This window comes from Macrotis lagotis, chromosome 2 (assembly GCF_037893015.1).
Source record: "Macrotis lagotis isolate mMagLag1 chromosome 2, bilby.v1.9.chrom.fasta, whole genome shotgun sequence".
NCBI classification, from domain to species: Eukaryota; Metazoa; Chordata; class Mammalia; order Peramelemorphia; family Peramelidae; genus Macrotis; species Macrotis lagotis.
This window is the reverse complement of record NC_133659.1, coordinates 102,531,568-102,675,746: the sequence shown is the minus strand read 5'-3', so window position 1 is coordinate 102,675,746 and position 144,179 is coordinate 102,531,568. Positions and strand designations below refer to the sequence as shown.

General features: G+C 40.6%; 4 protein-coding genes across 4 annotated transcripts; 3 read left to right on the top strand and 1 right to left on the bottom strand.

Moving 5' to 3' along the window:
- Positions 1–29,889: 29,889 nt before the first annotated feature.
- Positions 29,890–44,687, top strand: LOC141512994 (chitinase-3-like protein 1). The gene is made up of 10 exons (XM_074222406.1): positions 29,890–29,927; positions 30,450–30,479; positions 34,113–34,314; positions 35,774–35,830; positions 37,755–37,905; positions 38,889–39,013; positions 42,627–42,741; positions 43,007–43,189; positions 43,812–43,928; positions 44,183–44,687. The coding sequence occupies exons 1-10, from the start codon at positions 29,903–29,905 to the stop codon at positions 44,318–44,320; spliced, it is 1,143 nt and encodes a 380-aa protein (XP_074078507.1). The 5' UTR covers positions 29,890–29,902; the 3' UTR covers positions 44,321–44,687.
- Positions 44,688–53,770: 9,083 nt separating this feature from the next.
- Positions 53,771–68,152, top strand: LOC141512991 (myosin-binding protein H-like). The gene is made up of 11 exons (XM_074222404.1): positions 53,771–54,041; positions 54,934–55,068; positions 55,791–55,958; positions 61,390–61,478; positions 61,950–62,145; positions 62,350–62,489; positions 63,057–63,216; positions 65,833–65,969; positions 66,070–66,256; positions 66,668–66,712; positions 67,903–68,152. The coding sequence occupies exons 1-10, from the start codon at positions 53,831–53,833 to the stop codon at positions 66,682–66,684; spliced, it is 1,440 nt and encodes a 479-aa protein (XP_074078505.1). The 5' UTR covers positions 53,771–53,830; the 3' UTR covers positions 66,685–66,712; positions 67,903–68,152.
- Positions 68,153–68,610: 458 nt separating this feature from the next.
- On the bottom strand, positions 68,611–117,784 carry ADORA1 (adenosine A1 receptor). Its single transcript, XM_074222405.1, has 3 exons — positions 117,472–117,784; positions 116,699–117,096; positions 68,611–70,732 (listed from the first exon to the last, which is right to left on the bottom strand). Exons 2-3 carry the CDS (start codon positions 117,037–117,039, stop codon positions 70,096–70,098), a joined length of 978 nt encoding a protein of 325 aa, XP_074078506.1. The 5' UTR covers positions 117,040–117,096; positions 117,472–117,784; the 3' UTR covers positions 68,611–70,095.
- A 12,938-nt stretch (positions 117,785–130,722) lies between these two features.
- Positions 130,723–131,091, top strand: LOC141511124 (NADH dehydrogenase [ubiquinone] 1 alpha subcomplex subunit 5-like). The gene is made up of 2 exons (XM_074220411.1): positions 130,723–130,783; positions 130,906–131,091. The coding sequence occupies exons 1-2, from the start codon at positions 130,723–130,725 to the stop codon at positions 131,076–131,078; spliced, it is 234 nt and encodes a 77-aa protein (XP_074076512.1). The 3' UTR covers positions 131,079–131,091.
- Positions 131,092–144,179: the final 13,088 nt, after the last annotated feature.

The window sequence follows — 144,179 nt, the reverse complement described above, 5'->3', positions numbered from 1 at the left end:
TAGGGCCAGCTCTCTAACCACTAGCTATACTGAAAGAGGCTTTAAAAATCATCTACCTCAACACCATCATTATTGTTCTTCATGCGTAATTCAGACCTTCTTCCAGATTGTCAATGTCCTTTCTAAAATGTGACCTTCAGAACTGAACACAATACTTTGTTCTAATTTCACTTGATCTAATTTCACACAGACAGTAGTTTTTTACCCAGTTCATCTGACTCGAAAGTCATTATTTTTTCCTCTATAATCTATCTATAAATCCTTTTACAACCTTACAGTTATTCCTGGTGTCAAACCCAAGTTTCTCCTGTAAAAGCCCATTTCTTTTTCTCTGGACAGTTTGGTAACAGAAAACAGATAAATGTTCTCTAGCACCTGTTCTAGACCTATGATTCAACTCTATTCACACATTTAACCTTTCAAAGATATGACTACAGAAATTATTTTGTGCACCTTTTAGCCATCGCTTCACCTGACTAAAAATAGGCTGGGGCTAAATTTCTGTATGTGAATATCCACAGGAAAGGCTTAATTCTAGACAGTCTTCCCTTTGTAACCTGTCATATAGGCAGTCAGTATGTACTCAAAGAGCAACTAGAAATTCATTGTTCCTAAGAAGAAATTTCAGAAAGTAGTTCCCCAGTTGCCCTTCACTTTTTCCTCTCAAAAGACACATTAAAAAATCACCTGATTATAAATTTCAGAATGGGGATCAAAACTCCCTTCAATGAATATTACCAATATTCATTTACTTCATGGATTGCTATGTCCAAATAATTAACCCACTGGTGATGAGTGTCTCCACACTTAGCTATCTGTACTCATCCTTGGAAAATTGACTTTGTCTGTTCTCAGGATCATAGCTGAAACTTTTCCTGCATAATGAAACTTGCCAGTTCTTGTCCTCTGTTAACAGCCTTCAAGAACCCAGGGTCATCTCTACCACAATAGGAGGTATATTAGAGAGGACTGTGGATTGTTTCTTTATGAAATATTAGTTGCCTCAAACTCTGGAATGTTGCAGAACCTGTCAGGCAAGCTCCCTAATCACACAAGAAAATTTGGCCCAACATGGAAAAAAAACAAGGGGGTAGAGAATTAATCAATCAACAATAATTTATTAAGTGATAACTACTGAGTTCAATGCTTAATGTTCATTGTCCAGTTCTTGGCATGCATTCAGTTAAATGATCTATGCATGCCATGATCTAGACAATGGGCATTCAACATTGAACATACGGTCTGGCACATAGTTATCATTTAATGAATTCTTGTTGATTGGTTAACTGATTTTTATCTACTTGTATATGTATCTTGAACTGAAAATGCAAATGGATGATGAACTGGGCTCAGATTTGAAGAGGAGGAAAGCAAACCAGATTGTCTTTGGGAAACTGCACTAATCCTTTAATGACCCTAAATGACCCTAAAACAAAATTCCTCTCTTTTTAATAGTAATGTTCTATTAGATTTGCTGGTTGTGAGTCATAGAACATTATAGGCACTGAGAGGATGAAAGATGATTAATCATTCAAAAGCCAATGGAGAAGCACATGGTGAGTGTAAATAGTCTACATGAAGCCCACCAATATTTTTACTATGTCAAAAGAAAGCAAGGAAGACTCCTTTCCCTGAACCCAGCAGTGTGAATGAACCTTCTTTAGTGAACTGGTGAATTCATGTTGGGGGCATGTGTGGACATGGAGAAGTTGCTATTTGCTTCATTGGAAAGAACAGTTCTGTCAATGAGAGCACAGATATATCGAGAAACCGTTATTTAAAATATATTTTATTTCTGGGTAACTAGGTGATACAGCAGATAGAATACTGGGCTTGGAGTCAGGAGGACATAAGTTCAAATTAAGACTCAAACACTAGCTTTGTTACCTAGGGAAGTCACTTCATCCTTTTTGTCTCATAGTACTTACCTGCAAAATGAGCAGAAGAAGGAAATGGCAAGCCACTTCAGGATCTCTCTCCCAGAAAACCCCAAATGAGGGTCACAAAGAGTCAGATACTATTAAAAAAAAAAGAGATTGAAGAGGAGCATCTAGGTGACACAGTGGATAGAGTACCAGCCCCCGAGTCAGGAGGACCTGAGTTCAAATCTGATCTCAGATTCTTAATAATTGTCTAGCTGTGTGACCTTGGGCAAGTCACTTAAACCCATTGCCTTAAATAAATAATGTTTTTTAAAAATGACTGAACAACAACTGTATTTCTATACATACATACTTATACGTATATACACATATTTAAATATAAAATTATGTTCAGTTAAGAGGAATTAAGGGATTTGTATGGGAGAAATGAAAAACTATATCAATAGGAAAAAGAAATTGAGAAAAAGAAAGAAGGCAAGGTGTTGAGACAGACCTGTAGTCTGATCCCTTGGTAGTTTCAGTCTGATACTAGAATAAAATGAGACACTTTTAGGCCATTCAACATTTAACAAAAAGTTTACTTTGTAATAGCAGAGGAAGGACACTCAACAAGGTGATTCAGTAAGGAGTTGACGTCAAATTGATTCAGTTGAGAACAACTATTAGTTCCTGTTAATGTTAGACGGTCCATCATCACAAGTTTCAGAGAAAGCACTGGAGCTCTTTGTGAACTTTTACCCCAGGCAATCAGTAAACCACAACAAAAATCTCTGCCCTTAGCCATGCAAATCTCAAAAAGAATTTCCATATATCTTTTAAAAATGAACTAGCTAAGGTACATCCCCAGGCATGGGGAGACCAGAATCCTCTGCTCAGAGTCAATGTGATCTTAGGTCCAGTCTAAGGGTGTGGAATAGAGTCTTAGGATAAACTAGTGCAGCTTACATGGCAAGGAACTAGGAAATGTTTTGCTTGTACTACCAAGGAAATTAGACCAAGACAAATAGAAAAACAGCCAGAGAGAAGAGGGAGAAAAGTGGAGCAAGAGGTTGAGGGAGAGGGAATAAAGTTTAGGGGGTACTGAAGAATTAGTGATATCAATTGCTATATACCCTTCTCAGGGAGAGTTTTTGCCTTGAACTTTGAGATTCAAGTTTTATCTATTATCTCTTTTTCTGTCTTCAGAAAGCTATTGAGCTTTTCAATGATTATGAATTCATTAATATCAATGACTATTAATCCAAGCTCTAAGACTGCTTCCTTCAGAGGCTCCATTGTATGAAATGTCTATAGTGGTCCACCGAAGGGAGAAATTATTCTCTGGGTCACAGTAGCAAGGAGAGAGGGATATGAACATGGAGTCTAGATAAAAGCCAGCCAAGAGTCACATTTCATTGTTTTTTTAATCAATTCATCCATTCAGCAAATATATTGAAGCCCTATGTGCCAGGCATGTGTAAAAGAACAAAGAACATACGTCAAAGACTTTGCTTCTAAAGAGTTTATAGGAGAATTCTAGTCTCCAGACTTGAGACTGTTAGGTGGTCCAGTGGATAGAGCACCAACCCTGGAGCCAGGAGAACCTGAGTTCAATTCAAACCTGTTATCCTGGGTGAACCACTTAACCCTGAATGCCTTCAAAAGAGAAAAACAAAGGAAAGAAAAGAGAGAGAGAGAGAGAGAGAGAGAGAGAGAGAGAGAGAGAGAGAGAGAGAGAGAAGACAAACATAGAAAAACAAAGGAAGATAAAGAGAGGGAAAGAGAAATAGTCCTGATGCAATTAGTTGTCATCTGCATCTCAATCATCTCTGCAGGGATGGGGAATCTTTTTTTCTGCAAAGGGCCAAAACTTAAAAATTAGCCTGCTATATTTGGTCAAATATTTAATTAATCTGCCCCTAAAAAGCTTCCAATCCTGCCTGAGGTTGCCTTATATGGCTCACAAGCCCCATCCCTGATCTATAGGATCACAAAGAATTTCAATCCAAGGCAGCATGTGTAAGTGAACTGGGAATAGTATAAATTCAGCATTATAAGAGAACAAAGGAGGGAGAGGTCACTTTCAATTAGGATGATCAATGAAGTCCTCATGGAAGTGAAGCAGACTTCAGAGAATGCAAAGGATATCTTTAAGAAATGATGGAGGGTAAAGGCAATACAGACAGGATGACCAGCATAAGCAACAAAAGAGATGTGGGGAAGAATGGGGTCTAGAGGGCCAGTTTGACTGGAGTACTGAGGAAAAGTGAGGAAAAAAAATCTGGACTCTGGTTAAGGCCAGATTCACAAATACTGGAATAAGGGATTTATGATGCCTTTAGCCACAGGGAACCTCTAGAGAACAAGGCACTTTGGGAAATTGCTTGATGAGGTGAGACAAACTCCAGTCATTGGAGTTGTGAAAATGTGTGGTAAAGGAGTGAGGAAAAGGAGGGAGAACCAACTTCCTGGAGGAGGCCTCTCCCCTCCTCCCAGGCAGGAGCTGGCTTAGCACACCTTCCTCTGAACAGTTTAATAGGACAAATGGCTTTTTCTCTCTGTCTTGGATGTGAAATAGGAGCTGGTAAAGATGCAGACATTTCTCAACATCAGGAAATGAAGCAATCCTTTCTAGTCTTGATGCAGGGCCAGGCTCAAGGTCAAAATCATTTCCCTACAGCATAAGCCCTTTTTGTCAGAAGAGAGCTTCAGTCCTGGAGAAAGATGTCAATATTTGTTAATGGAGAGATGTGAGAAGCAAGGACTGTTGGGATGGAAATTCCTGCTCCCCCCCCCAAACACAAATACACACATATCTCCCCCCCCCCCACCCCCAGAGGCATACAAATAGATTGTACTCAATAGGCTAATTTTGGCAGTCTTTCATTCATTTATCTCTTCATTCAATAAATATTTTTAAATCTATGAGCAGGGAGCCTTATGCTAGGAGATGAATAGTTTGGATATGATATGGTCTGTGTTCTTGCGGAGCCCATAGTCCAGTAGGGGCGTAAGACATACGGCATAAGACAAAGAATTAATATCCCCTATAACAGACACTATTAGGTAATACATGCATTAGAGAACTGCAAAAGAAAGTGCTCAATGAGGCTGGAGGGGAGTTGATCATCTCTGCCTGGAAGAATCAGGGATGGCTTCCTGGATTAGGAAGCATTTGAATTGGACTTTAAAGGATGATTAAGAATTAAATAGGTGAAAATGGGAAGGGAGGGCTTTACATAAATAAAGAGAATCATGAACAAAGTCAAGAGGAAGGTCCATGATACATTTGAGAGATAGAGAATAGAGCAGTTTGACTGGAATTCACAGTACATGGAGAAGGATAGGAAGGGAATATGAGAAGAGACTGGAAAGGGAGAATGATATCAGATAACATGAGGCCTTGAATGCCAAGCAAAGAAGTTTGAATTTAGGGGATGATACTGAGCCAATGAATTTTTTTTAATTTAGGGGCGGTTAGGTGGCACAGTGGATAGAACACTGGCCCTGGAGTCAGGAGTACCTGAGTTCAAATCCAGCCTCAAACACTTACTAATTACCTAGCTGTGTGGCCTTGGGCGAGTCACTTAACCCCATAGCCTTCCAAAAAAATTGAATTTAGCAATATGGTGAGATCCTCTGTATGTTCATGTATCTCAGATTCTTTGAGAATTCTCAGTGTCCAGTGTCAATCCCAGGTTGACTTCTCACACCTTTCTTTCTGTCCCCTCCCTTGCCCTTCCCCAAATGCCTGGACATCAGTTGAAGTGTTGAAGAGTCTCCTATTGGAAAGAACATTAGAGACCTAGGCTCAAATTCCAATTCTGTCACTAACTTTAATCACTCTGTCCCTCAGTTGCGTTATCTAAATGGGGAGAGTATCTGCCTCATAGGATTTCAAAAGTATATAAAGATATGACACTTGTGATGAAAGCAGACTGATTTTGTTGTCAGTCAGACCCTAGTGTCTATTGTCTTCTCTAGTTCCAACCCTTAGCACCTCTAACCTGTACTATTGTTGTAGCCTCCTAATTAACATCCCTCTTTCTGATCCCTAAAGTAAAGCTCCTACCTTGTTCTTCTCCAGTGATCAAGAGAATTCAGTGGTTCCCCATTGCCACCAGGCTTATCAATTTGACATTTAAACCCTCTCACAATCTGGCTCCTATCTTCCTTTCCAGTCTTATTTCATATTAATCCCTTTTACACTCTCTCCCAATCAAGTCTGACAAGTGGTTATTTGCTTCCCATATATGATATTGCATCTTCTTCCCTTAAATACACTCCCACTTAACCTCTGGGTCCAGAGCTTCCTTCAAAATATAGCTTGGGAATCATCTCCTCTATCAGACCTTTCCTGATCCTTCTAGATGTGCTGTGTCCCTCTTGAAATCATATTCTTTTCTACATACTTATCCATGTACAGGTCACATCATGATCATAGTCATTGTCACCATCATTGCAATCCTACAGAATTTTAAAATTTGCAAAGCACATTATAATTATTATTATCTCATTTTATTCTCACCATAAGCCTGAAAAGTAGGTGCTATATTACAGGTGAGGAAACTGAGGCAGACAGAAGCTAAATGATTTATCCAGAGGCACACAGCTAGTAAGTAGTTGAAGCAGGATTTGAACTCAGATATTAGTGGCTCTAGGTTCAGCATTCTATCTATAATGTGAAGGCAAATCCTTAAGGGCAGAAATGGGTTTGTTTTTGTCTTTGTCTAATGTCTAGGATAATTTTTTGGAGGAAGGTCCATACCTGTGATTTCATGAGTTTACAAAACTTCTGATGAGGAAATTACCTCCACCAATTCAGAGGATCAACTCTACTCTGTAACTTCCAGGCTTAAAGGGTTGCTTAAAGTTCTAAGAGGTTAAGTAATTTGCCCAGGATTTCACAGTCTGGAACTGGACTTAAACCCAATCCTTTGATTCACAGGATGGCCCTCTCTTCATTATACTACACTGCCTCTCTGCATTGCATTTAGTAGCCACTTAAAGGCTTTTGAATTAAATTACCTTGAATTAGGAAGGTGAATCTGATGTTTAAAAAAATCTGATGTTTAAAAAAAAATCTGATGTTGTGTATAATTAGTACCATCAAGTAAACTCAAAGGAAGGAGAAATCACTTCCAGTGAAGGAATGGCATGATATGGGAAGTGCTGCATAGGCTGGGTCTTGAAGGCTGGGTTGGGTTTCAAAAGCCCAAACAGGTTGTTATGAACAAATATGGTAGATAGAATCTTTAGCATCATTCCCTTTTAGTTTGAGTCTATTTTCCCCAGGAACTAAAGGAGAGAGAGCATATTTCCATATGTCAGTTCTAGCAATATCTTTTGATCCATCCCTACTCTTTAGGATTTACCTTCCCACCGCAGAGTGTTGAGCCCAGAGACCTGTACTCAATAAACTCCAATGGCTTCCTGTTATCTCCAAAATCAAATATAAAATCCTCTACCCACCACATTTATTCACTGGGTTTGGCATAGCCAATGCACCCTTGCTGGCAGAACACAGTGTTTCAGCTGCTGGATCAATTCATGCTAAGCTGGGCCAAACAGGTTGGTCCTCAGTGCTGGCTCATCATTGGCTTTGGTTGCTGCAGTCATAAGCAGACCCTGGGGTAACTCTAGAGTTTTCTTGGGCATTATGGAGGAGTGGAAATTCAAGCCTAGTAATACATGAAGAGTTCAAAGATTTTTTTTAAATCAACATACAGTTAGTTGATAGTAAACAGGCATGTGCTAAAATAAAGAACAAGCTCCACCAGTATTCATCATCATTTATTTTCAGAGGAAAACTTACCAATATTTGCAAATGATCCTCCCATTGACTAGTTCTCCCTAACTCATCCATCATCAATGAACCAGTGCCTATTATTTGTCAAATTCTATGCTAAGCACTAGAAATACAAAGATAAAAGAGAAACAGTTCCTGCCCTCAGGAAACGTGGCATCAATAGTAGGTAATAGGTACATACACAAGGATACATAAAACACATCTAAAGCATGTATTACCTCATTGTCAGGGAGGAGTCACTAGAGGGACCAGGTGGAGCTTCATGAAAAAACAGCATCTACATTAAATCAGGAATTTCAAGAACTAGAGGTTGACAGGAAATATATTCTGGGCATGAAAAAATAAGAAAGGAGGGAGATGGAGTACCATGAATTGCTGTATTAAAAAAAAGCAGTATCTAGAGTCTAACTTTCTGGTAGCTCATCTTAGGAGTGGTTCTCCAAATATGAGTAGGGCTCATCAACAGAACTGAACTCAAAGTTTTTCCAGCATGGTGAGAGCAACCAAAACTTGTGTTTTGCTGGCAAAGTCTCTGAAAACCCAAAGTTCCATTCATGTCATTATAAGTGAAAATATGTAGAAGGTAGATTGATGGAAAGAAAATTAGCTAGAGATAGAGGAAGAAGAATAGATGGATGGATCATTAGAGATGGATGGAAAGTGGTGGATAGGGTGGAGAGATAAATAGATGTAGAGATGAATGGATATATAGTTAATGACTGAAAGAGAAGATGAAAGAGGAGAGAGGAGAAAGATAGTGTAGGTCAATAGTAAGACTTCTAACTCTTGAATCAGAGGATCTAGGTTCAAATTCTAACTCTAATGTTGACTTCCTCCATGATCTTGGAAGTCTCTTAATCTTCTGAGACCTGTTTCCTCAGATATAAAATGAGAAAGGTTGAGCTATCGGATGGCTTCATAAGCTCCCTCCAGTTTTTAGCACCCATGGAAATGGAAGGTAACAGTCCAGTATTAAACAACCATAGTTCACGAACCTTCCTCTGTGGTTTTAGAATGAGTACTTCTATATGCATTTGAGAAAAGTCTTGTTTGGTATACTGGGAACTCATATCTCTTCACATAAAATTTTCCATTCCTGAGGACTTAAATCGGGGGAACTGAAAAGCTGACTCACTTGCCAACTATCCCTGACTCCATTCTTCCCTCAGATTCAGGTTAGAAATGGTCAGACAGCCACCAAGATCTCTGGGAGAAGCTCAGGCTCAGTCCAAGCAATACTGACTCCTCTATTTCCTTCTGTCCTCAAGCATAATCCATCATCTCTAAGAAGCTTCTGGACAGTCTAGAGTAGAAGAGAGTTAAGTGATCAGGATTGCAGAAAGCCAATAATAACAATAACAAATCCTATGAAAAACCAGACTTCCTCAGAAAAGTCAGCAGATTTCAACCGAAAGTGAATAGTAATGTACTGCATGGGGTGGGGGTGAAGGTACATCATTTTTTTAGATTGGCCACTTTGGGCAGTGATCATCCCAGCACCCTTTCTCATGTGCAGTTCACAAAGCTTTCTTTACCTCCCTGATCAAACTGAAAAGAGCTATAGTTCCCATTTCATTCGACCCTTGACTAACTGAGGGATGTTGTGCTGGTTACTTTTTATCTCTCGATCTCAATTTCCTTACTCTATAAGGAGTAGGAAGAGTCATATCTGTCATTCTGTCCTGCCTAAAGCCATTGTGAAGAATCAATACTGCTAGGTAGTGGATAGAGTATAGGATCTAGAGTCAGTAGGGTATGTTACTCTGGGCTAGTCACTTAACCTCTCTCTGATTCAGTTTTCCTATCTGTAAATTGAGGATAATAATAGTACCTTTCTCCCAAGTTTGTTGTGAGGATAAAAGGAAATCATATTTGTAAAGAACTTTATAAATCTTGAAGCATTATATAAATACCACCTAGAATTACTGTTCAGTAAATATTTAATTGAAGGCTGCCATGGTGCCCAGCTCATTGAAAAGAAAAAAGAAAAAAAAAAGAAAAAGAAAAAGAAGATAATGTAGAGATGAAAATCTTTTGAACCCTTGAGAAAAGAAAAAAGAGCCATAATTTCTGTTCTCAAGTGCAAGACCTGGGTTACAGCTCTGACAGTCACTCATTGTGTGACTCCTGACAAAATCATTTCACTCTCTTGATCTCTTATCTAAATTATTGCAAAAACCTTCTGACTGGTTTCCTTGACTCAAGACTCTTCCCATTCCAGTCCATCTAATATCCAGCTGTCAAGTTAATCTTCCTAAAATACACATCTGACCATGTCATCTTCCTACTCAATAAACTCCAGTGTCTCCCTATAACCTCTAGGATCAAAAACAAAATCTCCTATCTGGATTTCAAAGTCCTGGCCACTTTCTACCTCTTACATCTTACTCCTCTTCATATACTCTGATTCAAAGACATTGATCTCTTTACTATTCCTTATACAAGAGATGTTACCTTCCAATTCTATGTACTTTCACCGATTACCCCCCCCAAGGCTGGAATACAAATAGTATCGCCTTGTTTCCATGGCTTCTTTCAATTTCCAGCTAAATCCCATCTTCTATAAAAATAACAGCAGCAAAAAAAACAGCCAACCTTTTCCAATCCCCCTTAAAGCTAGTACCTTCTCTCTGTGATTATCTCCTATCAACATCTTGTTTGTACATAGTAGCTTGTATGTTGTCTGCTCCATTAGAATGTGAGCTGCTTGAGAGCAGGAATTATCTTTTGCCTTTCTTAGTATCCCCAGAACTTAGCATAGTACCTAGTGCTTCTAGACCTAACTCTGATCTTAAATTTCAACATCTGTAACATGGGGGTGACAACACTATAACTCTTTTCCACACAAGGCTGAAAAAAAAATATTTTTCAAACCTGAAAGTACTTTATAAATGCTGAGCTATTAAGCCTCATCCATCATGAAAATGGACAAAGAAAATAAACAGATGAGTCACAAGAGAAAAAACATGGTAAATGCACATTTAGCAAAATGATCAACCTCATTAATTACTAAAGAAATGTAAATGAGTGCAACACTCATGAGAATGGGGAAAAAAACAGAAAGAAAAAGTATAAAGCCCAAAGTTGTCAGTGAGAAAAGGAAATCTACTCATCTATCATTATTTCAAGTGATACCACTAATTGATGTTACCTTTCTGGACAGCAATTCCATAATAAGGAGCAAAAGTCACAAAATTAGTCATACCCTTTAACCTGATAATTCCACTCCTGTGAATGTATCCTAAGAAGCAGTTAAAAAGAAAAATAAGATCTTTTCACATGAAAATTTTTATAAAAGCTCTATAGTCAAATTAACAAGCATTTATTAGGCTCTTGTTATGTGTCTCACACAGAGGATACAAAGAAAGGGAAATACAGACCTTACCCTCAAGGAGCTTACACTCTAATGAGGGAAACAACATGCAAACAACTATACTCAAAATATGACATGGGTTTGATTCATGCCTGGACTGCCCAAGATGGAGTTCTTTACAAGGAAAATTCTGGGGACCTACTTCTTGAAGACTAGAAAACTGGAACATTTTGGGTTAACCTACCTTGGGTCTGAAAGCAGTTTTTCATTAACTGCATGGTCATAATTGTCTATATCTTTAAAAGTGCCATCAGAGCTTTTTCTTATATTCTAGTCTGAGGGATGCTATTCAATAAGACAGAAGGACTGGGGGGAGGGGCTACCTTGCTTCTCCCCCTTCTCCCTTAGACAATGTGATTCTAAGAAATAGGCCAGGGTTTCTGAAATTTTCCTTTGTCTTTTCCCATTTTAGGTTGTGGGTAGTGAAGTCTCCAACAGAGGAAATTCAACCACAGAAATCCAGGAATTCAGGAATCTAGTCCGGGTTTTGTAGTCAACCCAGCAGCAAAATCATGAGGAACAAGGGTTAAAATCAATCATTTGGTCTCAGGGTCAAACTTGGTGGGATTGATGCTTTGTGAGAACTGAGCAAAGTGATGACCCTAATCCCCCTATCCTATCCAGAAAATGAGGAGGTGCTGGAGCTGGGGAAAGTATGACCCTGAAGTATTATATTATATTGTATTATGTTATATTATAATTATATGTTATAGCTTACATTACATATGACAATATCATGTTATATATAAAACATATAATATGGTATAATTAAATATGTGTATTATATTATATAATATAAAACTTATATATCATGCTGTATATAGTTGTATTATATTTGATACTTTATAGTTATACATTACATGTATGAATATATAATGTTTATGTAGTGTGTATATTATAGTATATATATATATACTATATATAGTATAAATTATATAATATCTTATTATAGGTTGACTAGGTGGTATAGTGGATAGCTCACTGGGCTTGGAATCAGGAAGACTCATCTTCATGAGTTCAAATCCAGCCTACTACTAGCTGTGGGACTCTGGGCAGGTCACTTAACCATGCTTATCTCAGTTTCCTCATTTGTAAAATGAACTGGAAAAGGAAATGGCAAACCATGACACTATCTTTGCCAAGAAAACTCCAAAATGGGATCATGGAGAGTCAAATATGAATGAAATGACTGAACACAATAAAAATATATTTTATCTATATTTATATCTATCTACAAATCTATCTATATTTATCTGTATATTTGTTTTTGCTATATCTTTGAAGTAAATATCCCTTTGTAAAAGCTAAATGAAAAGGGGTAAATGGGATGATAGTATTAGTAACTAATAGAAGGCAAGAAAAACTCCCAAACTCCTTGTGTGTTTGGTGGAAGGTAGGAAGGTAAAAGGTAGTAAACTATATTACACAAAAAAATGCATACAAGATACATTGGAGATAATCTCAGAAAGAAAGCTATTAGTCGGACATATTCTCTTGCAGAAAGAAGCTTAGCTGAGACTTGAAGGAAGGTGACAAAGCCAGGAGGTGGAGATGAAGAGGAAGAGAATTACAGACACAGAGAGAACCTATGAAAAATTCCCAGAACCAGGAGATGAAGGGCCTTCCTTGGAGAACAGGAAAGTCAATATCACCGGATCACAGAGAGTATATGAATGGGGAATAAAGTATAAAAAGAATGGAAAAATAAAAAGGGGTCAAGGTTATAAAAGACTTTAAAAGCCAAACAGAGAATTTTCTATTGGATCCCGAAGCCATTGCAGTTGATTAAATAGTAAGTGAAGTGCTTTAAGTAGATCCATTTGATAACTAAGTGGATTTTAATAACATGAGGAATTGCAATAGTTCAAGCAGGAGGTAATAGGATCTGCACCAGGGTGGTGGCAGTGTCAGATGACTAATGTTTTGAAGATATTATAGAAATAGATTGACTATGGGGATGGGGAGAGGGGACGTGAGAGAGAGAACAAGGAATCAAAGATTCAACATTTAGATTCAAAGCCTGGATAATGGGAGGATGATGACACCTTTGTCAGTAATAGGAAAATTTGAAGGGAGAGTCTCGAAGAAAAGTTGTCGTGATAGAAACTACTTCTCTTCTTCATTCTCTTGACAATTGTACTTCTCTCACTCTGCACCATACCATTTCTTGCCTCCACCCTTTTGCCTCTGATGGCAACTTTCTAGTCATCATCACCAGATTATCCCACAATTATGATTAAGGAGATGTTGACTTTCCCAGGGACTTCTACTACTATAGAATTGTCTTCATTAGAAATCATCACTGGATCATAAAACAGTGTGACAGAAAATGGTCAAGGAAAAGATTGGTATTGAAGGAATAAAAATTTGAAGTCATCATATATTAAAGTAGATGCCAATCTACATTCAAGTCCTGAAATCTCTTCCTAGGACATCAATAACTATCTAAGAGACTCCTGTACCTTAGAACAACCCATTTTAATAGCATTCTACAATTTAGACTTTTATCTCAATGGAATTCTCCACTTGGCTATAATTTCATATCTTGTGACTTATAGGATCACAGATTTAGCAAAGGAAAGACTTCTATATTCCTCATTTTACAAAGGGGGAAATAGGTTTGACAATGAATAAAAGGCAGGTTTTGTTTTCAAATAAATCATTCATCTTGGTAAATGGAAAAGATTTGACTTCTTGGTGGGTGGTTGCTTTTTTTAAATTTAGAAAATTTTGCATTCATTTCATGTGGCCTGACTGGTGGTCTAAGATGTGCCAATCTCAGGCTTGTCCTTTCTCTTCCTCTCTGTCTCATGAACTCTTGCTTCATTGTTGGTAAGTCCCCCTTTAAGCCAATTTTACACCACACTGATTCCATCAGACAATTCTCAGACCCGTGAAAGCCCATCCCTTCCTTCTAAATCAAAGTCAGTCATTTGAATTGGTTCTTGTTTAATCTGTTTTGGAGTGATTTTTTTCTTTATTGCTTATGATTAACTTATATCTCCAAGTATAATAATAATTAATAATAACAAATATTGTATTGTATCTCCTCAGTAAAAATAAAATAAAATAAAAGGGCTATAGTCCCAAGACAGCATGGTGAAGTGGAAAGAGCCCCAGATTTGGAGATAGGGAAATTGGGCTAAAATCCTGACTGCTCTTTGTCCTTTTTGCCTCAGACAAGTCACTTCTCCTCCCTGGACTTCAGTTTCCTCCTTGTTATAATGAGAGGATTGGATATATCAGCAGTTTCTAAACTTTTGATCTCAAAATCTTAAAATTTATTATTATAAATTATTCTAATTATTGAGAATTATTGAATTATTGAGAATCATTACAAATTATTGAGAACATCAGTAAACTTTTGTTTATGTTTTATGTAAATAATGACATGATTATGAAAATAGTTTTGACCTCATGAACTCCTGAAAGGGTCTTGAGAACTTTCCTAGAATCCATAGATAACTTTTTGAGAAGAGCTGAACAATAGGGTTTCTGTGGTCCCTTCTAGCTTTCTATATTATATGATCTGGGTATGATTTGTACATAAATTTTATAAATTGAATCAAAATTTTAAAAATATTTATTTTTAGTTCCAAATTGTCTCCATTTCCTTAACTTCTCCCTCACCCACTGGGATGACAAGTAATTAGATATATAAAGTCAGTTGTACATAATTTTTAATAATAGGAAACATATCATTTGTCTGTTGTTTGGAGAAAGATTAAAGAGGCCATGGTACATTAATGCAGTAGGGAATTCTGGCTCTAAAGGATGGACAAAACATATAGAGTAATGCAAAGAAAAAAAATCTATGTGAAATAATGCCAAAGTAAAAAAAATCAAATTAAAAGTACTTTACAAACACTGAAAATTATGAAAAATATCCTTACCAATGGTTTGCATTCATATTTCATTTTTGTAACTCTCCAATCAACAACACTTTGAGGCCTATACTGCAAACACCATTTGTTCTATTTTACAAATGAGGATTCTGGGGAGTTTTGCTGTAGAAGGGGCATGATCCCAAGAGCTCTGAATCATATACAATTTCAGCATTTTACAGATGGTGAAATTCAGACCTGTGGAGGTTAAGAGATTTGTCCAAGATCATACAGCTAGTAAGTGTATGAGGTGGTATCCAATCTAGGTTTTTCTAACTAGAGCCAGTCCTCTACTCACTATGTTACATTGCCTCTCTTTTGGCAGACAAGGGAAAGGAGAGAGATGGAGGACTCCTCATAGGTAGTGCAAGTGAGCAGGCTACAAAGTACATAATTATTGCCCACAATAGCTCTGGTGTGGGTCTGGACATGAATTTACAAGAGTCAGGTCAGGTAGAAAAACATATCCAAACATACGAGGTTGGGAAGTGAAAATCTACCAACTTTATTTTTGGAAACTCAGACTTTTATAGGAAAAACTCATCTCAGGAATGACTGGTTAAAGGAGACACAGTTTCACAATTTCCTGGGTAAATATACAATATTTGTTCTTAGAAATCTGTATACTTCTCTATCAAAGGAACCCTTTACAACCACCTACAGAGCCACAGATTATCCCAGGTCAGGTTTCACTGGTGAGCCAATGGATCCATGCAATGAGCAATAATCCATACATATCTTTGATGAAGAAGATCACTGAGGATATGTGAATATCACTCCCAGGGTATGGCACTCTACACATAATAAAGAATGGCACCTAAGTGACATAAAGGATGTCCTCAGATAAATACCAGAAACATGTGAGTTGAATATCTCATCAGATGGACTGGTCCCCTAGCACAAATGAAGGACAACTGATAGACAGGTTATATGCTCCATTGATATCCATATTATGCTAAGGTCTGGAAGAAGGACCCCAATGTTTTGGGGGTCCTCTGTGGCTGATTTATAGAAAAAAACCGAGTGATATAGATTGGGCAGGCTTAAATGGGGAGCAAGCTTCATTTTTCAGAGGGAATGACCACTTTGAGAAGATCAAAGATTCATTAAAGAACATAATCTAAAGCAAATCACTTATAACCACCAACCCTCAGTTTCCTTATCTAGGAAATGTTGTGATAATAATATTTGAACCATCTACCTCATAGGTAGATGTTTTGTGGAGCAAATGAAATAATGCATTATAGGAGTTTTTAACATTTCTGTTAACATATCACTTTGGGAGTCTGGTAGAGCTTTTCATAATATTTAAAAATATTCCTTAATTTGAAAAATTACATCTATATAAATTTATACATAATTTAAAAAATTTCAAATAAATATTATTTTAAATGCATAAAATAAAATACATAGTGCTTCAAAGGAAAATCATGGCTTGCTATTGTCCACAGGTGAGGAAGAGTTAGATATGACTCAATAGCTAAACAATAACAAAGCATTTTTGCCATTGGAAACGACATGAGATATGGGTGTTGGGGCTCATTCTATATTTATTGAGTTTTGTAAGGCAATGGGGTTAGTGACTTGCCCAAAGGTCACACAGCTAGGTAATTATTAAGTGTCTGAAGCCAAATTTGAACTCAGGTCCTCCTGACTCCAGAGCCAGTTCTCTATCCACTGCACCACCTTGGGACAGCAGAGGTATTAGACGGACTACGAAAATGAAGGCCTGCAGAGCTGTTGTGATGACTTCATTGCTCTATGCCTGTGAAACCTGGACAGTCTACCAGTGTTGTGTCAGGGAACCGAATCACTTCCATGTAAATTGTCTTGGGAAAATTCTGAAGATCACCTGGTAGGAGAAGATACCAGACACTGAGGTCCTTTCTCGAGCTAAACTGCCAAGCATTCAAACATTACAACAGAGAGTGCAACTATGATGGGCTGGGCACATTGTTAGAATGCCAGATGTATACTTACCACAAAAACTATTTTATAGAAAATTTGCACAGCACAAGCACTCCTCCCAAGGGGTCAGAGGAAGCAATACCGAGACACCCTGAAGGTCTCATTGAAGAACTTTAGAATTGATTGTACAGTATGGGAGACACTGGCACAAGACCTCCAGCATGGCATGCCCTCATCAGTGAGGGTGCTTCACTCTATGAGGAAGGAAGAATGAAAATAGGTCAAAGGAAATGTAACATCCATAAGTGTAGAGTACCCACTCCAGGTGTTCACATGGACTTTTGTGCCCAACCTGTGGGCACAAGTTCATATTGATATAATCAGTCACGGTCAGACACACTGTAATTCATCTCAGATATAGTGATCTCATTTTGGTCTTCTGGGATAATGAAGGATAAGAACCAACTAGATATTTTTGTAGCATTAGAATGTATGGAATGTTAAAAGGTCTAGAAGTGGAAGACTCCAGCATGGATAGAAGATCCTCTTTGGAGGATTTATGAGAAGACTTGGACAAAGATCTCACCAGGAGGGAAGGTGTGGATAAGATGGGATTTGTATCTAAGTAGGAAACACCCATGTTAATGAGATCATTGATCCTTATTGGTTGTGATAGAACATCTTATAGTCTAGGTCACAAAATTTTTAGTTTTCCCCTTCACTTGCATGTTAATATTTAAGGAGATTGTTTTAGGTCACCACATTTTCACTTGAAGGATTTAACAGTTTTATTTTTAAATTCTCATGGGACTATATTTAAAAACCTGGTAACATAACCATTAGAAGCAAATAGCAAACCCAAAGCCATTATCTGTGTGTGGTGAAGTCTATAGGGGTCATCCTAAGGAACATCCTGACAAAGCTCAATCCTAATTCTGGTTGCTCTGTGGAAAGTTTCAGGACCTGCTTATAGCCATGTAATTCAAAACTAAAGGTCTTGTATTTTAGGATGACAGAGTCCCCTTATTCAACACAGAGCCAAAAGAACTGATGACTCAGTGAATGTATAAAAAGCCAAGAGATCTTCTCCTCAGTGATTTGATTTATTTCTGACTTCAAATAGTGTCCTGACTGAACTGATTTTTTTTCCTCAGAGGGGAGCAGAGAAAGGGCAGCTATATTCCCAGTTGTCTCCTTGTGTCCATGAATACATGGCATCTAAAGCACATGTCCTACCTGGGCAAGACTGAGTCTGGGTCTGGACTACCTTTCTTTCTTGTGCTTATTTTTCCCTGATAATAGGTAAACAAGTACCTATTCTAACATTGTTGACTCCAAATTTGGAGACAACCTTTTGAGTTTGAAAGGTCTAGAGGTTTCATTGGTTTGGAATAGTGGCAGCAGTAACTGCTTTAGCACTTTGGGAATGTATGCCCACCCATGAGAGCATTGGCTCAAGCCTAGTCATTTTACTAACAAACATGCACCAGGAATCACTTTATTGAATAGCATAGAGCCAAGGTGAGCTGTAAAATGCTTAATTTTCAACCCTGAAAACTACTTTATGTTCTGATAGGTTTAAATATCAGCCTCTCAAGAAACTGTAGCTGTATTCTTAAATTAACTTATGAACCCTATTTTTCTAAGTCAATCTGTTAATCCCCATTAGGAGACTCTTTTGGTTGACTATCTCTTTTGGGAGCAGGAATAAATTATTTACCATAGATCTGATACATATTGTATTGTCAGAAACTTTCTACATCTCTCTCTTTTTAGAGAAGCTCTAGTTGTGAGCCATAATGTAGCTTATAATGAACCTATGGGTGTAATAAAGGGGAGTCTAATCCTTTACATTGAAAGCTGGGAGATTTGAAGCAGGTTTTTCAGGTTTCATTACATACCTGCCCCGCCCCGCCACACACACACACACACACACACACACACACACACACACACACACACAAAGTGGAGAAAAATGCTGAAGTGATCCAGTTTCTGTGGGTTCAGAAGTGATTCTTCAAGATTAGATAATATTTGTACTTCTATACTTTTGCCTTGGTTCTTGTAGTTTCAATGATGTTTGTGACAATATCAAAGTCCTGGTTGTTAATATGTTCTAAAATTACAGAATTTCAGAGTTAAAAGGGACCTTAGCTACCATCCATCCAATCTATTCCCCCCAAAATATTCATGTCTACAACATTTCTGACAAGTGGTTATCCAGGTTTTACTTGAAGGCCTCTAGTGAATACTAGAATCTCCTTAGACAACCAAATCCACTTCATATAACTGTAATTCTTAGGTATTTTTTCCAAACATAAAACATTCCACAGAATGCTCCTGGCTTTGTTCTCTGGAGCCATAGAAAACAAATCTAACATTTCTCCTTATATAAACAGTCTTTCACATTCCCCCATCCCAAAATTTACTTTTCTCCAGCCTAAACACCCCCAATTTCTTTAAGTGGCAAAATATGTAAGTCTTTCACTATTTTGTGTGCACTTCTCTGGACATTCTCTGAATCTATCATTTCTCTTCAAAGTTCCCAACTTTGCTCAATCATAACTATCACCTATCTTCAGTGGAGACCTATCTTTGCTGACAGACATGAATTTCCCAATATGTCTGTACTGAGTCCTTAAAGGACTTGACCCCTTTCCTAAAAGAGGAAGGAGTAGAGAAGATACCTTGTGAGAGGTGATGTCAGAAATTTCCAAGGAAAAAAGGAAGGAAAGAAGGGAGGGAAAAAACAAGCAAGCAAGCAAGCAAGCAAGCAAGCAAACAAGAAAGAAAGAGAAAGAAAGAAAGAAAGAAAGAAAGAAAGAAAGAAAGAAAGAAAGAAAGAAAGAAAGAAAGAAAGAAAGAAAAAGAAAGAAAGAAAGAAAGAAAGAAAGAAAGAAAGAAAGAAAGAAAGAAAGAACGAAAGAAAGGAAAGATTTTGAGGAAGTGAAGAAGTAAACTATTTTATTACTACCACTGAAGCCACTACCAAGGGTAAATACAGAGAAACCAAGGCATCAGGGGAAGCCTATTATCAGACATGAGAGAGGAAACTGAGACCCTGCTAGAAAGCCTCCTCAGAGGCTGAGACTAACAGAAGCTGCAAAGAGCAGTTTCCATAGAAACAGAAGCAGAGCTGCAGTGATGGGGACAGTATTGGACTCCAGGGCCAAGCAGAGCATCTGGATACATTCTAGTCTTATTGAGTTTACTCAGAGGGGCAGATTCCTGGCTGATGATTCTTTTGTGTTGCCATCTCAGAGAAGCATATATTTGTTTCAAAGCTTATTTCTGTTTCTGTTTCTTTTATATACATATATGTATGTATGTATATATATAATATATATATATTTCTGTTCATCTAGTCTCTTTAAAAGCAGGGAATAAAATAAAACTGTTCAATTATTGAATTATCAATCTGTATGTGTTTCATTTACTCAAGTGTAATTGAAAGGGAGTTTATGATTGGAGAGAAAGTGAAAGAGGAAAAAAGGGAAGGGAGGGAGGGAAGGAAAGAAGGAGACGAAAGGAGGAAAGGAAAGCAGAAAGACAGAAAAGAAGGAAGGAAGAGAGACAGAAAGGGATTTTCTTATAATTACTACAAAATTCCCAGTATGGGAGCATAGAACTAAAGAGAAGAGATTTATTGAATCATATTCTTATATATTTCCCAGAGCTAGGAAGAACATGTGAATTCACAACATTACTTGGAGGCTACATCTAGTCTGTGAGATGATATCTCTGACATTTTTATCTTTACTTTTGTTCTATCCTGCATAAGTTGATAGCATTGAGGAAAGGAAAAAGTCATGGTCTTAAGTGAGGAACTGGTAATAAGAGTGAAGGGCCATCCAAATAGGAGTGGCTAGTTTGGATCAGGGGCAATTAGATGGTGCAATGACTGGGAATCAGGAACATTCAACTTTCTGAGTTTGAATCTGGTCTCAGACACTTAATAGCTGTATAACTCCAGTCAAGTCACTTCACTCTATTTGCTTCTGTAAAATAAGTTAAAGAAGAAAATGGAAGCAACTTTGTCAAGAAAACCCCAAGATCACGAGAAGTCAGAAAGACTGAAATGATTCGACAGCAAAAATAGTATGGCTCACTGATTTTTTGTCTTTTACCTCATTCATACCACCATCTACAGCTAGATATATAATGAATATTGGGTCCAAATCATTTATAAGAAGATGAAAACACTTAAAATTCAAATGAACTTTGAATATTTTCCACTAGTTTTGTCAAGGCATTCTGACAATAAATTGATTATGCAAGATGCTTTAGTGGGCGTTTTCAATGGTTGATTCTAGAGAAAAAGTCAACTTTTCTATTACTTTTCAACCAGTCTCTCCTGGGTCCCCAAATTACCATCAAAGCAAGTTTAATAAATCTATTAACTGTCAATTTGTCAACAGCATTGCACCTACTATGTATCAGACACTAAGAAAAAAAGCAAAAATACTCCCTGCTATTGATGAGCTCATAGACTAATAAGTAGAAAATATGCAAAGACAGTGTAAAACAAAATATATCCAAGATAAATTAGAGATAATCTAGAGGGCAAATACACTAGCATCAAAGGATGCTGGGAAAGACTTCTTGTAGCAGGTAAGATTTTTAGCTAAACCTGAAAGGATCTAGAAAAGTTAGATGATGATTATTTGTGGAGCTGCAGATATTTTCACTGCTTCAGTGAATAGAAGGAAGAAAGATATTAGGAGAACAGAAAGACAGGAGGAGTTAGATTATCAAGGCTTTTAAAGTCAATTGTGTTGGTCATCCAGTTTCTCATTTGGTTAGTTTATCAGCTGCAAGGATTCAATTCTCTTCTCTATGTGATTCTCAACTCTTTATCCAGCTCCAAACCCTCTGCTGACTTCCAGGCTCATATTTCCAAATGCCTTTTAGACATCTCCAATTGGATATCCAATATACATCTTAAACTCAATGTCTGCTATCAATATGACATATCAATTTCACTTTCACAATATCTCTTCTCTGACACAGTTACTGCTCTGATGAAGACCCTCATCACCTCATGCTGAGACTATTGCAATAGTCTGCTGGTGGGTAGGTCTGACTCAAGACTTTTCCCAATTCCAATCCATTCTTCATTCAGTCACCAAAGTTATTTTCCTAAAATGTGGGTCTACCCTTGTCACCACCCTATTCAATAAATGTCAGTGACTCCCTAAAGCCTATAGAGTCTTATGTTGAAAGCCCTTCATAATCTTTCCAAATATATCCTTCCAATTCTTTACACTCTCCCCCACTAGTAACACTGACCTCTTCAATATTCCGTGAACCAGACCCTTCATCTCTTAGCTCAGGGTTTTTTAGTGGCTATTCACAATACCTAGAATGTCTCCCTTCTCCTTTCAACCTCCTCCTTCCCTGATTTCTCTAGTGTTCCAGCTAATATCTCACCTTCTACAGGAAGTTTTCCCAATCCCTCTTAATTCCAGTGCCTTCCTTTATGGGTTATGTTCTACTTATTACATTGCTTGTTTAAACATGTTTTTTAGTTTATTGTTTCCCTACTAGATTGTGAGTTCCTTGTGGGAACCAGAATCAAACTCAGGAAGTTCAATATTCGTAATTCCCAGCCACTGCACCATCTAATTGCCCCTGATCCAAACTAGCCACTCCTATTTGGATGGCCCTTCACTCTTATTACCAGTTCCTCACTTAAGACCATGACTTTTTCTTTCCTCAATGCTATCAACTTATGCAGGATAGAACAAAGGCAAAGATAAAAATGCCAGAGACATCATCTCACATACTAGAATTTGGACAGAATTGTCTCCAACTCATCTCAAATTTAAAGACGTTTTTTCTCAGGGTACAGATTGAATTTTAAACACTTGAACAAAATGCCAATATCTCAAGCTTTCTCCAAAACTCTAGATTTTATTTGGCAAACAAGGCAATATTGGTAGTTTAGGACATTTTTTCTTCTCTTTTTTTCTTTTTCTTTTTGCAACTGAGATTTGACGTATGAGAATATGACATTGAAAAAGAAAGACCTGCTACCTCCTTCTGGTTAAGGAGCAGAATGTCTAGAGATAGGTGGGTGACAGAGAAGGAGCGTTAATGAACTTCATTTTGGTAAACATTAAGTACCCTTCACAACTGGTCTCCCAACTCACCCTTTGAACTTCATTAACTTTTATTCACTTCATATACTCCATAGTTCAAAATGACTTTCTAACTGTACCTCATATTGAGTCCTCCAATTCCTGTCTCTTTGCCCCTGCATTGGTTATTTGTCCTCCAAGTCTACAATATATTCTCTACTACCTCTCCCTCTTGAAATACCTTGATTACTTCAATGCTCAGCTAAACAGGCCCCTTCTACATGATGTCCTCATTACCCACTAGTGACTCCCCCAATCAAATTGCATTGTATTCATTTTGTATCTACTTATATACAGACAAAAGATGGTCAGATAGGCTTTTAAAGCACTCATTCCTCTCATTTTATATATAAGGGAGTCCCATAGGATTTAGAGCTAGAGGGATTAGTGGATTATAAACTCCTTGAGGACAGGTATTGTTTAATTTTGTATTTTTATTACCAGCTAAATACAGTGGCTCAGTGGATAAAAAAGCTGGACTTGGAATCAAGAAGATCTGAATTCAAATATAGCCTCAGATAATTGCTAGCTGTGTGACCCTGGACAAGTCACTTAACCTCAGTTTGCCTCATCCACTGGAGAAAGAAATGACAAACCACTCCAATATCTTTACCAAGATAACCCCATGGGCTGACTACATTGGCATTCTATGGTCCCTGGGATCACAAAGTGTTGGATACAACTGAATAATCAAGCAACAATAAGCACAGTGTTGGTATGTACACAATAGGAGCTTAATTGATACTTATTGAACTGATCTCCAATCTCTTAATTTTAAAGAATTAATCTCTTTCTCTTGCTCTCTCTCTCTCTCCTGTTTCCCAATTAATTGGGGGTTTTTTGCAAGGCAGTGTGGTTAGGTGAGTTGCCCAATGTGATACAGCTAGGTAATTATTAAGTGTCTGAGGCTGGATTTGAACTCAGGTACTCCTGACTCCAGGGTCAGAGCTCTATCCACTTTGCCATCTAGCTGCCCCAATTAAATGTTTTTATTTAGCAGTTACAATGTACCAGGCACTATGTTAAGATGAACAAAAAGGCAGATCCTGCCCTCAGAAAGCTTTTATTCTAATGATGGAAGAGAACACATAAAACGAGAGCTGAAGGGGGAATGGAAAGGAGGATAAGATGTCTAAGATGTCTTTAGAGCCAGAAGCACAACTTCCAGGGGAATGAGGCTAGATAATGAATAAATATAAAATGAATAAATGCAACTATATACAAAGTAGCTAAATGTAAGGTAGTTTGGAAGACAGGGTACTATCATTTGAGGGTCAAGAAAGGTTTCATGCAGAAGTCTATGTTTGTGCTGCTTCATAAAGGAAGGGAGGGACTCTCTAAAGCAGAGATAAGAAGGGAGAACCTTCTAGATGTGTAGGATAGCTAATGCAAAGGTATGGAGTTGAGAGATGGAATATCAAGAATATGGAGCAGAGAGAAGACCAGTAACTGGATCACAGAGTGTGTGTGTGTGTGGGGGGGGTAATGGAAAGACAAGGAGAATGGAAAGACAGATTGGACCCAGGTTGCTGTTTTTTTAATTTTAGTTAGTTATTTAAGGCAATGGGGTTAATTTTAGTTATTTAGTTATTTAAGGCAATGAGGTCAATTGTCCAAGGTCATACAGGCAATTATTAGGTATTTGAGGTCAAATTTGAACTCAGATCCCCTATCTCCAGGCACCAGTCACTCTATCCACTGTGCCACCTAGCTACCCTTGACCCAGGTTCTTTAAAGCCAAAAAGAGTCATTGTATTGATCCTAGAGGCAATAAGAAGCCATTGGAATTAGTAGAGTATGGGAATCACAAGTAGATATAGGAATCACATACACTGTTACTGTCATTTCAGTTATGTCTGCCCCTTTATGACCCCATTTGGGGTTTTCTTAACAAAGATCCTGGAGGGGTGGCTAGGTGGCGCAGTGGATAAAGCACTGGCCCTGTAGTCAGGAGTACCTGGGTTCAAATCCAGTCTCAGACACTTAATAATTACCTAGCTGTGTGGCCTTGGGCAAGCCACTTAACCCCATTTGCCTTGCAAAAAAAAACAAAGATCCTGGAGTAGTTTGCTATTTCCTTCTCCAATTCATTTTATAGATGAGGAAACTGAAGCAGAGTTATGTGACTTGCCCAGGGTCACACAGCTAGTAAATATCTGAGGCCAGATTTGAACTCTGGAAAATAAATAGAGACAAGATGTGACCACTGATTGGAAATGTTGGTTATGGGAGAGTGAAGAGTCTAAAATAATGTTGAGGTTATGAACTAAGGAATCTAGGAGAGTGCTTTGACAGAAACAGGAAAGTCTGGAAGGGGGAGGATGGGCGGGTGGGGGAAGGGATGGGGAAGAGAATAATTTCAATTTGCACATATCTCTGAGTTTCAGATGTCTCTAGGTCTTCCAGTTGGAAGTATCCAAAGAGCAACTATCTGTGACTGATGCTCAGGAACCCACATATGTGTTCTGCTCATGACCCTAGAGACTACCAAGGGCAATTTTTATTGCTTCTCAGCAGAGGCTCCATCCCCCTCTCCCTGGAAATTTCAGTGTATCATGTGTAATTTTTGACTCAAATCTGAATTTCTATTCACATAGTTCACATTTAAACCTGGAGAGTTTCTGATAATTGGTTGATTAGGGTCTAGACCTAGGAACATCTTTTTGACAACTGAAAACTATGGATTTCCCCATTGTATAAACAGTCACTGGATGGCAACATCCTGAAGGGGGAAGATTCACATGTTTTGTGGAAGTCTTTAACTCACCTGTTAAGGCACAAAGATTCTGAATTGCAAGGGGACATCCCTTCCGGACCTAATGGAATGCCTAAAGAGTTTTCCTTGATGCACAAACCTTCAAAAGCAACTTTTTCAGATTCCTCCTTCTGATAATGGAATTTTATAAGAATCCCTCTCCAAAAACCCTATTTGGTGACCCAGTTCTCTAGCCAGGCTCCTCTGCATGCCTGCATAATCAACAAGTTTAGAGAAATTTTTTTTAATTTTTATTTATTTAAGGCAATAGGGTTAAGTGACTTGTCCAAGGTCACATAGCTACACAATTATTAAGTGTCTAAGGTCATATTTGAACTCAGGTCCTCCTGACTCCAGGACCAGTGCTCTATCCACTGTGCCACCTAGTTGCCCCCTTAGAAAAAATTTTAATAAATGTGTATGTTAGCCTAATTCTGTTTGTTCTTTCTTAAGACCAAACTCTTAGATATTAATGCTTGTCCCTTATTAGGACAAACTCTGGAGACTTACACCATGTTGAAGTTCATCTTTACTAAACAACCAAACTGATGTAGGTCGACAATCTCTATTTCTAGCTTTCCACTAGAGCTCTGCAGTTCCTCTTGGGCTAACAATAAGCATTTAAATATAGAACAGTTTTACTTATTTATGTAAAGATCAGAAAATGCATTAGGCTACTTAGAACATGAATAACTATGGGTTATCCTTCAGTGATTGCCCTTTCTTTCTTCCTCAATCAATACCGGAAAGATCTTTACTGCAGGATCCCACAAATTCTTAAAACCAACTAGTGTAAGTCTTTTGTTTTTCAGTATGAGAAGTTCCAGGAAACAGTTTGCTGCTTCCCTCCTTTTCTCAGGGGTCTGACTTCACTTGATCTGGGATCCATTGGTTTTTTCCTTCACCCCAGTTTGCAGAAATACAAAGAATAATCTTTCCTTCCTTCCTACACTCAGAGAGCTTCCAGGTTGATGAGACAATCCCCCAGGAGCTCTGGGAAAGATGGGGAAGCCATCCTCCCCATCTTTATTTCTGTCTCTCTCACTGTCTTTGCCTGTCCATCATCATCATCTCTCTCTCTCTCTCTCTCTCTCTCTCTCTCTCTCTCTCTCTCTCTCTCTCTCTCACACACACACACACACACACACACACTCAAACAAACATACGCACAAACGACACAGATACACAAAGAACAGTGGAAAAACAGATGTACACCAAGATATAAATACTCTGAGAGAGGCCTGCAGATAATAAGTAAACAGCACTCAGCCTTAAGTGGGGTTAATCAGGAGAAGCTTCCTAGAGAAGTTGAAATTTGAGCTGGGTTTGGAAAAGAAGCACAGATTCAGTTGGGAGGGGTAGAGAGGGTATTTTCAGGTGAATAGGGAACAAACAAACAAACTGAGGGTTCAGGGAATGGGGAAATGGATTGGCTTAGCTAAGACTGGAAGCTTAGGGAATTCAGAGAACTGCCCCATTGATTTAACAAGTTGAAACAATACAGAGTCATGTAGGAAAATTGTCCAAGTGTTGATCCTGGCTGTCCAAGAAAGATTTAGTCACTGGTGGTTCTTGGCTTTTCTATCCTGTTTCTCCCTGAATTCGATCTGCCACTCCACACAGAGGCCAGGCCCACCTAGAGTCATCCACCATCCTATGATAACCTTCCTACCAAGACACCCACTCCCAACCCTCCATTGTCCTTACATATTTGTCAGGATGGTGCAGGGAGGGAGGGCTGCGAAGGAGGGGACAACCAGTTGGAAGTTGGACATTCAATGCTCAATCATCTAAGGAGGATTATCTGACTACTATGTCTGTCTGTCTATCTGTTGTCTCTTTGCCTCTGCCTGCCTCTCTCTCTCTCTCTCTCTCTCTCTCTCTCTCTCTATCTATCTCTCTCTCTCTCTCTCTCTCCCCACACAAATATAAACACATACAACACAGATACACAAAGATGAATAGTAAAAAAGCAAAAATCCACCAACATAAATACTCTAAGAGAAAGGGTCTGTGGACAATAAGTAAGAAGTACTCAGTCTGTCTGTCCAATCTTCCTTTTTTCCTTTCTTTTTTGCTTCCCTTCCTCCCTTCCTCCTTCCTTTCCTCTCTCCCTCCCTCCTTTCCTCCCTTCCTCACTCTTACTCCCTCCTCTTCCCTCCTCTCAACCTTCCTCCTTTCTTCCCTTCTCCCCTTGCTCCCTTTTTTCCTTCTCCCTCCCTCCCTTCCTTTCTTCCTCTCTCCCTTCCTTCTTTCCTTCCTTCCTTCCTTCCTTCCTTCCTTCCTTCCCTTCTTCCTTCCTTCCTTCCCTTCTTCCTTCCTCTGCTTGCTCTAACTCCCTAATTAAGTTCTTGGCCCATCAAGACCTAGAAAGGACTATGTAAAGACTCAACAGCCCTCTACATGTCCATCCAAGAAAAGTTAGGATTCAGAAGAATAGAAAGCTTATTGAATGGTGGTCTCTTAATTTATATGTTTTGCGTGCTTTTCATGATAGCAGAGCTACCCATTTCCAGTGTGCAATGAGAAATAGAAAGTATTTGGGCAGGGAATGACAGCTTTGTAGTTTTTGCTGGATCAGACCTTCACAGAATGTCAGGGACCTTTGCTGGAAGTATGTCAAATTAAAAAGAGTATTAGAAAACTATGATGGATGGGGTTAAGTTCATAGACTTAGAGTCTATGGGAACTATATCCCAGGAAGGGTGAGTGTTTTCAAAGGTATTGAGGAAAGTCTGGCAAAGGACAGGGTTGGAGAGGGTAGGGGGATCACTGAGTAGAGAAGAGAAGAGAAGAGAATGGAAGCTGTGTCCTGATCTTCAAGGATCATCTGATTCTCATATCTGGGAGAAACAATAGTGCTCTCTAGAATGGTCTCATAGTGAGAAACTAATAACACTTAACTCTGCTGCTGCCCCCCAGCTGTTTGTGCCTTGAGGCTGACTTCTCAAGCTGTGTTGTGGAAACAGAGTGTACATACAATAGGAAGCTGAGTCTAGCACTCCCCCAGGGACATATGACAGAAGTATATTTATTCAATTCAACACCTTTAATTTATCTTCTCTCCTATTTTCATTAAATGCCTTATACTATGATTTCACTTGTCAGACTGTTTTGGTCTCCCCCACTGGGTGGGGGCTCAAACAAGAGGTTGAAAGGCTGGCTCAAGGAGGATAGCACCCCAAAACTTAGAGAAAAACAAGGCATCACAGAATCACATGAAAGCCTTTGGGACCTATTCTACAAAGCAAGCCATGCAGACTGCCAAACTGAATAGAGATGATTCCTGTATTATTTTGAAATATTCACTTTCTTTGGCTAAAACTGCCCAAAAAAGGGAACAGTAAGACTCCAGTGTAATTTCCATCACCACCCCTGCCCATGTTTCCCGTCTCTTAGAATCCCAAGCCAGTTTCTTTTCCAACAACCTGTGTCAACAATGTTGGTCAAGTAGGTCAGGGAATTGAAGGCACTAAGCCTAGGCTCACCGGAGAGAAAATGGGGGCCTTGTTCAGGGAACCTACAGGCTGGATAATGTCACTAGGCTTGTTTACATTCACGTAAAAATCAAGTGACTGAGGGACTTGGGAGAAGCTTGCATAGATGAAGGATTTCAGCAATTTAATCTGGGAAGCAGTCTGGGAAAAAACCCCTGGGCTGGGCCAGTGAGAGGGAATGAGGAAAAACAGGGCAAAATCTCAGGAAATGAGGCTAACTCTGGTAAAGGGAAATCTTGAGGTTTGTTCTCTGGGAAGGTAGAGAGATGGAATTTGGAAAGGGAGGTAATGATCATTACCAGAGGCAAGGGCAAGTGAAAAGATTCATTACATTGGACTCTACCCTTTAGAGGACTCTTAAAAACAAAGCTAGATAGAGGGGATTATGAAATTCCCCAGTATTTCACAATGCATTCTTTCTTTGCCCAAAGCATTCTGCCACCACCACTAAGTCTAGTTCCTTTATTTATAAACGACTTGATTCCCCACAAACAAGGATGGGCTTGGGGTGGACAGGAGTCAAATGCAGATAGATAAAAGGGAAGCCAGGAACTGTGGAGACCATAGAGGCAGCAGGGAAGCAGACACAAATACCGGCAGCAGAACCACAGGCAGTGGGCCAGCAGACCCAGACAGCAGCCACAGTTTTCTGGAGGTCCGGCATTCCCATCAAGATGGGTCTGAAAACAGCTGAGATAGGTCTGTGAGGAGTTTGGAAACCTGGATGCTTGCTGTGTGTGTGTGTGTGTGTGTGTGTGTGTGTGTGTGTGTGTGTGTGTGTGCCATGGGGCCATCTCTGAAGCCCAGTCTCCCACCTGCTTGTCTAAGGATAGCTCTGACTGGTGTGGGGCTAGGAGGGGGAAGCAGAAAGCTGAGTCCAGATCAAGTTTCTTTCTGGAAAGGACTTGGAAGGCTGGGTTCCAAAGATACCCCGGGGAACAATGGCTACATACAACTTGGCTTGGTGAAGAGGAGAGGGCTAGGGGTGGTTAGGTGTTGCAGTGGATAGAGCATCGGCCCTGGAGTCAGGAGTACCTGAGTTCAAACCCAGCCTTAGACACTTAATAATTACCTAGCTGTGTGGCCTTGGGCAAGCCACTTAACCCCATCGCCTTGTAAAAAAAAAAAAAAAAAAAAAAAAGAGGAGAGAGCTAGGCATATATCCTGGTGGAATCCAGGATGAACAGCTCCTTCTCTGATAGCAGGTTTATTTTCTTCCAGGTTTCAGCATCTTGGTGTTGTTCCAGTACAGTAAGTATTACATGGGATCCCTTTGCAGAAGAATTTGGGGGGAAAAGGAGAAAATGTGAATATATGTGAGGGAGTGGGGTTCAGTCCCGGGGAATCTTCTTCTGTTTCAGGGGTAGAAGCTCAGGGAAGGACTTTCAATTCAATTCAATTCTTCATGTTATAGAGTACCTACTATATTAGAGGTACTGTGCCTCAGCCCTGGGGAAACACAAAAAAGAAAACATTCCTCACACTCAAGGGGCTTACATTCTCTAGGATCCAATCTTACCTAGAGCCAGAGGACTGGAAAGGGTGGTCTTTTAGCTTATGTGGAGGAAAGAGGATTTCACAGAAGATAATATGGCATAATATGGGAGAGAGTAATGCTAGTCAAACAAACTCACACTATAACAACTCTTCTCTACTCTCTCTACTTCCCTTTTCTCTCTCTCCTCTTTACTTCTTTCCTCCTCTCCCCTTCTCTCTTCTGTCTCCTCCTCTTCTCTTTCCTCCTTCCCCTCCCTTCTCCTTTCCTCTTATATCTTTTCCTCTTCTTTCCTCTTCTTCCCTCCCCTTTTCTCTCCTTTCCTCCCCTTCTCTTCTCTCCTCTTTCTCCTCATCTTTCTTCTCCTCCCCACTTTTTTCTCTCTTCTCTCCCTTCATATACTACTCCCTTCTTCATCCTTTTCAACTGAGGACTTTTACTAAAAAAAAAAAATAGAGCTCATCTGCCAAGACCTACCTCTTGTCACTTGTTTTATATTTTCAAATCACTTTTGATCTGACTTACTTTCATCATTCATCATAAACAACCATTTCTATCTTAACAATAATCTCTTAATTACCAAACCCAAAGATTTTTCTTATTCTTCATCCTTCTTGATCTCTCTGCTGCAGTTATTTTGTTTTGTTCTTGAGATTGAGCCACCTAATCTCCTGAACTGAAGGGCAGCAGCTACTTGTGGCCCAATACCATCAAAAACAACAATCTTAGGAGCTTGACCAATCCCTGCTTTCCAACTTGCACAGGTTCAGTCCCTTGCTTCTAGCCGTTCCCCATATTGTGCCAAATTTAGTGCAGACATCTGATTGACTCAGTCTGCAGAAGTTCAGAATTTTCAAGCTCAAGTAATTCACCATTTTCAACTTCCCAAGTGGTTAGAAATTGCAAGTATGGACCACCAAACATGGCCCTCTCAACATCACTCTACAATTGACCAAACCCTCCTCCAAAATATATTCTCTTCCCTGGGTTTTCATGGCCCTGGTGCCTTGGTTCCTTCCTCCATGTCTGGATATACCTCCTTTACAAGATCATTGTCTTTGTCCCATCCCCAATGTGTGAGTGTACCCATGATTCTATAGTGTGCTTTTCCACATCTCTCTTAATACTTTCTCTTCAAGATCTCTTCAACTATCTTTTTTCATGCAGAGGATCCAAAGATCTATGAAGGCAGTCCTAGTTTCTCTAGAGAATTATTGTCCCATATCACTAACTGCTTTTTGGACATTTCAAGCTGAATGTCCTCTAGTCATCAAATAATAACAATAAAGCTTTGAGGTTGGCAAAGTTTTTTACAATTATTATCTCACTTTGCCCTCATAATAACCCTGGGGGGGGGGTAGGTGCAATTATTATCCTTGTTTTTACAGATGAGGAAACTGAGAAAGAGAGAGAGAAAGTTTTAGTAATTTGGTCAGTACGTTTCTAAGGTAGGATTCCTGATGTCAAGGCCAGCAATTTTACCCACTGAGCCACAAAACTACCTCAAAATTGCCTCAAATTTAACATGTTCAAAACAGTATGAATTATTTTCCCTCTTAAATACCTCTTCTTCTTGATTTCTTTGTCTTGAGGACATCATCATCCTTCTAGTTACTGAGGTTTGCAAGCTCATAGTCATCCTCAAATTTTCTATGTTCCTTCACTTCTTATATCTAATTGGTTGGTTAATTGTACTTTCATATTGCTTATTTCCATTCATATGGCCATCCCCCTTTAGTTCACAGACTCAGGGCCTCTCATTTGAACAATTGCAATAGCTTCCCAACCTATCTCAAGTCTCTTGCTTCTCCAATTCATCTTCTAAATAATTGTTAAATTTATATTTCACTCCTACGAGATTGTTCCAACCATATCATTAACATTCAAGATGCCAAAAGCTTCCTATCATCTGTCACATAGGCACTTAATACATATTGCATGCTTGCTGGATTCACTGAAATTCTAATTATTTCTTTTGACTCAAAGTCTTTTACAAGTTGCTTCTTTTCAGACTTATTGAACATAACTCTATTTCATGAATGCCACAATCCAGCTAAACTGGTCTGCATACTGAGCCTTGACACAGTTTATCATAGATAATCTCATGCTTCTGCAGATGCTGACATGCTCTCCCTCCTTCCTGCCATCTCTTGGTCTCCCTAGCTTCCTTCATGGCTTGCCTCAGATGCACCCTACCAACAAGGTCATGCTTAATCTTTCCAGATGCTTATGCTTCCTTCCCTTTCTGATATTTTGCAGTTTCTAATCTGTGGAACAGTTGCTTCTGACCAATTCAATTTAAGTTTCTTGGGAACAGGGACTAGTTTTATTTTGGCTTTGTCTCCCAGCATTTATTATAGTTCCTAGAGTGAAGCAAGTATTTGATAAATGCTTGCTGAAACAATGAAAGTATCTGTCTTCCTTCATTCCTATTTTGTAAAATGCCTTTCTCAATCAATTAATGTGGGTCCTCCCTTTTAAAACTTAACTCAAAACTTTCTGCTTCCCAGTTTTCCTTAAGTGAACTCATTTAATGCCCTCTTTGTTCCACACTTGGTCTGTATTTCCCTTGGTTCATATTTCTTTGGTACTCTGTTTATGAAATTTTCTCCTCATTTAACTCCTTATACTTAGAGATGAATGAAGTCATTTCTGTTGAATTTATTGAAAATTTTTGTATGCTTTTGGTATGTATGATACTTTAGTGGAGGAAGAACATTATGTTGAATTTTAGTTTACTGCATTGCTTAGAACAAGTAACAAATATGGCAAAATTTTGCATTTTTATGCTATTTATTCAGTTATGTGATTGTGAAAATGTATTGCTCATCAATCTAGGGTACATTAGTAATTGATTGTCTTCTCCATAGCTTTTTGGGAGGGTAATAATATTGTCAACAGGGGCAGCTAAATGGTACAATGGATAGAGCACCAGGCCTGGAGTCAGGAAGATGAATTCAAATCCAGCCTCAGACACTTGTTAGATCATGGGCAAGGCACTTAACTCCCATTTACTTCAGCTAAAAGTAATTGGCAAAACCATTCCAATATCTTTGCCAAGTTCATGAGGCCACATGGAGTTGGACATGACTGAATGACTGAACGATAACAACAACATTAACAGTTAATTTAATTTGGGTAGTTAATATCATTGCAGTTTCTGAAAGCAAGAATTCAAGAATTAGACCCTATTAGCTTAGCATCTCCTTGAGGATGAGAGTTATAACTTTCCTACCAGCCTAGGAATAAGATTAGGGACCATATCCCTTCCTCTCTTTAGTTATGCCCCCATCCACCCTCAAAATTCTATCAATTTTTTTTCACAGAATATTCAGAATAGTGACTCATGGTCACCATTCTCACACCTGCTTCTGCCCTTCTTCTCTTAGGCTATGCTTACAAGTTGGTCTGCTACTATACCAGCTGGTCCCAGTACCGAGATGGAGATGCCTCATGTCTTCCAGAAAACATTGATGCCAACTTGTGTACCCACATCATCTATAGCTTTGCCAATATAAGCAATAATCAGATTGACACCTGGGAATGGAATGATGTGACACTCTATGGATCTCTAAATGATCTCAAACAAAGGTGAGGCCTGTCTTCTTTTATTTTTCCTGACTGAGACTAAACAAAGAACAGAGACAAGAGATAATTGTAACCAGGGTGGGACAACTTTTTTACCAACTGGCCAAACAAATGTACATAAGTACATAAGTAGATTCTCATGGCTGATAATTCCAACTCTCTAAAGCTTGATCTGCAGAGTCCTATGGAGGCAAAGAGAAGATCAGGAAGGGACGTCTCAGAACAAAGTTTGTGAAGCTTGTCATATTGTCACTGGAGTCTGAGGAGTAGAGGATTTATAACTACAAGAAACTTTAACAATCAACTTTCTAGATTCTTCATTTTACAATTAAGGAAACTAAGACCTAAAGACAGGTAACTTGGCCAAGGTCACATATGTAAATAGTAAATAGCAGAACTAGGATTCAAGAGAAGGCCATATGACTAAAAACTCATTGTACTTCCTGCCACATTACATTCAGGATCAAAGTGGAATGGAGATAGAGTGGACCTGAAGAAGATTGACTGCTTCTCTGGAAGCCAAACCCCAAACATCTCTTCAGGAGCATTCCCTCTTGACTATAGGGATGATTTATCCTCAATGGACAAACTCCCAGTTCTGTAAGATCAGCATCTTATAGACAATAGAAGATGTTCTTGAAGGCAAAGAACTGATCAGATGGGTCTTTGGTTCCAGAGTACCATGATCCTACTGCAGTCATATTAAGTCCTCCTTCATAGCATGCAACAGAAAGGGTTACTGTAGATAGAGGGAGCTGTCTCTAAAATGAGTTCAAATACCACATAAGATTAAATCCAGGCTTTGCTATTTACTAGGTCAATGATCTTAGACAAGTCATTGAAAAGCTTTTTCTCTGTCAAATGAAGAAGTTGGACCAGATGACCTTTAAATCCTATAAACCCCAGTGGTCTTCAGCTGCTCCTTGCTCTTGACAAATCTAAAACTGGACATTTTATGAAGCAGTATGATATAATGGTAAGAGCACTAGCTCTTCAGCCAGACAGACCCTAGGTTCAAATTCTGCCTCTGACATTTGCCAACCTGTGTGACTTTGGCCAAGTCATTTATTTGACCTCAGTTACTTCATCTGAAAAATGATGGAGTTGGATTAAATAATCTCTGAGATCCCTCTAATTCTAGTTCTTTGATTCTATGAGGCCTCTTACTAAGTGTGTCTAAGGACTCATTTTTCTCACCTGTAAAATGAAATTTTATGATTTAAATTAAATGATTTAAATAAAATAATCTATTCATTCTTTATTAAGGTCTTAACAATTGAAAGGGATCTAAGGACCCTCTAGAAAAAGTGAATCTTTGAAACAGAAGGAATTTAGATGCCTTCTTGTCTAACCTCTCAAAGACCAAAAATTCCTTCTAGAGCATCCTAGAGAGATGACTATGCAAGAATATATCTGAAAGCTTCTACCCAACCCTGCATTCTTCTTTTCCATTGCCCCACAGGAATACCAAATTGAAGACCCTCTTGTCTGTGGGTGGATGGACGATAGGTAACAGGAGGTAAGATTTCATCTTCCCTAGACAGTCTCATCTACCCCCTAACTCCCCATCTCTTTTACTCATGAGGTAAAACAGAAAGAAAGGTGGGGAGATAAGGCTTCAGGTAGTCCTGCTCTCAACCATACTGATGAGACCACATCTGAAGTATTGTGTTCAGTTCCAATCCAGTTCATCTGTAAAAGGACTTAACTGGAGAGTGATCTAGATAAGGAGGACACTGGAAACCATGTTAGCCAAAGATTGGTTGAAGGAATTGGGAATATTTTTCCTATAGAAGGAAAGATGTAGGGTAGATAAACTGTCTTCAGATATCTGAATGCCTACCTTGAGGAACAAGCATTAGAGTTGTTCTGCTAGGGTACATTGGACAGAATTGAGAGATTTAGACTGAAAGGAAAAATTCTCAATAAATGATGCTGTCCAAAAGGTAATGGGTAGCTTTGAGAAGTGGTTAGTCTCCATCACTGAGGTCTTCAAGCAAAGGCTTGATGACTGAACACTTGTCAGGATAATAGTAGAACAGGTTCTTATGGGACTTGGAATCTCACAATATGTCAGAATTGGAAGGATTTTCAAAGGTCATCTGGGTCAATTGGCACCTCAGAAAGAATATTTTTAATAAGAACTAAGACTATCAGTCATCCATCCTCTGCATGACAAGGAATTTGCAACTGCTCTCTCTAGGTGGAACAGAATGGATAGTTGGTCAGTTTGCAAGTATTTATTTACCTACTTTATTTTGAGCACAGTGATAAGAACTGGGGATTAAAAAAATATGGTCCATGTCCCAAAGCACTCATAGCTTAATGGAGAAGTCAACAGCAAACAACTATGTATAAATAAGCTATTTAAAGCATAAATTGAAGATAATCAACAGGGGGGGAAAAGGCACTGAGAAAGATGAAGGAGGATGGGGAAAGATTTCTTTCAGAAACTCAGGGACTTTAGCTGACAACTGAAGAAAGCCTCAGAAGTCAGGAGATCAGAGTGAAGAATGGAGGACCACCAAAGAAAATGTTTGAAGTTGGGAGATGGTGTGAGAAACACAGACCTAGGGTCAAAGGAGTGGATATGAACCAAATAGACAATCATTGTCACTAGTTCTGTGGGATATAGTCAAGATACATGCCAGGTATGTCTAGGTAGGGAAGGCATTGTGGAGGAGGTATGATTAGAGCAGAGTTTGGAAGAAGAAGAAGAAGGATAGGATTTGGATGAAAAAACGTTTGATGGAATTCCAGGTAGTGGATATGATCTAAAGGTAGACTCGAAGATGAGAATAGGAGATGGCAAAAAATGAAGGGAGAAAACGTACAAGCAATGGGTAATTGGAGACTTTTGACAGAGGAGTCTTGAATCAAAGGGTTGGGAAAATTCTTCAGTGTTAAGTACACACACCATCAGATAATCTGTACTCTGTGGTTCCAGATTACTCAAATCCCACTGAAACCTGACTTAGACTAGAACAGTCTTTAATTTATAGAACATTAGGGGAGGTAGTATGGTAGAGTGGAAAATGTACTAGGATTGGAACCAGAGGATCTAGCTTCATATACTGCCTTTGTTGTATTCCACTTTTGTGGACTTAAGTTATATTTTTTAAACTCTCCAGGCTTCAGTAAATGAGGGAATTGAACTAGCGATACTCCAAGGTCTCTTTCAGAACTAAATCGAGGAACCTAGAGTGGGAAGAAACTTTATTTACCATCCCTTTATTTAAAGAACAGGAAACTAAAGCCCATAGAGGAAAGTGACTTGTCCACATTCATCTCATGAGTGAGGACAATTATTTAATGAATGAGTCATATGATGAGCTAGGATTAGAAATGGTTCAGAACCATTTTTTTTTCATTTACCATGCTGGAATTTCTCAGTCTCTTCTGCACTGAACTAATAAGTTGAGGGGGTGGGGATCCGGTTTTAGGTTCTCTGACATGGCATCCCAAGCTGAGACTCGAAGCACCTTCATCAACTCAGTCACAACATTCCTAAGGACACACAACTTTGATGGACTGGACCTAGCCTGGCTCTACCCAGGACAGAAAGACAAAGAATATTATACCTTGTTGCTTCAGGTATGGAAGCCCAAGGAGATTGGAGGGGCAGGTAATGGGGAAAATGAGGAAGAGTTGTTGGTGGAGGTCAGGACATGTGTCTTAGTAACTTTCTTGGAACTGTTCTCAACTTCTACTGAGGACAGAAAAAAGGAAACAGGCTTAAATTGTAGCAGATGGTATTTAGATGCAGACACTGGGGGTGTCTTTCTGGCTTCATAGGTTGAATGACTCTAGAACAGGAATGAGAGGCTGTAGTTCAGTCAATAAATATTTTTAAGGCAGTGAGAAGCTCTGAAAATACAAAGAAAGGCAAAAATCCATCCTTTCCCTCAAAGAGTTCACAACCTAAAGAAAGAGACAACAAAGAAACAAATATTTATTAACTAGTTATATAGAGGATAAATAGAAATCATTAATAGAGAGAAGAGATTAGTTATTGAGGGAAGGCACAAGGAGAAATTCTCTTTTTCTGGATATTACAGAGCAGATCTGTTTGTTGGCCCTGGCATACCTAGAGACTGAGGGATATTTGGTCTAGGCTTGTAGATCTCATGAAAAGACAGTGTGTTGAAAGGTGCTCTTTCTCCCTCTGCTTTAAGGTGGCAGGAGATGTTGGAGATACTGCCCCCTCTCATTTATTGACTTTAGCTCACCTACCTCTCAAGTTTAGCATTTAATTTGTGAGCTATTGTGATGAACAAATGAGATACTATTTTTAAAAGTACTTAGCACATTAAGCACCCAATAAGTACTTAATAAATCCTTTCCTTCCTTTCTTCTTTCCTCTCTCCTTCCCTCCCTTCCTTCCTGGCATTTGCATTTTGATGTTAAAAACCTCAAATAAAAAAGAATGGATGGAATGAACAGATGGGGAGTTCTTTTTCCTCAAGCCTCAATCAGGGTTGACCAGGGGAGGGGGAGAGTCTTGAGAGAGTGAGGGAAAGCAGATTGAATGGGAGGCTTCCAGCAGGGTACCTATATGGGGAATATCTCCTTTTTAGGAAATGGCTGCTGAATTCTCCAAAGAAGCTCAGAGAACTGGAAAGGAGAGACTTCTGCTCAGTGCAGCACTGCCAGCTGGGAGGGTCAAACTTGATGAAGGTTATGACATCGGCAAGATCTCTGAGTGAGTCTTCTCTCTTTGGTCTCCCCATTTCAGTTTACCCCAGCTGCCCTTTCCAAATCTCTGCTCCCCTGGTTTCCCTGCCCAATTTGGGCTATTGAATAGAAAGGGCAATGAACCAGGAAGCAGGAGTTTTATTCTCAGCTCTGTAATTCCACTTGGAATGGTCATTTAATCTCTTCAGCACCTTTGTAACTCCACCTGTCACAAAGAGATTGGTGCCTTTACTTGCTTAGAAGTTATATTCCAGTCCTGGGAAATAGCCTATTGGAGGAAGAAGATGAAACATTAGGCAGTTATTCATAGGAGTATCAAGAGGATCAGGGAAGACAAAGAAGCAAATTCTACACAAATAATGATAACCCTCACAACAATGATGGTGGTAGAATGAGTGGAGGCTGCCACTGGGAGAATAAAGCCAATACTTTACCATGGTCTCAGCTTTGAAGTTTACTGAACCCTTTTCTACATTCCCTCCCATCTGGGAAGGTTGAGGCAAGATAAAAAAAAAATGCAGTTTTCAAGGATAGGAATTTCTTTCCTCAATCTTTTCATTCCAGTTCAGCAGACATCTATTAAGTGCCTACTATGTGCACACACTAGTTTGAGGTATACAAAGATGGAAAACTTTGCTTTTAAAGAACCTCAGTACTTCTGAGTGGACAGGTACAATATGTACACAGAAAATAAAACAAGGTAATTTGAGGAGAAAGAATGAGAGCATTAACTACTTGGAGGGATTAGTCAGTCAATTAACAAGATTCTATTATTAAGTGCTTACTGTGTTTCAAGCCTTATGCTAAGCTCTGAGAAGATCAAAAAGGGGGGACAAAAACATGGTTCCTACACTCAAGACATTTTCTTAAAAATAGATCTTATTGATATTTTTTTGTTTTCAGAAAGTTCAGATTTCCTCCTGTAGCTCTCCCTCTCTTCTCTCTCAGAGAGCCATCCCTCATAAAAAGGAATTTTTTTTTAAAAAGGCAAAGATTAAGGGGGGGGTGGAATCACCCAAGCCAATAAATACATTAAAAAAAGACAATTTATATGTGCCTTACGCACCTCTGCAAAGAAGTTTGGGCAGAGGTATGTTTTCTCATATCTCTTCTTTGATTATCATAATTTCCAAACAATCATTTTCAGTTCTTTTGTGTTTGTTATTTCTATTTATATGATGTAATCATTGGAGAGTTTATATCCTTTTTTTGTAGGTGAGTTGTAATTGGGAATTTTTAAATCAAAGTTTTTCAGCTATCAAGGAATGGTTTTTTTCCTCCTTTCTCCTCTGACCCACTGAGAAATAAATAAATAAAAGCAAAACTTTTGTAGCAGATATGCATTATATGGCAAAAGCAAAAAAAAAAAAAAAAAAAAACCTTGTATTGACCATGTTTTGACCATATCCCAAAATATGCATCTCTTTTTCTTCCTTGAAGCCATCACTTCTCTGTAGTTTTTCATCACTGGGAGAAACTTACATTTTCATAAGGATTGCCTTTAATACCAGATAGTGGAATTGAAGAGGGAGAACTTTCTACTCATGGAGAAAATTTGCGTGGCTGTCCAGTAGAGGGAGGGAAAAAGAAGAAGTTTGAGGTTGGGGGGGGGTGTGGCTCTAGGCCTATTTTGATTAAAATAGTGAATAGATGAAGGAAGGTTATTTGAGATAAATTTGGAAAGAAAAACTATGTAGGGCCTTAACTGGTAGGCAATCAGGAGCCATCTGAGGTTTTTGAGCAAGGAAGTGACATGGCCAGAAGTTTTCTTAAGAAGATTATTTTGACAGCTGTATGGAAATTAGGCAGGAAAAAGGGAGAGTGGAAGCTGAAAAATCAATTAAAATCTTTTTAAAGACATGTAATCATATAGATGATATAATGTATATAATAATTCAGGAAAGAAGTACCAAGAAGTAATGAATGGGTAAGTGGATTTCAACACAACATTTATCATTAAACATTCAAGTATTCATTGTTCAACCTATTCACTCCATCCCCTCTTGCAAATGCTAGTGAGTCATTTATAACAAATCGATATTTATTAAGCCCCTCCTATGTTCCACACACACTGCTATAAGAGCTGGAGAGACAAAGAAAGGCAAAAGATAATTCCTGCTCTGGGAAAGTTCACATTCTAACAGAGGAAAGAATAATTATGAACAAATAAGATTTATACAGGCAAATTGGATATCATTGACAAGCAAAGGCACTAGCATTATGAAGCTTGGGGAAAGGCTTCTTGAAACATGGGATTTTAGCTGGGACTTTAAGCCAGAAAAGCCAGGAGGCTGACATATTTAGGCAGAGAATTCAAGGCAAGGGGGGAATATCCCTAGAGGATTCCTATCAGGAGATGGAGTTTGCTATTCACCAGGAGACCAATGTCTCTAGATCAGAATATGATGGAGGGAAGTCAAATGTAAGAAACCTGGATAGGTGAGATTATGAAGAGCTTGGAACACCACACTAAAATTAAAGAAATGGATAGAGATCATGGACATTTAAAATCCATTTGATCAATTGATTTAGTTTCTTCCCCCCAATTGGGATTAAAAAAAAACTAATCATAGCAAATATGACCACTTATCATAGGAAATCGAATTAGTTTATGTATAGAGCTGTAGGAGTGCTGTAGGAGTATCATTATACAAGTGAAAATAACATCACTTCTTTTCACCTTTTCCTGCCACCTTCATGTGACTCTTCTTCATCCATACTTCTGGAGGAGACTACAGGGTTAGAGATACAATCCTGGGACCTCTATCCCCTGCAAAAGAGCTCTGAGACTTATAGCCTCCCAGTTCATATACTAAAATGAATTTACCATTCCCTAAGCCTCCACTCATCACAGGGTTAGAGAAGAAGATCAGAAATCTCCCAGATAGGTATCTGGAAATAGATTGCATTGATTAAGTAGGGGTTTCCTTCTGTTCTCTGAACTTCTATTACCATCCTCCTCCAATACCTCATCTAGGCTTTGGCTTCCTGAAGATTCAACCAACCTCAAAAAGCTTTAGGGATATGGGCAAGGGAAGTGGTTACATATCTGTGGCTGGAAAATTAGCTAGACCCAACTCATATTACCTATTAAATGAGGCTTTTCCTGATCCCCCAGACACTAATGCTAGCCTGTCCACCTAATAATATAACCTATGTCTAAGGCTTTAATGCACTACAGAAATGCTAGGTACAGATGTAGTTGCTTAAATGAATAGGTAGAGTTTCACTCAAAAAAAAAAGCCACTGGAGGGCAGGGACTGTTTTGTTTGTTACCTTTTCTTTAAATTCCAAGCAGGGAGCACAGGATTAGCACTTAATAAATGTTTATGATTAACTGATTGATCTCTTGCACCTAGAATATAGTAGGAGCTTAATAAACGTTTATAGAATTAAATCAAAATCAGAGAAGTTCTTTACCAGGTTAACTAAAGGATGATGAATTTGTTGGCCATAGAGATTCACAAAATTTGTCTGCACCTGTAGAGTCAGTTAACATCTTTGCTCCATCTTACCTCTCAGTAGAACATGAGTTTTGCTAAAACCTGGTGATGATGGCACTGAAAATGATGGTTACTAGTGGCTCCCTTCCCTCCCCGGCAACCCTATGGTTGCTACAGGTACTTGGATTTTATCAATTTCATGACTTATAACTTCCATGGAGCCTGGGAAAAGACCACAGGACATCACAGCCCCCTGTACAAAGGAAAGAAGGGTAATAGCTACAGCAATGTGGTGAGTATCACTTAAGGTTGGGGAAAAAAAGAGGTTCATTGAAAAGATGGAAATAGGTTGGTAGGACAGCATAAGGTACTGGAGAATTCCCTGGGGGTCATTAAGCTAATGCACAGGATTGGCAACATTATAATAGAGAAGGCAATACATTTGAAATCAGATGACCTAGGTGAAAACCCCAGATTATGATTTTGCATAAACCACTAGGCCTCACTTTCCTCCTAGCCAGGTAAATTTTAATGATATTCTTTCCTTTCTTCCCCAGAGATATGCTGTAAAGTATGTACTGTCAAGGGGGGTTCCACCGAGCAAATTGGTCATGGGTATCCCAACCTTTGGGAATACATTCACTCTAGCCTCCTCAGACTCTGAAGTTGGAGCAGCAACTGTGGGAGGTGGGACTCCAGGACTCTATACCAAGATGTCAGGGATCCTGGCCTATTATGAGGTAATCAAAATTAAGGGCCCTTGGTAAAGAAGGGAGAAGTCTCCTTCCCTATGGCTCCCTGTTAACCTTTTCCAATCTTCATCTTCTTTATCATATCTGGTACATCTGATGGGAAGCGGGAATAAGGGTAGAAAACTTTCTTATAGGTGAGAGTTAGTTATGGTAAGGGGTTAAAGTCCTTTCTCACATAGCCCCAATCTACCTTTCCAGCCTTATTAGACTCAACCTGTATTATGTGCACATGTGGTCTTCTCCATATAAGTTCCTTGTAGACAGAGATTTTAATTTTAGTCTTTATGTCTTCTTCATTTTGCACAGTTCCTGGCTCATAGTAAACATGTTTATTGATTGAATGATAAATGTCACCTGTTCCCTCCATTCCAACCTCCATACTAGAGAAGGACCCATAATCTGTTGCAGCATTCAGTTCAGAATACTCCCCTATGGCACTTTGCATTTTATTTTGCATGGAAGTTAATCTAGATCTCATGGATGAACCAAATCTGAGTGTTCCTGCATGGAGAAATGAGAACCAGAAAAGTAGGGGATTGAGAATAGGGGACAGACAGTTGAGGAAATTCTCAACCAATACCTCCTCTTTTCTTTTTTTTTCCCTTTTTAGGTCTGTGAATTCCTCTATGGGGCCACTGTTAAGCAGATTTTGGAACAAAAGGTCCCCTATGCCACAAAAGGCAACCAATGGGTAGGATATGAGGATCAGGAAAGTGTCAAATCAAAGGTAAGAGCTCCTTTGGTGGGCCTAGGTTGGAGGGAGGGGAAGGAAAGACAACACCCCCTATTCCAGGGTGGGAGACCATGGGGCTGAGTCTCCAAGGACTCAAGTTCCTGCCACCTCTTCATTTGACATTGTAAACAGTACAATGTACACACACACACACACACACACACACACACACACACACACACACACACACACACACATATGTCCTCTAGGAAATCTAAATCTGTCCATTGTTTCATCTGCTCTGCTAGGTACAGTTCTTGAAGACCTCTCAACTGGCAGGAGCCATGGTGTGGGCCCTTGACTTGGATGACTTCCAGGGCACTTTCTGCAAGCAGAAGCCCTTTCCTCTGACAGGAGCCATCAAGGATGTTCTCTTCTCTCCTTAGACCCCAGTTTATCATCCTTCCCTCTCTCCTATCCTTTATGTTTCTAGTCTGGCACCAGGATTCAAGTATAGTCCTCCCCCCGCCACATACCTACATACCACTACCATCATCTCTTTAACCCCTTGTGCACATAAGAGCTGGGATTGGGGAATAGGCATAAGAAATCTCTGCTAAAGGTCAACTGTCCCTTTCTTCTCTTCTCTCTTCTCTTCTCTTCTCTTCTCTTCTCTTCTCTTCTCTTCTCTTCTCTTCTCTTCTCTTCTCTTCTCTTCTCTTCTCTTCTCTTCTCTTCTCTTCTCTTCCCTTCCCTTCCCTTCCCTTCCCTTCCCTTCCCTTCCCTTCCCTTCCCTTCCCTTCCCTTCCCTTCCCTTCCCTTCCCTTCCCTTCCCTTCCCTTCCCTTCCCTTCCCTTCCCTTCCCTTCCCTTCCCTTCCCTTCCCTTCCCTTCCCTTCCCTTCCCTTCCCTTCCCTTCCCTTCCCTTCCCTTCCCTTCCCTTCCCTTCCCTTCCCTTCCCTTCCCTTCCCTTCCCTTCCCTTCCCTTCCCTTCCCTTCCCTTCCCTTCCCTTCCCTTCCCTTCCCTTCCCTTCCCTTCCCTTCCCTTCCCTTCCCTTCCCTTCCCTTCCCTTCCCTTCCCTTCCCTTCCCTTCCCTTCCCTTCCCTTCTCTGTTTTAGGGGATAGGAGACTGGGAAAGTGGGAATAGGTAAAATTTGATGATAGGTTGAAAGTATTTCCATTTCCTGGAGCTGTCCATGGGCTTATTCTTCAGTCCCCATCACTGATGTATATTCAATCAATGACCTAGAATGGCAACCCTTACTCTCACTCCAGGACCCTATCCTAGAGTGATTATCACACAGGACTCTGCATAATCTTTCTTGTTGCTCTCCTTTGGGAAGAGATTTGGCCTTAACCTTGAAATATCTTCCTTTCGACTTTCTTAATCCCATATTTGAAGAATAAAGGCAACAGTTCAAAAATCTGCTTGAGCCTCAGTTCACTCTGTGTTTCCAGAGGCCACTTTGCTGGTCCTTTCTGAAACATTCCTCCTACATCTCTCCTCCCACTCACATTTCAGTCTTTGACCCAAAGAGAAATAATACCAACTGCTGGATGGGCCTAGTACCTAGGTCCTGTGATTCACAGTATCATAGAATGTTAAAGGTAGAGTTAAGAGCTATCAAGAATTGAAATGGGAGGGGCAGCTAGGTGGTGCAAGTGGATAGAGCACCAGCCCGGGAGTCAGGAGTGCCTGAGTTCAAACCCAGCCTCAGACACTTAATAATTACCTAGCTGTGTGGCCGTGGGCAAGACACTTAACCCCATTTGCCTTACTTAAAAAAACCCTACAAATTGTAATGGGATACCCTGAGGGTTGGTGGGTTTGTTTCTTCTTGGCATCTTCCAACAGAGGCTAAATATACGATTAATTGAACAGGTTATGGTTCCAGTAGATAGCCACTGAAGAAAGTGATCCCTTCCAAATCTCAGATCCTTGGATTCTGTTATTTTGAGTCCCAAGAGATCCTCTGCTCGAGCCAAGTATCTCCTTTTCTATGAGAAATCCAAGTTTCAGCACTCAAGTGACTTGCCCAAGTTGGCATCACTAATGGGAGCTGAGCTTTGATCTGGGGGTTATATGATTCCAATTCCAGGATTCCATCATGGAGTACAGGGGAAACCACCACATTTCCCTGCTTTCCCTATGTTCTAGTGTCATATTCCTTTCTCTAAGTATATGTCCCTGTTCCCTTTCACTCCTCAAACTGATTTCAGACCTTCCATGATTGTAAGGATTCTTCTAGCTTGTAGAGTATACATGTCCATCTTCCTGCTCTCCCTGAAGCACCCTAGACTCTCAAGACTTTTTGAAGTCCCTCTGGGGCAAAATCGGAAAGAAACAAAGTTTATCTTCCATGCCTCCCCTGGTATAGAACAACAATTTACCCACTCTTTTTCTTCTCTCTGTGAAGTCCCTCCTGGTCTCCTCCTCCCCTGCCTCTACATAACCAGTGCCCTCAGGATTTTCCTTTTCTGCTTAACTCTTACCCTCTCACAAGCTGCAAATGAATAATAGTTTGCCTTGTTTATAACCTCTATCAGAGGGGAGAAGGAGGGAGGGGAGGGAGAAAAGTTTACAAAAAATGAATGTTGAAAACTATGTTTAAATGTAATTGGGGGAAATAAGATACTATTAAGGAAAAAAAATTAAGTGTTTGCCCTTCTGATTCTAAGAATTAGAAAGATGTCAACTCTTTAAACTAAAGAAATCATACCAACCAGCCACAAACCATAACAAGTTGAATTTGAAACAATCAGCTAAAGGAGTATTATGGGTACTGTAGCATTTTCTGGATATTTTATAGGTGATTTTCTAATTTTCTAGTCAGGCCCACCCTGGTCTTTGGTATCCCCAGTGAACTCCTCCATGGATCCACTGGAGGTTGAGAAAGTTCTGGCCCCCATCTGTGGATCAGAGTTCGAGGGTAGGGGTGTTGGAGGAGGGAGTTTAGTCTTGCTAAGTATGTGCACCCAGCTCTTCATTATCTGCAGATCGATCATCTGCCTTGGGTTTGAAACACCACATCTTTCAAATTCCTGATAATATGGGCACCATTCTAATATTCAAAGATTTGATGATCTAATATGTTTAATTGTCCCTCCTTAAGACAATGTTGTTCTTTTTTGGTGGTAATCCTGTTAAATTCAGTTACCTGACCAATCTCCAAGGGTCTTTACTCTGGCCCTCAAAGAAAGAACAGCTTGAATCTTAGAATCTCAGAATTAGAGATCATAACTGCTGATATTTACATAGGTTGGCAGACAATATTCCTGAGTTCCATGACTAGTCTATGAATTAACTACAATAGGTATTATTATCATCCTTTTACAGGTAAGGAAACTGAGATTCAGAGGAATGGATCTCATGGCCATTTGCCTACTCTCAGTATCAGAATTCATACCCAGGAGTCTAGTAAATTAATCCAACCCCCTACCCTATACTATAAGCTCTCCTTTTATCTTCCCTTGTTCTTCTCTTCTTCCCTCCTCTCCTTTCCTTCTCTTTTCCCTCTCATCTCTTTAACCCCCTTTCCTTCTCCTCCTCCTCCTCCTTCTCCCTTCTTCTCCTCCTCCTCCTCTATCTCTTTTTCCTTCTCCTCCTTCCCCTCTTTCTCTTTTTTCTCTTATATACAAACATTTATTAGCAGCTCTCATGAGCTAATATACAATTATTACAAGTTTTCAAATGTTTCTATACAGCTCTCCTCTCTCCTGAGCATCAGTCCTACATTACTAACTGCCTCCTGGACATCTCCCCTTGGATGGACAATAGGCATCTCAAACTCAGTATCATCAAAGAAAACTCCTTGTCTTTCCCTCAAACTTTCCTCTTTCCAGTTTTCTAATTCTGAGGCCAGTCACACACAGTCATCACTAACTCTTCCCATTCTCACAATCCCACTAAGGCTTATTGATTTTCTCATATCCACCTCCTTCTCTCCACTTCAAAAGCTGCCATCTTCATTACCTTTCACCTGGAATATTGCAGAAGCCTCCTCATTGAGCTTCCAAGCTTCAGTTTACAAGTACCTAGGCAGATGGATAGAACACCAAATCTGAAGTCAGGAACACTCATTTTCCTGCGTTCAAACCTGACCTTAGATACTAATTATGTGAACTGGGGCAAGTCACTTAACCCTATTTACTTCAGTTCCTCATCTGTAACATGAACTGAAGAAGGAAATGGCAAACCCCTCCAATATCTTTGCCAGGAAGATGTCAAATGCAGTCATGAAGAGTCAATCATGACTGAAAAATGACTTAGATGAAAAACTTTTACTTTGTGCCTCCCTAATTTATATTCTACATTGCTGCTGGTATGATATTACAAAAACACCATGCTGACCTTGTCACTTGCTTGCTCTATCAATTAATCAAAAGTATTTTGAGGACCTTCAATGTGCTAGGCACTGTGCTGGACACTAGAGATAAAATATCAAAGAATGAAACAAGAAATTTCAGTAGTTCCCTAGGATAAAACCCCATATTCTTCTGTTTGGCATTCAAACCCCTTCAAAGACTCACTCCAACTTATCATTCCAGATTTATTAAAAATTATTCCCCCTCACACACTCTACATTCTAATCCACCTGAACCGCTTCTTGTTTTCTGGATAGAAATATTCCTTTCCTCAAACCTATGACTTTGCCCAGGCTGTCCCTCATGCCTGGGATATATTCTTTTCTCACTTTGCCTCTTAGAATCCCTAGATTTCTTCAAAGCTTGCCCCAAGTGCCACATTCTTCTAGAGATCTTTCCTTATCTGAGTTGTGGTGGGGCCTAGGTGTTGGAGTTAGGGAACTTGAGTTCAATCCTGCTTTTGTCACAGTCTACTCAACAAGTTAAGTCTCCTTATCTACACTTCAGTCTCCTCATTTCTTAAATAATGAGATTGGAATGGATAGAAGAAAGGGAAAAATCATTGAGTGCCTACTGTGTGCTTAGCATTTTATAAAAGTTATCACATTTGAGCCTCACCATAGCCCTGGGAAATTAGATACTATCATTATCCTCATTTTACAGTTGAGGAAACTGAAGCAGGCAGAGGGAAGGAGAAGGAATGAGCATTTATATAGTTTCTATTATGTTCTATGTTCTATCAAGCACTTTTTACAAAAAACAAATAATTCCTCATTTGATCTGCCGTCATTGTTATTATTTTTTCTTTGAGGAAAACCATATCATCAGGGAGGTGATGCCATGACATGCAAGTGAATTGGATTGGAGGTGGTGGGGGGAGGCCGTGCTAAATTACCAGTCTCACTTTCTCCTTCGGAGTCATCTGAGATCAGATATGGCTTAAGACCACTGGAAGTGACCCAGTGGGAGAACTTGACTTTTTTGAGCTAAGGCACAGAATAGGTCTCAGTTTGACTCAGGAAATACCCATTCAGTGATGAAGACAAGGTAAGAAATGAGTCAAAGAGGCAAAGAATGACTTTTACCTTGTTCAAAAACAAACTGAGAGGGTAAGAGCCTTTGATGATCTAAATGATACATTGAAAATATTATCTCAATAATTATTATTATAAATATCAGAGATTAAATGACTTGACCAGATTCACATAGCTGATGATGATGTTCATCCTTCATTCTCAAAGACCATAACCTCAAGAAGGTGATGCCATGACAAGCACATGAATTAGATTTCAGTGAGGGGGAGCTTTACTAAGTCACCAGATTCACTTTGCCCTCCAGAGCCATCTGGATCCAGAGGCCAGATATGAATCAGGATGACTGGAGATGGCCCCGGAAACAAGACAATCAGGGTTAAGTGACTTGTCCAAGGTCACGCAGCTAATAGGTGGTAAATATCTGAGGCTAGATTTGAACTCAGGTCCTCCTGACTCCAGGGCTGCTCCATTCAGTATCCAGGGGCAAATTTGAATTGAGGTTTTGTAACTACAGGTCCTGTTCTCTCTCTACTATACCAAAACCTCACAGCTGCCTCAAAATCCATGGTTCCCTCTACTATCAGGGACAGAACTTGTGCCCTCAAGTCTAATCATCTAAACCATTCTCTAACATTCCTTCCAACTCTAAGTCAGTGGTTAATAATGACTCTGCCATTTGCCAGCTCCCCCCACCCTTTATCTTGTGTTTACTTTGCGTTATATATATTTTAAATTTAGTTATATCTTTCAAGAAAAATGTAAACTTCTTGAAGGCACTGAACATTTTCTCTTTTATCACCCACCACTTTGCACAGTTTCAGATGCTTAAGTACAAGCTAGGTGTCCAAGTGGATAAAGTAGTGGACCTGGAGTACAGAAGAACCATGTTCCTATCTAGCCATAGACACTTACTAACTATATATGACTCCCCTGAAAGTCATTTAACCTCAGTCTACTCCAGCTTCCTCATCTGTGAAATGGGAATAACAATAGTCATAAGTTATAACTCCTAGTGTTGTTATGGGGACCAAATGAGATTATATTTGTAAAGCACTTTATAAATTTAAGGTGCTTGGGACAGCTAGATGGCACAGTGGATAGAGCACCGGCCCTGGAGTCAGGAGAATCTGAGTTCAAATAAGGCCTCAGGCACTTAATAATGACCTAGCTGTGTGGCCTTGGGCAAGCCACTTAACCCTATTGCCTTGCAAAAAAAAAAACTTAAAATAAATAAATAAACAAACAAATAAATAAATAGATCAATAAATAAATAAATAAATAGATTTTAGGTGCTTTATGAAGAGCCACAATTAGTAATAGTAAATGCTTGCTGATTGATTGATGGGTTGATAGTCCTAAGGCTTCTAGTTAACATGGCTAAAACAGAACTTATCATTTTTCCCCCTAATCCATAGGTTTGGATATTTTTGGGTATTGTGGACATTTGTGTAAGTCTGGTGAAGACTATAGACTCCTCAGAAATTTTTTTTAATTCATAATGAAAGTAAATATTAAATTTAACGTAGAGGCTAGTGAAAAATAAGATGTAATTCTTTTTCCTCATGAAGTTCATGATCCCCCATTCTCAATTTTCTCCTCCAAACATGCTTATTTCTACTGACGGGGTTGTCCTTCAAGACACAACCCCAGAATCATCCTTGATTGTTACTCATCCTCACTCGCACATCCAATCATTTGAAAAGTCTTATCCACTTTATTACTTCAGTACCATTTCTTCCCACTCATGTGGCACAACCCAAGGTCCCACCTTCATTGCCTCTCACCTAGACAATCATCTACCCATTAGTGTAGCTGCCTCCTCTTCAATGAGTCCTCCAAACTACTGACAAATTAATGTTTCTCAAGCTATGATCTGAATGTCACCTTCCTGTTCAATATACTTAAGAATAAAATAAAAATTTGTTATACATTTTAAATTCTTCACAATTGGACTCCAATCTCTTTCCAGATGTACTTCTTCACATTTCTCTCTCTCACCAACTATGTTCTTGAAACTGGTTTCCTTGTTGTTCCTCCATAGGACATCTCATCAACCCCTTCCAAAGCTTTTGCACAGATCATCTTCTAAATCTGGAGAACTTTGTCTATTCACCTCCACCTCTTAGAATCCTGTTTCTTTAAGGTTCAAGTGCATCTCCTATAAGATGCCTTTCCTGTGTGCACTCAATTGTTAGTACAGCTAGGGGGCATGTGGATAGAGGGCTATGCCTAGAAACAGGAAGAACTGAGTTCATATCTATCCTCAAATTAGTTGTGTGACCCTGGGCAAATCACCTATCCCCTGTTTGCCTCAGTTTCATTTGTAAAAGAGGGATGATAATTATGAAATACTTCCCAGGGTTATTGTGAGGATTAAATATGGTAATAATTGTAAAGAGTTTACCATGATGTCTAGGACATAAACATTGCATAGGTATTACTTATTATTTTTATATGTGTTATATGTATAATACTCAGTATCTAATTCTTCTTTCACATAAAAGTCTTTCAAATATTTGAAGACAGCTCTGATCTGAACCTGCTCAGGCTAGTCTAAGAGGTGATGCTATCCATTCCCAGAATTAGTGAATATAGTCCCAAAATAAAAGATGAGGCTGACTCATTTCCCCTTATGCAAGGGAGACCTCTCACGTAATTAACTTCAAATATAAGTGCAAATAATGCCTAAAACCAAAGGGAAATGATTCGGGGTCATTTGAATAATTGCTTTAACTTAATTATTTGCAAAGCTAGTTCCAGGTGCAAGGAAGGAGATATCCATTAACTGTTTAGAAATCTGAAGCCAGTTGGACTAGCTGATCTCAAGGGCAGAATTCCTTCCTAAGGGCAAAGTATATTAAACACTTGGTGGTGAATCTGCCTGGATAACTAGGAAAAAAGCTGTGATTTTTCATTAGGAAAATGGGAGGGGAGGGGTTATTTAGGATTTTTACCCCTTATTTCTAGGGTTACTGATGCCCCAGAATCATATATTACCTTCTCCTCCTTCCCCACCCCCCATTCCTGCCTCTCCAGGGGCTGACTCAGGGTGCTGTGAGCTTACTCACAGTCACTTATAGCCACAGAGTCAGGATCCAAGGTCAAGGATTGGGTCTCCAGGGTCCACCCCTTATCCAGCAGGACAGTGAGTCACCTGGCAGAGAATACAAACTTTGGTGGGGAAAGGGGGTCCTGGGGACCCTACCACTACCAAACATTCATCACCACTGTCCAAAATGTTATATCAGTTTCAGACCTGTCACAATACCTTCTCTTTTTACACCCTCTTCTCTCTCTCTCTCTCTCTCTCTCTCTCTCTCTCTCTCTCTCTCACACACACACACACACACAGACACACACACACACACACACACATACATTAAAAGATTCTTGGGTAGACATATAAGAGATCATTCTCCTGGGATAACATACCTTCTCTCAGGACCAAATGTTCTCCAGAGCTCTCCTTTGGTAAAGGAGAGATATAAGATAGAAAGGAAATTTGACTGCAAACTCTCACTCCAATAAGAGATGAGTGACACTTGGAACTCAAGGTAATTTAGAGATTCTAGAAAGGGTAATCCTCAGAGTATCTCTAGGTTTCACCTCCCAACCTTAGCTTATTCCCTATCCCATGGAACCAGCTGTTGTTGATGACTTCATGAGTAAATATTTCTTCTATTGAACATGGGGAAGCTGAGGCACAGAGAATGGATCTGGAGAAACCAAAATTCTTGCCACTTCAACTCAACAAAAATATGGAGTCCTAGATCCTTTAAGGGTCAATTAGGATATGGTCAGAGTGATTAAAGACTTTCTGACAGATGATTCCTCCCTTACCTTAGATATCTACAAGGCCCTCTCCACCCTTCCCATAGCCCCTAGGCTTTAGCTTCACTTGACCAACACAATCAAAGATATTTTCAGGGAGTGAGGAAGAGGGAAAATGAGAAGCCTATGAAATGAGGGATCTTAGCTGAAAAACAACATGTCCAGAGAGAGAGACAGTGAGACCTTTGGGTAGGATGCTGAAGGAAAATACTCCAGGGAGAGAAGTTAGGCATACATTATCAGAACATTTGGACACCTGGTCACTCAGTTAGAGAAGTCCCTGGGAGCACATGGAAACTGAGCTAATGAAATCTGATCTAGAGTCATTTTCCAGGTGAAAGGTTCCCCTTCCTTTCCTGTCCCTTGACCCTTCCTGTCTTCAGCAGGTGCCCTCCTTACCTCTTGGGTACCCATCAGACTAGATGGAGCACTAGAGAAATAAAAGGATCCAGGGGTGACAGAGAAGTCGACTCCTCAGGGGGCTCTCAAGGCCCCTCCTCCTAGAGCTATTCCTGGCCGCAACTGCCTTGGCCTTCTCCCTACTCTCCCCCCCCTTCATTCCCCCAGCTTGACCTGACCCCACAGCTGGGAATAGTTTGGTTGGGAGGCGGGGTGGCTACTGACTATATAAGCCCACAGTTCAGCATCGTGTCTGTCCCCCAGGAGCCCCAGAGACATCTACCTGCCTAGATCACCCTGAATTCAGAGCCCAAATCCAACCTAAGGATGCCTGGAGAAGCAGAAGCTGAAACCCCAATCTGCAAGCCAGAGGAAGAGGTTTCAGAACATGTCAAGGAGCTCACCCCAGAACCAAGCAAGGCAGAAGCAGTTCCAGAATCCACAAGGGAAGAGACAGTGAAGGAGCCCAAAGAACCAGCTTCAGAGGAGCCTCGCCCAGGACCCCCTGCTGCCTCCAAGCCCCCACCTGCAAGTGAAGGTGAAGAGAATAGGGAATGAGGATAGAGAGAGGTGGAGGTGGGAGGCAGATAGTATAAGAAAGAGAATGCTTTGTTAAATATCATAAAAGTTGCGTTATTATTGGGTATTGGCATGGAATAGAAAGAACACTGAATTTGGTCTCGGAAAAACCTGGGTTTGAATCCCATCTTCAATGCTCTCTAGCTGTGTTTCCATAAGCAAGCCTTTAATTACTCCAAACTTCAGTTTATCATCTGTATTTTGGATATAATCATTTCTATAGTCCCTACCACATAGCTGTACTGTATAATTGTTGTATATTAGTGTATATAAAGTACTCTGCAAACCTTAAAATACTGTTTAAGTGTCTATTGTCACTGGCATGAAAGAGTGATTGTGGAGTTGGTCCTCAGGGTCTGGAAAACTTGGATTCAAACTCTATCACTAACATATCCTGGTTTTGTGACCCTGAAGAAGTCACATAACATCTAAGTGTGGGGTAGATAAAGGACTGGTCTTGAAAACATAAGTTTAAATGCTACTACATGATTCTGGGCAATTCACTTAATGATAATAATTCTGCCTTAATTTCCTCATGTGTAAAATGGGGATCAATAGAACCTGCCTCCTTTCAAATCAAATGACATAATATCTGTAAAGTTCTTTGCAAACCTCAAAGCACTCTATAAATGAAATTTTTATCATTATCACTATTATTTTCAAGCCTCCAAGTTGCAGAACCAGTGTTCATCTGCATTGATAGGGGAAGGTTCTCCTCTACACTGATAAGATCACAAGTCCTGTCCAAAAAACAATATCATCATCATCATCATCATCATCATTTTTATGGTAAGGGAAGGGAGGAGATGGTTGAGCCCTGACCTCACTAATCTCAAGACTTCTTCCTATAGATCTCCCCAGTTGCCCATTGCTACTGACAGTGGAAGATGTCACTGACAGCTCAGTGACTGTGAGTTGGGAACCTCCAGAAAACCTCGGACGACAGGGGATAAAAGGTTACGTGCTGGAATATTGTCCAGAGGGAGGTGAGTAGCCCAGACTTAGGTAGAAGACCTAAGAGCCAGTCAAGAAATCATCAAAGCCTTCAGATTATACCTAGCTTAGTTTCAGTAGGGGTACCCAAGGGAAAGCAGAGGGATCTCCATTTCTGAAGGACTTCCAGACACCCACTATTACTTCTCCCTATTCCACATATTTATCTGGGAGAAGGTATTACCCATCTCCAGAACAGATTGATAAGCTCTTTGAAAGCACGGTCTATGTGATTTGTCATCTTGTAATGTTAAGCACCTACCATAGAGTCTGGCATATATTAAAATCTTAATAAAAGTCTGATGAATTAGATTAAAAACAGAGAAATCAATGAGATGACTACAGAAAGGTTTCCCACCTCCCCCAACCCTCCAAGATTCTCTGAGAATCTAAAATGAAAAATAAAGAAAGCAATTCTAGCTGTGGTTTTCAACCTCTGTCCTTTCATCCTCATAGAATTAATGAGGTTCTGTTCTCTGCTTCTGCTTTGCTGGGTAATTTTTCACATCTTGCATGTCCTCTCTGGTTCCCAGCAACTCTGTCTCTGCCTAAGTTCTCAGGAAGAAGCAGTGAGCTAGAAGGGACTTGAAATACAGGGTGTCTTGGACATTGGGGAGGGGAAAAATGGAGTTAACAGGTTCAGAGAGAGAGAAAGGGTAGTTTCACCAAACTCACACAGCAAGGTTCTCACTTGATTTCTCCCATTGTTCCCTAGCCTCAGAGTGGGTACCAGTGAATGCACAACCCATGATGGTGACCCAACATACCCTGCGAAACCTGGCTATAGGAAGCAAGCTCTTTTTTCGAGTATCTGCCGTGAGTTTGGTGGGAGCTGGCCCTGCTGCTGTCTTGGACCAGCCTGTCCATATCAAGGAGTTCATTGGTAAAGTATCACTCCACCTCTTCATCTTCCAGCCACCTCCCCATATCCATTGCTCCTAGAGCCATGAGGGAGGCAGAAGGACCTTGAGGTCTCGGAAAGGGAAGGAAGACTTGGGATGAATCAGTCTCCTTAAACTGAAGTCTTGATCAACCATGTCTCCAAAGTAGAAAAACCTTAGACCCTTCAAGTGGCAAAAATCTCTCAGTCTGGACCATTGCCCTGTCAAGAGGCAAAGGATACCAAAAGGGAAGTGTCCTTCAGGGAAGGCTAAAAGAGATCTTTAGAATTAGAACCAGAAAGAATCTTAAGAGCTCATTTTGTCCATTCCCTCATCTCACGAAGGAGGAAGGTTGGAGTCAAAGAAAATAAATGATTTTCCCATGGACATAAGTAACCAAAATAGGATTTGAACCTCTAATTTCAGATTCATAATGCTTTCTAGGACAACATGCTGCTACCTAGGCATTTGTTTTAGGATCTCTTGTCCCTCAGACTCAAGGGTCCCTGGTATAGCTAATCTCAACTCTATTGCCACAGAAACATTCTTGCCCTCCAAAGACGCATTGTTCTGTCCCAAATTCTTCTAAAGCCAGTCAAACAATTAGACACTCTGCTAAGAATTGAGTATATAAAAAGAGGCAAAAGATAGTCAAATGTCAGACAGAATAAGTAAACAAATATGTGCAATAAGTTATATTGGAGATTAAAAAGAAAAACATTAGCAGAGGGAAAATCACCAGAATTAAGACTTTATGCAAAAGATTCAATTTTAATTGGATTTAAAAGAAGCCTAGAGATGGAGATGAGAAGGGTGAATATTGTAGGGCTTGGGGAACAGCCAAAGAAAATGCTCAGAACAGAGAGATGAAGGATCTTGTTTGTGAATGACCTGGAGACCAGTGTTACTGTTGGGGAGGAAGGTATTGAGAAGACTGGAAAGGTAGGAGAGGGGTCAGGTTATGAAGGGCTTGGAAGGCAAACAGCATTTTGTATTTGATCCTGGAGGCAATAGAGAACCACTGGAGTTTATTGAGGAGGTGTGGTGACATAGTCAGACCTGTGTTTTAGGAAAATCTCATCAGAGACCAAGTGAAGGATGGCTTAGACCTAGGAGAGCTAATTGAAGAGGGAGCTCATAGGATCAGGCCATAGGCTGGCTATATGACCCATAATGAGGAATCAGAATTAGGGAGATTGGGAGAAGGTATTAGGGAATATAGGAAAAAGCAAAGGATTCAGAATCAGATGGGTTTTACATCCAAGGTATGCTCCTTATTACTTGTGTGTTTGGCCAAACTAGTTCAGTTCATTGGGCCTCAGTTTTCTAATCTGTAAATGATCTGTAAATGTTGTTGACTTGTCTGAACACATCTCATTTTTAAATCCTAGGATTCTAGAAAAAGAACAAATCTGGGGGGAAAAGAGGAGAAAGAGAGACAGACTAAAGACCTTGGAACTCAACCATCCTGTCCCTGTTACTAATATTTCTATTTGCAGGGTGCATTAGCCTCATTCCTATTAGTTACCGCCTTGGAAGGGCTGATCAGGTTTCAGAATCCTGATGGCAATGAGTCACTTGGTCTGATATGAGCTCCCTAGGGATCATTTGTGGCCCCAGGGTGGAGAAAGACATGAAGAAGCAGGTGTCCTGAGGTCTGTGTCTTCTCCTTCCTTCTTCCCCTTGCCACACTGGTTATTTCTCTCCTCCTCTCCCATTAAATAAGCAGAAGGGTCCCCTTGGGTCTTTGAGACAATTCAGGCAAAGATACAAAACTGTAAACGGGCCCTCTAAGGATGAAATAAAGGGGACTCTGTGACAGAAAGAAGGGCTTGGGCTCATAGAATTTAAAGCCAAAGGACCATTTAGCCAAAATTCCTTATTATGGAGATCGAGAAACTGAGATTCAAGATTATATATTTAGAAATGGAAGAGATCTCAGAGACCATTGTGTTCAATACTTTTATTTTATAGATAAGGAAACTGAGGCACAGAGAAATTAAGTGACACTCAGGTCACACAACTAAGGCTAAATTTAAACTCAATTCTTCCTGGTTTCCCATACATCCTACCTAATGAAGTGACAAGGCCCATTCACAAAGAAGTAGGCTCCAGAACTATTCCAACTGGAATCTTTAGGAATAAGTTGGACTAGTTTTCAAAGTCTACAGAAAAAGTAGTTTAAGTGTCTTAGGATAACAGAATCTTATCCTGATAAAGGTTCTGAGAGATTCATTTGCTTCTATGCCATCATTGACAGGTGAGGACATTGAAGCCCAGCCAGAAAAGTAAAGTGACTTGTCCCATGTCCCACAGGCAAGACTCGAATCCAGGTCTCCTGATTCTTGGTTCAGTCTGGTACTCTTCTCATTATACCTTTCTTCCAAGTTGTCTTCCCTGGTGTTTCTTGAAACCCCCCAAATTTCCATCATTTAAACCTGGGGAGATTTGACCCCTCCAAAGGCTAAGAATGGGGGGGATGTTCTCCCCAGGTCCTTCCAATCCTAGAGAATCTATTCTTTGTACCCCTAACACATAATGAAGCAGAGAGAATCCCTAGTTTGTGAGGGGAAATGATTCTTTGGTGCCCTATATCTGGATTTTGGAAAATAAGAAAATATCAAAGTTCCAAACAGTTAGCCTAGGGCCATTTTTAGCCCAAGTCCCTAGAGCAGGGCTTTATCCCCAAAACAGACTATGATGCACCTGATAAGATAGGGCAAGACTCCCTATTCCCTGGCAAAAGTACTAAGCTGAGGCAGCCCCTATTGGGAGTCCAGGCCCTTGTGTAAGAAACAGGATAACACCATCAAACAAGCCAGACATTGCTGACACTCCACTTCATTAAAATTCCTCTGGAGTAAAAGGAGGAAGGAATTTCCTGGAGAGAAAATGGAAAGGATGGGGGCAGGGAGAAAGTATGAATAACCAAGGCCCTCCCAAAGGAATGGAGGGGAGAGGCCCTGTTGTCCAAGGACCTCAACTGCTCAGCTGTCCTTCCCTACTGTCACCTGGACCTGCCAAGCATTCCTTTCCCCACTTCAGCTGCTTCAAAATCATTCCTCTGTTCCAAAAAGGAATGGCATCCTGGACCAGCAGATGCCTGATATTTAATACCAGGACAGACAGAGTGTCCCTACCCCTCCTTCCTGTCCTCAGATACTGGGGTCTCTCTTCTCAACACTGCCATGATGGAAAGAAAGATATCAATTCATCACCCAATGACCCTCTAATTAGATATTTTCAAAGGTCTCTTCCATAGAAAAATTACAGGGAATGGAGTCAGAGGACTTGGATTCAAGTACTGGTTCTACTACCACCGCTACTAATATTACTACTCCTCTTCCTACTACTACCACCATTACCACTATTGCTATTGCCACTACTACTGCTACTACTACTTTCATGCCATCACCACTACTACTACTTCTTTTATTTTTTTTTTAGATTTTTTTTTGCAAGGCAATGGGGTTGTGGCTTGCCCAAGGCCACACAGCTAGGTAATTAAGTGTCTGAGGCTGGATTTGAACCCAGCTGCCACTACTACTACTACTACTACTACTACTTCTACTGCTGCTAGTGCTACTACTAATTCTATTGCTACTTCTACTTTGTTTGCAGATCTCCCCAGTTCCCTTCTCTTTTATCTCTCTCTTATCTCTGTCTCTGTCTCTTTCTCTCTTATAGAGGGAGAAAGACATATATATATATATATATATATATATATATATATATATATACGGATATATATATAGAGAGAGAGAGAGAGAGAGAAAGAGAGAGAGACCTTATTATGTGTTATCATTATTATTATCACCATTTTACAGATAAGGATACCAAGGCAGAAAGAGGTTTATTATTTGCCCCAGGTCACACAATAAGTGTTTAAGGCAGGATTTAAAGATCTGTGTTGAACCACCTCATTGCCATTATTGCCCTCTGGGTGACCATGGATAAATCATTTCATCTCTCTACCTCCATTTTCTCATTTACAAAAAGTTTGATCTAGCAGAAAGAGCACTGAATTTAATAGTTTGAGGAAATGAGTTAGAATCCTAGTTCTTCCACTGTGGGATTTTGGGAAGTTCATGTACTTTCCCTGGGTTTCAGTTTCCTCATCTATATGAAGAAGGGGTTGGACTAAGTGGTCTCTAAGGTCTCCTTCAGCTTGAAATTGTTCACTTTTTGATTCTGTTATTTGCTGATCTCTAAGGACTCTTCCAGAGATGATCTCTCATTGCCACCATTACAGTCTCCTCAGAGTTTATCACCAAAACAGGATACAGACTTGTCTAAGAGAGGAGAGACTCTGAGAAAAGGGATGTGAGGAGCCTGGTAATGTCCATCACTGGAGGAACCAGATCTTCTTTGGGGGATGAGTCAGGTGTAGCTCTCATCATAGCTCTACAGAGGACCTGGATACCTATGGAATAGGACCTTTCCATACTAAGGGGGCTTGAGGAATCAGACAGTTCTTCCTCTTCCCTAACCTTGACTCCAAGATAGGGGTTTCATGCCTTACCATGAGGTTTTCCCCTGCTACATGTTTCTTCTTTCCATGTATGCCCCAAGAATATGGGTACTCTCCCCCATCTCCCAAGGAATCCATAAGGGAACCAAAAGTTTTCTGACTTCATCTTGGAGAGATTAAAGTGAGGTTTTAGGCTCCCTAACTATGAAGTTAACAGAAATGGAATGGACTGTCTCCTTCCCTCCCACCATACTTAGAAAAGAAGAGATAGTGTTGATTGAATTAGGGATAATGGAGCCTAGAACAAAATAATCTCTGACAGGTGCATGTGAACTTTCCAAAGGGGAAATATGGGGTTCTGGAGTGAGGAGGAAGATTTATTTCCTCCCTTCCTCAGAAAATCTGGGGCCATCAGGTGAACAGGTGCAGAGCCTGGTTTTTACCAGGGTGAGGCAGGGAAGGAATTGGAGCCCAGGGCAAATCCTCATCTGACGTAGCTAGAATTGCCAAGAGAATGCCAGGGATGTTTATTTAACACTCTCAGGCATCATGTGCTGGGGTTCCCCAGGAGAGCAGGGAGTCATGCCACTCACTCTGCCCCCCCCAACCCGCTCTGCCATGCTCTTCCCTGGGATCTCCAAGAACACCCTAGGATATGAGACATTGTCCTCTCTATCCAAGAAGTACAATGCTGGAATCCCAAGAAGTTAGTAGGGTCCCAGAATGAGACAAAAGGGAGACAGAGAAACAGAAGCAAGAGAGACAGGGAGAAACACAGAGAGAGGCAGAAAGATAGAGAAAGAGACAGAGAGAAACATAGAGAATGAGACAGGGAGGCAGGCAGAGAGAGAGAGTCAAATCAGATTCTTTGTCCCAAATTTTCTCCCTTCACCACCCTAAGACTCCCAACTTCCTTCTCAAGGGAGCTGATGGCTGGGCCCATTGTTCTCTTTCTGATTCAGAGGCCCCCAAGATCCGAGTCCCCCGATATCTGCGCCAGACCTACATTCGCAAGGTTGGAGAGGTCATTAATCTCCAGATCCCTTTCCAAGTGAGTATGCCTTTCCCTGGGGGAGGGGAGAGAGGTTGAGATCCTGACCTTTTATGTCTTAAACCTCAATATCATCATCTCTAAGATGTAAAATGATTTCTTAGTTCCCCAATAGCTCTAGATTCGTGATCCTGTGATCTAATACATTGTCCCCAAAGAGAAGGACTTCTTTCATTCAGTGGGGTCTCATAAAGCCAGCCCCAGATCATAGTCTTCTTGCTCATTTGTTGGCCAGGAAAATCCAATATTCAAACCCATTGTTCTCTGCCTAGTGTGACAGCTATCTCTCATCAAGATTGCTGAAAGCATGGGAAGGAGCCTCCAGGTCTTGTTAACCACAGACACAGCTTCCCCGCCAGGAAAATCAGAAGCATAAAAGTTAACTGGGATCACTAAGAAATTTATATAATTTTTATAATAGAAATATAATCATCTTTTCTGCTTTTCTTCCCTTTCCTCTACCCCACCCAGGGGAAGCCCAAGCCTCAGGTCACCTGGACTCATAATGGCAATGCCCTGGACACACAACGTGTGAATGTGCGGAATGGGGAACAAGATTCCATCCTCTTCATTCGCTCAGCCCAGAGGGTTGATTCAGGTCATTACGAGATGAGTGTTCAACTGGAAGGTCTAGAGGCCAAAGCTACGATTGACATCTTGGTGATCGGTATGACTAAGGGAGAAAGGAGAGAAACAAAGCCATCCTGGGGGAACCCTTGGGTCTGTAGTACAGAGAGGGGTCAGACCAGTCCTGGGGAAAGCAACAGACACTTTGCCACTCTGGGCTTGTGAGCCAAGGAAAATGGGTGCGATGGTAGGGATTTACAACCATGGAGAGGGTGGTGGTCCCAAATACTGCCTCGTCTTTCAGAGAAACCTGGACCCCCCCAAAGCATCAAGTTGTTGGATGTGTGGGGCTTCAATGCTGCTCTGGAGTGGACACCCCCAGGGGACACTGGCAACACAGAATTACTGGGCTACACAGTCCAAAAAGCAGATCAGAAGACAAGGGTGAGTTAAGAGTGATGGCAGGGTTGGAGGGGTCTTGGGGGCTCCCTTCAGAGGACCACAGGGGGAGGATGATAGCATGTCATAATAGGAAGAAGTTTGAACATAAATAGAGAGGTTTGGGGATAAATTCCAGGGGATTACTCCCTGTAGGATCACAGGCAAGACAGTTTCCATCTGCTTCAATTTCCTCATCTGTAAAATGGAAATATATGCTTGTGCTTCCAAATTTCTAGTGTTATTATGAGGATAACTGGTTGTAAGGCTTAAGGCACTATGTAAATGCAAATGTTATTATCTCAAATTAATTTCTGGAGTGTGGGGTGGAGGGACTGATTGGGGGGGGGGGGTATGTCTGAACATTATGGAGGTCTAAGATGGGAAGGAAAAACCTGGGATTCTTGTCACCTATTCTCATCCTCCTACCCTTTGGGACCTCTCCCTTCTACCCAACTCAGGTAGGACTAATACTGGCATAAATGGCTCAGATTTCAATGGATGGGTTGGGATCAGTGAGCAGAGGAGAAGAGGGCAGGGTATCTGAGTGACTTGGTGCTGGGGTCCCTATAGCAATGGTTTACAGTCTTCGAGCGATGCCACCGGACAAGCTGTACAGTGTCTGACCTCATCATTGGCAATTCTTACTTCTTCCGGGTCTTCTCAGAAAACCAATGTGGCCTGAGTGAAACAGCTCCTGTCACTGCCCAGCTAGCTCACATCCAGAAGGCAGGTGAGTCTAGGTTTCCAGGTTCCCTAGGTTCCTAGGTTCCCAGGGTCCTGGAAGGGAGAACATCTGAGGGTCCCAATCAAGCTGAGCCTCTCAAATTCACTCCTCTATACTTTCTCTTCTCTGCTCCTCTTTTCTCTCTCTCTCCTCTTCTCACATTTACTCCTTGATTTTTCTCTTTTCTTTTTTCTCCTTTTTTTCTTTTCTCCTCTCCTTTTCTCTTTCTTCTCTCTCTCTCTCTCTCTTTCTCTTCATTTTTGTCTTCTCATTCTGCTCATTCTTTTCCCCTTCTATTACACACACACACACACAATTTTTATTTTAAAATTCTGAGGCTGGTTATTCTTTCTACTTGGTAACATTCAAAAGCTTCTCACAGCCTCGAAATTACAGATAAATTTCTGACTGACTTTCCACAATCTGATCTCAATCCACCTGCCCAACCTCATTTCATACTATTACTGCCACTAATAATAGTGAAAATTTATAAAACATTTCAAGGTTTACAAAGCACTATCCATCTCATCTCATTTGCCTCTCACAAAAATCCCGTGAATATTATTTTTATCATCGTTATTTTACAGATGAAGAATCTGAGGCAAACTGGAGGTGAAATAACTTGCCCAGAGTCACATAGCTGAGTGTATCTGAGGCAGGTTTTGAATGTGGGTCTTCCTGATTCAAGTTCAGAACTCTATTCACTGTGCCACCTGCTCTTCCCCACTTCATGTCTAGAGTACTATTATGCTGTTAATAGTCCAGCCACTGGACTTTCTCTGTCTATAGCTCTCATTTAATGTTCTCATTCTGCCCTCTCTCATTTCCATATCTTTGCTCAAAACAATTCTCCATGTCCAGAACAAATTGCCCTCTCACCTGCTCCTCCTAGTCCCTACTCCCATCTCTATCAGTTGAGGTTCTTTCCACTCCAAGACAGATGGCACTTCCTAGGTGAAGCCTTCCTTGCCTCTTCCTACCCCCCCCCCCCCAGTGAAAGTGATCTGGCCTCACTCAGGTTTAAAATAACATTTGCCTGGATTTTTCTTCTCAGCACTTATCTTATGAAATCTATCTTCTCATGGCTATTTGTGGACTGTTTTTTTCCATATCCATTAGGATTTATGTTCCTTGAGAGTCAGGTCTTAGTCATATCTTTATATCTTTCATTTGTAGTACAGTGTTTGCAGACGGTGGGGGCTTAACAAAAGTTTGTTGAATTTAATTATATGTCCAAATGCATATTGTCCCCTTCGTAGGCCAAATACTTATTTCAGAGAAAGATATCTCCAAGCATTTCAGGGTCTTCTCTTTAACCCAAGGTGGCTAGAGAAGCATTTTTTAAAGAAATACCCTCAGTGTTGGCAGATCATTGAATATTAAGGGTAGTTTTTTGAAAGTAGTTAAACATCAATTGGAGCTCAATTAGCTTGGGGTTCAAACTATGTTGAGGCTTGTCAGTGGGTTCTGAAAGCAGTTTCTAATGAGGGAAGCATTTCCATGATTGGAATGTGTCACCTTCAGAGAATTTTAGGATTTACAGTTGGAGGGACCTCAGGGATCATGTTTTTCACACCCCTCATTTTGCTGATGAAAGAGGCTTGAGAAAGGGGGTTAACTGGCCCAAGGTCATATAACTAAGTAGTAGAGGGAACTGTTTAGAATGACAGAATGTTAGAACTAATAGGATCTTAGAAATTATCTAATGAAAACGTCTTCATTTTACAGAGGAGGAAACTGAGACTTAAGAGAGATAACCACTCAGCAGAGTCAAGCCTCAATTCTGATTTCCTGACCAACAGCACTACAGTGCATTCATTTAGTTCTGTTTTTTGTCAAAACTCAGCAGTATGATCATCTCTGGTCACATACCTGCCTGATCCCCAGAATGACTGCCTTCTTACCCTGCCTTGCCCCACTAACCCTCAAAAGGGGAGGCTCAAGGAAGGCAGACTGGCTGTGATATCACCCAAGCAGAACAGAATAAGGAAAATGATTATCTTGCCAAAAGAAAAATCAATGTTCTCTCGGATCACCCAGAGTAGTTTATATATGTACAATAGATTGCTCCATGAGTTTATTTCTATTTTATCTTCATTCTCTGCTTTCCTTTGTCTGTCTCCCTATATCTAAGTTCCTATAAGCTACTCACACCCTGCCTCCCAAGGGTGCCAGGAGCTGGGGACCCTGTCTCAGCACTCTAGGGAGACAGATTTCATGAACTTCTTCCTCTTTCCCCCTTCATTCATTTTTCCCTCCTTCCCCTTCAACCCAATTCTTGAAGAATTCTGACCTGGGAACCTTGTCCAGTCCCTAAATACTCACCAGACAAGTCACTTACTTGACATTCTGCAGGCCTCAACTTCCCCATATGCAATGCAGGGATAATAAACTTTACCTTACCCGTTTTCTTTTTTTTTAACCCTACCTATTTTCAATAGTATCATTGTAAGCTTGCATTGAGGTCATACATATGAAAGTATCTTCAATTTTACAGAATATATGTTGGGAGTGCTGTTACTCCAAGGTGGTGAGGGGAGTAAAGAGGCTTCTTTCCCAATGACTGCAGCTTCCTGGAGTTTTGGACCCTTGCTTCACTCTATTCCCATCTCCCCTTCTCAGATACTGTTAGCAAGAAAGAAGGCATCCCAGAAAGAGACTTCTCAGAAGCCCCCAAGTTTACCCATCCCCTGGCAGACCACACGACCACCCCTGGTTATAGCACCCAGCTGTTCTGTTCTGTTCGAGCAACCCCCAAGGTGAGATGCTCAGATGGGAAGGGAATGGTTTAGTGAGGAAGGGGAAAGGCACATTTCTCCAGCTCCCCCACCCATATTCCTTATACTCTTCCTTCTCCAGCCCAAGATCATCTGGATGAAAAACAAGATGGACATCCAAGGCAACCCCAAATACCGGGCCCTCAGTGAACAAGGCGTCTGCTCCCTGGAGATCCGGAAGCCCAGTCCTTTTGATGCAGGTGTTTACACCTGCAAAGCCATCAATGCCCTGGGCGAGGCATCTGTGGACTGTCGGCTGGATGTGAAAGGTGAAGGATTCAGTGAGGAAAGATGTGGGGGGTGGGAGCAGACCCCCATTGCAGAGATTAATGCTAAAGCAAACTTTTTTTAGTCCTACTCCATCACTTTCGAACTGAATCGAGCTAGGTAGATTTTTAGAACATCCTTGGAGGAAAACTAGCCCAAGAAGGGATGGCAGTGGGAGACATACAGGTCAGATCTTAAAGTTATTTGACAAATGGGAAAAACATTGGATATGAGGGTCAAGTGTCAGTGTGAGGTTGTGGGCCCCCCTTCCTATTCTGGAGACAATGGACAAGCCCAGGAGGAGGAGGAGGGAGATGGTCTCTTTCTGGCATCCAGAAACTCAAGATGCTGACACAGCTGGGAGGAGGGTTTCTCCTTCCCCACAGACCTCTGACAGGGGGAATCTCTTACAGTTTCTGCCACACACTGAAGAATACCGAGAGTTTCAGACTGAAAAGGTAAGTTATGATCTAGGGGCTTTTAATAAGGTGATGGACTCAGGAATGCTGAGGGATAGAGAAATACTATGATCAGCAGGATTGGGGCATGGGAGAAAAGGAAGACAGGGAGGTTTTATCACTAAGGAAAATGGGGAATCTTTAGTCATGGGTATAGCCAGACAGAGTTTGAAGGGAGGACCAGCTGAGGTTGCTCCAGAAAGAGATAGAGGAACAGTGGACAGAGTATTGGACTTGGATTCAGGAAGGCCCAAGTTCAAATACAACTTCAGATATTTACTAGCTGTGAGACTCTAGGCAAGTCACTTCATCTCTGTTTGCTTCGGTTTCTTCATCTACCTCTCAAAGTTGTTGGGAAGGTCAAATGAGAGAATATTGGTAAAATGCTTTGCAAACCTTAAAAATCTGCATAAATGCTTCCTAATATGATTGTGGTGGTACAAGGAGGGGTTCCAGTACAAGGGAGATAGCCTTGTTTTGGAAATGGAAAGAATATGACACTGAAGGCTGAAGATATCTGAACTCTGGTCTCAACTCTACCACTAATTTTTATTGTTATTTTGCATTGGAAAGGGGACCTTGGGGGAGCATTCTAATCCATTCCTATATGCCCTCTCATTTTTAGTAGGGACTTTTTGCTGTTGTTGAGTCATTTTTCAGTTGTGTACAGTTCTTCTTGACAACATTTGGGATTTTCTTGACACAAATACTGGGGTGGTTTGCCACCAAAGATATAGTAGAGGAAACTGAAGTGACTTGCCCAAGGTCACAAAACTAATAAGAGACTGAGGCTACATTTGAACTCATGAAGACAAGTCTTCCAAACTCTAGGCCCATCTCTAAGTCACCCAGTTAGACTTTTGTAAGTTAGATTTAGGCTAACAAACTTGCCCAAGGCCATGTAGAGAAAAAGTGATAGTCAAAATTTGAATCCAGGTCCTCTTTCACTTGTTCTTTGTAATCTTCTCCATCTACTTCATAACTTATATTTGACAAGTCACCAATTTTTCTGAACCTCAGTTTCATGCTCTTTAAAATGGTTGGCTATCCTTGTTTTTCCTTTTAGGGTTGGGGGCAGAAGTTTGGGACAATCCCTGAGATAAGAAGGGAGTGGAGAATACCATAGGTTCCCCCCCCTTTGGAAAAGGAGCTCTGCCTCTTGTAGGTTAAGGAGATCTTCTCTCTCCTAGATGCTGGAACTTCCACCAGGGCAAGTTGGGATCTTCAGGCCAAGAGACCCCTATCTGTGAATACACCAGCTGGGAATTCAGCTCCTTTCTCCTCTCAAAAATGGAGCCAGGAGAGCTGGTCTCAATGGACCACCAGGGAGAGGGAGCTGGCTCTCCAGAGTTTCAAAGACCAGCTTCAGGGGACTCAACAGGGTAGAGTCCTTGAATAAAAAAGTGTCTATGGTGTTGAGGGTGTCAGTGCCAGTTGTTGTACTCTAGGCTGTGGTTCTGAGGGATCTGTTTAGATGTATCACCAGGAGTCCTTACCACCAACACACACACACACACACACACACACACACACACACACACACACACAACTCTGAATGTTTGTGGATTGGTCACTGTGGAGTTTCTGGGTGTGTCACTATAAATGTGTGGCTTGAAAGATGTTTCAGATAAATCACACCATGGTTGGGGAGAAGGGAGTGATTATTTTGAATATGGACTTTGGGGATCCCTTTTAGTACATAGGCAGATCATTTAGTGACCCACCTCCTATTAGCTCCAAACCCCATCAGCTAATCTGATGTACCAAAGTTCCCACTCATCCTCCCCTTATGCCTCCAAAGTACCCAATACCGCACCACCTTCCAATGGGCTACATCAGCCCTTCTAAGTCTTAATTCCCTTGTTCCCATCACCCTGAGTCAACTAGTGCTATGAATGTATCTTGTTGGTTTCATAATCCTTTATTGGCCAGTTCTTCCCCACTCTGGAAGCCATTCCCTGCCCCCCATTCCACATGGAGGAAAGCTGAGGTGGATTGATGGGGATCTGATCAAGAGCCAGGATCCAAACTTCTCCTCTATCATTATAGAGTAGAACTCCCTCCACCTTGGCACTAACTCATCCCAAGATGCCTTTGGAGGCCTAGAACAAACCAAGGTAGAGATCATTTAAGTTCATCTATAAGTTCTCTATTCACCTTCTTTTTGAAGGTCTTTCTCTTCCCTTTGAAATGGTGATAAAAACTTCTCACCCAACTTTTGAGAGTACCCAAAGGCAACTCCCCAAATGGGTTAGCATAGGGCATATCCACAGAAGGTGTTATGTTTTCTACATCCACCTCCACTTCATGCTGGTAGATGGATTCCATTTATTGACATAACTCTTCCTCCCTCATCTAGCTCCCATGATGGTTTAAATTATGACACCTGCCTGGCTTGCCCCTCCTATGGGCTTCAGCCTAGTGCCAGAATTCCAGTCCTTCTGAAAGTTACAATTTCTTCCCAAAGATGGGATGACAGAGCCCAGCTGGTCTCCCCAGATAATCAAGGATCCTGGAGTGGTCTCATCCCCAATGAGTCTGTTTATGGTTAGGTAGCAGAACTAATGCTACCTCCTGATGGAGTGTTACAGCATCATCTCTTCTTTGCCCCAGGGGCCATAAGACACTGTTTCTCCTAGAAGTCACCTGAGTCCTAGTTCTTGGCAGTGTCCTGGGAATTATCAAGGAATGGGATGGAGGGGAGGGGAAGGGAATTGCCCCCACAGTTTTAGGACCCAGTTCTTACTGCTGGGGCACTGTCCAGTATTTCTTAGGATATGATATTCTCATTTCAGGATGCTGATATTGGGTCTCAGTTGCCTTTCCCTAACTACTTTTCCCCTCCAGAACCAGGAAGGAATGAAAGGGAAGTCTCCCTCCTTCTTACCAACTACCCCACCTTAACTCAGAAGCTGGCTTCTGTCCCATCCTGCTCCAAGCCACACCATGAGCATCTAAGGGGGCTCTAGGAACCAACTCCCTTGTCCAGATCTTCCTGGGTTTCACCCCTCCAGGTTCCCTCATTTGCTTCAGAACAAAAGGGTCCATCTTGCCTCCTTCCTTCTTTAAAATGAATCCAATTCCATTCATTTCCACAGGCATCCCCCTATCTTTCTCCCCAGGAATATGTAAAAGGAGAATAATAACCCCATGGTGACCCAGATCACATAACCAACTGAATGGGGGTATCAGGAAGATGGTCTAAAGCTCTAGATTCCACTTCAGGGCCCTTCCTCTGTTTTTCTCCCTTGGCACTTCCAAGGAAACTATGGGTAGACAAGAATTGGAATTTGCAGAGGAGAGTGGAAGAGAGACACCATGGTACCCCAATGAAGAGTGATGTGGATAAAGTTAGGAAAGTTGGAGTATAGGAAAGTTCAGGTCTAATTATCCAGTTTCTCCTCAGGGGGATCCTCATCATCAGATGGAGGCATTGCCCGGCATCGGAAATGCTGGTTCCAGATCTGCAGGAAGGTGGTCCGAAATTTCTGAATGCGGAAGGCGTAGACAATGGGGTTCATGGCTGAGTTACCATGAGTGAGGAAGATGGCGGTGTAGATGAGGATGCTGGGTTTTTGGCATCCTGGGCAAAAGAGGGTGATGCAATTGAGTATGTGTAGGGGCAGCCAGCTAAGGGCAAACAGGAAGAGGATGAGGGCCAGAGACTTGGCAATCTTCAGCTCCTTCCCGTAGTACTTCTGGGGGTCCCCTGAAGAGCCTGACACCTTCTTATTGAGTTGCTTACGGATCAGGTAGAAGACCTCCAGGTAGATGAGAACCATGAGCAGCAGAGGTGGGAGGACCCAGACAAAAAAGTTGAAATATACCATGTATTCCATACTGATGACCTTCTCAAATTCACATTTAATTACCAAATCACCTAGGCTGCTGTTGGTCTCCTGTTTCAGTTTTTCCAGGTTATTCCAGCCAAACATGGGTGTCAGGCCTACAAGGAAGGAGAGTAGCCAGCAGCCTGCAATGGCCACTGATGCCCTCCTTGGTGTCACCACCATCTTGTACCTGAGGGTAAGGAAGACAAAATTGTGAAGGTCCATTCACCTCTGGGTCAAAGTCCAGGGGACCCCTTCCCTACCCCATTCCCCCCAGAACCTAAGAGAAACTCCTCCTCCCTCCCATTCTCTGCCCCTTGCTAAGATTTGCACATTCTCAGTAGACTTCAGCCTCTTCACACCAAGGGAAAGAAAGATTTTTCTAATCTTAAAGTTGGGGATAGATCTTAGGAGTTATCCAGTCTACCCTTGTACCCCCAAATAGCCTGGCTCCTTTATGTGTCTAGAGTTGATGGAAAACTGAGAAACTGAACTGATATTTAAAATTTTTCAAAAAAGCTAGGGTTTGATAGCTCCATGTCTATATTGACTGAGGCAGTTAAATGATTAATGTACTATTTTTTTAAAATCTCTTTGTTCTTATAAACAGATTTTAAAAGAAAATGACCAGAGAAGCTCACTGTTCTCCTCTGGAGAACAAATTAGAAAAGCATCCCATTTCAGAAAGAATCTCAAGACCCTAAAGGACCAGTTCAGCACCTCTCTAGCATAATAACAAACTGTTGAACTCTATACTTACACCCATTCCTCCCACCCCGGGCTAGAAGTTAGTAGATAGAAAGGCAGTTAAGGTACAGCTAGGTGGTGCAGTGTATAGAGCACAGGCCCTGGAGTCAGGAGTACCTGAGTTCAAATCCGGCCTCAGATACTTAATAATTACCTAGCCGTGTGGCCTTGGGCAAGCCACTTAACCCCATTTGCCTTGCCAAAAAAAAAAAAATAATAACCTAGAAAGGCAGTTAAGCCAGCTTCAACTTGAATAACTGACTCAAATTCAAAGTCCTTCCTTGAACGCCCCTCCAAACCTAGCCTGGGTGCCCTCAAGCATCATCTTTCCCTGGTAATATACACCAAAGAAATTAGATTTTCCTCAAAATGAGGCTGTCATTTTGATGTTAACATTTAACTTTAATATTCCTTGACTTTTGGGTCAGCTAGGGTGGCATAGTGGATAGAGCACTGGCCCTGAAGTCAGGAGTAGCTGAGTTCAAATCCATCCTCAGACACTTAATAATTGCCTAGCTATGTGACCTCAGACAAGTCACTTAACCCCATTGCCTTAAATAAATAAAATTTTAAAAACATATTCCCTGACTTTCCTCACATAGACCTTCTTAGAAGATCTAGATTTGAATTCAGACAGCCATTTATAATATGTATGACTACACTCTACAAAGACCAACTCCAATACATGCTAGACTTTGAAAGTTCCTACCATACTGGAAAGGTTTTGAAAAAGATTATGCTTTCAAGGAACCGGTCTAGTCAAGCCAGGAGGGGCTCAACACCAAAAGGCTTTACTTGGTATTTGAATCCTTGGGGTCCAGTAATTGCTTATGCAGGAGCCGAAAAGGGGACCAGAGGAAGCACAATTTTTAGACCATCTCTAAATATGAACTTGACCACTGGCACTCTAAACATGAGATCCTTGATCAGTGATGGATAGCTGGTCATAATGCTAAAGGAAATGAATAGTATTCATCTTCAAGTCAATATAAATGAAACCAGAAGACAAAAAGAAGTTGTATTAGAAAGATGACTTTGAATGGCAAATCAAAGAATTGGCAGCATTGATTTCTATCTTATACTTAGAGGCAAAAAAAAAAAACCCCATCATTTCTCAGAACTATGGTCATTTTCTTTTATTTTTATTTTTTCAAGGCAATGGGGTTAAGTGGTTTGCCCAAGGCCACAGGGCTAGGTAATTATTAAGTGTCTGAGGCCAGATTTGAACTCAGGTACTCCTGACTCCAGGGCCAGTGCTCTATCCACTGCACCACCTAGCCGCCCCTCTGTGGTCATTTTCTTTTGAAGTGGTTGTAATAGGTATTTATAAAAATATTATAAAGACCAGTACCTGTTACAGAAAATGAGAAGGCAGAAAAATGGTAAGACCTGGAGAAAATGTCTTAAATTAAATCACCATACAGTTTGTCCTTCAGTGACTTCAGTGCAAAATTAGCCAAAGGGGAAGACCACCAAAAAATGTAGCTCAGGAATAAGAAATGAGAAACCAATTGGTTTATAGACTTCACAGAAGCTTCAAGTCTATTTATCAATAATGCATTAAAGATTCCAGATTTGTTGGAATGGGACAAATACCAGACAAGGTCACAAAACAATAAATTGATCACATTTTATCTGATTCATTACTAGTGTGGGAATCACTATGTATAGTCAGAATACTGACTTAGAGCAAAGATGAAAATAATGCTAAAAGAATAAAAATTGGAAAAATATATGACAACCAATTTAAATGATCACTGGAATACAAAAAAATGATTAATGTGTAGAGAAACTGACATAAATAAAGATTATAACCATTTCCCAAGTTTAACTAATGTAAATCAATTGCAATAACTAAGAGACTAAAAGAGCTAGCAAACACTTGATATCTCTAGGGCAAGCAGAGAGATAGAGCAGCCAAGGAAAATGGTTTAGATTATAAGCATTTTCTGAGAGAAGAAAAGTGAGAAGGCAGTGGAGGAGGAAACAAGTTGACTAAAAAGTTTCTTGAGAGAACCAACGTGGCAAATTCTCAAGGATTTTAGAGATAAATTGAAACAGGGACAGTAAATAGATGAAAAAATGAAAAATATCTAGACAGATTTTTATAACAAAATCTCATCAATAAGGATAGTTGCATTCTTAACTTTATTAGCATTCTTAACAGCCTAGACCTAGATGTGCTTACAAAATATAAATATATTTTATTTATAAAAATAAAAATAGATATGTATAAAATGTATTAAATAAAACTATATAAAAAGTAGCTGAAATAGACATATTCTACCTGGAGAATGGGCAATTATGTGGCATAGTAGATAGAATGTTAGGCCTGGAGTCAGGAAGAATCATTGTCCTGAGTTCAAATCTGAACTCAGATACTTGTTAACTGTGTGACTTTGTACAAGTCATTTAACCCTCTTTGCCTCAAATTCCTCATCTATAAAATGATCTGGAAAAGGAAATGGCAAACCACTCAGTGTCTTTGTCAAGAAAATCCCAAATAGGTACATGAAGAATCAGTCACAAGTGAAATGAATGAATAACAATAAAACCTAGGGAAGATCTGTTCTGTAGGTGGTGCAATTTTTGAGGGATCTAAGGATTTAATTCTCAAGGTTTCCACAAGGGAAGAAGATAACAAAGGTATAGGGGGGCAGGGAATTTCATATACTCTTATCAAAAGAAGGCAACAGAGAGAAGGTCAACCAACTGACATGTCTATCTCTACAAAACTGGTATGAGCACACTCTACATTCATCCTGAGAGCATCCTTGATGGTGGCATAAGAATGGAACAAGCTTTCATTAATAACAAGGAACACACTTTTATAGAAGCACAATTGACTGAAAACTCATTGTGCTCACTGTTGGTTGATTATAAAAAAAAGAATTTAGTTCTGTAGATTAAAATGCTTCATTAAAGGCTCTCTTCCAACAAGATATTCCCCCATTCATGTCAGCATATCACAAGATTCCCTAAAAGATGTACCAACAGAGATAATGTTGATATCCCTCTAATGAGTAATATCTAGCAAAACATAAAACAGTCAAGACCCATGCTTACCAGAGATGTTTTTTCACTGTTTGTTTTTGTTTTGTTTTTTTAGTTTTTGCAAGGCAATGGAGTTAAGTGGCTTGCCCAAGGCCACACAGCTAGGTAATTATTAAGTGACTGAGGCTGGATTTGAACTCAGGTACTCCTGATTCCGGGGCTGGTGCTCTATCCACTTCGCCACCTAGCCACCCCTATGTTTTTTCACTGTCACAGAGGCTATCTAATGAGTTCCTATTGAAGTTGCATTCCCTATGGATGGTGAAGTACTCCAAATACTCCTGTTTGCTGATGTAATTATACAAATTGCTTTGAGCCTTCAAATATTATAGAATGTCCTAAATAGGTTCCATAATTATATGAGTTCAGTCCAACTATCCACACAGGAAAAATCAACTGGAACAAGAATGACTATGATATGCAACTGGATGGACAATCCTTAGAGATAGTCCATCAGAACAGCTATCTTGGATAGATATTGCAATTGGACAAAAATTTGGGCCCAAAAGTAAATAGGAGAGGGGATTGGATTTCCTTTGGAGAATTAAACAGTTATTGCAATGATCCCAAGTTTCCCCCCAAATCAAAGGCCCATATCTTTTTATATAAACAATCTTCCAATAATATTATATGACTGCAAGTCTTAAAATATTATAGTCTCTGAAGAATTGAAGTTGAAATTAGGTAGGGTGGCATATACTTGTAATTTCAAAGACAAGAGAAGCTGAGGCAAGTGAATCTCTTGAAGAACTCAGGAGTAGCTGAGGGCTATGAAGAACAGGTATTCATATTAAGTTTGGCATCAATATGGACTTTCCCTAAGAGACTGAAAGTAGTGGCAGAGAACAGAGCCACCAGATTGCCTAAGGTTGAAAAATAGAGCATATCAAAGCTCTTTTCAAAACCGAAATTGAGCCATGAGTAGCCCCTGCACTTTTAGCCTAGACTAGATTGGAAACCCAGTCTGAAATGCTTTAAAAAAAAATTAAGCTGAAGATCATCTACATGGCAACTATATGGGCATGTGGTAGTATTGAATATACCACATGTCACAAAGGTGGAATCAGGATAGAAAAGAAGCATAAAGGAAGTCAGCAAGGAAAGAAGTGTTATCACTGGAGAAAAAATGGAAAGGAACCCTCTGGCAGATTGCAGGAGAACATGGACAAGAGTCCTAGAGGCATGGATAGGTGGTGATCTAAGTCACTTATGGAAACACCCATCTGTTAGTTTATAAGATTTCATCAATTTGTTGAAGTGTCAAAGAAGTGGCCCCAGGCCAGAAGCCCTTCTGCAGATCTCTTGTTTTCTCCTCCATAAAACAAGGGAGTGTAAGTAGAAGAACCATACAAGAAATGAATCACTAATAATGGAATCTTAGATCCCAAGTCACATACTTTGGTGGGGGAGGTGCTTCCTGCACAGCAGCCTCCTTTCAGATCAACCACTTGGGCACCAGTCCCTCCTCCACCTATACAGCAGGGGTCAGTGCCAACTGCCAGGGCATTCCTATCCACCACCCCCACCTCTTCCGGAGAGACTGCTGAGGCAGGCTGCCTTTGCACTTTGTTTGGTTGTGTTTTTCCAATGCAGCACCAGAGATGGATGGTGAGATCTCTCTGGACCATAGCCATGGAGCTCCAGACATGGAGGAAATAGGGAGTCCAACTGAGCAAGCTCATTTCATCCTGCCTTCTCTGCACAGGGCAGATTTCTTTCATACTTTAAGAATCATGGAGAGACTGAGCTGTTCCCACCCATGAAAAGAGGCAATATGGTATAGTGGGAAGAGTTATAGATCCTTGCTCTGCTTCTAGCTTTGAACAAGTTTCCTGACCTCTCTGATAGAGTGCTGGGTCTGAAGTCAGGAAGATTCATCTTCAAGAGTTCAAATCCTGCCTCAGACATTTACCAGTGACCCTGGGTAAGTCACTTAATTAAACCCTGCTTGCTTCAGTTTCCTCATCTAAAATGAGCTGAAAAAAGAAACGACCAACTACTCCAGACAAGAAAACTCCAAATGGGATCATGGAGAATCAGATCTAACTGAAAAATGACTAAACAACAACATAAAATGAGAGTTGAGCCAGTTGATCCCTATGGTTCTTTCCAGTACTAAATCCTATCATCTTATAAGCTTCTGTCTCTACCAAACTCCATCCTTTCCCTCCAGCAAAAGATTTCTTCTTTTTGAAGTTTTCCTTTCTTGGTAGGACAGGACTAAGAGAAGCACCAAGTGGTTTCATTTATATAATCACAGAACACAGAATGCTGAAAATAAAAGGGAACTTAAGAAAAAAATTGCATTTCTCTCTTTTTACATATAGAGAAAACTGAGGAATATTGTACAAATTTCTATCTTATTTGTTATAATAGATTCCTTGTCTCCCCAGGCTAGGGAAAAAACCTTCTAAAATCCACCACACCATCCTCCTCCTTTTCAGACAGAACTATACCTTGCTATGTCTCTTGCTTCCATATAAGTATACACAGTAAAAGAAGTTAAATCATTCTTTCAGCCATTAGCTACAGTCTGTTTTAATGGCCTACAAACCCCAACCTGGTCCTCTTCTGCATGACTTTGTGACTATCAGACACCCTAAAAGTATTTATCAGATGCAATTAAATAATTAAAGTAAAGCTGAAAAACTTGTCTTAGCCCTTTTTTTCCTGAAGATCTCAAAGCCCTTTCCAAACATTCTTTCCTCCAAGTGAGGGATAGGAGTGGAAAAACCAGACCTCTGAAGAGCTAGAGGTTCTGTGATATCCAGAACCCTAAACCTGAGAAATGTTGGCTTACTCTCTGAAGAGAGTTGCTGGAAGACACCCCTTCACCACCACCACTAAGACTGATAGCTGAGCAGGAATCTCTGCATGGGGATTATGAAATCTACCCTCCCTCTATTCACCTTTCTCCCACCTAGAGCCTAGGACTGGGGCCTGTCTAGGGAAAGTTTCTCTGTCTCTCTCTCTGTCTCTCTCTCTGTCTCTCTCTCTCTCTCTCTCTCTCCAGAAACTGCTTCTGGGCTATGGGTGACTCAGGTGACTAGAGTATCAGCTGTGATCTGTTTTTCTTTCTATTTTTAACCAGTGTGGGAAAAGACCTAAAGAACGCAAGACCCCTGACTGGGGTGGGACAGGTTCTCATGGGAAGGACAGGCCACAGGGGGAAAGGGGTGGGGACACACCTCTCTCTACTGGTGGGAAACAGAGCACTCCTAGAAGTCACTCTGAACAGGGCAGGGGGCCACTCTGCATGCTCAGCCCCACAAATACCTCTTCTTTCCATTCCCCAGTATCCCCTTCCCCAACCCTCCTCCCTCTCCTCCCGGTCTTGATCACAAGGCCATCCCCATATGAACGCAAAAAGAAAATAAAAGTATTATCTCCCCAAATGATGTTTACTATGTCACCACTGGCCATTCATTCTTTTGAACTAAGGAATATTCTCTCACACGTGAGCAAGGAGATATTTACTTCCTAATAAAACAAGGAGATGGAAATCTGAAGCCAAGAAAGACACTGACTTGTGTTCTCTCTAGTCATTGTAGGAAGGCATTCCAGGTTAATTCTGCAGAGAAAGTTTATGAAACTGGGTGAGTGAGGCATTCTAGATGTACAATACAATGTAAGAGAAGGTTCAGAGATTAAGGGAAAATAAAGCTGGTGGGGTGGGAGAGGCTGCTAAAATTCTTCCTCTTCCAGGACCTGTTCCTGGACTAAGGAAGTCATCTTTTTCAACTCCTTTTCAATCTCAATTTCAGTCTCCTTTTCTGACTCTCTGGGCTCTTTCTCTTCTCACCCAGAGGAGGACCTGACCTTGGCTTGTATACAATGCTAATGGTTTTTTAATCTATCTGCTGAGTATTTGCTTGTCTGTATGCAAAAACTTGTCTTGTTAGCAATATGGTATAGTGGACTTAAGAAACCAGGGTTTAAATCCTGACTAGTAATGTATACTACAGTTCATAGGCAACTCAGTTGTGGGTAGAGCTCTGAATGGAGACCCAAATTCAAATACGATCTTAAAGACTTACTAGCTATATGGTCCTGGGCAAATCACTTAACATCTACTTGCCTCAGTTTTCTCAACTATAAAATGGGGATAATAACAGTGGCTACTTTGAAAGGTTGTTGTGAAAGTCAAATGAGATATTTGGAAAATGCATAACCCTGTAACTGGCACCTAGGAAGCTGATCTCTAAGATCTATTGCAGCTCTGACACTCTTATCTGTGATCTCAGAAAGCAGAGCCATAGTCATAAGAAGAACCAGTTCTGGTTCTGCCAGGAAGGTGACTCTCTGGGCCTCAGCTTCCTCATCAGAAAAAAAAAATCTTGGATTTGATTTCAGAAGTTACTTCCAGCTCTGTATGGCAGCCGGCATGGAACAAAAACAAACAGCTCCTGAAATGAGGCTAAGAATAACTCATTTCCATTGGGAAGTCTTTCCTGACTCACCTTATGCATGTTAATAATAGGTCACAAAATTCTATATCAGGTCCCAGTCTATAAGAGGACAAAGAACCTTAGGAGGAGGTGGAAAATAGTATAAATTTTTGTCACCCCCATATCACAGTTCAAAGAACTGATACACTCTTGGCCACACAATCCAAAAGGGATGGGACCAAGGTCTTCTGATTCATGTCATCTATTTTGCATCCCAGTAAAGAAGATGCTGGAGACTCTTCAGGTCAAGGATTCCATCCTCTTTTCCTTAATAGAATGCAATATTTTCAAGAAACCATTCTCATTGTTGTCTGCATATCCCTAACACAAGGTCTGGAACCTAGGTAGGTGATCAGTAAGTGCTTGTCCATAGTTAGATTGATCTGTACCACTCACAGGAATTGGCATAGGGTTACTGAGCTACACATGGGGTTGCTGAAGTAAGCAGTTCCTCCAAGGCCAAGCAGGAAGTCAGTGCCAGAGTTTGGACTAGAGAATTCAGGTCTCTAGATTCCTAGCTCAGAGCTTTTTCTACCAGCCCACTCACCACTGAATCGATCTCCAAGCACTCATGCTTGTCATGTAACCTTTCCCTCAGAGAGATCTAAGGAGGATCACTTATAGCTGAGACAATTAAGAAATTCTTCATGGAGAAGAGAGCATTGGAGCTGTCTTACAGGAAGGATTTCAACAGGCAGGCATTACGTTCTTTCCACTACGTTGGGCTCAATAATCATTGAGATTATGATTAGAATCATTGTAATATGTCTCACAAAGGGCTGTGTGGTGTAGTAAACAGAGAGCTGGCCTCAGAGACAGAAAGATCTGAATTCAAGTCCAAACTCTGGCAAGTACTGATCCTGTAACCTTGGATAAATTATCCTCTTCCAGTACTCTATTCTCTCAGAGACAATCAAATCAAAGCAAATGCCAATCTGTATGATAGAGGGAATTTCCTCACTGGGACTTCCATACCCCGATAAAATCACAGGTTAGGTTCAAATAACTCAGCACAAACAGTTGATTTGTTTTCATAACTAAACCCTTCTTGTTTCAATCAAAGATTATCCCCTTATCCCTGCCGTGTCCACAAACAAGAGTTCAATAGTGCAATCATTTACCATGAGATTTGAAGGCTGAGACTGAGTCCCTCCTCCCCTGCCCCCATTCATTCTCTATTTCTTGGATCTCTGTCAAAGACCACTAATCATTCAGGGCTCTTATCTCTGGAACTTTGCCAACCTTTTTCTTTTTCTTTTTTTTTTTTTACTTTTTTTGGAGTTAGGCCACCAAACAAAAGAATGTGGGAAAAGACTAGTCAGCTATTTCTGGCTGGGCTTCCTGGGGTTGGTTGTACCTTGATGGGGGGGCGGGGAGAGCAACAGAAACTTGATTTCAGCAATGATAAGGCTGGAAGGAGGGAGAAGAGGATCATGTTTGCAAGAGATGAATAAAGCAGATGCCAAAGCACTAATGGTCAAGGCGATGCAGAGTGGTGAAGGGGAGAGAGCATTGGATTTTAACCAGGAGAACCGGTTTGGAACCTCTCCCCCACCATTTCTTAGTTTAGGCAAGCCCTATCCTTTTCCTGAGTCTCAGTTTCCTTATCTGTAAAATAAGTTAGTTGGTCTCACTAATCTATAATTTTCCTTCCAGCTCTGACAACTTGTGGTTCTGTAACATACCCCAATGGTCAATACTTGGCATTGTATTCCCATGAGTAGAGCTATTCCAAAGCACTAGATAAAACACAAAGTGGTTGGGTGAACATAAAATGAGAGTAACATGAGTTATGTTCTCTTAGAGCATGCTTCTGTTCATCTGTGGCAATAATAGCAGGGATTCTATGGGCTGTCCCAAAATCTTAAGTGCCGTTTTAAGCTTAAAACTGAACTAAGGCTTTTGGGACACTGAACTCTAGACAGAAGGAAGAAGCAATATAGGAATGGTAACAATCAATTAACAAGCATTGAAATGCAGATTATGGCCCAGACACATGCTAAGTTTTGGGGATTTCAAAAAAAGTAAAACAAGGTCCCTGCCCTAGATGAACTCTGATGGTAGGGAAACAGCAGGTCAAGAATTATGTACATACAAGATATACATATATATACATATATATGTGAGTGTGTATAATATACACATACATTTCTTTATATATGCACATATTCATGTATATATATAAATATAAGTACATACATACCTACAAATATTTATTAAGTATCAGGCATTATACTGAGCAATGGGAATAGAAATAAGGGCAAAATGAACACACATGAATATATACATATTATATATAACAATATATGATATAGTATATATACATGAGCATATATATTTTGGTATTCGGAAGACACTCTCAGTGTGGTAGGAGGAGAGATTAGGAAAGGACTCTTGAGAAAATGGATTTTGAGTTGAGCCCAAGGAAAACAGGAGGCAAAGTTGAGGAAGGAAAGCATTTCAGACATGGGGTACAGTTAAGTGAAAAGACATGAAGTAAAAGAAATCAAGTTGTACATTCAAGGAGCAACAGGAATACTAGTGTTACTGGATCATAGAGTGGATAGACAGGAATTCAGACTAAGACTGGATGGGCCAAAAGAGGATTTCACATCTGATCCTGGAGGTAATTGGGAGTCACAAGAATTTATCTGAGTAATAACATCAACCACTTCAGACATATTAATCTTCCTTTTCTTGAGGATCTATAGGAATAATCAACCTTCTGTTTGGTCCTATCAAAATTAGCTTGAGATAGGGTGTCCAGTAGAATGAGTCTAAAAGACTCAAGTTCAAATCCTGACACTACTCCAGGACTTTAACCCCTCTTGGCCTCACTTTCTTCCCTTGCAGTTAACAAATCATGGAGTATTTATGAAGCACCTACTATATATTCCTTGTACTTTGCGAAGCATTGGAAATAAGGCAAAAGATAGTTCCTGATCTCAAGGAATTTACAGTCTAATTTGTAAAATGTGTGTGTGTGGGGGGGGGTATAGATGACCTCTGAGGTTCCTTCCAGTTCTAAAATCTATGATCCTTTGATCCAGGGAGTATCAGAGCTAGCGAGGATCCCAAAAGTAATCTGGTCCAGGCTCATCTTTTTAAAGGAAGGAAGGGAAAAAACATAGAAAGGAGAAGTAACTTGGCCAAAGGCACATAACTCATTAGTTAGTGGCAGCATGAGAACTATTACCCAGCCCTGACTTCCAGTTGATTGACCTTTTCTCTACGCCCCATGGATTCTTTCACTTCAATGGATAGATTTTCTCAAATGTCAACAAGTTCATTTTTCATCAATTTTGCTATAGGTTGGCTATTTTCTAATGATAGATGGTATGGTTGCTGCTGTTTAGAGATAGTCAATTCCTCCTGGTGTGCTTAGTTGCCACTTCTAAGTCAGATGGTAGTACTTTCTGACCTAGTACCTCCTTGTCTTATACTTGAAAGACCTGAAATCATGTGGAACCAGGATAAGAAAATCTGTTTGACCCCAGAGGGTAGCACTTAGATCAATGGGTACACATTTCAGAAACAAATCTAAGCCCAATAAAAGGAAAAAAATTCCCAGCAAACATAGCTAACCCAAAGTGGAGTGGGCAGATAATCCCTTTTCTTTCTGGTATGTTACAGCTGGAATACCTTTTCGTATATAGGTGGCCACTGAGGTCCTTCCCAGCTCTAAAATTCATTAATTCTGTGAGATACTGCCAACTGGAGATAAGAACAATAGAAAAGATTGAAAGACTTTAGGACTCTTGAGTTGGGAAAATAGACTGTTTTAGGGATGATGGAAAGAACTGAATTGAAGAACAATTAGATTAATTCTAGTCTGGAAAGAGAGATAGATTATAATGGGACAAGGCAGTTCACCAAGCAATACCATACTAAGCACAATAGACTAGAGTTCAATTGAAGCAGGAAGGATAGGGTGTAGGCATCAGGAAGGACTCCCTATTGGGAGTCAGAAGACAGGAAAAAAGAGCCTCCTCACTCTCACAAGTCTAGGTTCAATTAAGATCCCATGCTACTCAGAGGCAGGGGGATAGACACAATGACACTGCTTTGCTAAAACAAAGGGATGGAAGTTTATTCATCCTCATAGTTTTGGTGCTTGGGTCATTGGAAAGGAAACACAGGGCAATAGAGAGAATAATGACCTCAGAGTAAGGAATCCTTACTTCTTTCCCTGGTTTTGCCATTTGCTTGCTATATGTCCTTGAGCAAATCACTCCATCTTTCTACCTCATCTCATTTCAGTTTCCTCATCTGCCAAAAGAAGACTCATAAAATCTAAAGTCCTCTCTACCCTACCATCCTATGCCTCTAAGTTTCTATGAAAGGGCAGCCAGATAGTGCAGTTGATAGAGCACTGACCTTGGAGTCAGGAAGATGGGAGTTCAAATCTAGCCTCAGATACCTGACACTTACTAGCTGTGTGACCTTGGGCAAATCACTTAATACTGCTTGCCTCACATCCAGCACTATCTCCAGTTGTCCTGATTTATACCGAACCACTGAACCCAGATGACTCTGGAGGAGAAAGAAAGACTGGTGTTTATCATGGCATCACCTCCCTGATGTCATGATCTTCTTTGAGAACAAAGGATAAACATTACGACAGGAATTTTTAACCATTTTAGGAACATGGGTCAATCCTTTGGGCAGTCCCATGTATAAAATGAAATACATAGAATATTTTAAAATTATATCAAAATAAAACTACCAAAATATTAAAATCTAGGTTTAGGGACTCCAAGGTAAGAAATCTGCTAAATACCCACCCATTCCCCTATAGTTTAAGAAAAGAAAGAGTCCTTAGATTTAGCTCATCTCTTGCCTTTCCCTTCGCACACCAGAGATTTATTTTTTAGCTCAGGTCTTCAGTCATTCCTGTTATGGATTCATATGATCATAGATTTAGACCTGAGACTTTAGAGATGATCTACTCCAAACCCTTATTTTTACAGAATAGAAAATTAAGGCAAGAGAAAAGTTACTTGCCAAAGACCATACAAGTCATGAGTATCAAAGCTAGAATTTAAACCCAGGGTTTTTAGCATCCTTTCCCTCAAAGCCTGGAACTTTTCAATTCATGGAGATAAACTTTTAAGAACTGGAAAGGTGCTGAATTGAACCATTTCATTTTACAGATGAGGAAACTGAGATTAATAACAATTAACTGATTTGTGCACAAATACACAATGAAACCATCCAACAGCACACATTTTTTGCTTTATTCCATGGCACTGAAACACTCTTTCCTTAGAACAAATAAGAAATCTAAACCAAACTGAAATTATCAAGGATACAGAGGTTAGAGTTAACAATTTTGTTTTTGAGGTAGCAAAAATTCAAATGTCTTTATTCTCTTAGTCCTTTATCTCACTCCTCCAGTAGGAGTTGTTCTTGCTATCTATGTCCCATCCTGCCTGCTCACATGGTGGGTTTTTTGTGCCTGGCCTTGGGAAGCTCTGATTATCTGGGTTACGTAGCCCCCAACAAGCAAGGGAGGGCAGTTAGCAAAGATGGATAACAACCCATCCAGGCATTGCCTGTGATGAAAAGATACCGGGGAAAAATGAAGCTCATGAACTACCACTTGTAAATGAGTAAACTTCAGCTATGTCTTCTCTAAAAGAGAAGAGGGGGGATTTAACAGGGATTCAGCCAAGCTTAGAATATACACATATGTCCTTTCGGGGGGAAAATAAGACATTTTTAATGTTTTACAAAGGGGGAAAAATCATCCACTTTCCATTTGCAGAAAACCTGTGGTAACACACTTTCTGGGCTTTTTTTTTAAACTATAAATTCCAAACTCTCCAGTCTTGCCTTAGTGACCACATGATCCCATCTGCCACCAAGGGAAGTGAGGCTTACATCATTATAAGAATATTAAGCCACTTATTACAAAGAAACTCTTCCTTCCTGAGGGCCTAAAGGAAACAGGAAATCAGATACAATTTAACAAGACTGAATGCTCCAGGGTCCAGACATACAAGGTTCTCATCAGAACATTGTTTTAGGGGGCTGGGTGAAAAGGGGAGAAAATGGGAACTCAGCTGCCTCTGCTCTCCTGCTGTATGAATTCTACTGAGGGGTTCAGACAGACTTGGCATCTCAGTCTCCATCATCTTGAAGATCATTCTGTGCCCTCTTCCCCTTCCCCCTTCACTAGGCTGAGGTAGGTAGAAGGAATGTAGGAGGGAAGGGGGGCTGATACTTTGTATCCTTTAGAGGGAAAGAGTTGCTCAACTAAGGGCAATTGTGCTCATCTGGCCTTGGAAGTGGTTACTGGTCACTTACTGAAGGTCAATGGCAGTAGTCAAAATTTCTGACAGATTATTTTAATCAGAGTTTAAGCCTGAGCTGACTTGTCTGCAGCCTTGAGAAGAGATAAGGAGAAAAAAAAGCCAGTTCCCAGCTCCCATGTTTTGAAGGAGACAGCCTCTTCAATCAGGGAGCTCCCAGTCCAATTAAATGTTTGACAGACAGACTGGACCCACAGTTATCTTGAGATGCTTGCTGCTCAAGGGTTGCCTCTCCTCCCCCATTACTTTGTATTTATTTTGAATACCTCCCATATTTACTTCTCTGTGAACACCTTGTATACACCCCCTCCTCCTTTCTCAGACTCAGAGAAAATGAACTTGAAGCCAGGGTTTGTAGTCCCACACTGAATCACTTGCTGATTGGTTAATTGATGGGAGTGACACAGTCCCTGCCATCAATGACCAAAAGTTTCAGTTTCATAAGGGATTCACCATGAGTGTCTGCTCATGTGGAGCTCCCAGAAGGACTTTAGATGCATTGTCCATATCCTTTGAGACCTCCCCAATCAATGAATCAAACTGGGAGCCCAAGTCAAAAGGAGTGTTCCACAATGGGGCTGCAGGAATCAGTGGGAACCAGGCCATAGCCCAGCAGCACCCTTACAGACCATGAGGATTAGATTTTCTCCTACCTTGAGGGGGTAAGAAGGAAGTAGTGAATTGAATCAGAAGTATTGGCCCCCACCTGTAGTGGGTAGCTATTTCTGATTCAGCTGGGCTACATGGGAAAAAACCCAACCTGTCCGGCCAGGGGATTTGATGACCAGTGGCTGGTCCCACAGCTTGACTGTGTCAAGCAGGCCATACATCAAAAGAGAAGAGCAGTGAAACAAAACAATTCCTCCACAGAAAGACCTGGGGGCTTGAAAGAAGTTAAAAGAATTATTGGAATTGCTTGGGTTTTCATGGGCCTCTGTGAAATTTATTGGGTATTCTCACAAGTCACGTTCATGAGAAAGTCAAAATAATGAGGAGACCAAGATGTCTCCAGATATCCAGAGTGATGAAGTCTAAAGAAGTTCCCTGTCCTGTTACCCAAGACACTACAGAGTCCTTTAATGTTGTTCATTGGGTGGATTGAGGGAGTGGGTTGTCAGTACATCAAGCATAAACAGAGGGTCTAGAAATTAGAGGGAAGCTATTGCTTAAAATAATTCAGTAAAACTTAGAACAATGGAAAAAGAGCTGGTCTTGATCAGGAGACCTAAGTTCAAAGCATAGCTCCACCACTAACTAGGTATACACCCTTGAGCCAGTCACTACTTCTTTCTGCCCCAGTTTCCTCTTTGGTAAAATGAAGGGGTTGGAGATTATTTCTAGGATCATGAAATTTAGAACCACAAGGGCTCTATTATATTATCTCAACATAGTCATAGATCTGGAGTTAGAGGAAACCACAGAAGTCGATAGTCCAGCCCCACCTTCTCATTTTACATGAGAAAATTGAGACCCAGAGAGGGTAACTTATTCAAAGACAAGCAGGTTTTTATATGTCACTTTGAATGACCAAGTCCTTTGACACAAAACCCCTTTCTATTGGTGATTTTTTTTCCACTGAATCACAGGAACAATTCCTTCAATTTGTAGATAAGGGTCAGAGATTGATAGATGAGGACTAGAGAACTAAGACATAGTAGAATTTCAGAGAGGTATATAATACTTTGTCTCCACTCCATGGAAAGGAAAACTTAACAATTAGAGCTTTCAACTGTTGTCTCAGGAGGCATTGTTCCCCATAATAAGATAAACTCAATCTCAGAGGATGAACAGGAAAAGGAGACCCAGAGAGGGTGACCTGCCTAAGGGCAATTACATAGAAGTAAATGGTCAACTCAGGATTTGGACTCTTGTTCTCTGACTCTTGGCAAATGGGTGGTGCAATGGATAGAGTGCCAGGCCTGAAGTTAGGAAGACCTGAATTCAAATGTAACTTCAAACACCAATGACTAGGCAAATTATTTAACTCTGCCTCGATTTCCTCCAAACAGAGAATGAAATGGCAAACCATTCCAGTATTTTTGCCAAAAAAAACTCCAAATGGGATCACAAAGAGTCCAACATGACCAAAATGTGTGAACATCAGCAACTGATTCTAATTAGCACCCTTTCTCCTGAACCACTGTAGGTTTTTGAGTAAAGGATGTCAATGTTGACCACTTTCTGGGGAAGCTGGAGAATGGATTCCTTTTCATGTGCAGTTTGAACTAGATGGTACCTTTTCCAACTTTGAGAGTCTTTCCTCTTCAAGTTAGTAGTTATCTCTCTCTCTCTCTCTCTCTCTCTCTCTCTCTCTCTCTCTCTCTCTCTGAACTCACTGTGCTTTGTACATTTCTCACATACTTTATTATCACCTGCATTGTTATAGTGATTTTAGTGCATGTTGTACCCTTGCTGTTAGAATATAAACTCCTTGAGGGCAGGAAGGAAATCTTGTTCATCTTCTTGCCTCTCATATTATTAATTGAATATGAAGATTTTATGAATTAATACAATGTGAAGTGAACACAACCAGGAGAACAATTTAAACAAGAACAACAATATTGTAAAACAAACAACTTTGAATGAGTTAATTCTTATCAGTGCAATTACCAGATACAATGTCAAAGGACTTAGGAAGAAACATGCCTTCAGACAGAGAGGTGATGGACTGAAAAGTGAAGTTTGGGCCTAGCCAATGAAGTAATTGGTTTTGCTTGACTAAAAATGTTTGCAACAGGAATTTTGCTTCTCTTAATGAGTAGGGAGGAAGGGAAGAGAAAGAGGAAGACTTTTGTTAAGATGGGAGACCCATTGGTATGGAACAATGCACATATTTTCAAACTTTTTTGATGCATTGATCAATTTTGCTGATTTTCCCCTTCTTCCTCTTTTTCATAAAAAAAAATTGTTCTATGGGAAAGCACTTCAAGTATTTCATTTTATTCTCACAGTAACACTCAGAGAAAAGGTGCTATTATAATCCTCATTTTACAAATGAAAAAACTGAGTCAAATAACAATGAAGGGACTTGCCATGGTCATACAGCCTAGTGATTATCTAAGACAGAATTTGAACTCAGATATTCCTAATATCAGGCCCAAGATGTTAATCTATTGTCAGCTAACTATCTCTAATAAGAGCAGTAAATACTAACTATGAAAAAGACATAAATTAGGTCAAATCCACCAGCATTCTTTCAATTGTTTATAAATGAGGGAAGTTGTACAGAGTGGAGGGATTCAAAGGCACCCTGCTAGAGAAGCAGAGAAATCTACCCATTGTAAAGGCAGATGGATTAATGATAAAGAGTACGATTAAGGCTTAAATAATGATTAATTAATTAATTAATTAATGATAGAGGCTTAATTCAGTATTTTAGTCCCAGACCTTGTTTGCTAATTGTGACCATAGACAAGTTATTTTTCTCAATTTTCTCAAAAAATTAACCAGATAGATCATACATGGGGCAGCACAGTGGATGGAGTACTGGCACTTGAGTCAGGAAGACCTTAGTTTAAATCCAGTCTCAGACATTTAATAGTTGTGTGACCCTGGGTAAGTCACTTAACCCTATTTGCCCCAGTTTCTTCATCTGTCAAATGAGATGGAAAGGGAAATGGTAAACCTCTCCAGTATCTCTGTCAAGAAAACCCCAAATGTGGTCACAAAGAGTCAGACATAGCAGACATGACTGAACAACAACAGAAACAAAAACATTGGATTTAGATTCAGAAGACCTGAATTCAAATTCTAGTTCTACCACCTAAGGTAGATCATTTCTTTTTTGTGCCTCAGCTTTCTTATGTGTGAAATATCAATTAAAAAGTATATATACAGTAATTAATTCACAGGGCTGAAAGGAGTAAAGAATTTTTGTAAACTTGAGCACTGCACATAAGTGTAAGCTTTTGGTGATGTTCAGTAAAGACTTGTTGAATGAATAATGGGACCAGAATTAAGTGTATTAGGATGAAGTTGAAGGTGAAAGGATCAAAACAAGGACAGCAGAGGAGTCAAAACTAGTTTCCTTCCTTATTCCATTAATTTCTAAAACTTTCATCTTCCAGAGCTCCCTCCTTACACTTGGGACATAACTCCTGTCATCAATAATAATAATCCTGCCCTCTCCATTTTAGCACCTGATGTTTCCCAGCCCTTCCTCACAGTTCCACAGTGATTTTGTTTTTCAATTTTGTGCCTCGGTCGTTACTCACTCGATTTCCTCACAGCCTCACACTGAGATTCAGCATTTAGAATAAGGCAGCTGCCAAATCTTATCCAGGTGCCAGTTTCCTTCTGCATGCCAGCCCAGCACAAAGCCCCCAGATGGCATGACAGCCCAAAGAAGAATCTGTGAACCCCCATGATCCTCTGCTCTGGAGAGGAATTGGGATATAGGATCAGACATTTTAAAGCTAAAAGGAATCTAAAAGGAGGTGAGGTTATTCTTGCCCCTCCCCCAAAGATGGCCTAGACTTCTCATCTTACAGAGGCTCAGTGATTTATCCAAAGTCCTATGACTTTGGTGGCAGAGTTGGGTGTAAAACCTAGGTGCTCAAACTCTATAATCAATATTCTTTTTTGGAAATGTGGGGACTGGGATAAGGCATCTCAGTCTGATCAAGACTCACCCTTTGAGGTAGTTAGCCTTATTGATCATGAATTTGGATACCTGTGTCCGCAATGGGCAACCACACACACACACACACACACACACACACACACACACACACACCTTGACATCACAGGATTTTTAGCCCAACACTTTATCTAGCATACCTTCTATTTTCCCAACTGTCATTTAAAAAAAGAAAACAGGCAACCTAAAAAGACATCTTGTCCATCTCCTGCTTTCCAGCAAATTTCCCTCAGCCAACACAGTACCACACTGCAATCAACCAATCCTTTCCTGACTTCTGCTGGGTAGAGCCTTGCTAATTTATAGAATTCTCGGTGCCCTTAAATATTGAACCCAGGAGTTCTTAAGAAGTACCAGCTGAAAAATAAAAAGAAACTCTGATTTGGACATGATTGTTCAAGTGGCACATACAGGGATTTCTCCGGTAGCATCCCAGGCACAGGTTCATAACCCCATCCAAGCTGAAGGGCACCTCAGCCACCATCTAGGGCAACCTTCATCCTTTACAGATGAGTAAAGTGAGGCCCAAAGAGGTTAAGCAATTTGTCCCAGATCACAAATGTAAAAAAGTGGCAGTCAGCATCTGAATCCAAATTTTGGACTCTAGATAAGCCTTCTTCCCACTCCACTACATCATTCTGTGAGAAGTCCAGGACCTTTTGGGAATGGGGTTAAGTTGTCATAGGAGTCGTACTTTGCTATGGTTGGAAAGAGGTATAAAAATCTTAAAAGTTCTTCAGAAGTAGTAGTTAGAAATGGTGGTGGTAGTGATGTGGGAAGAAGTGAGAGAGGGAAGGAACAAATCATATGTGAGGAGAGGATTTGGGGGATGGGAAAGGATTAGTGTGAGTGGGGAGTGTGCAGTGCAGGGGAGGGGATGGTTGAAAGCGGGAGTTAGGGTAGTGATAACAATAATAGTAGCATCTTAGAATCAGACTTCTGTGCCCTAACCCAACAATTCTGGGATCCATCTGTCTGATTTCTCTTCCCATCTTCTCCTTTAGTGCTGGGGAAAAACAGAAAAGTCCTTTCTGGAAAATTCACCCTTTGCCCTGGTAACCTGGGTTGACCAAGGAGAAGAAAGTGGGCAACCTCTGGGGTCAGAGGCTGAGGGAGACAGAAGGGGAAGCCAGCAAAATGAAACCAGCCCCAATTATAGACTCAGGATCGAAGAATCCCTAGCTCACATTTCTATAGCATGTTTAGATTTAAATAAAGCACTTCCTTCCCAAATGTTTCAGAGAAAGCATTCTCTCCATTTTGCAGATCAAACTGCAGAAGTTCAGGGGGGCTAAATTAACTTGCACAAGATGACACAGTGATTTTGGGTCAGAGTCGGAATTAGAACTCAGGTCTAATATTAATGCTTTTTCAATTACAAAAGCCCCAGGGCACTAGACTGGTTTCAAGAATGGCAAGATCAGACAGACCCTTTTCCTCTCTGAGATCTTTTCTTTCAAGATCCTGTCACAGAATCCTTCACATATGTATTTCCCAGCTGCATCCAACCCCAGGTCGTCTCATAAACAGGGTGAGTTATTTCAGAAGTTTAACCTTAATCTCTCCTGCTGTGATTCTAACCCATTTCCTCAGGCCTGGAGATGGTGAACAGCTGGTCCTCATCCCCTGCATAGGAAGTTGACTCTGGTCCTTTTCTATGGGACCACAAAAAATAGAACAGTTTGGGGCAGCTGGTAGGGTCCCTGTGCCAGGGCTAGGGAAGGCATTTTCTCCAAGAGCTGATCAATAAATTCAGTTCCAACAGCTTTCTCCTACTTGGGTAGAGTCTGCTAAATCCCTAGCATCTGGCCTGACTCTAGGGATGGATCATGAGGAAGGAGGCAGGAATGAGGAGAACAGCTTATTTAATCAAAACTCTTTTTTTCCATCCACCATTCACGAAAACTTCAAAGGGCAGGGCCCAGATCTGGAAAAAAGAAATGAAGCCAGCCAGCATTAAGGGCTCTGGAGAGGGATCGAGTCATTTGAGAAATCAGCTAAGAGTGCATCTCAGCCACCTTGCATGAGAATAAGCAATGAGCTGTGTCAGTGTCCTGGGACCAGAGGATTCTATGGGATGGTGGAGGTGCTGATGATGGAGATAGCGGTCAGGTCATTTATCAGTGGCAGCCCTGAACTTCTCTATCAGTGGGGGCTCCGAACAGGAGCATGATGTGGATAGCATGGGTCAAGAAGATCTTAGTTTGAATCTCACTTCCTATATTATTAGCTGTGTAAACTTAAGACAAGTCATTTAAACTCCATGGATAGTGTTTTCCTCATCTAGAAAATGTATTAGATGGTTTTTAAGAACATTTCCTGTTCTAAAATTTAGAATTCCCAGTCCCTTCCCTCTCAATGAGCAACCAGAGTCTGCAATCCCCATCAATCAGGATCTGGGTTGCAATCCCCAATCAGTTAGGATTTGGGACTGCATCCCCAGCCTGTGAGGTTCCAAACTTACCTCTGTCCCAGGATCAGGGAGCCACGGTCCCAGAAGATCAACACTTTTAGAGGATCTGTGTGTTTCTATTTAATCCAATTGAATCCATTCCCACCACCTCTCCCTCTTCCCAAGTCCTAGGTAAGTAAACAAGGAGTCAGCTTCAGGGCTCCCAACTCAAGCCTCATCTTTTTCTTTTCTATTAAGCCTTCCCTGACTATGGCATCCCTCAGTGGCCTCCCCTCCTCTGACCTTGTTCAGCATTTCTAGCTTATATCACACAGTTTTACACTTGATTGTATACACCATCATCATAGTCCCTAATTCATGGGATGATAGGATTTAAAACTAAGGAGGACATAAAAGATTATCCAACCAAAACTCTTAGTTTTACCAATGAGGAATTTGAGGTTCAGGAAAGGGGAGTTCATTGTAGAGCCAAAATTCTCATCTTGGATTTCTGATTCCAAGTTCATGGGTACTGGTGTTAAAATAGTCAATGAACTGTTTTCAGAGAGCAATAAAAGAGTAATTAATAGTAATCATAGCTAACCTTTATATAGCATATACTATATACATGTGGATGTGCATTTATTATGCTGGGCACTATGTTACTGGCTTTTACAAATGTTATTTCATTTGATCCTCAACACAATTCTGGGATGTAGGTCTGATTTTATCCTTGTTTTACATTTGAGGAAACTGAAGCAAATCAAGGTTAGGTGCTTAGGATCACCCCCAGTAAGTATCTGTAGTGGGACCTTCCTGACTCCATGCTCCTCATTCTATCCACCCTAGATTTAGTGATAATATACCCTTCTTTCTGAGGCTTTCATACCCAATCTTGGGTGTCCAGTGGACATAAAGGAAATCAAAATTGAATATATCTTCGAGCCTGTTGGCAAAGAAAGGAAACTGAGGTCCAGACAGGGAAATGAGTGTCCAAGGATACACAGAAAGTTCAAAGGTCTCTTCCCAACTGAAATGACTCTCAGAGATCTCACGAATGGACTTTTCTAACTAGAAAGGAATTAGTGAAACACCCAGAGCCACCCTCTAATGGGTCTCACCCTTGCCCTCGATCCCCTGGTCCAGAAACCAGCTCAAGGTCCCACTCCATCTTCATCTTAATAAGAGTCCTTGTTAAGCTCTCTCCTCATCTCCTCTGCCCACTGTTCTCACCCTCCTGGGTCTGACTAGTATTATTTCTGTTGTCATGGTGTCGGCAACACCTCTCAATTTAGCTTCCTTTTCACATGTGATTGAGGCAGTTGTGCAGATGAGTCTGGTCCATGGGCTCTGATGCCTATAGGAAATCAGGGGAGGCCGGAAGGAAATGGGAGGGAAGATCTAGGTGACAATGGGAGGAAAGGTCTGCTTTCCCTAAAACATCCATCATTCAGTCGATCCATTAAAGTGCTAAAGAAAGACCAAAGCAGATGAAGCAGCAGCTTACCTATCTATGGGGGTGGTGACAGTTCTGCTCAGTGTCATATGGCATCATGATTCAGCGAGTCAGTAACCTGACTGTATATGTCTTGTCCATCAGAAGAGGAATCTCTTCAAAGCAGAGACTGTTTCCTATCCATCAGAGATTGAAAAGAGCCAAAAGCTGGTAGGTGGAATCTTGGAAGTCAGCTAGTTCCAATGAGCTATTTCAGGAAGCCTTCTAACAGCTCCCCCCTACTAGGGGTTAAAAATCTCTACTAATATGGTAATTAAAGGATTAAACACTGCTCCTAAAGGCAGAAAGACCAGAGTTCAAATCTAGTCATATGTCCTTACTAGCTGTGTAACCCCATCACTTCTATTGGCTTACCACCCAGGGTTGTTGGAAGGGTCAAATGGGATATATTTGTTACGTGCTTAGCTGATATATAGTATTTATTCCCTTCCTCATCATCTCTTCTTTCTAAGACTACAGATAGAGAAAATTGCTGAATTGTATTGGTAGAAGTTTACACTCCAAGAAACTACTTTTCTGTCAAAGATCTGCCTTCTGCCCACACAAAGTCTGCAGTAGTTGTTTTCATTGACATATCATGCTGTTGATATATTGCAATAATAGGTCAACAAAACTTCAATATCATTTGAATGGAAATGGCTATCTAACCTTCCCATGACAATGCGATTTTCTTGAATCTTTACATTTATCTTTATTAAATTTCAATTCAAGAAACATCTTGTCTCTTCTTATTCAATTCAGAACATTGGTTCTGGACTGTCCCCAGATATTTTTATCTAATATGTAAGCTATTTCTTCAAATTGTTCATCAGCTAAAAATTTGATAAACATATGACTTATGCCTTTATCTGAGGTATGCAGTCTCCATTTTCTTCCTTTTTTCTGAAAATCAGTATACTTACCTTTCTTCCATCCTGTTCTACCTCTTGTATTCTTATGATTTTTTAAAATCACTGATATTGATTCAGCAATAATGTCTTCCATTGCCTTCATTATTCTAGGATACAATTCTTCAGGTCCTACTGACTTGAACTCATCAAGGGCAGTCACATGCTCTTGAATTTTCTCCCTTTGCATCTTGGATACCAAATTCCTGTCATTAACCTATAAGAATGGCAGTGGAAAGTGGATTTGGGCATAGAGACCTAGGCTCAAATTCTACCTTGATCACTATCTGGGTCACCTTGGGCAAATTACTTAACCTCTCTTGACCTCAGCTAGAATATAAAATGAGTCAGTTGGACTAGAAAGTCTTCAGGATTACTTCTAGAGTCCTCTAAATTAAAGATCTGACCCATATTTGTCTCTTCTTTTCCATTCAAAGGAAAAAGAAGCAAAATAAGACTTCAACTACACAGCCTCCTCTCTGTCATCAAGTATCACCTCATCCAAACTGAGCACTGTGTCAGGACACAGTATAAAATATTGTCTCCAATGTAATAAGATAAAATGTAAAGGGAATAATTATAAATCCCTATACTTACATTCAAAAAATCAGCTTAAAAGTACAAAACAGGGAATAAAAAAAGTAAAAAAAAAGTACAAGATAAGGGATACATGACTTGAGAGTTATCCATACGAAAAAGATCTGGAGGCCTTAGAGAACTGCAAGCTCAATAATGCAAAATAGGAGTTGAACTCTCCCCCCCACAAAAAAAACCTTATTCAATTACAGGCTGAACTGAGAAGTATAGTGTTGACAGCAAGGAAGGTGATGGTTTCACTGTCTGCTTCTATGGTCAGACTATATAAATTATAATATATAATATATATATATGTAATGTATGCTATGCAAATACACACATATACATACATACATACATACATATAGATATAGATAGATCAGGGCTGCCTGAAATGTGGCCTGCAGTAGGATTTTACACAGCCCCCTGTGGGTTTATTAAATGCTTTAGTAAATGAAGCTGAGCTACTACACAGTTCATGTAGTCTTCTGAGGTCTTTCCTAATTCTGAGGCTTTCTAGTCATTCTTTAGGCTGATCTCAGTCATTGTGTTGATTCTAGTTTGCTATTCAGTCATTGCCATCATGTCCAATTCTTCACAACCCTCTTTGGAATTTTCTTGGCAAAGGTACTAGAGTGGTTTGCCAATTCCTTCTCCATCTCATTTTACAGATGGCAAACTGAGACAAACAGGGTAAAGTGACTTGCCCGGGGTCATACAAGCTAGTAAATGTCTGAAGCCACATTTGTACTCAGGAAAATGTGTCTTCCTGACTCTAGGTCAAGTACTCTATCCACTGTGCCATCTAGTTGCCCCTAATTCCAGTCAGTTCTAAACATCACTGCATTTTGTCCACAAAAACATCATTAGCAGACATCAAATGCCTCCCTTGAATCCAGAGGGACTATGTGCCCCATCTCCCTGATTTGTAAGTTTAGTAAGCAACCATGACAAAGAATTAAATCAGGTTATTTCCTCCAACATGGTTTTGTCCTGCTATTAACCCATCTGTGGAGGTCCCTGGCCAATCATTATAGGTGTCCAGAAATCATCTCTTTTATATTCCATTCCATTTTAGATTTGGGAGATAACTTTAAGTTCAAGTATATATAATGTTCAAAATATACATTTTTATAAAGTTTATAAAGATTTAGAACTCCCCAAGGATAGCATCCATTTTCCCCCCATCAAATTATGAGCTTACTAAGATCAGGAATCATTTCTTGTGAATTTTACTCACTTACCTCTTCTCTTAGGATAGCATTTCTCACAGAGAATATATTGAATGAGGAGAGTTGACATTTTAGAGTAGGTGGATAGAGTGCTGGACCTGAAGTCAGGAAGACCTCAATTTAAATCTGGCTACAAATACTTACTAGCTAAGTGACCCTGGGCTATTTGTCTTAGTTTCCTCAACTGGAAAATGCGCTAGAGAAGGAAATGGCAAACCACTCCAGTGTCTTTGCCTAAAAAATCCTAAAGAGGGTCATGGAGAATTAGACACACCTGAAAACAACCAAACAACAAAACCATAGACTACTACCATAATCACCATTGTCACTGATGATGATGGTGGTGGTGATGATGATGAAATGCTACTCATATCATTTACTGCTCTCATTCTTTAACCATTTTTTTAAAAAATCAGTAACATATTTGTGACTTTCCCAGCTGTCTATACATAGAATCCAACATCACACACACACACACACACACACCCTAACACAAATCATGCTTCCTCTTCTCTCTTCACCTACACCTACCTGCCTCTTCAAATATTGGGAAAAAAAGTCTAGTCAGACTCAAAATATCAGGATACACAAGGATTTTTCCTTTTTGTTCCAAAGATGAAGGAACTATTCTGGAATTCCTGGACAAACACATACACACACACACACACACACACACACACACACAGACATCCTGTCCCCACTCTGGAGCCCCAAGCTCTGTGGGAAGTTCAAATGATGTGATAGTGCAGCTGGGCTGTAATAATGATGCTAATAATCACTGATATCCCGAAGTGCCTTACAAAATGCTTTTGAATACATTACCTCATTCAGTTCTCACATGAAAGCTCTAAGGAAGACAGGAAAAGTAATATTACCTCCTCTGACAGTTGAGGAGCCAAAGTCCAAGGAAGTTAAATGATTTGCCCATGCCACTTAGCTAGCAGAGAGCAGATGGACGATAAAGCAACAATTTTTCTGATTCCCAATCTAATGTATTTCCATTATGCTAACTAGATTTATCAGCTTACCCCAACTCCTACCCCCTGCCTCCAAACCCCAATCTGACAGCCTTGGTAGATATAGGTTCCACTCTCCTCTGTTCTACTTGTCAAGATGCATTTTTCTCTTGCACATTTTTACTTTGAATCTTGCTAGAGAATCGAGCTCAAAAACAAGCTGTCCCATAGTGGAACCCAGAGAAGGGGATGAACCTATATTTGGAGACTGTGAGGGAATGAGAGAAAGATCCAGTAGGGAATTGTCTGATCCCTCAGTCCTTGCTTTAATAGAAAAAAAAATCTCTTGATTTAGACATAAGAGTTGTGTTTTAATTCTGTTTGTACTATTCACTACTTAAATGATCATGGATAAGTCACAACCTCTCAGAGCCTCAGTTTCCTCATCTGTAAAACACGAAGAATAATATTGAAACTAACACTTTACACATTGTTGTGAGGAAAATGACTTTACAGACTTTAAAGTGACTCAGAAATATGAGTTATCAACAATATCTGTTTAACCTTGATTTAGGGATCCCTTTTGTCTCATAAAAGTAGCAACATGATCTCCAGGGTATCTTCCATTTTGAAATCCTATGATACTATCAACTTTTGCATAGATCTCTTGGCCCTGGGAGTCATCAGAACCCATCAGAATGGATATCGCCTCCCTTCCCTGAAGCAATATATTTTTCACCACCAGAAGTTTAAAATTTTTTCTTGCTTTCATCTTTATTCTTCTTGAATTCTAGACCTCATGTCAATCTCCTCTTCCTGAAGGCAGATTTGCTACTTCCAATTATAATTGGAAATGTTATCAAAGATTTCCACTCCCAGCCATGTGCTAGCCACTGTGTCCCAGATATCTAGCAAAGAATAACAACTCACATATCTTCAGTAGCTTAAGTTAATAAAACACTTTTCTTCACAACAGTCCAGTAAGTTAGGCAGGACATGAATCAAAATTGATATAATGTATCTAAACTGCTTGATATACCCTCAAAGCAATAATATTTGCAAGCATTATTATTCCAGAATTATGAAAAAAAGAGAGGTGGAGAGAAGTTTGCCTCACTGGATATCAGTTTCCAAACCTATTAAGATGGGGGGATTGGGAGAATCTCTAGGTTCAGAATTAGTACAATTAGGTAACTTTGAAAATGGCTCAGAGGCGGCTAGGTGGCACAGTGGATAGAGCACCGGCCCTAGAGTCAGGAGTACCTGAGTTCAAATCCATCCTCAGACACTTAATAATTACCTAGCTGTGTGGTCTTGGGCAAGCCACTTAACCCCATTGCCTTGCAAAAACTAAAAAAAATGGTTCAGTGGCAGAACCCAAAGAATATTGATGATGGTTCCATCAGCATTCCATTGAACATAGAGTGCAAAAGGAGGAAAAATATGAATTAAATCTAGAAAGGTAAATTGAAGTTAGCTTGTGGAGGACTTCAAATGACAGGCTAAGGTGTTTGTATTTTATTTTCAAGGCAACAGAGAATTACAGGATATTTTTTAAGCAGGAAAGTGACCTGTTCAGTCCTATAGCATGGCAATATTAATTTGGAAGCTGTGATGGATTGGAGAGAAGATAGACTGTCTATTTTAGAGGTAGGTGGATAGGTGCTAGACCTGAAGTCAAGAAAACCTCAATTTAAATCTGGCTACAGATTTATTTAAAAAAAATTAAAAGATTATTCCAAGAGTTTATGTGAGAGGTGATGAGAGCTTAAATTCCAGTAGTGGTCCTATGGACAAAGAGAAGAGGATGAATGAAAAAGCTGATGTGGAAGAATTCCCGTGACTTGGCAAGTGATTAGATATGGATGGTTTAAAAGAAGAAAGAGTGAATCGATCAACAAACATTTGTTAAATATTGTCTGTGTGCCAGCTTTGTGTTAAGTATTGAAGATACCAAGATAGCAACAAAGTAATCTTTACTGTCAAGGAATTTACAAAACTGTGAACATAGATGGTGGTGATCTTAGCATATACAAAGAGATCTGAAAGGAGAATGGATTTAGTGGGAAGGACAATGAGTCCATTTCCTTTTGGACATATAGAGTTGGAGATACCAAAGGGACATCAATGAAGCTATCCAGCAGATACTAGACTGAAATTCAGAAAAAAAGATTATGGTTAGACATATATATTTATGAGTTGTTGACATAGATCTCATTAAAGCCATGGGAACTGAAGATTTGTGGATAGTGGGAGCACAGAGAGAAGAGAAAATGGCAGAACCAGAGCCAGGATAGCCATACCTGGTAGGATGACACTGGAGCAAACATTGTACATGCTCTCCTGGAAGGAGTTGCCAGCTATACAGTAGAAATAGGAGAGGAAAGATGTTTGACACTGTGAAAAGTTGTAGGAACATCATGCAAAATAAACACCTAGTAAAAGCAACAAACTGGATAATCAAGAGATTATTTCTAACCTTAGGTACAGTAATTTCAGTTGAATAGTAAAGTCTGAAGTCAGACTGCAAGGCTTGAAGAAGTACTAGGAGGTAAGGAAGTAGAAATGGTGAGAGATGATGCTTTATAGTCTCTCACTTGACCTCTGGTCCTAAATCACCACCTACATATTGGACATTTCCATCTGGATATTCTAGAGCACATGTCCAAAACAGAATTCAGTATTTTTACCCCCCAAATCTTCTCTTCCAACTTTGTGTCAAGGGTACAATTATCCTTCCAGTCTGAGAGGTTTACAATCTTTATAATCGGCCAGTTGCGAAATCTTGTCAGTTCTACTTTCCTACTATCTGTTGTATCCATTCCTTTGTCCCCACTCCTTCTTTTCTACTTTAGGCCATCATCACCTTTGCCTAGACTATTTCATAGCTTTCTTTTTTTTAGGTTTTTGCCAGGCAAATGGGATTAAGTGGCTTGCCCAAGGCCACACAGCTAGGTAATTATAAAGTGTCTGAGACCGTATTTGAACCCAGGTACTCCTGACTCCAGCGCCAGTGCTTTATCCACTGCGCCACCTAGCTGCCCCATTTCATAGCTTTCTAACTTATCTCCTGTCTGAAATCTCTCCCTTCTCTAATTCATCTTCTACAGAGCTGCCAAAGTGACATTTGGTTCCACTAAGACATCCACCTGCTCAACAAACTCCAGTAGCTCCCTATTACCTATAGGATAAAACACAATTTCTTTATTTGGCATTTAGAGATCTTTACAGTCTGACTATAACCTACATTTCTAGACTTATATATTATTTATCTTTACAGTCTCTACAATTCAGTCAAACTGATTTTTTCCTGCTATTTTTCACATACAACACACCACCACAACCTTTTCCAATATGTACATTTCTTAATTAAAGCTTCTACATATGGTGTGGGGGTGGGAAGGGAATGAGGTAGAAAATATTTCCAAAGAAAAAGGTTAGTTGTGACGAAGGGCTGATTCCTTTCACAACCTGAATTCAACTTACCTTTCCAGGATTATTATACATTATACTTCTTCATTGCACCTTACATGCAATCCAGTCAAATTGGATTTTCTCTGGTCCTTACCCGCTACATTTGATCTAGTCTGTACTTTTGCACAGGCCTCCATATCAAGAATTCATTCTCTCCTCTTCTCCACTTAATAAAATCATTATTCCTTTAAACTTAGTTCAAATGCCACTCCTTATTTGACACTTTTGCAGATCATCCCAGTTGCTAGTATCACCTCGGTCCCTTAAAATGTTTCCTTGTATTTATTTTGAGCATATTTATGTATTATATATTTTTATGTATTATATGTATTATATAATATATATTAAATATGAGTCCCTTGAAGACAGAAGTTATTTCATTTTTTCTTTATGTCTATTACAAAGTCATATATACATACACATACACACATATAGATATACATACATACATATATACATATATAGCAGGTCCTTTACATTCACTTGGATGGACTGAATTTGTTGGAGTCCTCTGATTGAGCTCCCCAGGGATCTGTCCTTGGTCCTGTACTGCCTACCATTTTTATTAGCGACTTAGATAAAGTTACAAACATCATACTCAACTATCTCATTTGCAGACCACACAAAGCTGGCAGGGATAGCCAACAGACTGGATGACAGAATCTCAGAAAACATCTCAGTAGGTTAGAATCCCAACAGGCTAAGTTAGGAACTAATATCACAAACTTTAATAGTTATTAAGTCTTACATGTAGGCTTAAAAATTAACTTCTCAAGTACAATATGGGGGAAGTATGGCTGGAAAGCATCTAAAAAAAGATACTGGGGTTTTGCCAGTTTCCTCATTTGTAAAAGGAGGGGCTGAGATTGACTGTTCCTTTATGGTTGCACTAAAGGGAAAATCTATGAGTCCCTGAGGTCCCTTCCACATCTGAGATCCTCTGATACTGTAACTTACTGGCCCTAAGGTCATATTGCTAGTAAGTACCAGAGCAAGAATTTGAAATTAGGCTTTCTGATTCCAAACCAGAGCTTTCTCCACTCTACCAAGCATGGTTTAGTGGCCAGAACCTCTCTCAGACTTGCCTCAGTTGTCAATCTGTCATTTAATAGCTATGTGATCTGGGGCAAATCATGTCATCACTCTAAGCTTTAGTTTTCTATAAAACCAAAATAATATCATCTTTGTTCTTCAAAGGGTCAAAGCAAAATTCATATGAAGGGATTTATTTTACATGCATTTTTGTAATCATAAAATTTTATAAAATTTTACAATTTAAGGATGAAGATTCTCTCTCTCTCTCTCTCTCTCTCTCTCTCTAAAAGAAAAAAAAGCTCCACAGACTGTTTTGACTGTATTTAGTTTTTAACAACAAGGCAGGGCTTTTATGTCTTGGGATGTAGTATTTTTTTGGTGATAGAATAGAAGAAAAGTAATGTCCATTCCCTAAAAAGCATTAATGAAAGATTTAAAAATAAATAGAAGAGAGATAAAAGTTCAGAAGAAGATGAAAGGCAATGCTGGTCACATTGTGTTAAATTTTATATATACTTTTAAAAATCTTTCATACACAATCTTCTTTTTCTGTTCTTTTTATATAAAATGTTTGATTTTCATTATTTCTTCTAAATTTTTGTCAGGTTCATGTTAATTTTTACAAAATCAACTTCAGGATGCAGAAACACTAATGGAATTAGTAAATTAGTAAATTAGTAAATTACATTTACTGATGGGATTGTAAATTGTTCCAATCATTCTGGAAAGCAACTTGGATTTATGCTGACTAAAATATCCATATACTTTGACCCAGAGATCTCACTGCTAGGAATAAGCTCCAAGGAGTACAATAATTAAGAAGAAAGGTCCTATAAATATATCAAAAAATTAGCAATATTTCAAATAGTAGCAAAAAACTAGAAACCAAGAAGATTCCCCCAACTGGAAAATGTTTAAACAAATTAGTATGTATGGGTGAAATAGAATATGCCTGCACCAAAAGAAACAATGAAGATAAAAAATACAAAGAAGGATCAGAAACCTTCACACCCTGATGCAACATGAAATAAACAGAACCAGCAAAACAAGATATAGGATGACCATTGTTTGTTATTAAGTCATTTTTTTCAGTCATGTACGGCTCTTCAAGATCCTATTTAGGGTTTTCTTGGCAAAGATACTAGGAGTGATTCGCAATTTCTTTCTCCAGTTCATTTTACAGATGAGGAAACTGAAAGAAAAAGGATGTAGTGCCTTGGACAAATGTCTGAGCCAGATTTGAATGCAGGAAGAGTCTTTCTGACTCTAGGTCTGGTATTTGCTCTATTTCGCCATCTAGTTGCCCCATTAGGATGAACACAACAATGAAGTGGCCAAGCATGGCTCCCCAAAAGAACTCTGAAAATGTATCTTCCTCTCTTCTTTGAATCAATCAGAGATTAGATGAGGAACATTGCATAAAATATCATATTTGGTTAGTTTTACAAAATTATATTTTTTCCTTTTATTTTTCATTGTAAAGTTTGACTTTCCTGGGATAGAGAGATATATTGAGAAATGAAAATTTTAAATCTTTTTTTTAAAAAAAGAGGCAAAATTAGCATCTTTACCCCTTGTGAATCACCCTTCCCTTTTCTGTTCCCTGTCATTTCTTAGTAACTTCTTCCTTCTCATTCACTGACAGTCAATCATTGAACTCCATTAGCTGATCTCATGCAAAGCTGTACCCTTGTCCTGGTGGGGAGTTTCCAAAGAGGGTCCTCTCAAGCTGTGGACCCATGGACTGATAGAGGGGGCAGAAGACAGATTAGGCAAAAAATTGCATTCATACAAAGAGAAACTCAAGCATGTGGTCAAGACTACTATCCAAAATGAACACTGGTTCAAAGAAAGAGAAGGTCAAGGATAAGGATGAAATAGGGATCATCTTCCTGAGTTCAAATTCGGACTCAAACACTTACTAATGACTCTGGGCAAGTCACTTCACCCTGTTTACCTGTTTCCTCATCTGTAAAATGAGCTGGTACAGGAAAAGGAAAAACACTCCATTATCTTTGCCAAGAAAATCACAAATGGGGTTACAGAGTCAGAGACAATTGAAACAACTGAACAATAACAATAATCAAAATCTCTGCAAGGGAGAACACAGTCTTGAGCACATTTAGTTCCTATCCCTAAGGAAGTGATTTTGGACAAAGAACTAAAAGGACACATAATGAAGATGATTACTTCAGATTGGAAGAGGACATTATTCCTGGATAAGGAAGGAATGGGCCAGAGACTCCAAAATTGTTGGACCATAGTAGTAGGCAGCCCAGTGAGTTGAAAGGACATTGGATTTGAAAGTCATGGGATCAGATCTAGATCTGAAAGGGACCTTGGAGGCTATCTAGTCTAACACCCCCCATTTTACAAATGAGGACACTGAGGTCCAGAATATTCATAAGTGTTAAGTTTTGACTCAGGTCCTCAGAAGACTCAGAGTTCAGTTCCTGATTCTCCCCACTTACTAGCTGTAAAATTCCTGCTCCAAGTATCCTCATTTGTAAATTGATCATTTGAGGATATCTGAGGTCCCTTCTGGCTTTAAAGAACTAGAGTCCCTGAGACAAAGTTCTAAATAGAGAAAGGGTAGGGAGGAATCAAACTCTTAGAGCTAAAGGGGACCCTGGAGACCAACAAATCCCTCTCATTTTATAAATGAGAAGTTAAGTGATTTGCCCAAGATCACTCAGGAAGTAGTATTTTTCTTAATCTAAATCACCAGCACCTAAGTCTATCTACTAAACCCTAATTCCTAAATCATTGTGAATTTCTGACTTGAGGAGTTCTATGACTCAAGTCCTAGACTTGGTGGACCAGGATCCAAAGTCTGGAGCCTGGCTCTGTCACATAGAATTTTGGAGGTTTTGTCCAACCACATCAATCACTTTAAGTCTCAGTTTCCTTCTCTGCAAAATGAGGAAACTAGAATACACTGAGCTCTCTTACAGTTCTAACTCTATGACTGAGAAATATTATTTCTGTCTCTTCAGCCCTGATCCAAACCCTACCCCAACCCCCAGTCTCCCTTCTTATTGGCCCCCTGGGACTTCACAAAACCATCTTGTGTATTTGTCTGCATTTCCCTCAGGCCCTTGTAATCTCTCTCTAATCACGCTCTCAAGAGCAGCCCCTGGGAGCCCATAATGTGATCTTTCCTCAGAGGGGTAACATTGTTATATTTATGCTATGCCATAACTGGCCACCACAGGTGGGCCCAGATAAACACACTCCTAAAATACTGGAAAATATTTTCTCCCTGGAGAGGTGACTTTTAGCTGAGGCACAATAGTAAGCCTCCTGGGGGAGTGATTAACTTCAGCTTCCTCAGGATGAGGAGGAGAGGTGATCAATCTTCTGAGGGAAATGAGCCGACCACTTACCCAGGATCTATGCATTGGTCCTTTATTTTTCCTCTCCAAAATGTCACACATCCCATCAATCGATCAGTCAATCAACAAGCATTTAGGAAGCATTTCCCACTGAGTCTTAAGAATCATCTAAGTCTCTCTCTGGATCTATCCAGATATGCCACCTTGCGCTGAACCTGTCTCCTCCTCAATAGGGCAGAGGTGGCAGCATATTTTGACTCACCTATTTCAGGGGAGTTAATTTAAGAATAAAATAATTCTCAATTATCCCCTAGAGGCTCCTCCACTCTGTGGGATACAGGCAATAAGTCTGGAATACTCTTCCAACCACCTCAAAGACTTTTGTACTATTACATGTAACATTCTTCCTCCTGATCTCATCACAGTGGAGAAGTGAACTTATAGGATTTAGAACTCTAAAAATCTTTCGATATCATCTAACTCATTACCACCAATCTCATAAATGAGAATGCTGGAGTTCATGGAAATTCAGTAACCAGCCGCTAAAAAGGGGATAGTATAAAGTCTAGATCTCCTGAGCTAAATTGCAGGTCTTCCTCAAATACAATACTCCATCTCCCATAGCCCCCTCTCCATGCCTTTATTCTGAAGACTTCTTCTTTGAACAGAAAAAAAAGACAAGTTTTATTGGATTGTTGAAATGCATAATGACACTGGAAAATAAGAAAAAGGTTATTAAGGTTAGGTTAGAGACAGATTAAGTTAGTAATAGGTTGTGAAGGGTTATCAATGCCAAAGAAATTTTATTTTGTCTTAGAGGCAATAGGGAGTCATTGGAGTTTATTGAATAGGACAGTGTCTTTGTCCCATATACCTGGAATGTCATCTCCATCTTCTTAGAATTTCTTGTTTCCTTTAAATCTTGGTTCAATCACAGAAATTTAGGTTCCATTAAAGTTTTCTAGTTCATTCTCTCCCCCCATCTTTGTTTTATAGATCAAGAGCATAAGTCTCAACCAGGTGACATGACAACTTTAACCATGTGACCAATTCTAAGTAGAGCCAAGACTAGATTTCAAATTTCCAGACTTTCTCCACTATATCAAGGGGGGTGATAAAGGGATTACAATGGAAAAAATATTAGCTTTGAAATCAAAGGACCTGAGTTCAAATTCAGTCTTTTCTACTATCTATATGACTTTGGATAATTCATTTAACATCCCTGAACTTTCTTTCCTCATCTATAAAATGAGAAGGTTGGACTGGACAGTCTCTATGTTATCTATGTCTGTGATCCTATGACCTCATGAACTCGCCACAAAGGAATAACCAATGCAGAGGAGTCTAATCAAGGAAGACTGATTCTGTGTCAAGGGCCATTGGCACCATTTCCAAGTTATGGAATGACACACACTCTTATTGCTACACATATAATAACATCCACCCACTTCTCTTGACCTGCCAATCTTGCCCAGAAGTAGTAGACATAATGTGAACACTCCATAAATACTTGTTGGCGGCTTATGGTTTCTACTGAATTAGGTGAAAAGCCACCAACCTCAATGTGATAGGAAGTTTAGCAATTTTTCTGGTCTAGACCCATTTTGGTCTAGACCCAATCCTGCTGCTTTGAAGTAGCTTTGACCGGGGCGGGGGGAGCTCTACCTGGCAAGACAAGCATCTTCTACCCAGTAGGCATGGGGGACATCCTGGGTATAAAGGGAGTAATTATATCTTCTATAATGTCTCTCCCAAGTAAGGATAAGTGATCTCAATAACTCAGTTGCTGTTTTTCTTTCTTCCTAATATATAAATATATATATATATATGTATATATATATATATATATATATATATATATATATATATATATATATATATATATATACCATTCCACAATCCACTGACCTGAATCCCCTCTAAATCCCAAAAACAGGCTAGGACCGCCTGCTTTATGGAACCTCAGAACTGGAAGGGACTATAGAAATATTTCGTTCAAATCCACAAAGGAGTACTCTCTAGCACATGAGACTAGATGTTGAGGGCAGAAGAGAAGGGGAAGTAGTGGCTTAAGAAATCACAGGTCCCCAGGGTCACTGTAACTAGAAATTTAAATGGAGAGACAGACTTCTGAAAGGAAGATGAGGACGAAAAGGAAGTAAAAATGCAAGCAACAGCTGTAGCTGGAGAGCCTCTGGATGCTGGAAGGATTGACCAAGTCAGGAAGGATTTCAATCTGTGGGGGCTATGTATAAGAGCATGGATCTAATAACCACCAATGGATCCTAATTGCCCATGACTTTAGGATTTTGACACCAGAAGGACTAGGACTATCAAATGTTGCAAAATTCTATAATTTTACTTTGCAATAAACATTTTCATCTTATAATCTCTATTTTTTTTGTTTTATGGATTTTAAAAAAAAATCACTATTCCAATTGATGCAGACTGGTCTTTTTAGGATATTCTTAAATTCTGGTATCTCTAAAGTTAGAGTAGCATGAATCAAGAGGGGAAGTACTATGCCCCAAAATTTTAGAGTGACCAACTCTCTTCTCACCACTTAGATACTAGAAAGCAAGAAGTGCATCCCTGGGCTCGCTTCTCTGAGCCAATGAGAGCAGGGAATCAGCTGTTCTAATCTCTAACCTCTACTTTATGGAGCTGGGTAATCTGTCTCTAGAAATTCCCCAAAGCGTTCCTATTACTCTGGATTCCCAGCCTCACCCAGAGTTCCCAGTCAGGCTTGGCAAGTGAATTATTCATCCCATGTTTGCGGCTGTGCTAGAGGTACCCACAAGGAAAGAAAACAGAAGACTGGGAAAGGGGCCCAGGGTACTGCTGAGCTCTCCTAAAGAGCCACCTCCAATAATGAGGAGGCAGAGAGGGACCTCCTACACACATACTAGACCAGATGTCCTCCATTCCTTTGCCCCTGTAAAGCCAAGGATAAAGATGATACCATCCTCAGCCTAAAGAGGGAGAGTCCAAGGTGGAATCTTGACCAAGACATATCGTGGCTAGGGTGGAGCCCAACATGCTATTTTCCCTGATTGCCTAGCCCAGTTTTACCCTACTTGGACAGATGTGGGAGGATAGTCAGAGAAAGGGTTCAATATGTGGGCAGAGGGGCATATGTTGGGTGGGGAAAATGTGTTTTGTATATTGTAGGTCTTATTTCAATCAACTGCTCGACTCCATTATACTGCAGAACTCTTAGTCTAAAAGAGGCTTGGGATGCCTCCAAATTCCTCTTCCCTGTGCCAGAGTCCCCTTGTCAGCTGCTTCCCATCTAGCCCAAGCTCCTGCCCTGCCCATTTAGGAATGGTAGCTAATGTTATCATTATCCCCAGTGATCAACTACCTTTCCAATACAAAAGAACATGGGCACAGCTCTCCTGCCGTTTGGTGCCCAGGTTCAGTTTCTGCTTGTCTATTCTCCCTCTCTGGCACTCTGGAAGAGCGAGAGCTAACTCACCACCACCACCACTACAATCTTGTTTTTTGCTGCCTGGCAGCAGCTGCCTCCACCTCATTTGTCTTAACGAGGCTGTGACCAGGGGGTAATGATGAACCACCAGAGAGTTGTTTATTTCTCAACCATCCCTTTCATTATTCATGTCTGCTATTTACCCTACTTCATCTCTTCCCCCAGTGGAGCACACTCTGCTGGACTTTCAGTCCTGGATAAGAGGAATCTCTGTTTTCATCAGAAAATGAATAAGATGATAAAACCACATGAGACAAAGAATAGACGCATGTTCTCCTCCTTCCTCTTCCCAGCCTGGGCAGGAAGATACCAGACATACAAGTTAGCATCTATGTTTAGGGGCATGGGGACAGGGCAGACCTTCTTTCTTAGCCTGACACAAGAATTGTAAATAGGAAACAAGATGAAATAGTAAAAGGACCATTGAGTTAGGTTCTAATCCTGGTTCCCCCTCTAAAGTTCTTTGGTCATGTAAAAACTCTGGATTTCAGCTTCCTGAAAAACTTGGATTATTGGATTATCTCCTAGCTCCTTCCTATTCTAATGTTGAGAAGACCCTCCAGGAGTCATCTATCATCTCCTCCCTTGCCACCAAACAACAATGGTGCCTTACTCAATCTATTAACAATCTCATCTTTCTCAAAGTGCTCCATAGGACAAGCTTGTTCAAGGGAAGGGTTCATCTTTGTAACTAGCTTAGATCCTTCTTGCTGAAAGTGCTATCTATTGATTCTGCCCTCACTATAATCCAAACATTTATTGAGCATGTGTTCAAGAATGTGTTCAAGAGGGGCAGCTAGGTGGCGCAGTGGATAGAGCACCGGCCCTGGATTCAGGAGGACCTGAGTTCAAATTTGACCTCAGACACTTAATAATTACCTAGGTGTATCACCTTGTGCAAGTCATTTAACCCCATTTGCCTTGCAAAAAAAAAAAAGAATGTGCTCAAGGCATTATGCTTAAGTGTTGAGGGGGAGAAATGCAACAATGGGTGATATATGATTCCTGTCTTCAAAGACTTCAATCTAGTATAGGAGAAGAGATGAGGCATATTCACAAACAGCAATCATTCAAGCAGCATGTAGCAAAAATCATATGAAAGCTACAAAGTTCTATGAGAATTGAGAAGGGAAAGAATTCACATACATATCAAAAGGAGAGGCTTTTTAAGTAAGTGGTCTTGGAGATAGGTCTTATGCTAGGGATCATTTTGTTGTTTAGTCCTTTCTGTCATATCTGTCTCTGTTTGATATTATTGAGATTTGTCTTAAAGATACTCAGTGGTCTGCCATTTCCTTTTCCAGCTCATTTTACAGATGAAGAAACTGCAGCAAAGTTAAGTGACTTGCCCAGGGTCACACAGCAAGTAAGTGTCTGAAGTCAGATTTGAACTAAAGAAGATGAGTCTTCCTGACTCCAAGCCTAATGCTCTATCCACTGCACTAATACAGAAGAAAAGGCCCTGCCTCTGAAGTCAGGGGACATGGGTTCAAATCCCTTCCCATGTCTCCCTGAACAAATCACTTACCCTTCTTGGTCCTCAGATCCCTTTTCTGTCAAATGGAGAGAAGGGGGTTGGGTCAGATAGACATGAGACTCCAGCTCAATATCCATGTCCTATCATCCTTAAAAGTAAGCAGAACCTTAGCAAGGGGAGATGGGAATAATCAATTTTGTAGGTAAGGGGAAGATCAGGAGCAGAGACACCTAAGTGGAAAAACAATGTCCAGAGAATGGAGAGTTGCCCACTTCAGTGGCAGCATTAGAATTTATGTGGGAAAGAAATGGTAGATAAATTTACACAGGTAGGTTGAGCCCAGCTCCCAGAGGACTTCAAATGCCAAATTAAGGGGTTTGGACTTTTTAAAATATACAATTAGGAATCATTGAAGATTTTTGACAAGGAACACAACCAGAAAAGAGTAGTGTCATAGGAAGGAAGGAAACCAGCATCTATTCAACACTGAGAGATCAAAAATACTTTACAAATATAATCTCCTTTGACTTCCTCAAAAATCCTGGAAGGGAAGCACTGTTACCATTCTCCTTTTAAAATTGGAGGCATACAAAAGTTAAGTGATATACCCAGAATAACATAGTAAGAACTGGATTTGAACTCAGGTCTCCCTGACTCCTGGCTCAACACTTTATTCATTGCACCTGGTTTTCTCTAATGATTACAGGGAATCCTAGAGCAGCAAGGGTGGTACAGTGGATAGAGCACGAGCCCTGACCTGAATCCAAATTTGACCTCAGACATTTGACACTTACTAGCTGTGTGACCTTGGGCAAGTCACTTAACCCTGACTGCCTCCCATCCAGAGCCATATCCAATCATCCTGATCCATATCTGGCCACTGGACCCAGATGGTTCCAGAGAAAAAAGTGAGGCTGGTGACTTAACACAGCATATCCTCTCTCAAATTCAAGTCACTTGCTTGTCATGGTTTCGCCTCCCAGATCCCATGGGATCTTCCTTGAGAATAAAGGACAAACAAAAACAATGGATTACAGGAAGGAGAAAACAGAGGTAGGGGAAGTCAGGAACCTACTGCAAAGAGCAAAGGAGAAGTAATGAGGACCTAGACTAGACAAGGACAAAAGGAAGGAACCAACCTGAAGGTTGTCTCATGTTTCAGAAAAGACTTTTATTCTAAGTGACTATACTAGCTTCCCTTATCCAAACTATCTGCTTTATAGAGAAGATTTGGAACCCATTCACTTTCTTCTCTTTCACAAATTTCTAGATTTAGATGGCATATATTTCTAAGAAACAGAAAACCAGAAAATCTCCTGTGTTCAACCTCAATGATATAAAGGCAGAAGGATTAGATAACTATTCTTATCCCCTTTACTGGTCAAATGAAGCCAAGGCCAATCCAGAGCAGCAGGTGGTGAAAAAGCTAAGTAATCCCTAATCTACCCATAATTCAATTTTTAATATTTCTCTCTGTCAGGGTCTAATTCAAGCAGACTTCCAACCCTCCCCCACATAGCTTATCCTTCACATCTCAGGTTAGGAAAGCTTCCAGCAATGACCAGAAGCAGGGCTGGCATGGACCCCACTGCCCACTAGGGTAGAGGTGCCCCCAGCTTGGAGGAAAGGGAACAAGGGGCAGATTTGAGATCGGGTGTCAAATCACAGCATCTGACAAAGATCCAAAAAAGCAAAACCAACACTATCCCTTCAAATCCTAGAAAAATTTGTCCTAAATTCTTCCAGTTCATTCAAGACCAACACCAGTGACCAATCACCCAAAACAAAACATAGATATGGTTAGGCTGGAGGCAATAGCTAGCTGGGAATGGAAAGAATCACAAAATCTGACTGCTGGAATGGGCTTAAGATATCATCTTGTCGAAACTCCTATTTTAACAGATGAAGAAACTGAGGGCCAGGGAATAAAGACAGTAATTTGCTCAAGGTCCCATAGTAAGCGTGACAGTCCACCAGTCCAGTCTCCTTTCTAGCTAAACAGACTGAGAATCACTCAGACCATCTGTATGTAACTGAAGTCCTTTAGAGCCTTGCCACTATCATGTTCCCCCCACCACCACCCCATAAGTAAAAGTGTGATACGGAAGAAAAAGAATTGAATTTGAAGTGAAAGAGTGGGGTTCTATATTGCTTGTGACCTTTGAAAAGTCACTTCTATATAGGGTTCAAATTCCACTCCTATAAAGTGAAGTTGTATTAAGTACCCCTTAAGCCAACTCTAAATCCTACAAAATAATCCTAATCAGTTCCCAGGGGGTTGTTTGTTTGTTTGTTGCTCATAGCACAGTCCTCTTAGCCATAATGAATCACGGTTTATTCTGAACATTCAGAATGGCAATAAAGAAGGGCTTCCTGGTAGCTGAGCTTGCAGACCCAGTACCTGAGTGTTAGGATTCCTCTGATTCTTCTTCCTTTCCTCCATCCCCTTACTTTCTCATTTCTTTACTTCATAGGGATTCAAAGATGGGATGGCTTTCTACCTTCAAGGATAAAGCTGAAGCCAGTCTGGGAAGAACAGGAAGCATGCTGCAGCTGGGGGTGGAATCTGAGGATTTTATGCAAAGAACTCGTGGTCCATAAGTGTAAGATAGACCCTCTCATGGATGTCATGGGACTAATTCAAACATGGGCAAACTGAGAGGTCAAGAACCTGTATGCAAATGGAATGTAAATCAATATACAAACAAGTAATTAATTAGTGGCAAATCAGTGATTTGGATCCCAATCTGGAGACCAAGCCTTCTTTCATACCTTCCGGTCTCCTATTTATGACTGAATAACCAACATATTACTTCCTTTCCCTCCCCAAAATGCCTTAAAAATAGTCCACCAAGGGTCTACCCTCTCTGTCCAAGTCACACAGGGATGCAGAGGGCACCCCAGTACTTGGTCAATACTAATTTAATTTGCAGTGGTGATGGCAGAAAATAGAATGGCTTTTGGTTGATTATCTAAGGTAGGGAGCCAAATGCATCCAATGCTCCTGGCTAGAAATGTAAAAATCTCTATCAGCTGCCTTTAGTTTATCCCCATGTTTTCAGACACTAGCTTCCCAATCTTTTGAAGGAGTGATGGGTATGGACCTAGACTGGAAATATCACAAGCCTCCCCGACCATATCTCTACTTTAAGAGGCTAGAAACACTCAAGGAAGACCTGAGATGGTCAAGAATCATGGATTATACCTGCAAGGGAGAAAAGGAGTCTATTTAATCCAAGACTCTTGTTTCATAGGAGAGAATATGTATCCAAATGACACGCCTCCCCAAGAGGGGAAGGAATGTCCAAGATCACACAGGGGCCAATCCTCAGACTCCAGACTCAATGTTCTTCCCATCCTATCACACTATATCTTCAAAGAAGCCCTGGACGATGAACAGAACCTGGAATATGAAACAGAATTTTTTCTTCCTTGTTCTCTTCCTCGAATGCCTGCCTCCATATCCTCCTCTCCTTATCCTCATAAATGGCTACTTGGGTCTGCAAAGTTTGTGGAATAAGCAACTTATTTGGGTAGAGCCCTACCCTGATACTGAGTGTATTAAACTCTCAACACACCCCAAGTTCCTAAAGGGTTAGTGTCTGAACTGAGATGCAACAGCTGACCTCTTCAGTCACTGAGAGCAGAACAAAGAGAATGAACATAGACTTTGACAACAAGGAAGGGTAGATAGTGAACAGCAAAAAAGGTTGTCATAAAGACAAGCCCAGCCCAAATGACATGCAAACTCATTTTTCTCCTTTGTCTCTGGAAAGAGAGAGAGAGAGAGAGAGAGAGAGAGAGAGAGAGAGAGAATGAGAGATAGAAACAGAGAGACAGAGAAAGAAAGAGAAACAGGGACAGACAGATAGAAGGGGGAGGAGGGAGAAAAAGGAGGAAGAGAGGGAAGAAGGAAAAAAGGAAGGGGAAAAGGAGGGAAAAAGAAAGGAAGAAGAGAGGAAAGCAAGAAGGAAAGGAGGAAAGAAAAAAGAAAAGAAGAAAGGAAGGAAAGTGGGGAAAGATTGGAATAGAATGAGGTACCACCAAGACAATGTATTGGATTCAAATTCCATCCCAGCAAACATTAATTAAGCATCTCCTGAGAGCAGGCACATACCCAAAGATGAAAACGGGAATGGTTCTTGCCCTCAAGGGTTTACAAAGTTCTAGGGAGGAAATGGTAGAATGTAGGGGACGGGGAAGAAGGAAAGGAGAGACAATGGAGACACACATACAGACTACTAAGGCTGCATGACCCAAGGTAGAATATAATAAAGGAAAAGAAAAAATCTAAGCAAAGTGTTCTTGGAAAATCTGAGTGAGGGCCATCCCATGTGGTTGGATGCTGGCCAGCAGGTGAGAAAAACAGAAGGCTTGCAGGAAGTAGCAGAAACAGATCAGAGAGTTGGAATGTGAAGGGACTCTTAAAATCCTCTAGTCCAACCCCTCTCACTTTACAGAGGAGGCAACTTCATTTTATCCAAGGCCACACAGTAGTTGAACCGAGACTCAAACCCAAATCCTCCCACTTCCAATCCAGTACTCTCCCTACTTAAAGCCACAGCAGCACCTTGACGGAAGATCCTTGTATAAGAGAGTCTAAGTGTTAAGTAACTGGAAGAGATTGTGTATCATTCCCTATGAGACCAGACCTTAGGGAGACAGTAGTATATTCTAATTGTTAATTATCTTAGTAATAGCAACAACAGAGCTTTTGGATGCTTCCAGTTGGCATCTACTCAAAAGTCAGGATTTCTGGAAAGGAAGAGTTGCTACATTGAAGAGTGCTTTCCCTATAATCAAGTCCTTGGCCGATGGGGCCCATCCTGCATGTAATGTGCTAAGATCAGATTCATGTGAGCAATACAGTGATTTGCTCCTAGTCATTCCTAATTATTTATGGACCTCAAGTTCCCACTAAGGTTGATCTTACAAGGGATTTAAAGCTTTTTGGAGCAAAGGGCACACCCTTGGTGACCGGGGACTCATCAGAGGAAAGAGCAGAGACTGACTGGTATGGAGGTACCAGATGACCTCCAAGGAAGACATCAGGCCTCAGGGATGAGGAGTCACCCTGGCTTCTGTTACCAGCTCTGCCTCTGACTTGCTGTGTGGCTGTGGATAAGTCACTTTATTCTCTCAGAGTCTGGCTTTTCTTATCTCTGTCATAGGAATAAGATCCTTTCTGGATCATAAAAACAGAATGAGGTAACCTACATAGAAGCATTTTGCCAAGCCAGGCCATATTCTTTGAGGGAAGGACTCATGTTCTAGTTCTCTCTCCATCTCCTCCTGTGTCTTGTTCTTGGGGGCTCTTAAATACTGGTTGAATAACTGAAATTAAAGGAGCTGTTCAAATGCAAAAGAGAAATAAACTCTTTTCCACTGCCTTCTCCTGCCCAGAAATAAGAGGACCCCAGATTGCCAGACTGCCAGATTGCCAGAACAGTGTCAGCCTGCAGACCAGCAAACAGCAGCCCTCCTCCCTATCTGGGAAATAGCAGGTGTTGAAGACGGTCAACCCTCCCAGAGAGAAAGAGAAGCTTGTCACATTTAGAGAAGAGACCAGCCCATTTTGTGGCTATCCTGGCAAGGCCACTACCTGGCACTTGGCCAGGTTGCTCCCTGGCACTGTGTGGCACAGGCACTGCCTGGGTAAACTACATCATGTCCTGGCATCCCCGGGCACTAAGCTCTGACGTGAACTGGGGCACCAGCATTGAGAATTGATACTGCCTGGGCAATAGCACTACCCAGACTCCAACAGGAAAACTGCTTCCTACCCTGCTCCATGGACTGAGACTCAGAATGTTTTTTCAACAGAACAAGGAACATTAAGATAGAACATAAATAGTTCCCTCTCCAATGCCCACAACAAACAGTATGGGAATGGGCGGTGGACTGAGGGAACCAGGATCCTTAAGAACCACAATGCAATCCTAAAGGCAGATCCATTTTCCTGGGTTGGCAAGCCTGTTCCCACCTTCCCACCTTTCTCTGGCTCCCTAAGGGCTTGGGAAAAGGGGGTATAAACCCTAACATTCTACAGCCCTAGCCTCTTTCTTGTCCTTATCTTCATTCTGTCTTCATGTCCTTATCTTCAGTCTCCATGGCCCTGAGTTCAAGCCTTAGCTGCCGTCATAATACCCCGAGTCCCTTAGACCAACATCCAGAACAGAAGTGGAAATAAGCCTTGGGCTATTTTGAGATAACAGCCAAAGCTCCCCTCGGTGACATGTCCAGTTGGGAGAACTGAACCTATGCTCAGAGGGCCCACCAATTTCCCTGTTCTAACAGTACTCTGCTGAGTCTGAGCCTTCCCTTCTTGTCTATCCAATTCCTACCCACCAACCCAATAGCACTCTGACACTAAGAGCAGGACAGCAGGCTTGATGCCTGGCTATAGCTACATTTTTTGAAGGTAATACCCCACTGGTGTCTCTGCTTCTTCAGATGTGTTGGGAAGGAAAGGTGGGAGCACAGCACATCCCACACTACCAGTGGCAACTGATGTCATTCAGGGCTCCCCAGACATGGGGGTGGAGAAAGGAGGGGTTGGTTACCTTCCGTCTTCCCCTACTGACCTGAGTGGGATCTTGACTCGGAGGTAGCGGTCAACAGCAATGGCCAGCAAGGCCAGGATGGAGCTCTGGGTGAGGATGAGGACAGGACAGGCCACCATGAGACAGGTGTAGAAATGGGTCTGGGGACCAATGTTGATAAGGATGGCCAGAGGGATGACCAGGGCCCCCACGGCCACGTCGGCCACAGCCAGCGACACGATGAAGCAGAAGGTGGCATCCCGAAGAGCCTGGTTCACCTTCACAGCCCAGATCACCAACACGTTCCCGGGCACTGACACCAGGGCGATGAGCACCTCGATGCCAATGTAAGCGGCCTGGAAGGCCGATATGGAGTGTGGCATGGTGGGTATGGGGCAGGAACATCAGCCGGCAGGCACTGGTGGGCACACAACAGGCACCTGCGGGCATGGGAGCCAAGGGGGTGAGACCCTTGCTAAGGAAAAATAGAACCTGGGCAAGGGAGCTGTCCTGGCACCCTCTAGAGGCAAACACCATGTGCCCCCACCCCTCCCCAGAGCCAAAAGGGGGAGGGCAGCCCCAGCCCTCTTTGACAAATCTCTGCCCCAGCCCTCTTTGACAAATCTCTGCCCCTGGCCCTTATCATTCCCACAGGCTCCATTGAGCAACTTAAAAATAGCTCTGCCGGCTCCCCTTGCACCCCCTCCGCCCCCTTTATCAGGCGTGAGCCGCCCAGCCCCCCTCGGCAGCACCTCTGGGGGGTCCCACCGTTCCACCCAACGCCCCCCCCCGTGCCCAGCAGGCGAGGGGCTCACCATCCTGCCAGCTGGCCAGCAGGAGGTCCCAGGGGCCGGGGGCCGGGCCAGGGCTGAGGGGCAGCGCTTGTCCGGGCGGCGGGCGGCTCCGGGGCGGCTGCGAGCCGCAGCTCATCCTCCTCCGAACTCCTCTCTCTGCAGCAGTGCCAGCGCTCTGCCTTTCAAGCAATCACATGGTGCGCCAGCGGCCCTGGAAGCTTTAAAGAGATACTGCCCCTGCTTCTGCACCTGTAATGGGGAGGGGGTAAGAAAAGGAGCCCCTCACGTCCCCAGGGTGCGCCCGCAGCCTGAGGCCTCCGGTGGCTTGGAAGCCAGGCGGGCAGGCCCCTCAGTGCCCAGTCTCCTGACATCTGGGCAGGACCCCTTGCCCACCGCCCGCGCCGCCCCACGGGGTGGTCCTGCTCCTCCCACACTCACGTCCAAGACAACGACTTAGGGACCGGAGCAAAAGCCAAGCCCCAGACTTGCCCAAGGTGACCCCAGCAGGCACCACCTGGGCTGCCGAGCCTCGGTGCAGCACCCAGGTCAGAATCCTCTGCTACCTGATTCATATGGGAGTGGCACCACCACCCCCCCCGGAGTGTACAGTCCAAGCCTGCGAGTACCCTGGGGTGCCCTGGTTTGGGTCTCTGGCACAGCTCCCACACACCTCGGAGCCCGCCCAGAGGGAGGGGACAAAGTGACAGTTCCAACCTGCACACCGGTGGATCCTCCCTCCTGACTCTGGTTCTCTTCCCTCTTCCTCCCCCCGCCCCAGCCTTTACCACCTCCCCATCCCCTCCCGCTCTCCCTCCTCCCGGTTTCTGAACAAAGGAAATGAATATGGGTGAGAAAAGCGACAGGACTACGGGTTGTCGATTCAACCATCCAACCTCAATTCGGAAAACCCCACTCCTCCTCAGTCCCCGCTCTCCCCCGCCCCGCCAAGACTCTGTTGGCCCAAAGCAGACTTGCGGGGGTCCTGCTCTATCCTCCCCCCATCTCCGATCGCCCCCTCCATCGCCTGCCGATTGCCATCAGTCATATAGGTATCCATTCCATATCTACCATCTGGCAACGGGACACCACACTAATATATTTCCAATGTCAACCTCTCCTCCAGCACTTTAGCACCTTGGAAGAATCCGGCCACGTACTCAATAGAGTGTTCTCCCTGGATACCCCCAAACCCACAGGGTCATACTTGGCTTTCACTGCTGAACTACTTCCACTCCCAAAGGTTCCAGGTCTCTCCTTTCAGCTTTTAGGCTGAGTGTCCCCACCAGCTTTCTGAAGAGATTTCCCTACCTCCCTCCGGGTCATCCGGATCCAAGCTTAGTCTGGGCCTGGGGGAGTACAAACCCTCACCTCCACCCACACAGAAATCCCTTTGGGGGGATTTAAGGGAGGAGAGGGCTGAGGATGCAAGAAAAAGATCGGGGGATCTTACTAGAATGTGCCCCCTGAGCCATGACCCACCAGTGTAGGGCCCTCCTATGAAAGGAGGGGAAAGATCAAAAGATGATCAGAGGCTGATGGAAACATCTTGCACTATCAAGGGTAGGCAATGGAGATAACTTTGTGACTTTTCTCTTCCCCCCCTCCACTCACTCTGAGGATCATTTCCCATTCAACCCCTCCCACCATCTCCTGAGACCTTTGTCTTCAGCCCACTTGCCAAAAAAAAAAAAAAGAAAAGAAAAGAATAAACACACAAACCCTACCCCCTATCTGAATGATAGCTCCAGTTTAATTCAACAAATATTCATTGCTTGCCTACTGTTAAACCTTACCTAATTTAGATCTAAAATAAAAACAACAAAAAGTGAGGTTATAGATGAAGTTTATTCTCTGAGATTTACCAAGAAATCTATAGATTGTAGCCATTTATAGAATGTTCTCCCCAGAGAAAAGGGAGAAGGAAGTATTTATACCATGACACACAAGGACTACAAACTTTTTGGTGGTCAGCCAATCAGGTTGAAAAATGCCATCCATATACATTGTTATCTTGTCACATATGTTTCAGACAAGGATCTAAATGAGAAAAAAAACTAGTTATCTCCTTCCTGGTTAAAGTTTCACCATATTAGGAACCTATGTGACTATTGTAGAGATAACTAGGCAAGTTTCCTAATTTCTAATCATCTGAATTCCTGGGATTGTCAGGATAACTAACAAATAAAGAGATAGCATTCCAGACTTGTAATCCTTAATTAAGAGTGAGAAATCAGGGACTTTGACCAGAAATAAAAATTGTGAAACCTACTAACTTTGACAATACCGAGTTTAGATCAGACAAATGTCCCTGTCCTTATGGGGCTTTTTTACAGTAAGCTTCAAATACTATATGACTTCTCCAGTTCTATTCTTTGCCCAATTACTTTCTGCATCATTGGTCTAGTGAAAAGAACACTGAAGTTCCTAGAATCAAAATCTGTGGTTTCAAATGCTCACTAGGCCACTTTATGACTGTGACCTCCGGCAAAAGTTAGGAGATTTGATCATTTTCCCCCAAGTATTTTAATCCCACTTGGGAGAGAGACTAGACTTTTTCTACTGATCCCAAACGACCAAAATAGGAGCAAATTTGGGAGAAGTTATAGAAAGGTAGTTTGGGGTTTGAAATAGGAAAAACTTTCTAACAATCCAAAAATTGAATGGTCCTCTGCCCTCACTTTAAGTCTTCAAGCAGAAGCTGGACATCCACTAGTCATGGATGTTCATAGAAGGGAATTCTGCTCCAGTCCAACTTGGACTCCATGGTATCTGAGAGTCCTTCCAAGACCCCAGGTGTAAATTTTGCTATCTCACTATTCCCAGTGGCACGAGAATCACACAATACTAAACAAGGCAGACAAGGAAGAGTAGGGATTATGACAACCATCTAAAGTTCATTTTGTTTATTCTCCCACCTCCCAAAAAGGCTTGTCCTATCTTGGACACTTTCATCTTTCTGTGCATTCTCCATCTCCTCTGAGAGTCTATCTAAGTGCTTGGATGCAGAGAGAAGAGTACTGGAATTGGACTCTTAGGTCCAAATGCCAATTTTGCCAACATGCTACCTTTGTGACTTTTAGTAACTCAAAGAAAATTTTCTGGGGTCTCAGTTTCGTAATCTGTAAAATTGAGGGAGTTGCTTTAGGAGACTACTAAGATTCTTCCCAAATGTAAATGTACAGTATAAATCTGCATCCTCCTCTTGCCTGCCAAGAAATGGTGTCATCAATAACCCCCCAAGACATTAAGTCTGCATTTTTATGGTTTTTTTAGTAAAACATCATGCAAAGGTCCAAATAAATTAGGAGGAAGGGATAGTTTAGCATTCTGGCCCACTGAGGCCCTAGAATGCTTATATGACCCTAATCACCTAAAACCATGGATCTGGATGAAACTCTTGAAGCATTTCTCTATTACATTTCCCTAGCCCCACCCAAAAAGGCAGAACTTTCCCAGAAATAATGAGCTGTAGTTTCCTTAAATATGCATCTCCTCTCCACCCAAACCTACTACCTGAAAAAACATACAATTTCAATTCTCATGATACATGCAGGTGATTTTCAGGTTGCCCACTTTAGATTAAAACAGACTGAAACTCCTGCCTATCCCCTCACCACCATCCCCAATCACATTAAGTCAGACTGGGTGGGACCTGCTGAGAAAGAGAATTGGAAAGATTCCATTTGGTGAACAGTCTGTGTGAAGAGTCTCTGGACTCCTCTAAAACTAAGACACTTCCCAGGCAACAGGACACACTTAGATCTGAATTTCACGTGTGGAAGGAAGAGCACAGTAGGGGAGTGGATAGGAGGTCTGTAAGAGGACTCACTCAAAGACTGATTCAATTCAACAAATATTTATTAAGTAGTAACTAAGTGTCAGATACTGTCCTAGATATTGGGGTTACAAAGGACCAAAAATAAAATGACCAAAAAACCCCCAAACAAAAAAAAAATCCTTGTTTTCAAGGGTCAAGGATGGAAGAATTGCAAGGGAACTCAGGAGCCATCTGTGTATATACAGTAAATATAAAGAATTCAAAAAAAGTATAAACAAAGCTAGAAGGTCTAAAAATTTGCCCCAGGTGTAACGATTTCTTAGTTCTCCTTGGCCCCCAGAAGACAGACTCATTAGAACTCAACTTCTTTTCCAACCTCTTCTTATGGTTAAGTCTTTCATTTTCATCACTGTTCCCACCTATGGGGACCTCTGCTAAGCATCTTTTTTCCACTACCTCTATCCTCCTTTCCTCACCTCCTCCTCTCTTCATTCTCCAATCTCCTTCACCTCTTTTTTTCTTTTTTCTCTCCTCACCCTCCTATTTAATTTCATAATGAAGAGAAATGCCCATTCATTCTCTCATTAAAGTTCCATTTTGGGATTTTTTTTTGTCTTCCCCCAGGTGCAACATCATCTTAAACTCAACATGTCCAAAACCAAGTTCATGATCTTCCCCACCTAAACCCCACTATGCCCCTCCTCTTATTATTATTACCATAGAGAGCAATACTATCCTCCCAGGGCTAACAACCTAGAAGTCATCCTGGACTCCTCACTATCTCTCAACCCCTCATAGCCAAGCTGTTGCCAAGGTCTGTTGAATGCACATTTGCAAAATGTCTTCTCTCTTCTGACACTGCCTCAATTTCAAGTTCTCATCACCTCACACCTAGATTATCATAATAGCTGCTAGTGGGTCTACTTGCCCCAAGTCTCTCCTCATTCCAATCTATTCTCCATTCAGCCATTTAAAGTGGTTTTATTAAAGCAGAGTGCTGACCACCTCTGTCTCTCTCTCTCTCTCTCTCTCTCTCTCTCTCTCTCTCTCTCTCTCTCTCTCTCTCTCTCTCTCTCACTCACACACACACACACACACACACACACACACACACACACACAGACAAAACTCTAGTGGCTCCCTTCCTAACCTAGCCCCCTTCTACCTTTCCAGGTTTCTCATTCCTTACTCTCCAACATATCCTCTTTGACCCAGTGACATTGTTTTCCTTGTTGCTCCACAAAAAGATACCCATCTCCTCCCCTCTAGACATTGCCTCTAGCTGTTGCCTGCAACATTCTCCCTGCTCATCTCTGCCCACTGCTTTCCCTGGCTTTCTTTGCAACTCAACCAGAATCTCTTCTATAGGAATCATTTCTCAAACTCTCTTTTTTTTGGATACAAAGGAAGTTTTTTATTTTATTTTAATTTGAGAAATCAGCTTCCCCCTCTGAATGAGTTCCAATACTGTCCTCCCATTTTCTAGCTGCAGTGGGTTATGAATCAAAGAATAAATAACAGCATAGCTTCTTGCTCTGCCTGCTCATGATCTCTTGTGACCTCTCAGATCAGAGTAAGGGCTGGAAGATCAGGCAAAAGATTTTAAGTCTCCCGTCTCCCCATTTCCCAGCAGGCAGAGCTATCTGCATTCTGTAGCTCCATACCGGCCCTGTAGAAGGATCTCAGGCAGATGGTTCAGCTCTGGGCTGCTGGACTTTGCCAGTCTAAGCTGAGGGAGGAAGGAATATCTGAGCTAGGCCCAGAAAGATGGGTGAATTTTTTCTAGATTGGGCTAGGGTCACACTGCCATATGAGGAGATCCATAGGCAGTGACCATGAGAAAAGGTCACTTCTATTACAAAACAGAGAAAGTCTGTTAACTACCTACTATGGAAAGAGCCACAGGATGTACCATGATATGAGGAGGACAGACTGGTAAGAGATGAGCCCCATCCTTGGAGAGCGTAGACGGATAGAGCTATAATACCAGATGGGGGTCGGCAGGGCAAAATTACACACACAGAGGAAATCAGAGAAACCTTCAGGGAGGCAGGGGCAGCCACCTATGCCTTGGAGGATTGATCTATTGATAGGAGAGAAACTCCAAAGAAAAGGGAGGAAGCATTCTCAGGGTGAACAAATCGTGCCAAGGCAGGAAATGGTCATGAATAAATCCCAGAGCAGAATATTAGAATGCAGTGAGATTTTAAGCATTGAATATGGACAAAGCTGAGTTCGAATACCACTTCTGCTATTTACTAACCATGTTAGATGGTCAGTTAACATTTATTTTTTTAAAAATTTACTTTCCATTTATTTCAGATAAAAAATGATGGCAGTCTACTTCAAATTTGTCTAATCTTCTTATTCCCCCTGATTATAAGAAATAGTAAGTTCTTCCTTCTTCCCTTTTTCTTCCCTAGGAATTTCTTTCCCTTACCTTAATCTTCTTTTTTTAAAATTATTTTCACATTATTATAATAATCTTATTGTGAAAGTAAACTTAAGTCCCTCCCCCCCCCCAAAAAAAAGAAACCTTAAGAGAAATGAAGTGAGAGGGGAAAAAAGTGTACTTCAGTCTGTGTTCAGATACCATCAACTCTGTCTTTGGTATGAGTTGCCTTCTTTATCATAAGTTCATCAGAGAAGTTGCTTCAATATTTTTTCACACAGTTGCTATTGTTAACTGTATTACCCTCCATTCTATTCTGCCCTACTTCCATTTATTCTGTTCTCTCTCTCTCTCTCTCTCTCTCTCCTTTTACCCTGTCCCTGTTCAAAAGTGTGTTGTAACTGAGTGCTCTCTCCCATGATCTTACCTCTCTTCTAGCACCTACTCCTCCCTCCCCTCCCCCTTTCCCATTTCTCCCATCTCTTTCCTCTCATTTTTCTGCTAGGGTAAGATAGATTTCTATACTCTAATGAGTGTGAATGTTATTTCCTATCTAAGCCCTTTCTAATGAGAATGAAGGATCACTCATTCCTCCTCATTTATCCCCCTTCTACTCCATTGCAAAAGCTTTTTCTTGACTCTTTGAGAATTATCTTAGCCCATTTTACTTCTCCTTTCCCTTTTTCCCAGTATTTTCCTTTATCACCCATTAACTCCATCTTTATACTTTATTATATCATTATATTCGACTCCCTCCTGTACCTTGTCCATATATGCTCCTTCTAACTACTCTTATAAATGAGAAGGTTCATATGAGTTGTCAGTATCTTCGTCCCATGTAGGAATACACACAGTTCAACATCATTAAATCCCTCATAATTAGTCCTTCCCATTCGTCATCTCTGTGTTTCACTGAGTCCTGTACTTGGAGATCAAACTTTCTATTCAGTTCTGGTCATTTCAACAGGAAAGTTTGAAAGTTCCCTGTTTCGTTGAAAGTCCATCTTTTCCCCTGAACGAGGATGTTCAGTTTTGCTGGGTAGTTGATTCACAGTTGTAAACCAAGCTCCTTTGCCTGCCAGAATATCATATTCCAAGGCCTATGAGCCTTTAATATAATAGCACTGCCAAATCCTATGTAATACTGACTGTGGATTCATGATATTTGAATTGTTTCCTCTCTGGTTACTTGTAATATTTTCTCTTTGACTTGAAGCATTTGGAATTTGACTATATTATTCCTAGAAGTTTTGGAGGGGATCTCTTTAAGAAGGTGATTTGTGGATTCCCTCAATTTCTATTTTACCCTTTACTTCAAGGATCTCAGGGAAATTTTGCTAGATTATTTCTTGAAAAATCAAGTCTAGGCTCTTTTCCTGGTAGCCCAATAATTCTTTAAAAACTTATTTGTTTGTTTGTTGTTTGTTTGTTTGGTTTGTTTGTTTTTCACAAAGCAATGGGATTAAGTGACTTGCCCAAGGTCACACAGCTAAATAATTATTGAGGGTCTGAGGCCAGATTTGAATTCAGGTCCTCCTGACTTCAGGGTCAGTTCTCAATCCATAGCTCCATCCAGCTGCCCTAGCCCAACAATTTTTAAATTATCTCTTCTGGATCTGTTTTCCAGGTAAGTTGTTTTTCCAATGAAATATTTCACATTTTCTTCTAGCTATTCATTCTTTGGGTTGTTTTATTGTTTCTTGATTTCTCACAAAGTCATCAGTTTCCTCTAGCTCCATTTTATATTTGAAGGAGTTATTTTCTTCAGAGAACTTTTTTATCCTTTTTATTCCAATTGGCCATTTCTACTTTTTAAGGTATTCTTTCCCCATTTGCCTTTTGGACTGCTTTTTGGGTTTTTTAAATGTGATTTTATGGTTTTTAAAAAAGTTATTTTCTGTTTGTTTGTTTTTTGTTTGTTTTTTGCAAGGCAAATGGGGTTAAGTGGCTTGGCCAGGGCCACACAGCTAGGTAATTATTAAGTGTCTGAGGCCAGATTTGAACCCAGGTACTCCTGACTACAGGGCCAATGCTCTATCCACTGTACCACCTAGCCACCCCAAAATGTTATTTTCTTCAATATTTTTTTGCTTTTTTGGTTTTCATGATTTTCTGGTATCACTCTCATTTCTCTTCCCAATGTTTCCTTTACCTCCCTTACTTGCTTTTCAAAGTCTTTTTTGAGTTCTTCCATAGCCTGAGACCAATTCCTATTTTTCTTGGAGGCTTCAGATACAGAAGCTTTGACTTTGTCATCTTCTGAGTGTGTATTTTGATCCTCCATGGGACCAAAGTAATTTTCTATGGTCAGATTCTTCTTTTTCTGTTGCTTGCTCATTTCCTCAGCCTATGACTGATTTACTGTATTTCCAAAGCTTGGGGGGGGTGAGACACCCCCCCCACTTTAATTCCTTCAAAGTCTTATGAGAGGCTCTGACCACTCTTCTGGCCTGTGCTCTGATCTGTGGATGACCACAAGCACTCCTCCTCCGCCCTGGAGCTGTAGAAGGTTCCCTGCTCCACTACTGTAGTAAGGGAGCCCAGACTGTGACCTGGATCTGAGTGTGTACAAAGTGGCAGAGTCGTGCCCCAGAGAGAGTAGAGAGACCTCTGCAGTCTCTCCCCACCCCTTACTCTCTGTGGGTGCTCTGGAAGCAGCTGCTGGGTAGCTCCATAGGTTCCAGTGGCTACCCTGAGGCCACTGACCTGAGTTCTCTCTTCACCTACCCTCCAAGCCATCCCTGCCACTCCCTAGTCCATGAGGTCTGGAAAATGCTCCCACTGCCACAGACCCAGGAGTCCCCCAGAGACCCAGGTGTCCCACAGGCTGTTCCTGGAAGGCTGGAACTGGTTTGCTCTGGCAAGGTGTAGTTGTGGCCAAGCCTGAGCTGTGGCTTTTTCTGATCCTTATCCCAGTGGAACAGACTTTTCCCGCCAATCTACCAAGTTGGCTTGGAATGGGAAATTGTTTCACCCAGTCTTTCTGTGGGTTCTACCTCTCTAAATTTTATTTAAAGTCATAATTTTATGACTTTTGGAGCTTTTGGGGGAAGAGTTTCTGGGAATTCCTGCCCTTATGCTGCCATCTTGGCTCCATCACTCTCAACCTCTCTTACGTCTAATGCCTTCCTTCTTAATTATTTTTTATCCTGAATATAATATATTTGTTTGCTTTGTTGTCTCCCCATTATATTGTCAGCTCATTGAAGAAGGTACTGTCTTTTGCCTCTTTTTGTAACCTCAATGCTTATCCCAGAGTTTGGCATATAATAGGACTTAATAAATGATGATGTTGTTTGTCCTTGTTCTAGAAGAAGGTGGTGACATCAAGGAAGCAATGTTATGATATGCAAGTGAATTGGATTTGATAGAGGAGGTGCTGTGCTAAGTCACCAGCCTCACTTTCTCCTCCAGAGCCATCTGTGTCCAGTGGTCAGATAGGAATCAGGACAACTGGAGATGGCCCTGGATGCAGTGGAAGACCAAAGATGTTTATTAGCTGACTCATTATTGTGGATTCAGAGTTTCTGGACTCTGTAAGGTATGTTTCACATGTCTGTTGCTGCTGTTGGGTCATTTCAATTTTGTTCTACTCTTCATGACCCCCATTTCAGGTTTTCTTGACAAAGATAGTGGAGTAGTTTGCCATTTCCTTTTCCAGCTCATTTTACAGAGGAGGAACTGAGACAAGTAAGGTTAATGACTTGCTCAGGGTCACACAGCTAGTAAGTATCTGAAGGCAGATTTGATCTCAGGAAATTGAACCTTCCTACCTCCAGTTCCAATGCGCTATCCACTCTGACCCTAGCTAGTTGCCCTGATCCCTATTCTGATGAACCTAAAACTTAGGAGCACTGAGAGAGAGGGCTCCTCTGGATTCTCTACCCCAGTGAATTCTGAGAATAGAACTGAACTTTTTCAGGAGCAGAGGGATAGAGTTTTATCTCCCCTCACTCCAATCTGGTGACCAGTCTGCAGATTTTAAAGGCATCCCAGCCCCATCCAGGGAAAGGAGGACAGAGGGAGGCAGCAAAGCTGATGACGGCATTTGAAGTCAGCTCTGCAGAGAGTGTGCTATGAGGTTTTTAGGTTTCTCATCTGTCTCTTGGTATGCCTGTAGTTTATTTGGGTCCTTGGACCATTTTTAGCATGCTGTAGATGCACAATCTTCTATTTGCGTCTTCTCATCCTACCTTACTGAAATCTCCATGAATTTAAACAATGTCTTAGCTGCTTTTCTACCACTCACAGTATCCAGCATAATGCTCTGTATATAGTAAAAAAAATTTTAAATCAATAAAAATATTTTAAATGAATGTTCAGGCAAGCATGTGAAAGGAGTTGACTGGCCTCACAAATCCTAAGAACTCTTTTTGACAATCAGGTGAAATGACCTAGGAAGTCCCTTGTTTCCTCCTCATTCCTTTGGTTGTATCAATTCTCCCTTTGCTTCTTTCAAAATATTCTCTGTGACTCTTAAGTTAATGAAGCCTTTGAAACCTAGATCTTTCTCAGTCCATCATCCATTCCCTTTCCCTCTCACAGGAAAAAGTTTAGAGTGGAAAGGGTTAACCTTTTGCTTTGGCTTAACTGTTTTTCTTTGCAATGAGAGTTCAGTTTCAAGGCAGAAGAGAGATATTTCCAGAAATGACCATGATGTAAAAATAAAGGCATCAATAAAACTTAAAAAAAAAAGAATAAAAAGAGTCAACCTTGGAGATCAACAGATAATGGGATTATAAATCTAAAACTAATGGTACCTTGTTGTTGTTGTTGCTCATTTATATCCTACTCTTTATGACCCTATTTGGGGTTTTCTTGGCAGAGATGCTGGAGAATGATTTGCTATTTCCTTCCCCAGATCATTTTAGAGATAAAGAAATTGAAGCAAAAAGAGTGAAGAGACTTAGCCAGGGTCAAATTCAAACTCAGGTCTTCCTGACTCCAATTTGGCACACTATCCCCCCCCCCCCCCCCCGGCCCCGCACGCCATCTAGCAGCACCTAGAAGCCATCTAGTCTCGACTCATTCTGCCCCTAAGGGAAATAGAGAGCTAGGAAAGTTCCATGACTGATCCAAAGTTATACAATTAGTGCGAATCAGAAGTAACATTTGAACTCAGATCCTTTGACTCCAGTCAACGTTCTATTTTATCTAATCCAGTTTCCTGTCAGAGGTACAAGAGTCAAGTGCCTTGCCAAAAAACACACACACAGACACTAAGCAGCAGAGATTAGGATCAAGCTAGGTCCATTTACTCTATATGCCACATTCTTTCTACTCTACCATCTTCCCCAGAGATGAGACTGATAGAGAGACCTAGAGAAAGGAGACTTATGGGTCAGTGAGGTAGATGTTTAGTTTTTTCCCCATTCTAGAAGGGATTAAAGTTTACCAAGGTCCTAAAGTTGGTCCTTCTCTACTCCTTAGCTTATTGTGCCTCCCCTTATGGTGACCAGGAAATTCTTCTTTGTGGCTAATCATAGTCCTTGACATGGCCATTGTCACTGCTTGATGCATTTACTTTCTATTTGGTTGTGGGGTGGGTCAGAAGGTGGGGACAAGCTACTTAGGATTTTGATAGTACCAGCTACCCTGGGATGGGGGCTCTGAAAAGGGACTGAGCTGACAGGAGCATCCTGGACTTCTTCCCTTCAATCAATCAACCAACCCATTCTGTACCTTGAATATCTTAGGAAGTAAGGAAAGCAAAGACAAACACACATGGATGTTGTACATTTTATTTTTCTCCATTTTTTTCTTCTCTAAGTGGAAGAGGTTTGGATCCACTCCTCTCCCAATGTCTATTCTAGCTCTAAGATTTTATGCAAATTTCTATATAATTCTGAATACACTTATGTATATGTTTTCAAACTGACCTTGTGATTTCATGAAAATAGGAGGTTCTCAGTAAGAAATATCTTCTTTTTAATGCTGATCAGAACCTTCCCTGCCCCTTATTCAGTAAAATAAAGCATTGTCTGATTCACTTAAAAGCTAAGGAATTTATCCAGGATCACCTAACCATTAATGTATGAGGATTTGAACTTTAATCTCCTAGCCCTCCTAGGCTAGCTCACTATCCACTGTGATTAAACAGTCTCTCTACTTACTAATTATTGCTGTATATCAATGCTGGAGGATAATTAGAATATTGAATTGGGTTAATTTGAGAAAGCTTCCTGAAAGAAAAAAACTTCATTAACTCATTCATTCATTCATTCAGCAAACTGAGTGTGTAATTATGTTCAAATTGGGGAATGGAGGTATGCACATATGAATAACACATGATCTCTTTCCACCAATACAGATCTCCTGTCTCTGTTCATCCTGTGTCTATCTTTCTGATTTTCCTCAGTATTCTAGATCTGAATATTTTGACCTATACCTCTGTTCTTGAAGGAAAGAGAAGAGCAGAAAGGGTGAGGGTGATTGCTGAGGAGTGAGAAGTATGAAGAAATGTGGGTGGGGACAATTCTCTGGAGAAAATTGTTTTAGATAAATGGTTTAAAAAACATAATTTGTTCCCTGACTGAATGAATCAGCATTGAAACAGAACCAGATCTAAAAGTCAACCACAAGTAACCTATAGGTAATGGAGATGGGAAGGAAAAGAGGAAAGCCAACATCTTGGGATGGGTAGGGTGGGAGCATGAGATAGAATCACATTCATGTAGAATTGGGAAGTTTCTCTGAAGAAAGCAAATGAGCAGCATTCTAAGGGGAAAGTCTACATTTAGGAGGCAAAAAAGAGGTATAAGAGCCATCAAAAGAGATAGAGAAGGTAGAGAGGCAGGAGAACCTCAAACCAGTATAATGCAGTTGAAGGAACAGAGCACTTAAAAAAAAAAAAGATGGTATCACAGAGAAGTTGAAAACAGAACTCAGATCTACCAAAGTGTCACTGGACTTAGAGATTAGGAAGTTCTCAATGACCTTGGAAAGCATGATTTTTGTGGAACTGTGAGGTTAGAAATTGGATTGTAAAATGCTAAGGAGGAGAAAATGGAGAGCAAAAAAAAAACAGAACTAGCAGTGTACAATTCTTTCTAGAAGATTGGGCCATGTGGACAAGAAGAAAGTACAATAGAGGTTTGCCATCATGGCCGGGCTGCTGAAGGAGACCACTGGCCTCATGGGACTGGCCATCTGCGAGACACCCCCCCCCCCAGGAGCGGCTAAAATTAGTATATACAAAGATTCTTGATGCTCTTGAGTTCATACCCTCAAATGCAGCATATATAAAGTACACAGAACAAATTACAAATGAAAGACTGAATTTGGTGAAAGGAAACAGATCTTCAGAAACTAGAGGATAAGCTTCAGGCTGGCCAACTAGAAGAGGTGATTCTTCAGGCTGAAAATGAATTGTCACTGGCAAGAAAAATGTTGACATGGAAACCATGGGAACCTTTAGTGGAAGAACCACCAACCAACCAATGGAAATGGCCAATATAATCAATGTTAAATATCTATGATGTACAATTTTTTTAAAAAAATTCATTACATGTCTGTTTAAATACGAAGAAGAAGAAGAAGAAGAAGAAGAAGAAAAAGAAGAAGAAGAAGAAGAAAGTACAATAGCTGGGGGGTGAGTATATAGATTTAGGGATTCTAGAGTTCAGAAAAGGGACATTTAAGCTCTTATGGCCTAAAGATCTTCAAGCTAGGTCCAAGAAAGATGGGATACTCATAAAGAATAAAATATCTAGTGCAAAAGGGAGATTATCTGAGACATTATCTGAGACATTACCTGAGATTATCCTTTTTTGTGTCATGCTCCCTGTGGACAGTGTGGTGAAGTCTAAGGATCTCTTCATAATAATGTTTTTAAATGTATAAAACACATAAAACTACAAAGGAAACCAATTGAAATGCACTTATCAAAATATTTTTAGAAACAAGCTCACAGACTCCAGAGCCTCTTGTTGTATAAGACTGATATACAAGAAACCTGAAACAATTTTGATTTTTTGAAAAACATGTACATTATCATCTCTCCTAAATCTATGCTTTCTCCAGATTCCCATATTTCTATTGAGAGTCCTTCCAGTCACCCAAGTTCAAAATCTCAGTCATCCTTACTTCTTCATCCATTGTCCTGCAATGACCCCCCCCTCTTTTTAAGGTCATACAATTCATCTCCCATCCCTTCTTACCTGTACCTTTTCTTTTATTGAATGTTATTTTATTTTTACCAATTACACGCAAAGATAATTTTCAACAGTCATCTTTTTGTAAGCCGAGTTACACATTTTTCTACCTTCCCCCTTCCTTTCCCCTCCCCATGACAGCAAGTAATCATTTTTGAATGTTGTTTTATTTTTTCAATTACATGCAAAGATAATTTTCAACATTCATCTTTTTATAAGATTTTGAGTTCCACATTTTTCTACTTCCCTCTCTTCTCTCCCCCATTCCGAAGACAGTAATTTGAAATTGGTTTAAACATATTTCCACATTAGTTGTATTGTGAAAGAAAGGGGGGAAACACGAATATATGAAAAAAGGAAAAAAGTTTTAAAAAGTGAAAATAGTATGTTTTGGTGTGCATTCAAATCCCAGTTTTTCCTCTGGATATAGATAGAGTTTTCCATCTTAAGTTTTTTAGAATTGTCCTTGATTAGGGCAGCTAGGTAGCACAATGGATAAAGCACTGGCCCTGGAGTCAGAAGGACCTGAGTTCAGTCTCAGATACTTAATAATTACCTAGCTGTGTGACCTTGGGCAAGTCACTTAACCCCATTTCCTTGCAAAGAGAAAAAAAATTAAAAAAAAGAATTGTCCTTGATCATTGAACTACTGAGAGGAGCTAAGTCCATCCTAGTTGACCATCACATAATGTTGCTTAATGTTCTCCTAATTGTGCTCACTTTGTTTACATCAGTTCATGTAAATCTTTCCAGGCCTTTATGAAGTCTGTCCACACATGATTCCTTATAGAACAATATTACTCCATCACATTCATATACTTTTGTAATTTCTTCAGCCATTCTCCAATTGATGGGCATCTCCTAAATTTCCAATCCTTTGCCACTCTAGAGACAGTGAGTAATCTATCAGCAGTACCATTTCAGTAGCCTCCTGATGCAGTATCTTTCTGAAATTTCCTCTTTTCCATTTTCAATGTAGAGCACAGCACCTAGCACACTGAGACTGGAGGCAAGCCAAATCACCATCTCCACCACCACCTCCTCCAGGATCCATATGAAGACAGGCCAGAACCTGTGAACCCAAGAATCCTAGGAATAGCAGTGACCCTCTAGACTACCAAACCTGCTTCCATTCCAGGCCCCAAAATCATAGGCAAACAGGGAAATTGCTATGGAGAAAGGACTCACCTTCTTCATAGCATCAACACTAACTGATGACTAACTGCCATCCCAAGGGAGATAAGATCAGGAAGGTTGGGAATAGCAGCATTCCCTTTCCAATCCTCCCAAATCACCAATAGTAAGGATAGAAGCCAAGATGATAAGAGTGGAGTAAATGAATAGTGAAGAGCTAGAGGTTTCTAAATTTACTTTTATTCAATTAAATGCTATAATATTTGATCCATCCTTTAAATAGGTTGATATCTCCTTTTGATCTGGTTAATCCTCAGGGTTTCAAATCATCTATCAATTTGCTAACCATGCCACCCATGCCTTCATCGAAGTCCTTGATTCCAATTTTTTATACCAGTGTTATTTCCCAATGTACACTACTTAGCATCCTCCTTTGTGATGAATGAAAATAGTTAAGCAAAACCAGCCAACACAGTAATCATATATTTATAACATTCTTTACTCATAGAATTGCTTAGAAAAGAGCAGTGTTTCTTCATCTCACACAACATGAACCCATGACAGTTCTTAGCGATCTTAAATAATTATTTCTAGAATTTTTGCCAGAAATTCAAGTCCAGCTCACCAGTTCTGGTTAAAAGAATTTATCTACATTTCTCTTTTGAAAATTGGGACATTTGCCAATCTCTTTCTGTTCACAGTTTTTCATAGGTCAATGACAGTGACTCATTAATTACTTCTGATAATTATTTCACTTTCCTGGAATATAGTTTATGCCAATGACTTGAACACTTTGTGGACAATGAGATCATCTCTTATCATTTCTTAATTTAACTTGGGCTTCAGACTCTGGTTAACCATTTTTGTTCTGTCCTTCCCAATATGAAAACTATTCTCCTTGGCAGAGAAAACAGAAACAAAATTTATTTATTCTTAAATTTAAGAAATCTTACTTCTTCTCTGTACTGCATTATCATTGTCCTATTCATTTGGAACAGTGGTTTGACTCTCTCTTTGAACTTTTTCTTAATAGCAATATAGCTTTTCTAAAAGAGTCCTTTTGTGGTGAATTTAACATTTCTTGTCAGTTACACACTTTCTGAACTTCAGGGTCCTGACACTATTTTTAATAAAACTGTCATTTTAAAATATTTATTCTGCCCCTAGCCTCATCTCTGGGATTTAATTCAATTCAACAACTATTAATGTTTACTAAATATAAAGCTAGATGATGTGTATATGGGTGGGGATCACTAAGTCAAATTGATCACTTAATTACTCCACTCCAATTCATCTAAGTTAATAGATGCTTCACTCTGATACCTTTATCTGTTGAGAATAGAGTTCAATCAATTAAACACTACGTACAAAAAGACATTGAAAACCATTGAATGAATTGAAGTGAATTTAAACTGAAGTCTGTTCTAATTGATTAAGGGACCTGAGGAGCTTTGCATAAAACAAGGAGACAGTTCAGAACCCCAGGTGATTTAGTTGGAGTGTTGAGCCAGGGGAGACCATTCCATCCAAACTGTTGAGAGGAAATCACTTGGGGTCAGAAGAAGCTTAGTCTTAGTCCAGACCCAGTTTCCCCACCTCCATCCCTTGATTGGGTGAGTTGAACTTTTTTTTAAAACAATTTTCTAGCAGTTCCTAGGACAGCCACCAGATCTACATTGTCAGCCAAAAATAGATTGTACTCAATGAGGAAAGGCAGATTCAAGACTTTACAAAAAGCTCCACAGAAAAGCTAGACCAGACTACTGCTTTCTTTGTTTTGTGGGGATGTACAGGAAGACCAGATCCCAGATAGAAAAGCAATCCCTTCTCAGGTTTCTTAATAAGCCTCATATAACCTCAAAGCAATCCTAGAATACTGAGGGAATTCTTCAATAGAAGAAAAGGGGAAAAGACCAAAAATAAGCTTTAAAATAGGGGTAGAGAGGAGCTAGTGGTTATAAGACTCAGTATAAGAACATGTTCTCTACAGACTATTTGCACCCAATTTATGACAGAGTCTTTCACAGTCAGACACACTGTACATTGACCCAGACATAGTGATGTAATTTTGATCTTCTTCAAATATGAAGGACAAAAGCTAATAATCATGAGAGCAAGAAAGTAACACCATTCTCAGAATGTTTGCTGAAGGAATATAAGGAATTTTCATACTTATTTCTTAACCAATAAGGACTAAATAATAGTTTTGGACCCTTGGGAAAAAAATCCAGTCACTTCACCCTAGATATTGTGCTGGAAAGGCAACCAAAAAAAGTCCCAAGACTTGGTACACATGCTCATCAGAAGGGTTGCAACCTTATGATGTTGGGCATAGAGGAGAGCAAAATTGAAAATATTAAAAAAGAAAGAAACATTAACATGAAAAACAACACTGAAAATTTAGGAGTTTTGTGGAGATCAAGTAGTAGAGTGATGGAGCAAAGGAAAACTTTCTGGAAATGTGAGTTTTTACTGTTAAATTTTAAGTAGCTATAGGAGTCCAGGCAAATCCTCATTGTCTAAGGAACATTTCCACACCTCCCTTTCCTACCCAGGAATTAATTCATAGTAAACTTTCTAAGAATGTACTACAGTCATGGTCTCAGAGTGAGTTTTCTGACCACCAGGCCCTCCCTTCTAGGTCCCAGAACATAAAACTGGAAATATTCACTCTTTACTACACCCCATGGAAGAATCTGAAATACCATGCCCTGCCCTGCTCCATTGCTTGAGAACAGAATCTTCTCCCCTTTCAACATTAGTCATTCCCTATCCCCCAGCCCCAAATCCTGGCTTCAAGCCCAGTTTTCAACAAGTTGGAAAACAAAGCAAAAGAAAATTATCCTTAATGTTAACCACAATTCCAATTTTGTTTGACAAATAGTCATTAAGCACCTACTTTATCTAGGTGCTGAGGTAGATATAAAGCTTCAAAAAAAAACAAGATCCTTGCTTTCATGGGGCCTAAGCTGTTAAAGGCTCCAAATTCCATATGATTTTGTTTCATTTTTATCTTTTTCAGTTACAATTCTGCATCAAGTTATAGTGGAATGAACCCAGGACTTGAATTCAAAATGTTTGGTTTTGAGGCTCATTTAGTAGCTAATAAGAAGGGTTAGTTATTTACAAGTATTTGAAAGATAGTCTTGTGGAAAATTAGGCTTTTTCTGCTTGGTCCCTAAGGCAAAAACTTATACTATGACCAGGCTGGATTTATACCCAGAATGGGCTTGTTAAATATTTAAAAAGCTATTATTGGGCGGCTAGGTGGTGTAATGGATAGAGCACTGGCCCTGGAGTCAGGAGTACCTGAGTTCAAATCCATCCTCAGACACTTAATAATTACCTAGCTGTGTGGTCTTGGGCAAGCTACTTAACCCCATAGCCTTGCAAAAACCTAAAAAAAAATATTATAATTGACCCTATTATAAATAACAAAAAAAGGATAGAATTTAAAGTGGTTGGATGGAACTATGCAAAGGGAGTTAAGGGATTGATGTTAAAAAAAAAATCCTAAAAATGTATAAAAATAGAACACAGAATTTCTGCACTAGATGGACCTAGCCAACAATGTAGTTTAATTCATACTTTAAAAAAAGAATTCCCACTATAACATTTAGTGAAAGGGTAGCCCATTCAAGTTAAGATTGGGAAACTAGGTGACACAGTGTATAGAGGGCCAGACCTGGAGTCAAGAAGACCTGAGTTCAAATTCAATCTCAGACACTTACTAGCTGTGTGATCTTGAACAAGTCACTTCACCCCATTTGTCTCAGTTTCCTTGTATGCAAAATGAACTGAAGAAGGAAATGGCAAATCACTTTAGCATCTTTGCCAAGAAAATCCCAAAGAGTCAGACACAGCTGAAAAGACTAAACAACAAATTGTTAACCAATTTTATTGACATCATTTAAAGTCATTCCTTTGCAATTTCTTTCTACTGTCCCCACTTGTAGTTTTGCCCTCTGGGGCCAAATAGAATAAACCTGATTTCTATTCCAACAAAACAATCCTTCAGATACTTAAAGAGAGTCATCATTCTTTCCTTTTTCGGGTTTTTTCCCTTCATCAAGTCCAGTGATATAGATTTGTCATTTTGATAGCTCTTCTCTATATGCTTTTTATTCCATTATAAATTGTAGAGCCCAGAACTGAATACAGAATTCCCTCCAGAAATATTCTTGCAAGAAGTTCTCTGTTCTGTTGATACTGAGTCTCCTGACCATTGTCTTACCTTTAGGCCAGAGCTTTAGCTGAATGCAAATGTTTAACTTGGAGAGGATGACCCTATGATTGGCCCAGCCCTGTGCCCCTCACATTGCCATCATCACTCTCACTTATTGTTCATCTTTTCTCCTCACAATGACCTAATCTATTAAGTGTCAATGCTTGCTGCAAGGTTGTATCCACAACATCTTGTTGCACTTAGTTAAGTTGCTGATGAAAAGGTCACAAGATGCACAAGTCTTCATTAGTAAATGATCTTTGCTGTTTGCTTTTTCCAACTCTATACTTCCCAAGGGCTCCTTTCATGTCCGATAGTCTGTGTCTATTCTAGAATTAAAGTCACCCAAAATTACAAGTTTGTCCTCATTCAGTATATTGACGATAGTGGTTTCCAGGTATTCATATAATTTTTACTTTATCAGGGTTCATCATGGTAGGAACAAAGCATTAGTGATGGTGGTGTGGCACTTTCCTGCAAGTGGTAGTTGCATGGTCACAAACCTGTCATTCCTTCCTTTGGGGAGGCATACAAGTTTGTTAACTAGCTTAGGTCTGATTGTAAAACCTACTTCAGCTTCATAATGTTCCTTTTCACAGCAGCAGTAATTATAGAAAAATATATAGCTAGCTTCTGTTTCACTAAGCTAATTTTCATTTGCCAGCTTGTTTCACTTAGGGTGGTTATTTGGATGCAGTACCTGCTGTTTTCTCTCTCAACAAGAATTGTTTATGTCTCAAGTCTACTAGATTCCGTGTTGTCCATCAGTGTGCAAATGTATCGATGGTGAGTGGAGTTATCTTCACAAAACTACTGTTAGTGTTGAGGATTTGTGGAAAATCATGGCAAAATATGGTTCCCCAGAGAAGTCCATCAGTATCGCATTCTAATTTCATGATGACATGCTTGCACAGAATATGAATGAAAGACAATGCTCTCACATTTTCCCAATCACCACTGGAGTGAAGTAGGGTTGTGTGCTTGCTCCCAACTTTTTGGAACAACATTTTCTGAGATGTTTCCAGATGTCTTCAAAAAGAATGAAAAGAGCTTCAATGTCAGCTACTACACTGATGGCAAACTATTTAACTTGAAAAGACTATAAAACCAAAACCAAAGTGATGGAAAAGTTGGTACACAAGTTTTTTGCTCACAGATAATCATACACTCAATGCAACCTCTGGCAGAGAAGAGGTAGTGTCCGGACTCTTATATTGAGTCCCACTTCTGGACTCCCTCAATCTTCCCCAGGCAAGCATTGGAGGGGCGGGAGACAAGGATGACCAAAGGAGACAAGTACTCCATCAAGATCTCCAAGTGCAAGGGTGGCTAGGTGGTGCAGTGGATAGAGCACCTGGAGTCATGAGTACCTGAGTTCAAATCCAGCCTTAGACACTTAATTACCTAGCTATGTGGCCTTGGGCAAGCCACTAAAACCCCATTGCCTTACAAAAAAAAAAGAACTCCAAGTTCTCTATTTACCACCAGTGCTTAAATACCTTTCCAGTCTCTAATCCACTCCCATTCCCATGGCACTTAGTAAAATAAGACTCTGGTATTCAAGGACACCAGGTGAAGATAATTTACAATGCTCCCATACACAATGGTTCCTAACAAGGTAGTAAGTTGCCTTTCAAACTGAAGGTCTGCAGAGCCATGATGCTGACCTCATTGATGTATACCTGTGAAACCTGGATAGTCTACCAGCACCATACCATAAACTGGATTGCCTCCATTAAAATTAATTGTCTTGGGATAATTCTGAAGACCTTGAAATATATTTGCCAGGGATATCTACATAGGGGATATGGCTGATGTAAACAAAGTGTAGATTAATCCTCTGCTTCTTGTGCTAATTTTGTACTGACAATCAACACAAAAAAACAGAGACCCTTCAACAGGCAGTCACTGGAACCACTAGACACAGTACAATGGATAAATGTGAATGTTATGGATAATTTTACTTACCTTGGAATATACTTGCCAGGGATGTCTACAAAGAGGATGAGGCTGATGCACTCTTTGCCAAACCTAGGTCAGCATTTGGGAGGTTCTGAAAGAAAGTGTGGGACAGAAGAGGTAATAAGCTGCCTACCCAAACTGAAGGTCTACAGAGCCTCTGTGATGACCTCATTGTTGTATGCCAGTGAAACCTGAATGGTCTACCAGTACCATGACAGAAACTGAATCACTTTTATTTGAATTAATTGTCTTAGGAGAATTCTGAAGATCGGTTGGCAAAATAAGGTACTGACCTCTGAGATCCTCTCCCAAACTGAACTGCCATGCATTCAAACTCGACTTTAGAGAGTGAAATTCAGATGGACTGGCCACATAGCCCAAATGCCAAATGAATACTTACTAAAAGACCCTTTTAGGGGGAACTTGAACAAGACAAATGTTCACATAGTAGACAGAAGAAATGGCACAAGGACACTCTCAAGGTCTCTCTGAAGAACTTTAGTATCAATTGTGAGACATGGGAGTTGCTGGCACAAGATAGCCCAGCATGGTGTGTCCCGCATCAAAGAAGGTGCTGTGCTCTATAAGTAAAACAGAATCACAGCAGTGTAAAGGAAACTTGAGCTATACAAATCCAATGACACCTCAGTTCCAAATGTTCTAAAAGATTACTGTGTCCAACCTGTGGCAGAGCTTTCCAAACTTGTATTAAACAGATCAGTCACAGCCAGACACAAAGTACCTTGACCCCAACATCATGATGTCATTGCTCCTTTTCAAAAAATGAAGGACAAGCAACATCATTGTCTATCCCAATAGTTTACAAAGTAGAGGTCAGGAGTCCCTACCATGCTGGCTTCAATCTTGGTCTGATCCCAAGAAGCAGAGTCATCAATCAACCAGATGGGAAGATGGATCCCATGCCAGCCTCCCTTGGTGTGGCCATTCTTAGGGCTCCAACAAAATCTCACCTGCCCTTATTCTCTGACAGTGCCTCTTTCTACTCCTTTCCTCCACTGTGCAAGTTCCTAGCTTCCTCTCATACTATAACAGGAGTTTGCCTTCCAAGACAGTTACAATCAGGGGTATGCTTGAGCCAACTCAAACCATCTAACCTAGGGAGAGATTTTCTGTTTGCTAAATTTTCAGTTTGAGCATTTATGCCTCAGAAAACTATAAATCAGGGCTTGATTTATTACTTCTTCCCTTGATCATATGAACTTAAGAAAGCAATGGAGAAAATGTCAATAATATAGATTAAACTTAAAAATATTTATCTAAACATTTTCATTTTAAATGTTTTATTTTTCCATTTACATATAAAAATATTTTTAACATCCACTCCTAAATATTTTGAGTTCCAAATTTTCTCCCTTTTTCTGTCTTTCCACTCATTCAAAAGGCAAACAATTTGATATAGTATACATTATACTGTATTTTAGTGAGCCAATTGTTAAATATTTACCAACACACCCCTACTTACAACCAGATTGCTGAATCTAGGCTTCTTTAGGAAGAGATGAGTAGGGGAAAATTCCCCATACAATACACCCACCCCCCATTTCCTGGATCATTGTATGGCTACAATAGGGACCACCTGTAATGTGAGGATCTCCCTTCCTTAATCTAGATCTTCAGGACAAAGGAGGGGGCCAAGTGATTACTTTGCTATTTATTCATTTTATCTTTGTAACACTTCTCAAATATTTATCCTTATCTTTTCTGACAAGACCATCACCCTGATCCAAGCCTTTATCACCTTAGGACTGGACCATTTCAGTGTAGCTAGCTGGTGTATCAGCCTGCCTCAAGTCTCTCCCCACACCAGTACATCTTCCGTTCAGATATCCATGTCATTTTCCTTAATCTCGGTATAATCATATCACTCCTCTACTCAGTAAACTGCAATGGCTTCCTATCACAGATCAAAAATAATCTCTTTTGGGTATTCAAAGCTCTTCATAACTTCTCCCTCTGTCCCCCACACTTTATAACCTTCTTATACTTTAAGCACACACACACACACACACACACACACACACACACACACACACACACACACACACACCATACTCATCAATCTAGTGAGGCTATCCTCCTTTCTGTTCCTTGTACAAAATATTTGCAATACTGCTTATCCCCCAAACCTGGAATACTCTTCCCTCTTCATCTCTGACTCCTGGCTTCCTTCAAATCACAGCTAAGATCCCATCTTCTACAGGAAGCCTTTTCTGAGGTCCCCCCTATTTCTAGTTCCTTCCTTTTGTTTATTATTACCAATTTGTTCTATTATTTGTCCTAACATTATTCTATCAGCCCAAATCTCCTTTTATCCTATCTTACAATGTCCAGTTGTTTGCATCTAATTGTCTGCAGGTTGTCTCCCCCATTAGATTGGAAGCTTCTTGAGGGCAGGCATTGTCTCTTGCCTTTCTTTTCATCCCTAGCTCATAGCACAGTTCCTGGGACCTAGCAGGTATCAATAAAAGGTCTATTAATTGGCTGTCCCCGTCCCTAGGTGATCTGCCAGACCATAGTGTGGGACAGGGGTCTCCCTCTTCCTGTAGCACAGGGAAGGGAGACTGTTAACTAATCAATTTTCTCCCTCCAGCCTCAGTATCTCCACCATATAATGCAGGCACTACAGAAATAAAAAGGGAAACTCCAACCTTCCCCCCCTTTTTTCCCTATTATTCTCTTCTTCCACCAATTCCTCATTCCTGAAAAGCTGCAAAGAGTGAGCATGTCTGCTCCAGATCTGAGAAGAGGGTGCCCTCTGGGTTTTGGAAAGCATGGAGCTTCCTAAGCATCAATGGGCTACAATGGTCAGAGACCTGGGTTCCTAGGGTTTGGGGTCCCCCTGGTGGCTTGATGTAAGAAAGAGACAAAGAAGTCCATTCCAATGCACATTTATCCAATGGCTGGATTTCCCCAGGGGACAAGATAGAGGGGCTGAAGCTAGAGTCGCTGCAATGAGGGAGGGGGTGTGGAAGGGAAGAGAAGGGGCTACAACCCCAATTCCCTAAAAATCTCTACCTAGAGCAAAGGAATAGAACCAAGAGCAAGAATAAAGGCCAAAATTGTGCCAAGTAATTTCTTTGAAATTTCAATGAAATAATTCTCATAGTCCGCAGATTCCCTGAGGTCATTTCAATCATTTATCTACCTCTAGCCAGGAGGACATGTAACTCAACAAGGATATATGATGAATATTTTTAGATTGGATTCCATTCCTTAAGGAAACTACTATTCAAAGCTTACTTCACTGTTTCTATCATAACTACATTTACCTAAAATATGTTTTAATACACAAGCCAGGTTACTGAAATACATTAATGTTTTCAATTTTCCCCATAACCTCTGTCTGCTTGTGTCCTTGCCCCTCCACTATAGAGGGAGCTAGGGAGGGAGACAGCAGCTGCTCTCTGCCCCCACCCCTGCCAAGGGACTGGCACAGCTGTTGACATGGTCCAAATACCTTGGGTTTAGGGAGAGGCCAAAGACAGGTGGATGAAGCAGAGAAGGGGCATTAAAGGGGTACCCTGGGCTCACCCTCTCTTCTTGTGCCAATTTATTCTTACTGCCACCCTAAGCCATGTAGATCAAGCTATTATAATCTTTTGAGTTGTTCCTTCCATGACAAAGAGTATGAGGGCTGAGAAACAACTCAAGGCCCTTTCCCTTCCCTATCTGGCTGTCTTTTGTACTCCTTCCCTCAAGACTAGCCCACTCCTCATCATTCCTGTGTCTTCCCCCCATACCACCCAGCTGTTGCTGCCCCCCAAGCTGGGCACTCTGCCCACAGGCTCATGAATTGAACACATTCACACCCCAGGCCCGAGTCTCCACCTGTTCCCCTCAGTCTGAGCTCTCTCTTCAGGCATTAGGGCTGGGTCTGCTCCATCTGCTTTCCTTTATCTAGGGCCAGGTGCAAGTGAGGAAACTGTCCTGGACTCCAATACTCCCACTACGACCACCACCATTAATTACCACCACCACCACCACCAGCATCTTCACCTGCCATAAGGGAATTAAAGAGAGATTATAGTTTAATCTGAGGAGAACCTCAAGAACTAAGCAAGGCTGATCTTTCATAAACCTTCATCCTAGCTATCCTACAGAGTAGGTAAGAGCAATAAGGAATATTTAGGGAAAGAAAAAGGGTGGAAGAAGAGAAAAATAATGAAGAAAAGAAAAAAGAAAAATGGAGAAGGTCAAGAAAGAGAGTACTCGGGGTGGGGGGCGGCTAGGTGGCACAGTGGATAGAGCATTGGCGTTGGAGTCAGGAGGACCTGAGTTCAAATCCGGCCTCAGACACTTAATAATTACCTAGCCATGTGGCCTTGGGCAAGCCACTTAACCCCATTTGCCTTGAAAAATCTAAAACAAAACAAAAAAAAAAACAGAGAAGACTCATATATCTGGAGAGAAAAGAAATTTAGAGATCATCTGTTGACCCTTTCTTTTTACAATTGAAGGAACTGAATTTCAGAAAATTAAAGGGACTTGCCAGAATCACATAGGGGATAAATGGCAGACCCAAAATTTGAACCCAAGACCTCAGATATAAAATTCTTTGTATATGTGTAGCTCATAATTGGAAAGAAACTTAGAATATAAGACGTTAAAGCTGAAAGGGATTCTAGAGATGGTCTAGTCCAATTGAATTCTTCAACTTAAATCAACAATAATTCATTCAATAACTACCAGGTTTATGACTCTCTGCCCAAACTGGAGGAATACACAGGCAAAAATAAAACAATCCTTGTTCTCTAGATCCTACCTTTCTGCTGGGATTCTACAACATATGCTCTGACAAGTAGGAAGTACATAAAAATAAATGGAAAGGAATTTGGGGGATCATAAACTGAGCCTTGAAGGAAGCCAAGGAATCCAAGAGGCAGAGGTAAGAAAGATCATTTCAGAAATGAAATATAGTTTTGGCAAAGACACAGAAGCAAAAAGATGAAATGATTAATTCTTTTGGAGCTAGCAAGTCAACTCATTTGGCTCAACTTCCTCTCCTACTCTACAGAGGTGGAACTAAAGCCAAAAAAGGGGAGAAAAACTTATTCAAGGTCAATT

Bases quoted from the DNA above. Each gene is read 5' to 3' on its own strand.
- LOC141512994 (XM_074222406.1), top strand. From the start codon at position 29,903: ATGGGTCTGAAAACAGCTGAGATAG. The intron at 29,928-30,449 runs GTCTGTGAGGAG...ATTTTCTTCCAG, and splicing joins TCTGAAAACAGCTGAGATAG to GTTTCAGCATCTTGGTGTTG. The intron at 43,190-43,811 runs GTAATCAAAATT...TTCCCTTTTTAG, and splicing joins GGATCCTGGCCTATTATGAG to GTCTGTGAATTCCTCTATGG.
- LOC141512991 (XM_074222404.1), top strand. From the start codon at position 53,831: ATGCCTGGAGAAGCAGAAGCTGAAACCCCAATCTGCAAGCCAGAGGAA. The intron at 55,959-61,389 runs GTAAAGTATCAC...TTTCTGATTCAG, and splicing joins CCATATCAAGGAGTTCATTG to AGGCCCCCAAGATCCGAGTC. The intron at 62,490-63,056 runs GTGAGTTAAGAG...GGGTCCCTATAG, and splicing joins AAGCAGATCAGAAGACAAGG to CAATGGTTTACAGTCTTCGA.
- ADORA1 (XM_074222405.1), bottom strand. From the start codon at position 117,039: ATGCCACACTCCATATCGGCCTTCCAGGCCGCTTACATTGGCATCGAG. The intron at 70,733-116,698 runs GTCAGTAGGGGA...CCTTACCCTCAG, and splicing joins CGAGTCAAGATCCCACTCAG to GTACAAGATGGTGGTGACAC.
- LOC141511124 (XM_074220411.1), top strand. From the start codon at position 130,723: ATGGCCGGGCTGCTGAAGGAGACCACTGGCCTCATGGGACTGGCCATC. The intron at 130,784-130,905 runs CCCCCCCAGGAG...ACTGAATTTGGT, and splicing joins GGCCATCTGCGAGACACCCC to GAAAGGAAACAGATCTTCAG.